This window comes from Talpa occidentalis, unplaced genomic scaffold (genome assembly GCF_014898055.3).
Source record: "Talpa occidentalis isolate TD23 unplaced genomic scaffold, MPIMG_talOcc4v2.1 talOcc4.10, whole genome shotgun sequence".
Taxonomy (NCBI): Eukaryota; Metazoa; Chordata; class Mammalia; order Eulipotyphla; family Talpidae; genus Talpa; species Talpa occidentalis.
In genome coordinates, this window is record NW_023600993.1 from 88,942,061 (window position 1) to 89,084,303 (window position 142,243).

A 142,243-nucleotide genomic window follows, 5' to 3' on the forward strand; every position below is an offset into this window, starting at 1 on the left:
GGCATCTTTGGGTGCAGCACTCTGGCCCCAGAGAGGGCTGCTTGGTAGAGGATGGTAGCCCAGCCAGCTTATCAGCCAAGAACCGATCAGCCCCAGACTCACATGGAAGAGGAATATTTAACCTGCTGAGTTTTGGGGGGCTGTACCCTAACTTATTGTGATCTCAGGCAAGGCACTTGGCTTCTCTGAGCCTGTTTCCACAACTGTAAAATAGGAGCAATGACGGCATCAGCCAGGAGCCAGAGAGGGTGCATGGAATGAGCAGGGAGGCAGCGCACCACCAGTGCCTACTGCCCACCCAGGGCACACTCCTAGTTCCCCATTTAGTCTGAGGGCATGTCCCTCATTCTCTCTTCCTCCTTCTGACTCCCCAGTGCTACCCAGCTGGGGCAGTGGACATAATAGGCTCTTGACCCAGACTTATACAATAACAAAATCTGGATGACTTTCAGACAGGGGTGATCCCTTGCTTCCCTTTTACAGCTTGGAAAACTGAGGTCTAGAGAGGGGCAGGGATTGTTCCAGCTCCACAGAGACTCAGCCAGGGTGAGGCTGGATCCCATCTTTGGCCGGCGTGGGGTGGGGAGACCATCTCTGACATAGGTGCACAGAGGGGACACCCACCTCCATCCTCTTGCTCACTGTGTTCCAGTCGCTCTAGCTTCCTGTGGTTCCCCATGACAACCCCAGGGCCTTTGCACTTGCTATCTCTTTAAGTGGGTTTATGCTTCCCACAGTTCCATGGCTGCCTTCTTACCTTATTAATCCTCAACTTAAGTATCACCTCTTCAGAGAGGCTTCCCCTCATCACCCTAGGTTGGACTCTCTGTAATCTTTATCTCTACTTCCTGTTTTTCTTTTTCATTTGTAATATATTGACATGCTAATTCAGTTTTTCAAAAATTGTTTTAAAAACTTGCTTTTGGCCAGTCTCTCCCTGTAGCCTGCTAAGCTCTTTGGGCATCTGTCTTGTTTCTTCCCCCCCCCCCCCATGGCCCTATCAGGCCTTGGCCAGGCAGGTAGGTCCTCAATACATGGTTGCTATATGAATGAATGAATGAATGAATGAATTTAGGACTAACAAATGCATAAATGAGTGTGCCAGGCTTGGATGTGCTCATCACATTGACCTCTACGACTTCCCTGTGAGCTATACCTAGCTTTTCCACTATGCAGGTCCATAAAGGAAGGCTAAGAGAGGTCTCACAGCAGCGGGCAAGAAAGCGGCAGATGTTAAAGGCCAGGGGACCTCCCTGCCCTCAGAACACCAAGAACCTCTGCTGTGCCATCTCACTTGAATCCAATACAAGGAACACATCTGTGCTGGATGTGCCCTGGACCAGGCCTCATTCTCAAAAGATGCTGATGCTGGTGTTGCCAGGGTAACACCCTTAGCTTTTGAAGCATCTTTAAAAGGGAGAAATGAATGACCACAGAGACAGGGAGGGGAGGAAAATCTGGAAAAGGTGGTCAAAGCCCCAGCTACTGAGACAAACTATCCTGCAGCTGCCTTCCCTGCCCCCAGCTTCCTGTAAAGGGCCGTCTTCCACCACGGCCATGGGTGTGCACAGTGGACTCTCCTCTGGTGTGGACATCATCTTTCTGGGAGCACGCAGATTCCTTAGGAACATTGTATCCTGCCCATCTGCCTCCATCGGGGCCTACCAGGTGCCATTGGGAAAGACTGGTCTTGAGAGCTTTCCAGAAAGTTCTTTCAGATCTAGGCAGGCAGAAGGGACACCATCACACCAGCATTTTTATGTTAGATGCCAAAATATCTCCAGACAGCTCTGGACTAGGGAGGCAGCTCATAAATACAAGTGCGGTGGAGGTGGTGGTTGGCAATGCTGCCTTGGATCAAACCCTTTACTTTTCTGAGTTTTAATTTCTTTATCAGTAAAATGGGGAGAATGCTGATCTGAGGCAGGAAGAAGTGATAGATTCTGCATAGAAACCTGCAGGTGCAGATTTCCAGAAGCCAGTTCCTGCATCCTGTGGTCCCCAGGAGATCCAGCTAGGGCCGAGGCAGTGCAAAAATAAAAGCTGTGGATGCAAAGTTAAGGTGCTTAACTTATCTGGTCCAGGAGAAGGAATGGTGACAAGTGTTAGGGGCAGATTTCCTCTCCCCATTCATTCACCTCTTTGAGAACTAACATTTATTAGGTACCTGCTTCATGCCAGGCTGTGGTAAGAAGTTTACGTACACGGTCTTGTCCCCTCTTCACTGCAATCCAGTGAGAAGTATCATGAATCCATTTCACAGATAAGACAACTGAGACCTCAAGTCCGAGGTGAAGCATGTCTGCCCATCCCCAAGACCCTGCCCCTGGCACCACACGGTGCATGGTAGATGCTAAAGAAAGGCCCACTGAGCAATGCTGTGGAAGGTCATGGAAGCCCTCAGAACATCGACATGCCCCCATGTAATTTTCTCCCTGCTTGAAATGCCACCATTAGCCACCACCTTTGCTTCCAGGAGATCAGCATTAATTCACACTTTTGTCAGGGCATTAGCTGGAGGGGGATGCAGGGGCTGCAGCAAAGTCAAGTGGGAAGAAGAGGTTCCATTTTCACCATTCCGGGCTCAGGTGGGGCAAAACTTTCTGAAGACAGGAGCACATCTTCGTGGTAGGGCAGGTGGATCCTGGCCTGCGTGTTGGCTGATGATGACTTGGCTGTGGTGGTCTCCTCAGGGCTGAGGCAGGTGACAGGGTGGCTGAGGTTCATCTCTTACCCTGTCCTCTGCAAGAGGCTCACAAGAAGCCTTTGGTCTCCCAAGCCTAGGCAAAGGCCCAGTGCCCCCCCAACCTCCAACCTGCCCCCAGCTGCAGCATCACTGTTGGATGAGGCAGGAGGATAAGTTGGGTTTCTGGCTTGGAGGCAGAGAGGATCTAGACCAGGGATGGATGTCCTGCCCACGGCAGAGCAGACAGTCCCCAGAAGGCCCTGAATGTGAGTTGGGGTTACATGGAGCACTTGGGGCAGCCCCAGGCAGAAACTTGGCTTCCTAGGACCAAAGGAACATTGGAGGACCCGGCCCCTAGCACAGAGGGGAAACTGAGTCCTAGACCCTTCTTCAGGCATGTGTGTCTACTTTAACCAAAGTTTCCTTCCAGTTGTTTTTAGAGGGTAAGACTGTCACTGGGGCCTTTTTAGTCAAAACGGTGAGTGCAGCTGGAAGAGGGGTGGTGGGTCTTGGGCGTACCTCCTCATGAAATATGAGCACCAGCTTTTTCCATGGGCATCCACAGTCCCCAGAGATGCTCTGGGACAAACAAGACCCATTTTCAAACATGTACATTTGGAGAAAGCTCCCACTTTAGCCCCTTCACAGGCAGTCACGAGGCACATGACCACATTAAAGGCTCTGACAAGTCCCACGCTAAGAATGCCTGCTCGTATGGATTTAACCCGGTGTTACCTCTCTTACTTGACCAGAGGTACTTTTCAAGGGGAGCCCTCTCCAATATCTGGAAGCCCTGGGAGATAAGATCTGAGCTCTAGACATGGAGGCCCCAGAGTGGTGGGCAGTGTGTGGTGGAAATAATTATTCCCACTGTGGGGTGGATGCAACCTCGTTGGCCTTGAACAGAAAGTTCAAGGACGTCCAAGGTTGAGAAAACTTGGAGCAAGAGACAACCCTTTCACCCACCCTGCTATAGAATCTGGGTCAGTATCTGAACAGTTGCCAGTTTGGAAATACCTTCCCACCTGCCAGACATTCTACTGCTAGTCACGAATTCCTTTGAGGAGCCAAGATAAGTCTGTTCTCAGCACATTCAGGATGTTGCAACTCTCAAGCTGGCAGGGGCTCCCTGCAGGAGACCAGATGGAAGAGGAGTCTTGCAGAGGCAGGAACCCCCAAATGCCCTCAATTTCACCACTTGAGGGGACTAGGGAAGCAGCCAACTCTCCTTGACTCCTGGGGCGAAGAGGGCTGGCCCAGAGCCCTGGGTGTCCAGGACAAGGCCACAGCACTGTGTCCAGCATGTGGGTCCAGGTTATCCCGGCTCCTGTGGGTCCAGCCTCTGGCACTGCTGCTCCTCAGATGCCCACGGGCCGCACCATCATGCGGGTGGCGCGCAGCGAGTAGCTGGGGCCCTGGAAATAGTGCCAGCGGATGCCGTTGAGCTTGCGCACATGGTGCCGGGCCGGGTAGTAGATGCCGTTGAGGTTTGAGAGGCCGCAGGCGTCAAACCACCACCCTGGTGGAGGGGGAGGAAGGGAAGAGATTCTGGGGAGTAGGGGCCCAGCCCTGGGTGAGGGCAGCCCCCTAGCGCAAAGACTAATCAGGACTATGATCGCCTCCGGGAGTGGGCTTGAGGGTGGGGCAGTCTCCCACGCCCTCTGGTCAGCCTGGGGCCTCTGGAGGCAGCACTGGGCTCCCGCTACCCCTCCTAGACCTCTGCTCCTCACTTCTCCCCAACATCCTGGTCCTGATCTCCCCCAACCCCTCTGCCTCCCCAGTTCCATCCATCAGCCTTGGTTACAGTCTCACTTGCTGAGACTTTGTCCTCACTCTGCCTCTGCCTCTTTCTCTGGTGGTCTCGGGGCTGATGTTGCTCTCTCGCAAATTGTGCTTATTTCTCTGATAGTCCGTGTCTCTGGCTGCCCCGTCTTTCTGGGTGTCTCTGTATCTCATGTACTGTGTCCATCGTCCTTCTGTGGCCTACATCTCTGCCTCTGTCCTCATGTCCTGCTATAGCCATCTCCATTTGCCCCTGATAGGTCCCTCCTATCTTTGTGCCTCCACTCTGTCTCTGACCCACCTCACCCCCCAGTTTCTGATCTCTGTACTCCCCAAAGGCCACTGCTTGAGCCAAAAGTGGTGAGGAACTGCCCTTGTGTCCCCCTGCGCAAGTCTGGACCTGCTTGGGGAACTCTTGGGCCTGGATTGGGACTGATGGGGCACTGTGCCTTCCTTGTGCCACCCCGGAGAGCCTACCCTCAGAAAACTGGTGGTGCCAGGTTTAGGAGGAAGTGTGACCATGGGGGCAGAGGGTATCGATGGGGCATAGGCAGGCCAGCCTGAGGGTAGGTGACACCCTGACCTGTGTCCACTTCCTGACAGCACCCTGTTGCACAGGACTTGGGTGGGAGGGAGAGGGGGAAGCCTGCAGCATGTGGGCTTCACCCCTTCTGCACCTACCTCCAGACAGCATCTGGGCACACTTGCAGAGGCAGTTGTCATTGTCCGCGTCACGGGTGCTGAAGTTGGTGCCCTGCAGGACCAGGCTGCTCTGGCGTCCTGCTGAGCCGCTGTACCCACTCAGAGAAAGCCTAGAGGCCATCCGGAAGGGGTAATGCGAGAGGGGATCAGAGTCAGCATGGAGCTGATTGAGAAGGGGCCTTCCAGGAGGTGTTGTCCAAGGCTGGGTCTTCCCTCCGATTGCCCTGGGAGGGAGAGCCCTGCCCTGGGGTGCCTAGGCTGCCCCCCCATTCCTGGATAGTCCTCCCTGCCTGCTGCCTCCCAGGAACAGATTACCCACTGTGTGCTGGACCTTCCTCATCTCATGGATCTGAGTCTTGGATGGGATTGAACATGATAATGATAATAATAATGAGGATAATAGCTAACTTTTTTTGACCATCTAGTATGTGCCAGGCACTGGTCAAAGTGTTTTACATGGATTAACTAATTTAATCCTCCCAACACCCTATTATTCCCATTTTCCAGATGGGAAATGGAGATCCCAAGGTCTCAGAAGGGAGGAGATGACTGCCAGATCCCAGCCTAGTGTGGCCTGATGTGGCAGGATGTGGCCAGAGCAGAGCAGTGTGGGCACATGGGAAATGCTCAGCTTAGTGCAAGCTGTTATTCCTGTTCCCAGCTCTGGGCACATGGCTGGCACCGTAGAGCCTGGCTGGAGTCTGTGTTGGGTGATTGTAGCAGGAGAGGGGACTTACTGGAAATTGAGGGGCCAGTGGGGCTGGTTTAGGAGCAATTAAGTTCCAATGGGCAAAGGTAAGTGGGGCCTAGATGTGGCTGGGGCAGCTCATGGAGCACTAGTTCCCCCAGGGCAGGGCCTGGACCTGTGGGGCCTGGGCATGTGGCCTGGTCAGTTCCTGCATCTCCCACCATGGGCTCCTCCTCTTGTGGTGAGGCAGGGGCATGGCCTGCAGGGTCCAAATAGCTATGGCCAGCCATGAAGCCTTAGCTGTGCCCTTGAACATGTGACCCTGGGCTGTCATGCTGAGTGTTGCAAACCCACCCCACTCCACCCCTAGCCCCCCATCCCTCACCAAAAGGTCCATTTGACCAGGGGCTCCCAAGGGTGGGATAGGCAGGCTGCCCTTCCCCCACTCCTGGCTAATCTTGATGGCCACAGTGGGCTCTCCTTGAAGTCTCAGTGATATCCGTTCAAGGCCAGATTAGGGGCCAGGGCTGAGCTTTGGTGTCACAGTCTGGGATGGGACAAAGCTGATTCGATCTCATGGGGTTACTCCTGCAACACTGGTCCCTCCACTGCCCCCAAATCCTCAGCTCAGGTTCTGCCTCTTTTCCCCACCCCTCTCTGTGAGGCAGAATGGGGATCTGTGACTTCTGTGCAGTGCTGAAGTCATGCACCAGGAAACCCACTTGTCTCACTGTTCAGATGCACATTGAACAAGTTTATGGCTCAGGCCTGCGGAACCCAAACACACAAGTCTCTGGAGATTTTCAAGTTAGGCAGACAAGGTGTTTTCCACGTGTCTGTGCATATGTGTGTGAGTCTGTATGCATGTAGTTGTGAGCATTTGGACAAGAGTCTTTGTGCCTGTGTGTGTGCTTGAGTTCATGCTGGAATATCTATTGTGAGTCTAGGTGTGTGCTCTAGGTGTGTGAATTTTATTATAACCAGATACTTCTGATATTTTTTCCTCAAAAAAAAAAAAAATAGTATATCTTGGACTTAGAGCCACAGATATTGTTGCTCAAGAGTTGGGTGAAGTAGATGAGGCTGAACTGCCATGTGAGTAGGGGAGACTTGAGAGGCTCCCCCAGCTTCCTGTTATGTGTTTACCTTGTGCCAGGCCCGGGTACAGGAACAGCAAGAAACAAGGCAGTTCTGGAGCCTGCTCACACGCAGGCCAGCCGCACGCGAAGGGCTGCCTTGGGGACAGCGATTACACAGTCATGCACAACATAACTATGCTTTGGCATGGCGGCTGCATAAGTAATGGTGGCCTCCGAATTCCTATTGCCTAGTGATTTCATCACCATTGTGAGGCTGTGGGTTTTACGTCAGCAGTGGCTGCCTACATCTCTGACATTTGCTCAACAATGAAATTGCCCAAGGACACATTTTTTCTGAGCGTGTCCCCACTGTTAAGTGACACATGACTGCTATTTACTGGGTGCTCAGTAGGTGTGGGCTGTGCTCATGCTTTGAGTGCAGCATCTCATTTGAGCTTCCTAACACTGCGAATGAGGCAGGGGCCCCTGTAGCACCCATTTTACTGGTGAGAAGGTGGAGGGACTTGCTCGGGGTCACTCAGGGAGAGGTGGGTGGGTCAGGATATGAGCCTTGACTTTGGTGGTCAGTGGCTTAAATAGGACTCAGCAGGGTGTTGTGGCCATTCACGGGTCAGCTTGAGAAGGGGGCTATCCAGCTCAGCCCTAGCAGGACTCAGCCCAGGCAATACTTCATTCAGCTTTGGACCTTGCACTTTAAGGAGGAATATTATCAGATTGGGGTGGGTCCCATAAGGAGATGTCAGAACAACCTAGCTGGAGGAACCACAGGCATTTAATAAGGTATTTCATAGAAGATTTAAGGCTTTTCACCTTGGAGTGTTGTGAAAAGCTCCCAGAGGTAGAATTAGGCAGACAGTGCTAGGGACAGAATGACACCAGAGATTCCTTGTGGGGAAGAGACCACCCCATCATTGGATGCAACCAGCATGCCTGGAGGATTGTGTCTGTGAGAGGATCATAGCATGTGACATGTGAAATCCTTTACACCATGTGTTTTGGTAGCAGGGAGAGCTGAGTTTAAATCCAGGATCTACCTAACTTGTAACTTTGGGCAGGGGTTTTAAGCTCTGTTGCCCCAGTTTCCATATTACTAAAGTAGGTAGAGCTATCCTCACCTTGGAGTGTCATGGGGAGAATTAAATGGAGTAATGTGCCTGGAACATAGTAGGTGCTCAATAAATGCTCATGCTGAGAGATTTGGATGATTTTACAATACACTCATATTTAAGAACAGAGGGAAAGAGAAACCAGAACCTTGGCTCACCCAGGTTCAGAAAGTGAGCTGGGGCAGAACCAGAACAAGCCCAGGTCCCCAATTACCAGCCCAGAGACCTTTCCACCTCAGCTTCCCTGCCCCCTAGCATATAATAGACTGGGAAAGTCACCTCCCCCTTCTGGGTTTCTGTCAAATGACTGACTCTGGGTGACTGACCTTGGAAGGCCCCTTCTCCCTCCCAGATGGCAGCGTCAGCAACATTCTCTCTACCCCACCCAGTGTGGGGATGTGTTGAGTGCTAACCAGCCGCCTCCAGGTCCCATGACGTATGCTCAAATGGGGGACAGATGGTAGCAACAGGAGACGCCCAGGGACTGACCCTTGCTGCAGACTCTGCAACCACTATCCCGGGGCCCCCAGCCCGCCCATTAGCCTGGGCCCCAAACCCACCTGTATAACTGCCCCTCGCTGCCCAGCTGGAAGTGCTCATACTGGGCGTAGGCCTCGTTGCCTTCCCAGTCTTGCAGCTCCACGCGCAGAGAGTAGGCTGCCCTGCTGGTGAGCTGGTGTACCACCTCATTGCCCAGCCAGTGCTCCCCAGCCGGGTCGCCGAAGCCCTATGGGGCGGGGAGAGTGGGAGTGGGCTGCTTGCCGAGGAGGGAGGCTATGCCCCTACTGAGGAACTGGACTGGGTCAGGCTCCAGGATCACTTATCCAAACCTCTTTGCCTAACAATCAAATCCATAAAGTGCAGTGTGGGCAGGCCTGGGGGTGGGACACTCCCTCTTCTAGAACAAAAAGACTAAGACTTTTGTGAATGTAAATGCCTGTTAAATATAATTGAAATCAGGGCTTCCCTGGTGGTGCAAGGGTTTAAGTCACAGCACTATGAAGCTATCCACAGCCACTGCAGCATGGCATGAGTTTGATCCCCGGCTGGCCAGGCAGCTACCCACATGGCGCAGCAGACCTCTCCTGTCTCTCCCTCTGCTCCCCTCAGCAGTGTGTTTCAATAGATCCACCTGTTCTGATCCTTACTATGTCTCTGGTGAATCCTCTCACCCCCTGCACCTCTGGCCTGTACCCCAGTTCTTGTATGCATATATAAATCTTTAAAAGATAATGGAAATCATATTTCCATGAAATTCAAGAGCTGTTAAAACTAATCTGTGGTGACAGAAGTCAGGATAGTGACTACCCCAGTGAGAATTGATCAGGAGGGCGCACAAGGAGGGCCTCCGGGTGCTGGGACTTTGTTATATCTAGTTCTGAATGGTAGTCACATGGGTGAATACTTATGTAAAAATTGACTAAATCTTACACTTAAGATTTGTGCACTTATTTGCATGCATGTTAAACCTCAACAAAAACTTCCAAAATGTAGTCAGCTGCATAAATGGTAGAGCACACTCTGCTTAGTGAAATGAGAGCCACTATGAAATTTCAGCAATATAGGAATAGAAAGCTAAGACCTTTGGTTGCCATTAGTATCCCACGGTTACAAGAAACCGGTGCCTTCTGTCAGAACAGCAATTCAGCACCAAGGACAGGGGCACACCTAGGCCCCACTCCCCATTTTAGATGGAGTGTGCCCGACTATCCTGTCAGCTAATATTCAGCATTCTCCTGTGTACTTGTGTATTCCTGCACTGAGCACCCTATTTCTCTTTAAATGACTGCTTAAAACCCAATGGGTTCAAAAACTTGTTTTAATTTTAATTTGATATTATTTTTAAGTATTTATCAAATGAACAGGAAGCAGACATAAAGAATAACATTGTATTTTCCTGCAGGTATACTTTCTATGTCTTTTGTTTTTGAAAACTTCATGAGCTTTTACATCAATTTGCCAAAAATCCTTTATTCAAAATTTGCTTTAAAAAATGGGAAGAAAATCAGGCACTGTTTCTCATTCTTGTAAAATGCACATGGCCTTTGAGTAGCAATTCCATATTAACAAATTTCTTCTGCAGATGGGGTCACATATGTGTAAAGATAAGGAAATTCATTTAAGCAATGCAGACAGGGATAGGCGGGGTAGATTCTTTTCTATTCCCTTATTGATATTCTTTAAATATTTTAAGCAATATATATATATTCTGTTCTAAAAATAAAAAATAAAGTTAAAATTTAATTTTCAGGCTATATATCAGAACTTGCAAGAAAAAAAAAAAGACAAAACAGGTTCAACTTTAGGTGATGGAGTCCCTTTTTTATTCCCTTTTTTGATATTCTTTAAATATTTTAAGCTATATATATATATATATTCTGTTCTAAAAATTAAAACAAAAAAATTAAAATTTAATTTTCAGGCTATATATCAGAACTTGCAAAAAAAAAAAAAAAAGACAAAACAAGTTCAACTTTAGGTGATGGAGTCCCTGAAAGTGAATATGCACAGGGCCAACCCATGGAAGGGGCTTGGTTTTAGGTGGGCTTATTTTTATTTTGAGGGGAGGAGGGTTAAGGTCAAACCAGTCCCCTGTTCATATTCCATTTCCTGCCCCAGGTTTCTGAGCTGAAAACCCCGGCATCGGGCAACAATGTTACCTGCTTGTAATCCTTCCAGTTCCGCTGAAAATTCACACTGCCATTCTCACGGCGCTGGATGAGGGTCCACCCACCTCCATTGGCCTCCATGTCACAGAAAACCTGGAGGAAATTGGGGGAGGGGAGTGTTGGAAGACTTGGAGGCAGCCAGAAGCTAGGTCTGGGCTGGCCCAAGTGTGATTTGTGAGTGTGGTAAGCCTGGTGGTTAAGGATCAGAGAGATCCATGTTCACATTCCCACCCATTGTCATCACTTTTCTCAAGTAGGGGGCAAGTGAAGCTCTCTTAGGGCCTTCCTTTCCTCATTTGCAAAAACGGATATTAACACTTTAACCTCGTTGTGCTTAGGTGTCTCTCCTAGAAACAGGAGTTGTGAGTATTAAATGAGGGGAATCATCTAAAGAACAGAGCCTGCTACATACTCAGAACTCAGTATATAGAGGCTTTTCATTCACTGTAACTGCAAGGTTGCTGTAGGATCAAATATCCATAGATTTACAGTGCTTGGCACACAACATAGACTCAGGAAATGGTATTATGTTTTGTGGACAAATGTGTTCCAAACACCTGCTATGTGCTGAAGGCACTGGGATGCCACCATGGAGAAGATAGGAAAGGTTCTTCCTTTCAAAGAACTAACCATTTACCACAATCACATCTTTCAGTGTAATTTTTAGTTTCCCTGCCAGGGCAATACATGTTCAGTGTTCAACAAGGACAAACTTGGTCTCTGGCCTTGCACTAAATGGATGAGAGGCAAATCAGAGCTAAACTGACCCCCAGGACTGGCATGGTCTGAAGAAGGGTGTGATAGGGCGGGCAGGTTGTGATTGTGAGCACTTGGGTAATTACAAGGAAAGCCCCAGAGAAGGACCCTTAGAATGGGTGCACTGGAAGAAAACCTTGGATGATGACACGTCTGCCAGGGAGAGACCAGTGGGTATGGCATTGCCAGGGACTTTGGCTGCAGGAATAGAGGCTCTGAGATGATAAAGGTCTGCTCAGAGAGAGAAAACAGTGGTATCTGGTGGGGGTGGCAGAGAGGGCAGGAAGGGCAACTGAAGCCTAGAGAGCAGGATGGATTTGGCCAAGTCAAGTCAGTTAAAAGGACAGCTGAGGTTTGAGTGCAGATCTATTGCATCCAAAGCCAGTTTCCCTCTCTATGAGGGTTTTTGAATGTCAGCCATTCACAGCTGCCTGAGTGCCTGCGTTTACTTAATTTCATATAGAACATTCACTTAAATAATGATGTCCTTGGGGCCTCCCTGGTGGCGCAAGGGGTTAAGCACCGCACTATGAAGCAATCCGCAGCCTCTGCAGCATGAATTCCATCCCCCACGGGCCAGCGAGCAACCCACATGGTGAGGCAGACCTCTCCTGTCTCACCCTCTGCTCCCCTCAGCAGTGTATTTCAGTAGGTCAGCCTGTTCTGTTCCCCACTCTGTCTCTGGTGAATCCTCTCACCCCCACACCTCTGGCCTGTACCCCAGCTCTTGTATACATAAAGAAAGAAAGAAAGAAAAGAAAGGAAAGAAAAAGAAAAGGGAATTATGAAGTGGGAAGATTGGCCAGTTATTCCCCAGACTCTGCCACATCAGGGCCTGACTGCCCAAAGCTCCCTTTTGATGCCCATACTTTCCCTCGACCCCCTCCCCATCTGGTGTCTGGACCTCAAAGCTCAGGGCAACCTTGGGAGCCATTCCTTGAAGGTGGTGGGATCTCTACCAGCCTGGTCCCTAATTTCCCACATGGAGCAGAGCCCCCACAGCTGCCTTCGACAGGACTACATGTATACTAGAATAAACTTCCTTGCATGAAGTCCCTGGAAGCTCAGGGTTTATCTGTTATGTCAGTTAGCATTACCTCAACCAGCACAGAACTATTTCCTACCATTCCAGCTCAAAGCTTTCTGGAGAAGATGCAGAGGAAAAGCACTTCCAACTTTCTGCTTTAACCCCATCATCTGATCCCTGATGGGTGGGCGGGGGGGCTCCAGAAGGGAGGGCCATCCCATCTTCTGTGGTATCTCAGATGCAGTACCAGGCCCGAAGCTGATGGAGGTGGGTCTGTCTGAGAGGCCCCTGGCTCCCTCCCCAGGAAACCCCCTGACCTTCCTGGGCTCGGTCATATTGGCCACATGGATGATGTAGACACCACTGGCATTGGCCCCGATGCGCTGGATTTCCGCACAGTCCTGGAACACCTGGTCAGCTGCCCTCACGGAAGCTGCAATGGGACAAAGCAAAAACAATTGGAAGTGAGCTAAGAGAGGAAAGGGGCCAGGTCCTGCTGTGGGCCAGGTCCTGGAGTGGAGGTGCTGGGGACAAGGAGCTGAATCAGACCTGGGAAGGTTTCCTAGAGGAGGTGGCAGTGATCTGGAACATGGAATAGGATCAGAAGTCACTCAGCTGGAGAAGGGGAGGGTGTTCCGGCAGAGAGAACAGCATATACAAAGGGTCCAAGGTAGGAACCATCTGGGGTATGCAAGAAAGGGGGTGCAGTGAGGGGAAATGACTGTGCCTGCGGCCCACACCACAGGGGCAGAGCTCAGGCCAGAGAGCTCTGGCTTTGATGACTTGAGAAGAGTGGGGCAGGGCTGGCAGGATGGGGTCACCAAGGAGGGAGCAATGAGGCTGGATTTCAGTGGGGTGAGACTTCCTGTTTTGGTCCCACCCTTCAATCTGGACCCTGGGTCCTGGATCTGGACTTCTGTTGGAAGGAGGCTCCTTGTTCCCATTGGAACCTGTGCACAAACTCCAGGGTCAGAGTCTCCACAGTCCCTGGTCCCTGGGGAACTGCTGTCCAGCCAGGCGAGGGTGGAGTGGTAAGGGGGTAGGGGTGGAGGGGCTGGGTTGGGAGATGCTGGACTGGGAAGCAGCAGGAACAACCCAACTTACCCTGTGCGTGAGGGCAGAGCTGGGAGCTGGCCTCAGATGCCAGCCACCCTTTCAAGACTCCCTCGTTAACACCAGTAGTGATAACAACTATAATAAACAGCAAAAGTGAAAAAACCACCACATATTGTAGTGTTTCTTAGCCAGGTACTACAAGGGGCAATTGGGGGCCGGGAAAATATTTTCTGGAGGGATTAGAGTTAGGATGGACTCTCACAGTTTGGTCCCGATCTGCCCTGCCCTCCCTTCTCCCTGAAACCATACCAGCTTCATCCCCTTTAACCCTAAGCACTGAGTTCAGTCCCTTTGTGTGCATGACTATCTGCAAGAGCTCTCCGAGATAGGCACTATGATTATTCCCATTTTATAGGCGAGGAAAATTGAGGCTCTGAGACATTAAATGACTTGGGCAGGTCCCAGGGAAGCAGCCAGAGCGTGGACCCTGGTGCATCCGCTGCAGAGCCAGCGCCCTTCTTCCTGCTCCCCTCCCTGGGGGTTTCCGAGCCAGAGCAGACCTAGCTAGCAGACCTTACAATGAGCGCCTCCGCTGATGCTGTTCCTGGGTCAGGATTTTCCTACCCATGACCCCCTCCATCCAACCACGTGTGCGCTCTGAGTTCTCCCCACCTGACCAGCCTTCACCTGCCCAGGACAAAGTCATACAGAGAGGGTGCAGGCTGCCTGCTAGGATGCCTGGTTCCTGTGCCTCCTCTGTCCACACCTCTGTTCTACACCTGGTGACTAATCTAGTTTTTCTACCAAGGTAGGGGCGAACTCTCTAGTGCCTTCCCTGGGGACAGTGGGGCAGGAGGACCTAGTGCTTGGGCAAAGGGTGCCCAAGGTGAGGGACCTCCCACCCAGACAGATGCTCAGATATTTTGGCCACAGCTGGAGACTGGGTTAGCGGTGAGGAGAGGCATGGAGCCCAGGCCCCATTCCTTGGACTGAGCTACAAGACACCCACACGTGGGATTCATTTCGGCAGCCTCACTGCCAGCACTCTGCACAAGCCGGCGATGGGTCAGGTCACCACATCTCCTGGCATGGAAGGTCTCTCCCTGTCCCGCCAGCGGCTTCCTTGGGGCCTCAAGCCCCTACCCTGGAGGGCTGCCTTCGATGGAGCCTCTGCCCCCCAAATCACTGCCAGCCACAGTGCCTGGAACTCATCACTATTGCTTGATTCCTTGTGCCCCAAAGGCTTTCCCACTCCCCCATGGAGAACCAGCACCGGTGGGAATGCTCCCCTTGACCTTTCTCGCTCATCAAATCAGTCTCCATCTCCGGGTTCCCATCAGGCTTCCTAAAACCTTGTCTCACCCTATTCAAAATCCTCCCATGCTCCCCTCCACGCTGCCCTCAGGTTAAAGTCCCTCCTCCTTAGCAGATTTTTGGCCTTTCATGGTTGGGAAATCTCAGGAACACAGCTAGCAGAGCACCTGGCACAGAGGCATCGCTACATCTTGCTCTTCCTCTCCTTCCCTCAGAGACCCGCAGACAGGGCGCTCAGCATTTTTGCAAGAGAAGGGGCCGTGGTGATATTGCTCGCTGCTGTGTCCCCAGCATCCTGCACTGGGGCTGGCACACAGTGGGTGTATTTGTTGACTGAGTGATTGGAACTGAAACCCAGGATGCCTTGGCTACCCGGAGGGGCCCCACCAGGAGTCAGCAAGGGCTGGGGAGCTGGCCTAGGCATTGTTCTCCTTTCTCAGAAACCAGGGCCAGAGATGCCTCCTCACCTCTGCTGGGTTCTCTTGGGCTTAGAAGCAGGCTTCTTGGGGCTCATTGGGTCCAAACTTTCTGTTCTTTAGATTGGGAAACTGATTCCACAGTGGGTGGGGCAAGCCTAAGCAAGTGGGAATGGAGGCTAGATCCTGGAGCCCAAATGTGCCAGTTTGGGTTGATGGTGTCTTTGTTATTACCACCATCATCACCTCCATTAAATAGATGGGAAAACTGAGCTCAAGTGAAGGACAAGGTCATGCCAAGGTCAGGGGTAAAAGTTATAAAGTCAAGGGTAAAAAGAGTCTGGGTTGGTTCCTCTGAGAACTTTTGCTGTGGACACCGTCATTTTTGTGGTTTGTCCTTCTTTCTATTTCACACGTGAAGGAGCCTTTCCCTAGGTGGCTTCCAGGCCCCAGCGTCAACTCGGAGGGAAAGTGGGGTCTCCCTCCCCTCACTTGCCCTCCTCCCACACCCAAGCGCACCCGCTTGCTCACCAGGGCCCTGGGCCATGACGCGCACCAGGCGCTGCACGGATTCCAGCAGCTGGCGCTGCTGGCGCTGCAGGAGGCTGGAGTTGCTGCTGGCAGCGCGCAGGCTGCGCTCGAGGCCGGCGAGGGCGCCGCTCTGGCGGCCCAGGAGGCGCCGCAGCCGCTCCTTCTCGCCGCGGAGGCTGGTCAGCTCCGCTTGCTGCTGCGTCTCCAGGGCGAGCACCCGCGTCTCCAGCGCGCTGAGGGGTGGGGACCACGGAGGTGAGGACGCACAGGGGTGAGCCCCATGTCTCCACCATGCATTCACTCTCGTGCGCTTTCTTATGGGTCCTGGGGTGATCGCGGTCAAGACAGGTAGAAACCTGCCCAGGCTTACAGTCTGAGGCTCTGTGCCCACCGATGGAATGGGGAGACGGGGGAAAAAGACTCGCCTTGGGTAAGGATGATTGGGGTCCAGTAGAGGAAGAAAATGGGGATGCGAAGGACATGCGGCAACCAGGAGGCCATTATCAAATCCCAAACATGCTTGCCCTTTGAGCAGTCCACACGCAGGAGGTAACCCCCAGGGAGGTGGGCAAGAATGCCCATTAGGAGACTGAGCATAATGGGGGTGGAGGGGAAGTCAGCCTAAATGCTCAGCCAAGATTGCCTGAGTCTGTTCTGTTTTGATGTCCCTGAAAATGTTCTGGAGCCACAGAGAGGAAGAAGGCGGTGTGCATTTGCACAGAATTGGTAAGATGCCCAGGACTTGGCGTGGAACAACCCTGGCACATCAGGGCCTCTAGTCTAACTCCACTGGTCAGAAGAGAAAAAAGAAAGAGAAGAAAAGTATTAATGTCCATATAGAAGGACACCGGTGAGCTCACAGGAAAGCTGTGGAAAGACAGGAGGAGGACACAGTGGTGTCTGTGCTTGTAGGGAAAGTGAAGGGAAATCCACTACGTGCTCTTGCTTCAAAGGCAGGATTTGAGTGGATGGAGATGGCAGGAGAAAGAGGGGGCAGGTGGAGGGACCAAATTCTCTTTCATTCCGTGTAGATCACTGTCGTCTGATGATATAACACACAGGAGGCATTTGGTAACGGGTTTAAAAAAAAGAAGAATTTAAAAAAGAAAGATGCTTTTGACTCAGCACTTCTGATTTGGTCATTTTAGCCTACAGATTTGCTCACAGGTGTGTGCCATGAGATTTGGGAATATTAGCGGTGGCATCACTGGCTGGAGTGTGAGAGACTGGAAACCACCTCACTGCCTGCTCCCCAGGGACTGGGGGGTGTAACTAGAGGGACAGCCACGCAGCCAGACTTCATATAGTTGGAGAAAAGAATAGTCAAGTGTGTCATGCAATTATAGAACCTTTTCCAGGGTAACTGAAAAAAACACAATCGAGGTGTAGAAGAGATGGAATGCTGCATTTGCGTTTTAAGAAAGCAAAAAGGGGCCTATACTTTCACGTTTGTTTGCACATCCGTGAGAAACCCTGGAGTATAAGTTATAGGATATCAGCTCCTCAAGGACATGGATTTTTGTCTGTTCATTTCTGTAACTCCAGTATTTACAATTATGTCTAACACATGGTAAGAGCTCAAAAAGTAAACGTTGCTTGAATGAATGTAAGAACACACAAGAAGTATGGAGCAGCAGTCTCTCTGCTGGGTGGCTGAGGGGGCGGGGTGGCAGGGAAACATTTTCCTGTATCTGAGGTTGTGCTGGCCCATTCTCCAGAGTAAAAAAAGAGGCCAGCCAGGGCAGAAGGAATTTCCCCTGGGTCCCCAAATATGGCACAGGCAGAGAGAATTTGGGCACACCTGGATTCTGGAGCCCTAGCTGTCTGTCTGGGCCCAGAACCTATTCATGACATACTCCATCTTCACTGGTTTCTAGGCATCTGCTGCCAATTTAGAGTGATTGACAGTGTCCCAGTCCTCGCTCTCCCACACCTTGGGGTAGGAGGACAGAATGAGTAGTGGGCACACTATCATTAACCGTGCACAGATGAGAGGGAGCTGGCCTGTCCTGGGGCCTTATCAGGACCCAGCAGGTGTAAAATAGCATTGCGCCCATACACAGGCCGCTAGTGGCTGCCTGGGCATTGCCTCTCCAGCTCCCTGACCTAGGCAGTTTTTTTCCTCTGCTCAGCTGGAAACTAAGATGAAATCAGCCTCAGACATCCGGGGTTTTTTTGGCCTTATCTGCTCCCCATGACTCTTTTTTTCCTTTGTAATTTAAAGGGTGTTCCCTGCATGCATGTTTGCTTATAAATGCAGAGACTCTGCTAGGGTAGACAAGAAACTGGGAACTATGGTTGCTTCTGGGGAGGGGAATTGTTGGGTGACATCAGATTTGTTAATTTTAAATAAATCAATTAAAATGTACAGGGTAAATTGTATGGTAAGTACTTTCTAGCTCAATAAAACTTTAAACATTTCTAAAATACATAAAGGAAGGAAGGGAGGGAAGGAGGGAGAGAGAAAAGGAAGAAAAAGGAAAAAGAGAAAGAATCAGGGTGTTCTGAGTACAAGGAAAATGCTTGTCCCTGCACCACCCAGTTCAGAGTAGCCAGGCTGTGATTCCTTGGCCCTCAGCCCAGCCCCAGCGTTCACCTTCTCTCCTGGCTTCCAGTGCAAGGCCCTAGATTCAAGCCAATTAGTTTTCTTGAGATAGGTGTTTCAATACAAGGTTTCTCCAGTGTCTCTGGCTGAAGAGACTGTAGAAGAGTTGGAATAATAACAGAAACCGGTGCCTAACATATCAGTGGCCCAATGCAATAAATATCTTTCTGTTCCTCAAGACTCAATCAAATCACTTATTCAGCATATGGATGACTTACTATGTCCTAATTATATTGAAGTCACTTTTTGTTGACTGGCCTGACCTGCCCCAGCCTTAGCACTAGTCCACATCCCCGAAATGATCCCTCACTTCAGTCCTAACCCAGGCCCTTAGATCTGGCCCCAGCCCGGTCCTGGCTCTGGTACTGACCCTGGGCCCCAAGCCCACTTGGAACCCAGCCTGGCCCTGGCCCCCAGACCCAGCCCTCACCCAGCCTGGTGCCAGGGTGCCAGTGCCCACCTGTTGCGGCCCTGCAGCTGGTGGAGCTCATGGCCCTGCAGGAGCAGCTGCTTCTCCAGCTTGTTGGTGGACAGTGAGGTCTCCAGCAGCTGGATCTCCATCCTTGATGTCTGGTTTAGAACCTGCCCCAGCAAGCAGGAGGAGGTGGGGGTTAAGCATGCCCTGCACATACCCTGCCCAGCAGCAACCCCCTACCCAAAGGCAGTGTCATTCCAGAAACGTGCTGACCTATTTCCTCCCTCCCAGTGGTTGGTTACTGTGGTCATTGTTTCATTCATTCATTCATTCATTCATTCATTGGTCTTAATTGAGTTTAGGATCTGCTTCTTAAATTTCTTCACTCTTGTCACTGCACATGGCGTTTCTTTTCTTCCTGCTGATCAGGCCCCAGGAAGAGTCATCCTTGACCTGCATATCCAGTCCATCAGCAAGTCCTGCCAACTCCACCTTCCAAATGGGTGCCTGTACCCACCCCTACCCCTATGGTCTAGTCTCTGCTCAGCAGCATTTTAAATGTCGCCCTTCTTTTCAAAATCTTCCTGTGCTGCCCACAGGACATTGTAAAAACCCCAGGCCTCTCCATGGCCCACAAGTCCTGCTGATTCAGTATGGCCCCATCGTCCCTCTAACCCTTTGCTGCCACCATCTCCTTAGGTCACCTCAGTTGCACTGGCTCCTGCATGTTCCTGGAGCTTGCCAGCACAGCCCCACCTGTGGGTCTTTGCACACGCTGTGGTTCCTGTCTGGGACACTGTCCCCGGGGCCCTGGCTCCATTCCTACCTTCTCAGTGTGCCTTCCTGGCCTCACTGTCGAAACTTGCAACTCATTCCCTGCTGCCACTCCCAGCACATACTCCTCATTGCTCCAGTATAATGTCCACGCTGCTTCTCCTTAGCACTCTCACCAGCTCACACACACACACGTGTTATTTATACTAGTTGTTTTCTTGGTGTTTATTAGAAAGGACGCTCTATGCCCATTTTATCTACAGCTATGAAGGTCAAACAGCACCTGTCATGTAATGGGGATTCAACAAAACCCGGGCCTCGTGTCATTCATCTCTTCATCCATTCATTTACTCACCTGTTCCCCCCACCCTCTTTGCTGCTCCCCGTGCCTCTTCTCTCAGACAGAATATTTTATTATCCATTTTCTCTGGTGTACAGTAAGGCCCCTGAGGGCGGGGGCAAATGTGCTGCTGCCCCCTCATTCCAGGGCCCAGCACATCCCTGGACACTAGAGTCACAGGCAGAAGAGCCAAATCTAGTGCCTTCCCTCAGGGGGCTCGTGGCCTGGTGGGAGGGTTTTGTAACAGCATCATGGTGGGGGCCTCAGGGGTTCCAGCCCCAGAGGAGGCCCTAAACTCAGCCAGGGACAAAGGTCAAGGCAAGACAACTTGGGCTGTGAGCCAGCCTTACTGGCCACCCTCTGCCCCCAAAGAGGCTCCACCTCCAGTGCCACCCGCTCACCCCTGGGTACCTGAGCCTCCACATCAGTCAGCTTTCGGGTCTGGGCGGTGGTCTGGTTCAAGAGGCTGGTGCCCAGCTCCAGCATGGTGGCTGTCTGGTTCTGGACCATGTCCTGCTGGGCCTGGGTCAGCTCTGACTTCAAGTTCATCTGGATGTATCTTTCTAGCTGTGGGGAGACCAAGGGCTGGGGTCATGGGTAGGGTCTAGAAGAAAGCTCCTGTCCTCTCCACGTGTGTTCAGGGAAGGACACAGAGCAAACAGGGGAGGCCTCCCTATACGCCAGGCCACCATTACTTCTCACCTGGACTTTTCCAGAAGTTTTCTCCCTGGCCTCTCTTGTCCCCTACATGGTCTACACAGTCCATCCTCCACTCGCCAGCCAAAGGGATCCTGTTAAACTTAAGTCAAATTATATTCGTCCTCTGCTCTAAACCCTCCCTGGGTTTTCATCACATTCAGAAGAAATGCCAAAATCCTCCCCGTGACTGTAGCCTGCTCCATGACCTAGCCTTTTGCCACCACCTGATTTCCTTCCTATTTCTTTCTCCTTTATCCCACTCCAGAAACCTGGCCTGTACGACACCTCTCCAACACAGCGAACATGTGGCTTCCCCAGGGCATTTGCACATGCTGTTTCCTCTGCCTGGAGCTCACCCCCTCCCCCATTCCCATCTGCATGGCTCACTTGCTACAGTCATTTCATGTTTCTTTCTAGTACTTATCACACTCTGACTTTATAGTGCTTATTTGTCTATTGTCAGTTTGATATAAATCAGGGACTTGGTCTTATTCACCACTTCATATCTAGCGCAATGCTTAGTGAACACTGGGTGCTCATCAGTATATGGTCAATGAATCGATGGAAAGAGGGGAGTGGTAAGGGTCAGAGCATAGCCCCCAATGTCATGCCCATCACCCAACTTCCTAGGGCTAAGCCACTCAGCAGATGGGGGGGCCCTATCTTCCTTCATACAATCTTGCAGATCCCTCTGCCAAAGTGAACTTTCTGCTTTATGGTTCTCTCTATTTGCCAAACAGGGCTGAACCAGCCAGCTTCCAAGGGCGCTCCCAGCTCTGATCCCATATGCTAACGTTCATTTCTTTGACAGGGCTGCTTTCTTTCCCAAGATCAGGAGAGCTGGTTTGGCTTGAGGCCAGGATCGAGTTGCAAAGGTGAACAGTGTGTTCTCAGGGCTCAGTGCCCATGGGCAGAGAGCTGGCGCTCCTCCTCCACTCCCTCTTCATTCTGGCCTTGCGCCACCTTCCCTACCCCTGGCCCGGGTTCCTTCTCACCCTCGTGCTCAGTCTTCCTGGAGGTCCAACAGGGCAGCTCCCAGGGTTCCTGGGAAGACTGATGCTCTCCAGGGGAGGTGGTGACCTTGGCAGGGGGGCCAGGCTCCAGCTGCTTCCTCCTTGTCTCTCTTCCCTCTTCCATTTCCACTGTCTGCTCCCATCCCTCTTTCCTTCCGCCCCTCCAAGTGCTTGTGAAGGAGCACACTCCATTGTAGTGCAATGTCAAATCCTGAAGGGGGCGCACATGGGCAGGACTGGGAGTGATTCTAGGCCTGGTGTGCTCCCGGTGTGCTCTCCAAGTGTGCTCCTTGGATCAATATCATCTGGGAACTTATAGGAAATGCAAATTTCTGGGTCCCACCCCAGATACCACCCCACCCCTAGAATAACGAACTCAGCAGTGTTGCCCAGCCCTGCAGGTGAACTTGAAGCTTCCTCCAATGTGAGAACATGGTGCAGAGGTCCCAAAGGGACCTGAGGGAAACAAGCACGTCCAGGTTTCTTAAGACCTTGGTGCCCTTGGCCCTGTCCCTCCTCCTTGCATTGTCCATTCCCCGACTCTCAGTCCCCTGTTGCACACACGTACTGTCTTTTAATAAAGACTGTCTTCTAAAAATTAGAGAACAATGTCCTTGATTCCTGCAGCCCCTTCCAGCAGCAGTTCCAATTTTTTTGCTCCCCTCAACAACAAATGAACAATTTTCTCAACTCCATACTTACCCTTATCTTTAAAAATATTATATTCTTACAGTTTATGTCACACTTACAATAAAGAATAATGTAATGAAATCTGTGTGTTTTACCAAGTTCAAAAAAATATGTAACCTGAGTCCTGTGCACTCCCAGGTCTGCTTCCCTAGCTCTTGGGAACCCCTCTGTACTTGAAACTGCCTCCTTGTCATCCTCCTTGAATTCAAGGGAGACATCTGTGTTATCATCTTCTCCAACTCAGCAGCCTTCAACCCAGAGAGCAACCTCCTTTTTCTGGAATCATCTCTCAGATGCACTTTCTCCTAGTTTTCCATGTACCCCTTGTACCTTCTGGCCACCCCCTCTCTGATGCCTCATCTTTCTGTACACGATCTCCTGAGGTTCAGGGTCCTTAATGTGGGACCCTTTAAGAACCCACAAAGTTCTGTGAAAAGAATTCAGGGATAATAAATTTGTGTAAGAAAAAAATTTACATCTTTTGTTCATGAACCCGTAATAAAAATTTGGCATTTCCTTCAATTATGAGCCCAGGCCACAAACCGGAGCACTATTAGTTAACCCTGCAACTTCGTTAGGATAGAAATAAAAAAAATATTTTCGTGTCACAACATAGTTACAGTATCTTCAAATGCTATTTTTACTTAAGATTTTAGAATAATGGATACTCAAACTCACCACTGGGTAACACTACAATTATAGTGCAGATTTAACTTTTAGTATTTTGATTTGATTGTGACATTATTAGGTATTCCTGTGCTTATATTTTATGCCTTTAAAAATATTATTCTGACAGGAGGATCCATAAGCTTCACCCAGCTGCTTCTGCCTCCAGATACCAAAGGGCTGAGGCCCCAAATGCATCAGAACCCCGTGGCAGGCGTTAGAGTTGGTCGTGGGGCTCCCACATCCCATGTGCTGATGGGGGCGTCTCCACCTCCCACCCAAACTTCCCCCGTGAATGTCCACCGATTTGCCATCTCCGTGCGGGTGTCCAGCAGGGGTTGCATGCCAAGCATCCAACATGGAACCCTGATTCCTCAGCTCCCACTGCCCCATCTCCGCATGCTCACCTCATTCTCCTCTGTTTTCCCCTCATTCAGTGGCCTCCTCCAGGTCTTAAACCCCCAACGCAGACCTCATCCTTGACTCTTTTCTATTCCCGCTGCGCTCAGTCCGCTAGTAAGTTCTCACTACTATGATCTCTCTCTGAGTTTCGAATCCGATCTTGTCCCTCCACCCTGAGCCAGTTACCCCCACCCCCTGGTCAGCCTCTCACCGTCCCCACCATGCCTCTATCGGTGCCCACCCCCACCTCCGCTGGGATTCTAATGTTGGCTGGCTGGGCTGCACCAGGGTGGACGGGGTAAGCAGAGCTACGCTGAGGCTGCGCTGGGACTTCTCCACGAGTCACAAAACTGAACCTGCTGAGATGCAGACTCCCAGACCTGACAGTAAAACCTGAGCTGCCCTAGGTGGTCCAGCAGCAAGTTCGTTTCTGCAGTGAGACCTTCTCTGCCATCTCTCCCAAGTCTCTCATTTGCAGATGGACAAGCTGAGGCCAAGGAGACTTGCCCATGGTCACTGCCTGGCAGTCTGGGTTCTGTGACTCTTAACGCAGGGGCTTCTTCAGCTCTGCAGAGTTAGGCTGAGGACTCTGGGTTACTTGGGGTCATCTCAAGTGATGTGAGCTACCTCACTGCCCTCATTGGTCCCTCACTTGTATGGCGGCTGCAAATGGTTGGGTGGGTGGGGCAGAGGCCACCCACAGCTGGGGCCCATCACCCAATTTGCCATACCCGCCCACCAGCATGGGCTCTGGGATGGATAATGTGGCCCAGATGGGCACAGTTGGGCCACGCTGTGATTCTGGTGACTAATGTCAGCATTTGTGGTGGTGGGGGTTGGGTCTGACCCAGCGGTATGGCCCAGACCTCAGGCAACAGCTGGAAGGGTGGGGTAAGGACAGCAATGGAGGAACTGACCCGGACGGGATCGCCACCCTCCCTCAACCTCCAGGATCAGACCTGCCCCTTCTCTGTCACCCTCATGGTGACAAATTCTCAGGTGAGACGCGTGCGGGCCTGACCCCCGCCACCCTCTATCCTGCAAAGGGCTGAATTTTGGCCCTCGGCTACCAGCCACTCCCCTTGGCTTTGGGTTTGAGGCCTGGCTCTTCTACCTTCTAGCTGTGGCTTCAGTTCTCTGAATCTCTTTACTAATCTGTGACACGGGGACAGTAAACCCTGCTCCTGTTGGGGACAGAGCATTTGAAAATGACAGTGAAAGAAAGGGAGTTTTGACAGGCAGGGGTTGGGGGTGGAGGGAGGAAGGGTGTTGGAGAGGTAAGAGATGGGTATCGATGGATGAACAGTCTTAGCAGAAGGAAATCTGCTTTCTCCAGCATTATTTATATAAACACACTTCAACAGGCGAGTGGATATGCAAACTGTGGCCCATCCGTGCATTGGACCCTACTCAGCAATAAAAGGGCCTGAACTTCTGATAATTGCAACAACATGGATGTATCTTAGAGGGCTCCTCGGCGGAGCCCCCAGTGGGTCTTCAACTGTTACAGGGCCAAGAGTGCAGGGCCTTTCCTGCCGGAAAGGGGCCTGGCAAGTCACAGGTGCTTCATGAATATTTGTTACATTGAATGAGTGAGGGGGTTGGACCCTGCCCTCACCCCTTGCCCTGTCCCCTGCCTTCCTGGAAGAATTGGCTTTGAAATGAAGGATGCCAGAAGGCTCTGTGGTCCAGCCATCAGGAAACAGAACAGCAAGAAAGGGAAGAACAGCCTTTATAGAAAAATTAAGCCCCAGCCCATGCTGGCTCATGACTTGCTGCTTCCCGCCTTTGTGCCTCCATTTCCCCCTCCGTAGATGGTGTGATAACAGTACCACTCTGTGGGGTTGAAGGGAGGGGAGTCCCCATGTTCATGGCCATACACTCACTCCTGCCTCCAGAAGTGCCAGGCACATTAAGAGGTGCGCAGTGATTATTTGCTGAGAGAGCAAATGGGTCAGTTCACGTAGGGGGCAATGGATTGCCATAAAATGATTTTTGGGCTCCTAAAAATTAGTTTGGCTCTGCTGATCCAGCCCAGCCATGGTTAGAGCCTGTGATGGGAGGTGAAGCCAAAGAGGAGGCCAGAAGGCCAGAGAGCAGGACTGAACATAGACAAGATCAGGAAAGAAAGGGAAGCTGCCAAGGGAGAGGAACAGAAGGAGGCCCACAGTGAGGGGGGAACCAGCATGGGGTGTGTGAAGAAGGAATGTTCTAGATACGAGCATGAGACAGTTTGGGGCTCATTCATCTGTACAGTGTGCAGAGGCTGCACACATCTGTGCTGGGAGACAGCAGTGACCAGGATGGACTTGCTCTGTCAGCTGCCATGGCCTCCGCAGGCAGATCTCAGAACCACTGAGATGCTGGGCATGGCTCCGAGGCCTTACAACCTTACAAATATGGCCCCTTAAGTCCTCCACTCTCTCCTCGTTCCCATTTGACAGATGAAGAAGACACACAGAGAGAATGAGATCATTACCCAAGTCACACAGCTATGAGTGGCAGAGGTTGGATTGGAAAGTGGGCCTTTGGGGCCCAAAGATTACATCCTTACCACTTAGGGGTAGAGGGGAGCTGCTTGTGGCAGCCAGACTCCAAGAGGAGCCCAGAGATCCCTCCTCTGAGAACTCGAGTGTAGTCCCTCCCTTGCTGAGTTGGGACAGGCCCACCTCCCCCAACAGCACCCCCCCCCCCACCCGTGATCAATGGGGATATTGTCGAAATGTTGGAGTGCGATGTCATTACATTTTGGCTTCTGCCTCCTCCCCTGCTCTGGAAGAGGCTGAGGACCCACAAGCAGGCCTGTGAAGGGGCCCATCTTGAGAGGAGCTGAGAGGTCCCACCACTGACAGTTCCCACCTATCTGTGAACAGATCACTGGGAGGCCAGTGCCCCAGCCCCAGTTGAGCCTTCAGATGCCATCAGCCCCAGGTGACATCTGAGTGTAACTTCAGGAAGAAACCCCAGTTCACAGCTACCTGTTAAGTTGCTCCTGAATTTTCCTGACTGTCGGACAGACTACATGTTTTTTGTTATTTTAAGCTGCTAAATATTTTAGGGTAATTTGTTGCTCCACAACGGATAGCAGAGACTTCTTGGCAGAGATTACAGAGGTCTGGCCCTCTTGCTTCTAGGTCCTGCTCCCCTTGCTTGGCTGGTCACAACCCCACCCCATCACCCCCAGCCTCGGTGTCTTTGGGCTAATTTTGCAGCTTGTGAGCCTGATGTTAAGGGTTGGCCTCTCCTCCTCTGCCTTGTTTTAGGGTCCCCACTCGCCACCCTGGAATGCACAAGCCCTGACCCTGTGTTCAATGCAGACTGGCTTTTTCTGAGCAGCCAGACCAGGATTCCTTGGCTGTCTTCTCTCCTACACAAGATTCTGTTGCTTTTCTTCTAGGTTAGGGCTCAGAGCTTGCAGAGCGGTGGGCAGGGAGCCAGGGCTGGAGAGTGTCAGGGGCCAACAGGCTCTCGCGGAGGGATGCACTTGTCCACTTTCAGCCAAGCACCATTCCCGGCACAGGCCTGGCTTCTCCACTCCCAGCTGCAGCCCAGTCCAGTGTGGCCTGGAGCACTGCGTCGGGCCCTGGCTCCAGTCCCAGCCTTGCCATTCCCTTTCTCTGACAGTGATGCAGCTTCTCAAAACCTCAGTAGCCTCATCAAACAGGGCTCATGTTTTCTCCTTGCAGAGGGTCTGTGTGTTCCAAGGGGTCTGGAGCTTATCTGTTCCGTACAGTGCCCGGCACATGGTAGGGCTTATCAATATTTGTTGAGTATCTGTGGCCATCCTGCCTTCTGAGCCTCAACTTGCATGGAATGGATGGTGCTCAGGGTTTGCCCAAGGCGAGGGGGCCAGGGAGAGGACAAGGTATATTGGGGAGAGCCCTGTAGAGGGAGGGAGGACATGCCACGTCTGCCTCTGTCACTTGAGTCTCTTACTTGCTCATCTATGCTCCCAGTGGGCCCCTTTGCACTTCCCACGGAGGTTTCCTGTGGGGGATTCCCCTCATCTTCCTTCCTGGGCCCCACTTGGTGGCCACACTCTAGACCAAAGGATGTAGAGTTGGAGTCAGGAGTGAGGGGCCTAAACTCCAGGGGCGCTGTTCTCTGTATAAGGGGAGGTGGGTCCCCAGCTTCGAGGGCCCCCAGTCACCTCACCTATAGAAGCCCCAGATCTCCCCATGCTTTGCCTTGTTTTGTCCTCACCTGAGGTGTTTATGGTCATGACACTCACTTTGCAGATGAGGAAACTGAGGCCCAGGGAGGAGAAAAGGGGCTCTCCCTAGGTCATACAAGGCAGGAAGCAGAGCAGGTTGGAGTGAACTCCCTTTCTGACCAAGCTGAGCTGGCCTTCATGAGGCTCTCACTCCCTGCTGAGCCCTCTACCAAGCCCCGGAGATAACCTCAAAGCAGCTTCCACTAGAGCCCATTTCGCAGATAAGGACAGCGAGGCCCAGAGTGCCCAAGTGACTGACAACACAGGCCAGAAGCAGCAGAGCTTGGATTCTACTTGAGTCCGCTGGACCCTGAGGCCCACACTCAGCATCTGTGGGATTTACCCCAGGCCCTGGGCCAAGGATGGGGGTGGAACATGAGGACACCCAGATGGAGGCCCTGGGTCCTCTCAGTTCCAACGGCTCAGCCCAGCCTTTGTGAAAAAGCATAGCGGGGCTTTCCTTGGCTGAGGGGCTCCCTGGGAAGGGAAAAATCTAGTACCTGAGTTTCCCCTTTGGTGGCCAGCGGCTCTCTGCTCCCCAGGCGCCAACTGGGGGCCCAGGGGACCAGGTCATGAGGGAAATGTTTTGTTTATTAGCCCGGAAACTGGCTGTTGTGCTGAGCATGTGGGTTCTGGCCTCAGACCGGCTGGGTATGAGTCTGACCTCACACCTCCTGGCCATGTGGCCCTGGGCAAGTCACCCAACCTCTTGGTACCTCAGTTTTCTCATCTGTTAATAGGTGAGTAGCTATTTTCTCATCTGTTAATAGGTAGCTTCCCCAGGGCTCCCCCCCCCCCCCGCCCCCGCCCCGGGCTCAGTCACCTCAGACCCCACAGCTGGCTGTCGGGGCCGACTCTGAGGTTAGGCAAGTGCTCAATGACCAGAGTCTGGGCCGAGGAGCAGGCTCTGGGGCCTGATTCCTCATAATTCCTGCCCAAGGAGAGAAGAGGAGAGGCTTTGTGTACATCCCAGGTCGGCTCAGCTTTGGGGCCTGGAAGGAGAGAGCCAGAAACATGTGGCCTGTCCCCTTGGGAAGGCCTGGCCAAGCCACTTGAACAAATAAATCTGTCCTTGGGGAGGCCATGCAGGGGCCTGTCATTGCTGCCTGGGTCATGCCTCAGCTGAGGCCATCTGTGCCAGCCATTTATAGGCCCCTTTCTTGGAAAAATAGCCCCCTTCCTCCAAGAAGCAGATGCTGTGCTCCCATCCTCCAGCCTCACACTCAGAAAGGAGCCAGTGGTGAGGTTAGGAAATCAAATCCCAAGATATTTTGTTCTGCAACCGAGATTCATTTCTGTTTGGATAACTAAAGGCCGAAAATGCCAAGAATTTACAGGCAGCCTGAGGAGGCCGGAGCAGTTGGGAGTCCCAGGCCAGTTAGGGAGGGTCTCGGGCTGGGCCAGGACCCCACGCTATGCTCCCCCTGGGTGCGCTTTTGACCCATGTCCAGGCAGGCAAGGCTTTTTGACCGTGGGGCTTGGGGGCCAAGTTATTCTGAGGTTTGACGTCAGGGACCTGGAGCAAACAGCAAGGCTGAGGGCAGTGCCAGTTTGGGAGGCTCCTGCCCAGCCCCTGACCCTTCCCTGCTCAGCTTTGGGTACAGACGAGAAAAGAAAGAGCCCCAGCCAAGCAGCCTGGCTCTCCTGTGTGCACTGGGTCCTCTGGCATAGACAGAGCACGAAGCCGCTGGGGGAGGTAGAGGCAAGAGGGGAGGAGGATCGGAGAGACAGGGAGAGACTCAGGGGGGTGCCAGCCAGCCAGGAGAGGGGATCAGACAGCAATAGGAGCACATACTGTGAGTCAGCCTCCGCCCCCCATCACGGGCCCCAGGAGAGAGACCCACAGAGACAGAACAGAGAGTCAGAGACATACAGGGAGATAGGCAGAGAGGACCAGCTCCTGCCTGAACAGGCAAGAAGGTGGAGGACCCCACATTGCCCCTGGGATCCCAGAGACTCAGAGGAAGCTGGGCTGCCCTCAAGTGCAGGAGGTGGGTGGGGAGCCTGGGACTTGAGTCTGGTCCTTTTGTGCAGAAGGGTTCCCGGTGACTTTGGTACTTTCTGTCTGGGAGGCCCGATGTAGTTGGGGGAGCCACCATTACACATGAATCAAATAGCTACGTGGACAGGCTCTGGACCCCATATCAAATGTCAGGAGCAGGGCTTGCCCCCGGGTGTCGTCGACGAGGCACTGAGAGAAGGGCAGGCCCTGGGCCAGAGCTGGTCCGTGCTGGATGCCCGCGGGCATGTGCCTAACCACTGCCTGCGAGGCCCAGCTCGGGAAGCCTGCTGTGTGGCTGGCTCTGTCCTCCACCCCCTCAACATTCCTTCAGCTTTTCACCCAGATGCGGGAGGTGGAGCAGAGCCAAGCACTGAAGTGCAGCCCACCGATGGCCTCGCTGATGGCCAACTCCAGACGTGAGTCATGGCAGCAGAGGCTTCCCAGGAGGAGGGGGTGGGGCAGGAGGGGGGAAAGGTGGAGGAAGGGGAGAACAGTAGAAGGAAGGGGAGGGAGCAAGGGCAGGGCACCCCCTCCACCCGCTCTGGGCACGGGCATGAGGTCACTGACCAGCAGCATGCCAGGAGAAGAGGCTGGGGATCCGGGGGTCCGGGAATTCAGAGGCAGATAGGAACAGCCCCACTGTCTCTCTGGTCTTGCCTCCCCCACAGACTTGACACCCTCCAGAATCAGGAGAAGAACCTGGGCTTCAGAATGATAATCCGGGGTGGCTCTCATCGCTGCCACTCTAGCAAGGCCCTTCTCCTGGCCGTGGTTTCCTTATCTGTGTGCTGTGGGGGTGGAGGGGAGACTGGGGTATGGGCTGAGCAGGCGTGCGCTTCTGGGAGCTCACAACAGGGAGGGTCTCCCCTGCACCCACCCGGACGAATGGAATGTTGCTGCGAGCTTGGTCTGGGGAGGCCTGTCCCCTGCAGCCAGACCTGGGTGTCACCAGTGGCGATCGTGATGATGCCACTAGATAAGAATATTTTGAAGTGCATATGTTTTTCGCTCCTGGTATGTCAGAGCAGAAGCCAAAAGAGGCCCTCGAATATCAAAGACTCTGAGGTATACCCTGGCCGAGAGAACGCACAAGAGTAGAGCCAGCGGGCATCACGCCTAAGGACACGGCATAGCCACAGAAGGTGGCCAGTGTCTGTGACTGTGGCCGGGAGAACTGCAGGGCGCCGTGACTACCCAAGTGTGTGTGTGTGCCCGTGCCGGGGTCACGTGTCTCAAGTGGAGGAGGAAGGCCCCAAGGACTACAGGACTGGAGTCTCTAGTACCAGGGAGACCCTCATGGAAACAGTCACCATCACGGAGAGTTTACTGTGTCCCTAGGGACCAGGGACTTCCAGTGCCTCATCTCATTGACTCCTCGCGGGTGGGTAGTGTATCACACCCTCGTACAGGTGAGGGAAGCAAGGCTCAGAGAAGTGAAGCAACTCGGCCCAGCTCACACAAGTAGGAAAGGGTAGAATGGATCTAGAACCCCAAGAGGACTCCAGAGTTAGGGGTCTCAACTTGTAGGCAATGCTGTTGCCCAAAGAGGTGCCAGCTCCCAAGGGCATGGGTGACCTGGCAGGGACCCGAACACCAAAGGGCATAAGGGGGTCACTACCCAAAAGGCTTCTTCCCTAAGAGATGGCGTTGCAGACACATGCTTGGACCCCACCAGAGAGCAGGCGGGATTGGTGGACCCTTGAGAACATTGGCTTGGACAAGTGGCATTCCAGCCCTCCGGTCACCTGCAACCTTTGTTCCAAATTGACTGAGAATGAACTTCCTCTGCCCAGAGGAGCGGGGCTCGAGATAGAGATTGTGTTGAAATAAAAGCCCCTCGAGCTACTGTCCTCCTGCCACTGAGCCACCCCACGACTTCATGAGGCACACACCGCAGGCGGGCAGCAGGCTGAGAACGGCCGGAAGGAGCTGCCCCATGGCCTTCCCGGCCACCCCGACACACTGTCATTTTCTCCATTTTACACACAGGGAAGCTGAGCCTCACTTGTCTGCAACCGCGTGGCAAGTGCTGGAGGGGACGTGAACCAGCCGGGCCTGAGTACTCTTTGCCCTGCAGCGCTCCCAGGCACTCCCAGGGTTACCGGCAGGGGGCTGGATCAGGAGGGTACACCCCCCTGAGGGCGCTGCCCGGTCCTGCTCCTGGACTCTAACACCTCTTTCTGGCCTGAAAGCCTTGGTTTATATGCACTCGCCCTTTGGCTCAGCCAGTGTTGTCTGAGCACCAGGCACTCAGGGGAGTCAAAGAGAACAGGGGGTGAGATTTGGGGTAGGGAATCCAGGAGGGAGGTGACAGCAGTGTCGAGGGGAAGATGAAGGGCCGTGAGCCAGGCCGATGGGAGGATGGAGGACCAGAAGAGGTGAGACGAAGGAGGGGACTTGCTACCTGGGCATAGGAGGGACAGAGGACACCCCCAGGGCAGCAGGAGGCTGGTACTACCTTAAGCAGAAAGAGGTGGGGAAGGGAGGTTGCTGAGTTTCAGGCGGTGTTAGTGTTCAGACACCACAGGCTCTGAACGGGGAGGCTTTGGAGGGTCAGGGTCATTGATTTGGGGGTCAGGACCCGTTAGATGCTAATTTGGTGTCCTCATGGGGCAGGCTGGAGCTGCAGGAGCGCTGGGGGCGGCCCTGGGGCCTCTGCTGTGAAGCGTGAGAGCAAGAGAAGAGCAGACGCCGAGTCCTGCCAAACACCAGCGTTCAGGATGCGGGAGAAGCAGGAGTGTCTTGCAGGTGAGCACTTGCTGACGGAGTCGGTTTCCAGAAAGATGCTGTTGGCCAGCTATATTAAATTCATCAAGGGCTCTAGGAAGATGAAGACTGAGCTGTGGCCGCCGGATTTGGGAAGTGGGGCGTGGGAGGTGATGTGAGGGGAAGGAGCACCTGGAACGTGAGGGAAGAGGAGGCTGAGCACGTGGCCTCCCGAGAGCCAGGCCTGAGGTCAGAGGGGTGGACAGGAGGCTTGTTCCCACTCCTCTCCCTCCTCCTCCTCTGCCTTTTTCCACCAGGGAGACACTGGATGTGATTAACATGGAGGGGAAAGACCAAGCGAGCGGGAGGAGAGTTGCTGGCGGCGTGGGAGGGGATGGTTGCTTTGAGCAGAGTGAGTGTCCATGACTCCATGTCTTCATCTTCCTAGACCCCAGTAGAGCTGACCAACAGCGTCTTTCTGGAAACCGACTCCATCAGCAAGTGCTCACCTGCAAGACACACCTGCTTCTCCCGCATCCTGAATGTTGGTGTTTGGCAGGACTCGGCGTCTCCTCTTCTCTTGCTCTCACGCTTCACAGCAGAGGCCCCAGGGCCGCCCCCAGTGCTCCTGTAGCTCCAGCCTGCCCCATGAGGGTCTGCAGGAGAGGGGATCCCGAGGGAAAAAGAATGGGCTTGGCCGGTGGAGGAACTCCTGCCCGCTGAGCCTGGAGCCAGGCCCTGGGGACCGCGGCTGCTCGGGTGAACCTGCTAGCATCGGGCCGGAGCTGAGGAGTCTCTGCTCTAGACCCGTCTCTCGTTGATGTGGGAGTCCGTGATCTGGCATGAGGATGAGAAGGGTGAGACGGAGGCTCCGGGAGCAGAAGTTCGGGGTGACCCTATGGGTGTGGGAACAGCTGCCGCAGACACAACCGCAGATTTCAGGGCAATGTGGCGCCCCCCTGGGCTCCAGTGTGTGGGGCCAAGGGCTCCTTCGCCAGGACCTGAGGGCAGGAGAGTGAGTGGCCGGGCAGGGGGAGGGCAAGCAGGCAAGGGGCTCAGGGAAGATGGTGAGTGGGGAGCTGAGGGGACAGCTGACCAGACCAAGACAAGGCACAGGCTAAGTGCATGTGCAGGAGTGTGGTTCCATGCACGCAAGCAGCCTCCACCGTGGAGACACAGGGGTGCACTCATGGCAACCCGTTGGTAAACAGGAGGAAGCTACCAGAACATGTGTCCATGACGCCATGTCATCTTGTTAAAGTTCTGTCTTCATTTGCGTGTTACTCTGTGCCCATTACATGAACATGGGTGCATGGGCATAAATATTAAATAAATATGCCCATAGCAGGGGGTGGGCATTATTTCCTGATTGGGCATGGGTTTGAACAGGTGGGAAACCGTGGATGAGAAGGAGGTGCTCCTTGGAGAGGCACCTGAGGGACACTCTCGTCTGCTCTTCTCTCCCTCGTCTCCTGTCATCACTGTTCAATACATTCTGAAGCCCGGGAACGGCCCACCTCCTCCGCCCCACACTGCTGCCCAGATTGTCTCCTGTGCCTGGGCCCAGGGCCAGTTCTCTCCCTGGGCAGCTCTTGCTTAGGGGCTCTCTGGTCAGCCCCAACTTGAACCTCACAGGATGACTTCCCTACCCCCAGCCCCACCCAGGGCTGAGCCTGCCTCTTTCCCCTGTCACACAGTAGGTGGTGAGTGTCTGCTGAGACAATGAAGACAGGAGAACTCTGCTCTCTCACCTCACATTCAGCTCATTAGTACCATTGATTAGCTATCCCTTCAGAATATTCTGGAATCTGAGGACACATCCTCTCCCAGCACGGTTCTGCTCCAGGTCTCTAAAACCTCTTGTCTGGTGGCCTCCTCCTTGGGCTCCCTGCACCCCCTCTGCTTCCTACAGTTATCCTGTTAAAGCCCAGTCAGGTGTGTCTTTTCCTTCTCAGAACCCAGCCATGGCCCCCATGATGCACACAGCAGGAGCCAGAGTCTTCCTGTGTCCCCCAAGACCAAATATGGTCTGCCGTCCCTCGCTCCAAGACCTTGTCTGGCTCCCCCATATCCCTCTTTTTCTCTGCTCCAGCCACGCTGCTGCCCTCCTGTTCTCCAGGCCGCCGGCCTGTCTTCCCACCTCACAGCCTGTGTAGTATTGCCTGGCCCGAGGTCAGCTGGCCCACATTCAATGGGTTTCTATCAGAGGTATGAATGAATAGCAGTTGGAGAGCCAGGCCTCCAGTTCTGACCCTACCCACTTTTGCTGTGTGACCTCAGGCCCGTCCCTGCCCCTCTCCGGGCCTCATTCCAATCTGTACAATTCAGAGATGAGTATCCCAAGGGCCTGGCCCATGTGCCCAGGGAAGGCCCGGGAGGTTGCTCACCTGCCCACCACCACTCATCCCCTGCAGGACTCGCCCTTACCTTCTGCAGCCACTGCGTGTTGTTCTCCAGCACCTTTTCCAGCTGTCGCACCCGCTGGTTTGACCAGTCTCCTAAATTCAGCACAGCGGCTGGGGAGTCCCTCTGGAGGCTGTTGGAGCCCCCAAAGACCTCAGGTTCTGGCGGGCAGGGCTCTGGCTCAGGCAGCACGAAGGTGTAGCTGCACTGACCATGCTGGACCCGGTGTGCCCGGCGCCGCCCGCCCGCCTCCTGCCCCCTCCGCTGGGCTGTGGTCACGGTGGCCACAATGAGGAGGAGGCCACCCAGCAGCATGGCTCTCCAGGACAGCATCTGGAGATCTGGCGATGGCGAGGGGTGTCCGGCCAGAGCCCCCGGGGACTTCGCCTGCCGAAGGCTCTGTGCCCAGGCTCCGTGCCCAGGATGTGCCCTCCGTGGCCCTGAGGGGACAGGCCTGCCCTCCGGGCTGCTGCAGCTGCAAACCCCTGTTTGACCAGCTCAGTCCAGGCAGCTATTTATACTTGCTCCAAATACCACAGCTGCTCAGCTTCCTCCCACTGCCTCCTGCTCCCGCCCCCAGGCACCCCCTCACCTCTATTCTTCCCTCTTCCCTTCCTTCCTGCTCACTTCTGCCCCAGGGCTGCTGGTTCACGCCTGGCCTGGCCTTGCTCTAGCGGCTGGTTCTCCCTGGCCTCTGCATCCATTTATTAACCAAGGTGGGGGTCTAGCCTCCCAGTGAGAGGGGAGGCCAGAAAACACTCCCCATACACATACATGCGCACGCACACACATGCACACTCACACACACAAATACCAATCCCACAGTGCCGCCCTTTCTGAAAATCAAACACAACTGAGTTCTCTCTCTTCCTGTCTCTGTCTTTCGGTCTCTCTCTAACCTCCCCCCACTGAGGCTGGGATCTCAAGTTTCAGTCCCCACGCCTCCCCTTCTCTCTCCCTCCACCTTCCCCCCTCCGGCTCTTGTTAGTGCTTGGAACACAAGAGAAATGACCCCCAGAGAGCACAAAGGGAGGGGAAGGGCAGAGGGGTGAGGCCAGGGAGGAGGCAGCCAGCTCAATGTGTTCCTCGAGAAAAATCCTTGTAAGACCAGGGAGTGGTTGCCCCAGCAGGCGACTGGCTCTAGTCTTCCTCCTCCCTTGGGGCCTGGGGACATACCCCTGGGGGTGCCCCGGCTCTGTGGCTGTCTCTGTGGCTGTGACAGTAACAGGTCGTCCTTGTGGCAGATTGTCCTGGGGTTGCCTCTGGCTAGAGTGGGGAAAGAAGTTGGGGTGCAGCAGTGTCCCGACTGGTTGAGGAGTCAGAAGCAACTGGCTCCAAATCCCCCTTTTCAACTGCTGGCCTTGGGAGAGCAACTTCTCCTCTCTGGGCCTTCATATCCCCATCTGTAAGTCAGGGGGACGCCATCTCTCCCCTGAGGAATGTGTGTGAGCACTCAGCATGGGGATAAAGAATTTTGATCTACTTGATTACCTGATCTACTTGTTTACCTAGTCAAATCCTGGCTCTGCCACTTATAAGCTTTGTGACTTTGGGCAAGTCACTTAACCTCTCTGTGCTTCCTTTTGATGAACTGAATTTTTTGGAACTGAAGGTGTGAAAATTAAGTGACTTAGCTCAGTGCTGGCATGGGGTGAGCACTAAATAAGTATCTTTTATTGCTGTTGTCAGCGTCACAGTTAGTATGTATCTCCCCTCCTCCAACCTGCAGGAATGTAAAGCCCAATGGGTAGGGATTTGGCACCCAGGAGTTGGTTGGGCCTCCCCCCGGAAGGCTGCCTTCCGCTACTCTGCTCATTTTCCCAGAGTGGAGGCCAATCTGGATGTTGGGTATTGTTTTTCTCCCTTTGTTTTCCCAAATCCTGGTGGAGTTTTGAACCCAGCAGGCTGCTCGAGGTGGCGATTTAGGGGCTCATCCGGGGGCCTGACAACATTAAACCAGGTGTGTGGAGCTTTGGCAGGAAAAGGAAAGGCAGCTGGTTATCAGCCACCGGCATTCTCCAAGCTTCCCTTGTGCTTGCTCAGAGCTAGGCTTGCCCAGCTCTGCCTCAATTGTCTCCACTGTAGATAGCGTCACGCCTCCTCTGACCTTTCGAGGAAGAAGCTGTTTTGGGGTCATATGTTTATTGCAGTGCCTGGCACAGATGCACCAGAGGAAAGGGCGCTGTCGTTGGGGTTGTGTCAGATGAGCTGCCTTGATCCCACCGAGGCCCGTGTCTCACTTTCCTCACTTTGCAGAGAAAACGGAAGCAAGCCCAGAGCAGGACAGCGATCTGCCCAGAGCCACATGGCCTGGAAGTGCTGGGCCTGAAACTGGGGAAGGAGGGCAGCTGAGCGGCCAGGCACACCCTGCCTTCCCACTTACTCCGTGCCCCAGTCAGTCTCCTCATCTGTGCACTGGAGAGAGATTTTTTTTTTTTTTTTTTTAAATTTTAACTTCGGGGTTATAGTTTTGCTCTTCCAGATGTGCACATGTTCCACTCACCCTCCACCAAAACACCTCCCGTTCTGCTATTAACCTCCTTGTGGGGTCTGGGGGCACCCCTTGTCCAGAATGTCATCAAGATGACAGTGGAAGCTCCTGGGACAGGTGATGCATTTAATCTGAGTAAAAGAATGAATAAGAGTGACAAGTCATTTCTTTCCTGCTCAAGTTTAGTTAATCAGACTTCACTTAATGGGCATGGGGCCTTCTGCACAGAAGAGGAAGTAGGAGACATGAAGTTAGGCTCAAAGGAAGAGATCTAGAAGGCCTGGGAGCTGCCCTGCCCACCTCTGAACCTTCATTTCAGTGTCTCTCTCACCTCAGGACCTTTGCACAAACTGCCTTCTACATGCAGAACACTGTTGTCCATCCACCCTTACTCCCACCTTCATCAATGTTCCCGTTACTGTGGCTGCCAATAAATTGTCCCAACACTCAATGTCTTAGAACAGAAACAACCACATATTATCTCTCAGGTTTCTGTGGATTGGGAATTTGGCAGCAACACAGCTGGGCCGTCTGCTCAGATCTCTCATGAGATCCCAGTCAGATGGCAGCTGAGCTGTCAGATGGGGTTTGAGACTGGTGACTACTTAGCAATATTCCTTCTTTGAAGAATTCCGTTAAGTGGGTTAACACAGAGCGTGGAGAAAACCTTGTGCCCACTAAGTAACAGCCCATAATGGCATCCTTAGCCCCCTGTCACTTTCTTAGCCCAGGGTGCTTCCCCTCTTGCCAGGGAGGAATAAGAGTCTCAGAACTGAGCTCTTGTTCATCCATCTTTGACGCTGCAGTCAGAGGGGCTTTTTAAAACATGCACTCCGGCCCCCAAATGCTTTGCTTAAAGCCCTTCGAGCCAGAACTCCAAGCTCTTTGTGTGGCCTCCCGTTCCCTACGGGGTTTGGTCTCCAGCCCTATCGCGTGTTCCTAGGACTCTGTGCTGAGGGATGCAGGTAGTCTTGCTTCCACACACAGCTCTCTGCTGCCTCCGGCCTCAGTGCCTTTGCTCTCGGTAACTGCTGCTTGGACCCGCGGGCGCACCCTCACTCCTTGGCTTCGTCTTACCTGTCTTCCGGGTATTATCTCATGGGTGACCTCCTCTGGGAAGATTTTCCCCACCTGCCCTCTCCTTTGGTGGGAGTCTCGCCTTCACCTCCTGGATTCCAAGGCTCCCTGCCTGTGCACCCGCATGGAAACACTCAGCCTGCCTGGTAACAGCATGCTTGCCGCTTTACCCCCGGCTAGCCCGAAGCCCACCCAGCGCGCTGGCCACGCTTTTCATTTCTGCGTCCGTTGCCTGTACTGAGGTTAGATTCATAGTGAATTCTCATGAGTGTTGAATGATTAGTCTTCACTACAGACAGGATTGAGGCTGGAGCTGCAGTCCCAAAGCAGAGACTAAGTAAGTCACTCTTTCCTTTCCAGGACAGGGATAAAAGGAAGCTTCTGTTTGGGGAATTTCAAATGTCTTGTCTCCAATTACTTAAAACCACTCCCTTCTACCCCTAGTTTATTTTCCCCTTGCTAGTCAGTTGTAGCCAGAGAGGAAAAACACGACCTAGCATTCAGCACCCAGGTTAGTCTCAGTCACATGGGCTTCAGACACAGCTGCCTCTCCTCTTAGCAACATTTCTCTCTCCCTGCCGGCCTCAGTTTCCCCTCTGAACTTTGGGAGGGCCCTGGTTGTGAAGCCCCAGCAGCAGAGAGGACCAGGGGAGAGACAGGCATCTTTTTGGCTGCACTGCCCGGGCACTGGCCACGCCTGTCCTTTCTCAGGCCCGGGGAGCTGGGGCCTCTGGGCCTGCGTCTGGCACTCACTCTAGGACGCAAAGAATGAGCCCGCCAGGTCGGAGGTCAGATCTATTTTGGAACCTAGGACCCCTCGGAGGCCCAGAGGAGCCTGTGACCCAGAGAATCCACAGGCCCCTCTGTATTTTGTTTATTTTTATTAAACAAGCACAGTGTGTCCCTTGTAGAAAAGTCAGAAATCCATATTAGCAATTGGTGGGGGGGCGGGGGGCGGGAAATGTTGCCTGTGTTCTCACCAGCCAGAGGCAAAAACCACTGCTAAGCTTTTAGAGTATTTCCCCCCCCCCCCCCCCGATTGTTTCCTCTACATATGGGTGCGTATATTTTAGGATGGGTTTTCTAGCAGAAAAACAAAACCATTTTAAATTTTATTTTACTTCTCCAGGATGAATCTTTGGAAGAAAAGGATCAGAAAAATGCTCAGTATAACATAATACAACCCACATGCCCTTCACCTCAATGGGTGCATGTTAACATTTTGCAAGTGTATTCCAGATTTTTAAAAATATGAAATATGATTACAGGTAAAGTTGATATCCCTCACAGCTCCTTCTCAGTCTTGTTTTCTCTTCCTCCGTGTCCATGGGTTACATATATATCCATTAATGATACCTACTATTTTTTATTTTCTAAACTTAAATATATGCTATTAATCTGTATGCACTGTCCTCTTGTGCACAGTTTTCCAGATCTGTCCAAATCACACATGCAGATTTGGACAGTGAAAGGTTATTTTCCTTTCCTGGCTCTGCAGCTCTACATCGTCTCATTATACTACCCTTTAATTCTCCAACCCCTGGCGGGTGAACATTTGGGTCCATTCCAGTCTTCTGTTATTCCCAATGAGGCGATCTGATTATTCACAAACCCTATGCCCATGAATTAGGGTTTCTCTCAGGCACCAATGGAGGAGCGCTCTTCCTGGGACATGGCTACATGCATTGTCAGCTTGAGAAAATTGCCAAATCGTGCCACCAAGCAGCTGTAGCAAGTTATCTCACACCAGCAGAGCGTGAGGGCTTCCATAGCTCTGCACCCCGGATGCCACTTGCTATGATGGGGCTTGACTTTGTGGCATCTGGCAGTTGTGAACGGTGCATGTGCTTTCCAGCATGCTTTTCCTACCTAACCCTGTGTTATGAGCTACTTTTCTCCGCAGAAGTGTCTTCTGTGAGCACATGTTGGGTGGTGGTATAAACCTCCACTCGGGCCTGCTGACCTTTCTGTAACTGATTCCCTGTTGTTGGACTCTGGCTTTGTTTTTGTGGTTGCAAAACTGACCACAGATTCTCCCCTTATAGAGCATGCTCCTTCGCACTGTGACTTTTCAGGGCTTCCCATTAAGGGTCCATGTTCCAGCCCTTGAGCTGAGGTTGGTCATGTGACTTGCTTTGACCAATGGGATGTTTTCAAATGGGAGGCTCAGAGGTTGGAGAGGGGTTGAGCATGTGGTAGGCTCTCACCCTGGTCTGGGCCCCAGGGGGACCCCAGCTAGCTGCCTAGATGATGAGGGCCATGTGGCCAAGTCTTCCTGTCACCCTGCTGACCCCCCAGATCCACAAGTAAGGGGAGCCTAGACTACCAGCCCAGACCAGAAGAGACATCTAGTCAACTCACAGAAATGTGGGGGATAATCCAACATTTGTTGTTTTAAGCAACTAGATTTTGGGAATTGTTTGATGGCTATAAGAGCCCCCCAAGCAGCTCATTACTGCCTGCAAGCCTTGGGCTCTGTATCCCCCAAAGTCATCGTGAAGATCTGGAAAGATGGGCATGGAGTGTCACCTGCAAAGGCAGCTCAGTACCCAGGAGTTCAGTTCAACCCACCTGTGGTCTAGACTTGTGACCTTTATCACCTCCTTTTGGTTCAAGAACCAGGAAAGAATTCCCACTGTTTAAGTCACCCAGTTCACTGTGCTTTGTGATGGCAACCCCAGGAAACACATACTCCTTCCTGCTAACCCGCTGGTTGGCAAAGGACCCTCACACAGTCATCACCTAAGTTTCCTATTGTTAGTCACAAGTGTGTCTGGTTCCACAGAGACATCTTTTTCAGAGACTGCTCATTGTGCCCCAGCATCCACAGCCCCACCTCCCCTAGCAGGGTTTTTGCATATGGGTGACTGTACAGAGTAAGGCTGCTCTTGCCAGCCTTCCTGGCTGTTGGGTGTGGCCATGAAAACCAGTTCCAAGTGTGAGTAGCACCCACGTGTGCTACTTCCCATGTGCCAGGAGTGGTGGGAGGGTCTTCCCCTCTCAGCTGCTCTTTAGCTCACTGTAAACACCGCAGGGCCAGCTGGTCGCTGTAAGGTGGACAGATAGAGGCCGGGCCCCGGCACAATCACAGAGCAAAGCCACCAACCTCACTTTATTTGAAGCAGAGTTAAAACAAAATCTTGTTCAACCCCTGTAGTCTGAGCCCGTGGAGGACGATGGACCCTAATTGGTCCAGATGGCAAAGAAGGGCAGATGGTGCTCTGTGAAGGGCCTGGGGGCAGTGAGGACTCCCATTAGGCTGAGCCTCGTGACTTCTACAAAACCCTGTTCTAGCATCGGGAACCCCCACCACCCCTTCCCACCTCCAAACTGCTGTGGGGACCCTGGCATCTCCCATGCTCACTGGGCACAAATCCCTGGGAGCAAGTCACAGTGTCTGTTGGTGATACTTTTTATGTGCCAGGTGCCATTCCACACACTCACTCATCAAGTGAAGTTATTTATTATTAATTACCTACTTATCTCACTACTACCACCACGACTACTACTGCTACTACTGCTACTACTACTACTACTACAGCTGTGTGTCTGCTGCGTTCCTAGCACTTCTCTCTTGCCAGTGGGGAAGCACAGAGAACAAAATAGCCTAAGCCCCTCCTCACAGAACTGGCCACATGGAGGGGTAGAGGCCGCGCAGGATGAGCAGGTGGTGGAGGCACATGGGCCTGATCTGTGGAGGTGACATTTGGACAGATGGGAAGGAGGTCCCGGAGGGCTGCCTTGGACATTTGGAGGCTCTCTGCCTGGACCCTAGTCTATCAGAAAGGGAACAGGAAACCATGGCTAGATCATGGGTTGGAAAACCAACAAGCTATTAAAAGTGCTGTTATGGGAGAAAGAGATTCATGATAAATAAAACAACTGCAGCCAAGATTTCATAGCAAGGACCCAAAAGCATGAATCCTCAGAGAAAAGATTAATAAATTGAACGTCATCAAAATTCAGTTTTATTCTTCTAAAAATTCTTCTAAAATTCAGTTTTATTCTTCTAAAGATACTTTTAAGTAACAAAAGGCAAGTCACAGATGAGGGGAAGATCTTTGCAAAGCATACATCTGATAAAGGATTTATAGTCGGGGTTTATAAATAAATCTTGAAATTTGGTAATAAGAAAACATCCCAGGGCCTCCCTGCTGGCACAGCGGTTGAGCGCTGGGCTGCGAAGCTGCCCACAGCCTCTGCAGTGCCAATTCGATCCCCGGCCACCAGCGAGGGTCCCACATGGCCCGCAGACCTCTCCTGCCACACCCGCTGCTCCCTTCAACAGTCATATTTTGTCATTCTGCCTGTTCTGCTCCCCACTCTGGCTCTGGTGAATTCTCTCACCCTCCCACACTCCTGACTGTACCCAGTGCTTGTATAAATAAATAAATAAATCTTTAAAAAAAAATTAAAAAAAAAAAAAGAAAAGAAAACAACCCAATAAAATCATGGACAAAAATGTCGAACAAACTCTCAATGAAAGGAGACACAAATGGCAGATGAGCACATGAAAAGTTAGTCTGGATCATTAGTCATCAGGGAAATGCAAATTAAAACCACAAGTAGATGCACAGCACATTCACCGGATGCTTGTGAGCTGGAAGCCTGACGTGAGCGCCCGTGGGGACACAGAGCAGTAGCTGCCCCTCTTCCCTGGCTGAAATGTAAAATGGCACAGGCATTTGTAAAGCAGTGTAGCCGCTTCTTACAAAGCTAAACATAAACTTACCATACGACTCAGCGATGTTTATCTTAGGTGTCTATGCAAAGGAAATAAAAACGTCAAGTTGGAGTGACCACCCACACTGCCCGCCCTTGCCCTCTCCATCTCACCAAAGTGAGAACCAAAGGCCTTCCTGGTGGCGCAGGGGTTAAGTCTCAGCATTATCAGGCTATCACCGGCCACTGCTGCATGAGTTTGATCCTGGCCAGGGAGTTACCCATGTGGCACAGCAGACCTCTCCTGTCTCACCTGCTACTCCCCTCAGCAGTGTATTTTGGTGGATCCACCTGTTCTGCTCCCCACTCTGTCTCTGGTGAATCCTCTCACCCCTCTGCACCTCTGGCCTACACCCCAGTTCTTGTATGCATAAATAAATAAAAATAAATCTTTTAAAAAACAAAAAAACAAAGTGAAAACCAAGTCCCGAGGGAAGGGATATCTGATAAGAGGCCTTGGGGCTGACTAACCCAGCGTCCAGCCCTTTCAGCCTCTGCTCCCACGGAGCCCCCACTTCTCCAGTGTGTCCTGCAGCTGCAGGCACATGTGCTGGGTCCAGTCCATAAAACCAGCAGTGAGTGGGAAGGGGTGTTTTTGCTGCTCTGATAGAGGCAGCTGCTGCTGGGGTTACCCCTTACTTCATCTGCCTCGAACGCAAGTGTGACGCTGCGAGCAGGGGCCACTCGCAGCCAGGAAGGAAAGGCCACAAACCTCATCACGTCGTTGGCCCTGATGTCCGCCCAGCCCCGGCTCAGCCTTCAGCCTCCCTCCTAAGAGGGAGAAATAGACCTCTGCTGCTTCAGCCCCTGCTTTAAATTCACTGCTACCAGCTGAGAGCCTTCCTCACCATGACCCCTCTCCATCGGGTCCCCTTCACCCCAAAAGGATCGTGTGTGCGCCAGTGGAGTTCTGTCCCCACTGCTGAGCCAAATGTCCTGGATGCAGGGAGGGTTATGCCAACTGGCCCATCGACCACTCCAGGGACCACACAGCTTCCCATCTCGCCCTCCTTCTCATACTGCCCGGGGGCGGCCTGTAAGGGCTTTAGGTGATGGGTCAAAAATTCAGACAGAGGCGAGGAATGCCAGCCAGGGAGGGCATTCCATGCGGGCCTCACAAAGGTGGAGGCTGGCGGGTTAGGAGGCCTGTAGAGCCTACGGTCACCACACTGCTTGGTGCTGACACCGCCTTCTCTTTCAGCCCTGGTGGTTGGTGCTTGTGGCCATTAGACACTAATCCACGAGGGAGGGCAAGCCTGGAGTTGGGGTGGGAGACTAATGTGGCATCACAATGTTAGTGATAACAATGGGAATCGCTGCCAAAATGCAAGTGCACTTAGCAAGCGCACTTAGCACTCGCCGGGCTCTGGGAAGATTGCTTCAGAGGCCTGACGTCATTTCATCCTCTCCACAGCTGGGCTCCATCCCGTTCTACAGATGAGAAAACAGAGGCCCACGGGGTGTCCAAGCACTTTCCACAGGACAGAATCTTCACAGTAGCAGCATCTTCCGGCCATGAGCTTCCTTCCCACAGCACGGCCTTTGCTTGGGGCTCGGACCTTCTTTCCATGATGTGCCAGGAACTATTTATGGGGGGTGAGAACACAGTGGTGAGCAAAATAGATGGAAATTCTCATGGGGAAAATGGGCAATAAACACATAAGCAAACAAGAATTCAGACCAAGACGAGTAACCCAAGACAGTCAGTCGCGGGCAATGGGAAGGCAAGGGGAGGCGTGCTGCCGCGAACTCCCGAGCTTCATGTCAGAGGAATGTCCCTGACCTGGAGCTGAGAACATAAGGTGTGGGCCACATGAAGGTCTGGGTGAGGGTATTCCCGGCAGAGGGCATAGCATGTGCAAAGTGAAAGTGCAAAGGCCCTGAGGCTAGAATAAGCTTGTCATCTTCAAGGAACAGAAGGGAGGTCAGTGTGGCTGGAGAGGAGTGAGCAGGAGAGGAAGGGACAGGCCGCAGAGGGGGCCGGGATGGGACAAAGGAGACGCTTTGATGGGCAATAGTGGGGGGAGTAGAGAACTCTCCTGTAGGAAGGGGGTAGCCAAGACTGGAGTCTCAGCCCAAATTTCCCTCTCCCTCACTTGACATCTCTTTCCCCTGCCCTTCTGCCCAGTAGATCCTGCATCCCTTACAAGAATGAGGCCCACACTGGAACCCACAGACCCTTGGAATGGCAGGGGCACCCTCCTGCCCTCCTGGAGAGTCTGACATGGAGTAAAGGAAAGGGACAGACAGCCCTGAGTCAGGGTCCTCCCAGTCCCTGCCCGCCTCTACCTTGCTGCGTGACCTGAGGCTGGTCCCGGCCCCCATCCGGGCCTCTGGGCCAGTTTCCAGTTCTCTGTCCTCGGACAAGTTATTCAGTCACCCAGTGCTGTAGTTTTCTCTTCTGTGCATTGCAAATGGCCTTGTTCCGGGGTGATGGTGAGGAGGAAATGTAACTGGAGAAGCAGTAACTGCTAGGAATTGCTGTCTCCTGATTACCATTCCATTGTGGTGAGTACCAGTGCGGAGGCTGCCTGAGGCCCTGAAGGTTTTCAGATTGTCCTGCCTGTTGCCTCTTCCTCTGCCCCTCTGTCAGTGTTGAGGGCCAGTGTCCCTGCACCTCACCTTCCTGGAGTGGGGGTGTGAGAATCGGGTTGGGCTCCTCTCTAGAGATGGACCCAATTCCCCCCTTCCTGCCCAGCCTTGCGCTGCTCGCCTGCCTGCCTTCTGCAGAGGTCCTCATTCCGCTCTCTGAAAAAGATGCTGCACCGAGTTGAAGATAGGATCAGAAATTGTCCCTGAGACAAAATGACTACAGGCAGCCTTATTTTACAGCCTGGAGAGCGCAAGAATGGCGCATGAAAGAGACAGGAGGACACAGAGAAGAACCCCGAGCCCGCTGCTCCTGGCAGGAGAACTGGCCGGGGTGCAGGGGGCTAGCTCCCCCCACATCCTTCTTGCTTCCCTGCCCCTCCCCACCTCCCTGCTCCAGTCCCATCCTCCCACTTTCCTGAGGATGCTCCTTCTCCCCCAGCCCTGCCCCAGCCCCACGGCAGAGCAGCAACTTGGGCTGGTCTCTCGATGCCCTGCGTGATTAAAATGCAGAAGGCCCCTGTGTCCAAACACTTGGCAAGGCCCTAATGGCTCCCAGCCTTGTTGGCAGAGCCGTCGCCGGCTGCTGGCCGTCCTCATCCAGCACTGGAAGGGGCTTGCGGAGGCCACAGCAGGTCTTGAGCTGGGCTGTGCAGCCAGCCAGGCAGGAAGGGTGGCGAGTGGAGGGTGAGGTGGGCATCTCCCACCTCGCAGGGAGCATTCACTCTGGGCTTCCGTTTCCTCATCTGCAAACGAGGGTGATAATGGAATATTCTGTGCTCTGAACAGTGCCTGACCCAGGGTAAGCAGTCAATTCTCTTGACTTCAGCCTTCACCCGCTGGCCCCTCCTCCTGCCCTCCCTCCCATCTCCCAGCACTTCCACGGAAAAGGCTCTTTTAGGGACTAGAGCCACAGTCCTGGAAGGGGCCCTGGCTGCCTCTTCACAGCTCTGCCAGCACGAAGCTTTCACCAGGGGCCCAAAATGCCTTTGCCAATTTTGGTTGCTTCTCCTCCACGTGCCACGTGCTGCTCTCCCCCTGATCCTGGCACAGTTGCTGATTTAGTGAAAAAAATTCTAGAAGGGTGCAAAGCAAAGAGTTACAGCTGAGGTCCTCCCCTCATTGCTCTCTTCCTGCCCCTCCCAGTCTCTACGCACAGACAGAACCCTGGACGCCCCTGCACTTGCCGCCCGCGGCCCCCTTTGTCCCACACAATGGGATCTGGGAGGGGCCATCAACACAAGAGACTTGCGTCAAGCTTTTTCATCACTGCATAGTTTGCCACAGCAGGGCTGGGCCACTGTCAGGGGAGCCAGTGCCCCGAGGACCGCTGGGCTGTGGCTGTGCCTTCTGTCCAACAGGCCTGCAGAGAAGTCCTTGTTCAGGCCTCACCATCTGCACGGGCACCCTTCTCTAAGGCAGTTCCCTGTACGTGAGGCTGGTGGACGGCACGTGAGCTTGACAAGTGGAGTTGCCATTGAACCCCACCACTCTTCTGCGCATGCACCCCCACCCAGTCCATGTGCGAGTGGACCCCCACTCCTCCAACCTGGGGCCCCTGCCTCCTTTCCTCTCTCATCTGCTCTTCCACTGCCAGCAAAGAGATGGCTGAGCATCCTTCCGGGGCCGTGCTGCGGTGCTTATCTTTGAGTCAAGCACCACTGGTCAGCATCAGCATGGTCTCCGTCTCAGGGAAATCAGGGGTCAGTAGGAAAGGGTTCACAGAGGCAGTGCAGGGAACACTTTGGAGTTGGGGGTAGTGGAGCCAGGTGGTGTGGGTTTGAACTCTTTGCTGGCTGTGTGAGCTTGAGCAAGTTACTTAACATCTCTGAGCCTCAGCTGCATCATCATCAGGAGAGTCCAGCGAGAGGGAGTGTCTAGCTCAGATGGCTGCTGTGAAGTTTGGATGAGTTAGTACATACTCAGTGCTTAAAGAACTGCTGGGCACAATGCTGGTTGGCATCGTTTGGGCACCCAGAATCTCATATTGAGACCTGGAAGGATATCAGGGCAGTAAAAACTATTATTTAGTGCATGCAGGCGGAGACGGCTTTGCATGAACTGGCTTACTTAATCCTAACAACTGGGTAACCGAATGCCTGAGAGGTGCGGGGCTGTGCTGGCCTAGAGCTGGAAGCCCCCCACATGCGCATTGTTCTGGTCCCATCGGGGAGTGTGGCTGGTGTAAGGGTGGCCTGACCCGGCCGGCCGGGAAATGGGATTTCCAGGGCTGGAGCCCAGTCCAGAGCGAGAGCCTTGATGAGGAACAGATGCACACGGAGTCGGCCTGCCCCCCTCCTCTGCAGGGCGGGATGGCTTCCAGATGGCTGGACTCGGAGCTGTGCCTTGAGTGGCTCAGTCAGGGTGCCCTCAGGCGGGGACTGCAGGTCTCTTTCCTGGCTCTCAGCCCCTCTGGCGCTGGGAGATACTTGACAAGTTAGCTCGGGCAGGTGCCCCTGGGCATGCTGCCTTTGCTCAGAACCTCAGTTTCTAGTCTGAGAAAATGACATTCTCCATCAAGCCGGCCTGCCTGGCCCTTGTGTGCAGGGAGCCTGCGGGGAAGGAACCGTGGAGCAACCGGGAGACAGAAACTCCCGGCCGTGCACCCCTGGGGAAGAAGGGCTTTTTTGCTCGGTTTTAATTTTTTACTCATATTTATTTTCAGAACATGCAATCCTCTCCGCAGGACAAAATCTCAAAGGCACCAAAGGGGACGTAGTGAAAAGTGAGTCTCCCACTTCTGTCCTCCAGACACCCCTTTCCCCAAGATGACCCCTGTCACCAATTCCTTGTGAGCTGTCACATGTACATGCAAGAAAATAGACACAGGATCTTGAACCTGATCACAGCAAACTGCACACTCTTATTATTTAATAATACAATCCAGAGATCTTTCTATGTTCCTCCAAACATCACACAACTGTCCTGCGTGGTCACTGTCGCTGGTCAGAGTGCCTCTCAGCAGAGCGTGGCCTGCGGCTGGCGGCGCCGGGTCTGCGCTGTAGCTGTGTCACTACGTGGATGTGCTGGCGTGTAGCTGAACAGTCTTCAAGTAATGGGCCCCTAGGCTCTTCACAAGGTTTTCCTTATTCAGTCAAGGTTGTAGTGAATAGCCATCTTGTACAAAAGTGAGAGGATACAAGTAACAGCATTTCTTAAAAGTAAAATTGCATTTTCTAGTCATAGATTAAAAAAAATAATCCAACCTTCACCTAATACCATGCACAAGAATTAGCAATAGGAGAAAGTCTTTGTCAAAACCTTGGGTTAGGCAGATCATTTATTTATTTATTTATTTATTTAATTTATTTATTTAAATAATTATTTATTTATACAAGAACCTGAGTACAGGCCAGATGAGCAGGAGGGTAAGAAGTTTCACCAGAGACAGAGCAGGGAGCAGAACAAGCAGACTGATGAAATACACTGCTGAGGGGAGCAGCGGGCAAGACAGGAGAGGTCTGCCAGGCCATGTGGGACCCTTGCCGGTCGGCCAGGATTGAACCCGCACTGCAGAGGCTGCGGACAGCTTCACAGCGCAGCGCTCAACAGCCTGTGCCACCAGGGAGGCCCAAGCAGAGATTTTTTAGATGGCATAAAAAAAAAAGCATGAATCATAAAAGAAAAAAGAATTATATTTGACCTGTGAAAATGAAAACTTTTCCTCTAATGTTACTATTAAGACAAAGAAAAGACCAGCTGTGGATTAGGAGAAAAAATATTTGCAAAATTCATCTTGGATAAAAGTCTTGCATCTAGAATAATATAAAGAGCTTTCACAGATGAAAACAGATAGTCCAATGAAATAGTGGGCAGAAGATTTAAAAAGATACTTCTCCCAGGAACAACACCATGTCAGTCAGCCAGGCAGAAGTGGGGAGGGCACTGGGTCTGCAGGGCCAGCCCCTGTCCAGCGTTGGGGCAGTGGAGAGGAACTGTAGAAGTTACCCTAGAATTCCTCTATTTAAAAATAGTGTTACAGTTTACCTACAGTGAAATGCAGAGACTTTAAGCATACAATTAGATGAGTCTTGACAAATGCATACCCCAGTAGTACCATCCATCACCCCCAAGAGTTCCATTATGTCCTTTTTCTAAAGGCACTACTGCTCTAACTGGCCACACGTAGCCTGCTCTAAGACATCCCAGAAATGGCATTGCTTTGTTCTCTCGTGTGTGTGCCTGCTTTCTTTTGCTCAACACGCAGATGCTGACAGGTAGCTGTGTATATCAAAGGCCTTTTCATTTTTTCTTGTTGAGTAATATTCCATGTAGAATGTGATTTGAATGCATTCAACAATAAAGGAAATAACATTCATTTCACGAACTGTCTGAGCCTACACTGGCTTTGAGCTGGGTTTCAAGGACACAACAATGACCTGGCAGACAGGGCCCTGCCTTTAGGTTGAGGGTCTCAGGAGGGGGAGCAGGAGTGTTCAGGCTGGGGTGGGGTGGGACTGGGACCAGAGGAAAGCATGCAGGGAGGGGCCAGAGGGACAAGGGGCCTCACCAGGGCTTCCAGGCTGGGCTGGGCTCTCCCGGAGGCCCAGCGCCCTCTGTGAGTGATGGTGGGAGCTGTGGGGATAAGGCAGTGGTGCCTCTGGAAACATCTTGATATAAGTGGGGAATAAACCAGCCCAACAGCAGCTGCTGGTTATTAACCCTGTCCAGGACCTCCAAGTGGCCCGGGGCCTCTACTCTGGACTCTGGGAAAATATCACCCCTCAGGGAGGCTCCTGACCACTACCCCTCTGTGCCCCCTACTTGGCATGGATCGTCACCTGACTTGTGTAGTCCTGTGTTGCTTAATGATGGGGATATTTCCTGAGAAAAGAGTTGAGCAATTTTATCTCTGTGCAAATGGTGGGAAACAAGCTAGGAGAGATCTGCAACCCCAATCCAGGTCTCTAAACAAGACCACACAAACCCACAAAACATCCTGATGTGGTTCACAAGGACTCACACGTGTTCAAGGCCAGAGAACCGACTCTGGAGAGCCACTGCTGGGACAGGAAGGGGAACGGGCAGGAGGCATCAATAGAGAAATTCAATTAAGTGACAGAGCGGTTTGCATCAATTGAGAAATCACTAACTCAGCTCTCCTGACACCCAATGTCTTTTAAAAGGAATGGAAAAGAAGATAAAATAGCGATGATAGAAGGATGGTCACAGTAGGGCCCTCCTCCAATGAGCTAAAACGTGCAGAGCACTCAGCATAATGCCTGTCACACAGTAGGGGCCTCAGAGTTGTGAGCCAGGTGAGGGCATTCATCTCCATCCTGGCCCTAGAATGCCAGGCTTGTTCTTTTGATTTCTTGGGCAGCACTGCCCCCTTGTGGCCTACACCATCTAGGACTCAGGGCGCTCCCCAGGGTCTCAGAGGAAGCGTGTGGAAGGAGAAGGGGCTTAGAGCCACAAAGGAGGATGGCTTCTGTTTCAGGAAGACAATGTGTGTATCAGGTAAGGCTTCTTGGAGGGGGAGGTCTATGTTGAAGCACTGAGAGGATTTGGAGTCAAGGAGATTGATGAGCAAATGAAAGAATAGAGTTATAATACCAAAAGTTACCATCATGATGCCCTGTTATATGCCAGGGCCTTCTATCACTCCTGAAAATGCGTGTTATAGTTTTTAGCCCCATTTGAGGGGTAAAGTGACACAACCAAATTCTCGCTAACCATTGGTGTGTTCCTCTGTCCTCAGTTAAGGCTGAACCCAGGAAGTCCAGTGAGCTCAAGCACCATTTACCACTGAGTCCCGGTGTCTGGATAGTTTCAGTTGAATTTCACACCAGGTTAGCATGGGGTGGGGGATGGAAACAGAAGCCGTGTGGACAGAAGAAAGCTCATCGTGGCCAGTGTGCAGGGGCTCCCCTTGAAAACATGGCCCTCAGATACTCAAAAATGCCTCTAATCAGAGTTTATGTCCACATCATTTGAATCTTTTTAAAGACCAGTTTGCTAAGTGTCTCCAAAGTATTTCATTTTTATTTTTTTTGGACTTGGCAATGTATTTCCATGTCTTAAAAGTGTAGAGGAACAAGGAGAAAAGCAAGTCTCCTTTGAACCCGCGCCAACCCCAGCCCCCTGCACACTGTTCTGCAAGGGGGGTGATGCTCTACGACTGCTCAGGGTCAGCATGCCGGCGTTCCCGGGAGACCCTCCTCCTCATGTGCTGTCCCACTGCATGCCCACGACTGGATTGTAATGAGATCTCCCACAGATACCGAGGGTGCGTTGTTTTTGTGTGATCACCTAGTGGTTGCAGGGAGCAGCTGTATTGCACACACACTTGTCATTTTGCACATGGGCAAGACTAATTAGAGGCAAAAGCCCTCCACGCAGATTGCTGGGGCAGGGGATGTGCACGATGTAATTTTGATAGATGTTGTCAATGCACCTTCTGTGCAATTCACATGCCTCCCTGGAGGAAGCTAAGACAGCATCCGACTCAGCCACAGCTGGGTCAAGACCCCGTGATTTCAAATTTTGGCTCCTGGACAATCGGATAGGTGAAAAATGGTGGCAGCTCTGTGTGATTTCATTGTCATTTAATTTGAGTGAGGTTGACCATATTTTCCGGTGAGTGTGTACGAGGCCAACTGGAGCTCCTTTGGGGGTGAAGCTTTTGCTGTGCGGAGCCACACTGAGTGGAAGACAGCAGCTGAGCTCTGGAGGCCTTTCTGCTCACTTCCCTGGGCTGAGAGGGACAGCCCCACTGGGGCCCCACTGAGCTCCCATTCCACTCCTTATTTTTTGAGCCTCAGATTCCTCATCAGTATAAAATCAGATTAACAAAATCCACTTCAGAAGGCTCTGGGGAGGATGAATATAAGTTTTTTTTAATGTTAAGTATCTGACCCTGGCACAGTTCCTGGCTCAGACTTAATGCTTAAGAAATATTTGTTGAATGAATAAATGAATAGATATTAAATAAATATATGTAAATAATAAAAGCATTTCTTGAGTAAGTATATACTGAGTAAGTACATACCCTTTCTCAGGTACTTACTTATTTAAATCTCATAGTGACACGAGAGGAATACTCTCATTATCCCTTTTCATTAGTAAGGAAACTGAGGCACAGAAGATATGCAGGATCTTGCCTAAGGACTCATCACTGGTCAGTTGGGGAGATGAGATTTGTGGCCCCACCGTCTAACTCTTACCTACTTCACTTTCCTGACGCTTCACCCTAGGAGAAAAGTATCACTATGAACTCTCACTAACCCCGTTGCAGTTGTCCACTGCTGCAAAACACACAGCATGGGTTCTGCGGATCAGGAGTTGAGACAGGGCAGAGCTGGCTTGTCTCTGCTGGCACCGTAGCTGGGAAACCTACGGCTGGGGCAGGAGCAGCTAGGCCTGGAGGACACGCTTCTCAGACGGCTTCCTCAGAGGCAGGTCTGGCTGGCTGACCTGTCCCACCTGATGGGTGCAGGCTGGATGAGAGACTAGGCTGGGGCTGAGGCTGGGAGTCGGGCCAGGCTGGGAGGGTGAAGTGGCCAGCAGCCCCAGGGCTGGGTTCCTGTGTTCCAGGGCCACGCAGGAGGCTTGGGGGTCAGCACCCCTTCGAATAGCTTCTTTTCCAGGCCTTGCACATGTTGCTTTCTCCAGCCACAACTCTCACCTATGTCAAGGCCTTCTCATTCTCCCCGCTCTCACAGGCTGCAGACTTGCCGCCCCTCCTCCTAGGTCCCCTGTGGAGGCCTTGTCACCCCTTTGAGGGGACTTGTCTACAGAACGAAAGCTCCAGAGACAAGGCCTGGGTGCTACCTCCGCATGAGGCACGGGGCAGGCACGCAGCGGGCACTCATGCATGTTCATTGAATGGATGAAGAGACTGGTGAATTGTGTGTGACTTTACTTGAGCCTCAGTTTCCTCTTCTTGAAGGATTGCCGTGGTGGTGGCAGGAGAAAAGGGGTGTGAAAATGTAGGGCATACCGAGGACAGCAGAAAAATGGGCCTTACGATGAATATTGAGGAGAGAAGAGCAAAGGCAATGAGATCCTGCACTTAAAGTGCTTAGTGGGGTCTGCACACAGTAGGTGTTCAATACATAAAAGCCAAGCTTATTGTTATCATTATCATTACTATTATTGTTGTTACTGTAAGAACGCGCATTTCCTGAGTCAGAAGAGCGACATCAGATGGTTTGAGATGTTCTTATAAATGAAATGGAGATGTGTGACCTCCGTGAGTCACCGTGGGCTGGAGGGGAGGGCTGGGGTGCCCTGGCAGGAGGTCGGAATTGCCACAGTCATTGGAAACTGGCTGTGATGTGTCAGGCTGGGGATGGTGGGGTTGGGGGGGAGTCCCCCGCTGACTCAGTTTCTCACCTGTGCAAAAAAGGACTTTCTCTCAACCTTCAAAGTCTGGCACACTCATTGCTGCTGTGCACACCATGCAGCCAAAGAACCACCACAGCTGGTGTTGTTTGACCACACCAGCTTCTGGTGGCTTCTCTCCACCCCCCATCCACGGCTCTACCATCCACTCCAGCCCACTTTCAGAAAAGTGCCCCTTTACCATCCCGTCTGGCCTTGTTCCTGACCCCCCCACTGATGGATGTGGGGTGACAGGTCAGCTGCGGGGCAGCTTCCAGTAGGAATGGGGACGAGAGCATAGGCTGTGGGGGAGTATAGGCAGCATAGGCTGCAGAGATGACCCAGGTGTGACCCGGATGGAGGTGGGGCAGTAGCAGTGGGCAGGAGCATCCAGATCCCACCCAGCCTTGTTCTCTCCCACTGGAATAGCACCCAGTAAGGCCCAAGCAGCTGGAACCTCCCCGGGGCTCTGCCCCTCTTCCTGTTACGGGGTGAATAGGCCAGTTTCTGAGCTTCTCTCTGAGCTGTGCTTGTAAAAGCCAATTATTTGGGAGGGTTTTCTTCCTCGTAAAGTGGTTCACTTCTCGGTACCGTGTGGGAGTGACTGGAATTAGAAAAGATTAGGAGCTCTGGGTGGGGCTGGAGCATCTGAGACCCCAAAGGTTGAGGAGGGTTTCAGGCCCTGAAGAGGGCCAGGGTGGTCGAGGGCTGGGGGTCTCCCAACTTGAAAATGTTAACAACAAAACCTTGCTGGGGACAGAGGGCCAGGTCCCTCTCAAGGAAATAACACAACCAGGGAACTGCAGGACTAGAATCTTCCACTCTTGTCTTAGACCCTGATCTTAGCACGTGATCTTAGAACTGGAATTTAGAACCTTGGGGATCTCAGAATTTGAGTCTTCTTAGGAAACGAAATGTGCCTCTCTGTAGATGCTGAATTCTCTAGAGTCCGACTGCAGAGGCTGAGGTCAGAATCAGACTTGCAGTCCTCAGGTTTGGACCCCAGCACTCTGCAGCTGGAGTTTCGGGAAAGCCCCCCTCTCCCTGAGCTTGTCTACCCTGCTTCTCAATTTGCTCACAATTAATGTCAGAGGGGTACCCTGAAATCTGATTTTTTGAGAAGCTCCCCAGAGGATGCTGTTGGATCACCCAGATTTGGGCAATGGAGCTAATCCAGCCATGCCTCCGCCTTCCCTCCGTTCACCAGATGGGGACACTAAGACCCAGAGAGAGGAAATGGTTTGGCCTAGACCCCAAGAACAGCTGGTGGTAGGCTGGGTCTCCAGCCCGTGCCTCCCAGTGCTATGGTGGCTCCCACCCCCACCGGGAGTGTTTAGATGACCACAGGATTGTCACCCCTCCTAGGTGCCCTGGCCCCTCAGCAATGTCATACAGGGCACTGAAGGGCCTGCGGCCACATCTTCAAATCATGCGGCTGAGAGGCACCAGGACTGGGGGAATGGAGAGTGGCTCCCTTCTGTCTCCGGTTGAACCGCCTTCTTGAGATGGACCAAAGTACCCCCCGTCCCTGGCCCTCGACACGCCCTGGCCTCTCAGGCCTGCGCATTCCAGTGAAAACCACCCCACATGGTTTAGATTCAGCTACTCCAAACTCATCAGCATCAGGGTTTTGTAACACCCGCTTGATGCACAAGAAGCATTTGCAAGTTTCTTTTTTTTTTTGTTTCCCTTTATTAAAAAAAAAAGTTGGGGTATTAAAACAATGACAACAGAGCACTTCGGAGGCACAAACTTTTGCAGAAGAGAAGCTGGTAGTCTGGCCAGGCACGGCGGGGGAGGACCCTGCCCGTGCTAGGGAGTAGGGGGCAGTGAGGGTGGGTCTTGGGCAGACAGGAGGTCCCCAGGTGCCAGGCAGGGGAGGTCTGGGGTGGGCACCCTCAGGGTGGGGGAGGTGTGACTGTCCCTTTACCCCTCCTCCAGCCTGCTGACCCCCTTCCCTAGGCCATCCCTGAGCCCTGAGGCTCTCAGGCTCATCCGCTCCTGGCTGCTCGCCCCTTTCCACGCAGGCGGCGGCCGGTGCAGCGGGGGCGCCCCTCCCTGGGCATGAGGGGGCCGCGGGGCGGTGGGACGACCGGCAGCGAGAACAAACTTGCTGCTAAGCTGGGCCCAACTTGCTGCTAAGCTGGGCCCCACTGCTCCTCCTGCCTGGTGATGGGGCTCACAGTGACACACAAACACTTGGGGGCCAGTGGTGGTGAGGGTAAGGGGGGAGTCTTTCCTTACTCTCAACCCGGTAACTCCATCACTTCCCCCAGAGGCCCCCAAAGTTTCCTCTTAGCCGCGATTGTGCTGAGCCGGACAACCAATGGCTGGAAGGCGCAGCACCTGGCTGCCCTGGGGGCCCTTGGGTGAGTCCCTACTCAGGCCTCAGTTTCCCCGTGGGTACCACAGGCAGGAGGTGTGAGGGTGGGGTGCTGTGTGCCCTGGATAGCAGCCTCTTCCGGATTGCGCGGGTGGTTCGCCCGGGGGCGACAGCCTCCTGATGCAGCGCTTGGGTCCCCAAAGGACACGGGAACACAGTCAATTTGGGAAGAGAGGGCAGGGGGCTTTGAGAGGGAGGAGAGTGAGGGGGCCCTGGGGGTGCAGCAGGCAGCTTCAGCGGGCAGGCTGTCCAGCCGGATGCCGCGTGGTTCCTCCACTGTCAGCAGGGAATGTCCGGACTGTAACTGGACACCCCAGAACCTCCTCTGGAGACTCCCAGGGGAGCTGGTGGCAGAGGGCTTGGGAAGGGCCTCCAGGGACTGGCAGGGCGGGAGGCAGCCCTGCCCGGCTCTGGGGTCTCCTCTGGAACAGAAGCTGGGCTCCCAGGACCCAGCCAGCCTGCTCTGCTGCGCCAGCCCTGGGGAGCCCCTTCTTTGCAAAGGTGGGGTCAGAGAAAGGCCGAGAGAAAGATGTTTGCTTTCTTTAAAGAGGGAGTGGCTGGGGGCCAGGGGGTGGGTAAATAATTTCTTAACGTGTGTGAGAGACAGAGAGAGAGAGAACAATGAAAGCTTGAGGAAAATGGGCGGAAAGGAAAAGCCAGCCAGCCAGCCGGTGGCAAAGGGGGAAAGGAACGAGGGAGGGAGGGAGAAGAAGACAGAGATGGGGGAAAAAAGTGAAAAATGAATATTCAATAAAAGAGGGAGATTGCCCCATAGACGGGAGAGGGGAGGCGGCGGAGAGGGGACGGAGGAAGAGCAGGCGGGCTGGAGGGCAGCAAGGCGGCAAGACGCGGTCTCGGGGCAGCCCAGCCCCGCGGTCAGGCCGGCGGCGGGCCAGGCCTCACGTCCAGCTTCCGGTCCAGTTTCTTGTCCTTGTGCGGGCGCCGGGCTTTCCGGCCCTTCTTCTGGTTGGGGTTTCTCTCTGCAGCAGGAGCACATGGTGGCGTTTCTGAGATTGCTTAGTTTGCAGGAGGCCTCTCAACTCTGGACGATGAGGGTGTCCCCTCCGCCCCACGCCCCCATGTCAGGTGCCGATTTTGGAGTTTGGCCCACAGGTCAACTTCATTCCAGCTGAACTCTCCGCTCAGTGCCTTAGAAGGTGATGAGGGCTGCCCCCTCACGCCAGGCATCTGCTTGTGAGGCCTGGAGGTTGACCAGCAGTCCCCAGGGAGCACCACACCCCCAACCCACCCCCAATAGCAACAGCAGTAGCAGTAGCAGTTAGCTAGTGCTTCCCAAGGCCCGCCACGGCACCAAGTGCTCTCTGCTGTTCAACTCAGGACAACCCCACGGCTCCCTTGAGGCAGGCATCCCTGGTCCGGACCTTACCCAGTTCCCACTGTGTGAAAACAGGAGGCTAACTAGGAATCTTAGCCCCACAGTGCAGGGGACCCTCCTGGAGCTGGGCAGGCTTCCGACACAAACACCTGATTAGTCCCACTTCTCAGATGGCCCGACTGGCACAGTGAGGGGCCTCCCTTGCTCAGGGGCCATCCTGGACTGGAGCTCCTAGTGTCCAGTCCTGGGCTTGCCCTTCTAGGTGGCAAACTTTGGCAGAGAGTTGAGTGCTGGTGGCTGGGAGGCTGGGAGAAATAGAAAGAGTCCCAGCAGGCCTGCTTGCCCCCATGTTTGAAGGCCTCTGAGGGAGCCAGGGGATGCGTGTTCTCCTGGCCTGCTGTGCCTTGACCTCCGACCTCCTCCCATGCCAGTCGCTGGCCTCCTCGCTGGCCCCCCAACACAGCAGGTCCATGCCACCGCCACACCCCATCCTGGGCGGTGCTCTCTGCCTGGAATGCTCCTCCCGGAAGTTGTCATTATTATCAGTAGGTGAGGAGCCTGGCCCTGGGACTGCCGGATGAACTTTCTTTGACTTCACTTTTATATTACAGTTAGGGCACTAGACAGAATTTAAAAACACTAATCTGTGCAATTTCAGAATAGTAAAGGGTGCATTCCAAAATCCTTATTATTCAAAGGGAGGTGGGGGTTTGAAAGGATTGAGAGCTTCTGACATGTTCAGCCTTCCTACTGTGTCAGCGACTGACCCAGCCAAGAAGACCCTCTTTTGGAAGGTCACCAGGGAAATCATTGCTGACACACATGAGGGGGTGGGTAAAGGTGGACTTGAAGTCACCACGGGCTCACCCACCACAGCCCACGTGCCCAGCTGTGCTCACCTCCTGGGCAGGGCCTCTGGATGGGACATTTCCGTGACTCGGACAGCACCTGGCAGGTTGTTGCCTCCTCCCGCCCAGCCCGGCCAGCCTCTCGCACCCGGGTCTCCAGGCCCCAGGCTGAGCCGCACGTCTTCCTTCTGTGTGTGCAGGGGCTCCAGCTGCCCCAGGGGCCCAGCTCACACTCCTCTGCGGGGTGGAGAGACAGACAGACAGGGTCAACCAGCAGTGAGTCCTTTGGGGGTCTGGTCCCTGAAGACATCATCTCCACATGCAATGGACTCATAAACTTTAACAAGGAGTAGAGGGGAGACATTTAAGTAGCTATTTATAAACACGTAGGAGGAGAGCTGTCCCAAAGCATGCATCGGCTGCTGTGGGCCAGAAGCCAGAGCGACCAATTGTCTGGCTTTAAAGAAGGAGGCTTCCCTGAGGAGATGACATTGAAGCAGAGGGAGGAAGAGCTGGGAGGAATCATATTCTGGGCAGATGTGCAAAGCCCTGGGAACAGGTGAATGGTGCAAAGCTGTAGCAAGGAAAGGTGAAGGTTTGGGAGGGGAGGGATTGGAGATAAGGCCAGAAGGTGAGCTGAGAGGCCCTCAAGGACTGGACGTGGCTTTTGAACTTGATCATGTGCCATTGATCAACTGTAGCAGGAGGAAGCTATGAAGGGCTATTGCGAGGAAAAATGAGGTCACAGACAGGTGGGGGTGTGAGTCTGCTGCTCAAGGAGGGATGTGAAAGAAACTGTACAAGAGCCCAGAGAGAATGTGTGGAAAGTGCTTTGTGATTCAAGTGAAAACACTGGGGAACAGCCTCACGATAGGGTAGACCACAGAAGAGGAACTCACACAGGAGTCTGAAAAGTGGCAGGAAAACAGCAGTGACAAAAATGACAACTAATAAAATGTGATAATAATGACATATATTGAGCATATACTGTGTGTCAGTTCCTGAATTAAGTTCTTTAGATTGTATTAATTCATTTAATCCTCATAAACCCCCATCTGTAATGAGGCTCTAAGTTCTATTGTAATTTTTTTAACATTTGGAGAAACTGAGGGACAGACTGCTCAAGTGACTTAGTTAAGGTCACTGATGGGTAAATTTTAGAGCTAGAATTTGAACCCAGGTAAATCTTGTTTCAAAACCAGGGCTCTTCTGTACCCTGCTGCCTCCCTTGGGAACAATAATGATGTTGGTGTTGATAGTAGTAATCATAATAATGGTGCTTATGATGGCTCCATTCCCATATGGACCTGACGTGGTGGTGGACCTCAATCATGGCAGGATATTCTGTGATTTCTTCCAGGTGTTCTGACACCCCTGACCAGGCCTTCTGCTCCAGAGCAGGGAGAAGAGGCAGGGCAAGGAGGCCCCCACTCACCCTGGCATTCCCGTGTGTTCTGTTGGGCCGCAGTGCCCGGCGGGCAGGTGGGCAGACACTTTCCCTTGTACAGGTAAAACCGCCTCTTGCACTGGATGCAGAAGTCCTGGCTGAAGCAGCTTTCACACGTGGCCCCACATTCTGTAATAGAACCAGAGCCACCACTGGTGAGGGCACCTGCCCAGGGAGGGGGCCCTCTGGAGCTGCTTGAGGTAGGGGGGCCTCTAAGCAGCCCCAGGATCTGTAGCACTGGGGTCAGGATGCAGTGTCTCCATTGAAGTCCAAACTCATTCAAGATCAAACTGCGCTGCATTCAAAGACTCCCTTTCTCACTTGAACTGAGGCTCGGCAGGGGCAGGTGACAAGTCTAAAGTAACAAGTTTATTTGGATTTAAAGGTCACACAGCAAATCTGGGCTGGGGGTGAGGACTCCCTGCTCCATTTCCATGAAGGAGCAGAAATCATCATAGTTAGTCCTAGGTCACAGAGAAAATTAGAGTTAAGACTTAGGACGCCTTTTCCCATCTGAGCTAGGCCAGGCACAGGTGAGTAACATGCCCCAGTCACACAGCAAACTAGGGAAAAAGGAAGGTTCCCGCTGTCACCAGAGAGGGCAACAGCTTGCCCAGGGTTTCTGTCTGAAACTAAGCCAGTGTCTAGTTCTGAGCTCAAGCATACACCTTCTTCCCCTGTGGCTGTGCTGAGCTAAAAGGTGGGATGTGGGCCAGAAGTTCCCAGGAGCCAATGCCAGCAAGGCAAAGGAAGAGCCACGTACTTTTGCATCTGTTGACCTCCTGGCCACGGACGCCGAAGTAGCCGGAGGGACAGTCATGTACACACTTGCCGTACTGGCGGATACCTTCCCGGCGGATGAACAGGAAGAGCCTCTGCTGGCAGGTGGAGCAGCCGTTTTCTTCTGAGCAGATGACACAGCCTGTGCAGTTGCTCCCAAGACCAGTGCCCACTGCCAGTCAGACCAAAGCAGAGGGCAGGGGGAAGGGAGAGAGAGAGAGAGGTCAAAATAAATGTGTTGGCAGCGGAGACTCTCTCATTAAAATATTAACTGAATATATGGCCACCAGGCAAATGACTACATTTCCCAGCATCCCTAGCAAGTAGATAAGGTCACATGACCAAAATCTGACTCCTGGGGTATAAGGTGAAGCAGTGTGTGCAACTTCTAGAAGCTATCTTAAAGGGCACGGGTGTACCCTTTGTCTTCCTCTCATCCTTCCCACTTGGTGGAACATGAATGTGATGGCTGGAGTATAAACGGCTATTTTGGGTCATGAGCATGTGTTGAGGATGGTGGAGAAATAAGATTAAAAAAAAATCTGGGGTTCCTGAGGAAAGCAGAACTGCTGTACCAGTCTTGGACCATCTTTGTAGACTGTTACACAAAAGAGAAATTACTGTTTTGTTTAAGCTGTTATTTGGAGTTTTCTGTCACTCACAGAAAAACTTAATCTTTACTAAAATAGTGCATATTTTTGAGTGTGTGGGAACTGCACATGATGTAGGGGTAAGGGGAGATCTTCACCCTCCTACTGAATCTCTGGACAAAACTCCACTCCTCACCATCACCATCATCCAGGGTTCAAGTTAGTTAGCAAGTATAAACCAGGGGTTCTCAAACTCAGGCAGTGCCCCCATCTCCTAGAGAACTTGTTATAGCAGAGATTGCGGGGTTCTACCCAGAAGGTCCCATTCAGTGTATGTGGGGTGAGGCCTGGGGAGCTGCAGTTCCAACAGATTCCCAGGTGATACAAACACCTCCCAGATTTCCAGGGACCACACTTACAGGATGAATGACTTAGAGAAACTCCTGTGTACTCGCACAGAGGCACGTACAGATATGTTTGCTGCAGCGTTACTTAATACAAACAGTTCCAAAACCTGTCTGTGAAAAGAACAGAAACGCACCGTGGTACAGTCACGCCACAGCTATGTAGCACATACATATACCCCAGCCACAGCAAAGGGCTGGGGCAGAGTTACAGGTGTCCTTGTTGATTAATCTCAAAGACAATGCTGAGAGCAGAAAAGAGGGTTGCACAATGAATCCCATTGTAAGAAGCCATTGGCATAAAGTTCAAAACTCTGCAAAACAATACTCTACCATTTATCATACATAAATGTTTTAAAAGTATAAGGGACCTCAAATTCAAGCTGGAGGCACCTCTGAGGGGAGCAATAGGGGAAGGGTTTGGAGAAGAAGACTGGGAGCTTTACCTAGGTCTGCAACATTTAATTCCTTAAAGTCTGGGAAAAATGAAAATGACAACATTTTACTGAAGTGACTGTCAGAGACACGCAGAGCCTGGGGCCACAGGGGGAGACCTGCCAGTTATAGGACCTCCCGGCCAGCGGGAAGGAAGAAGCCCGCTGAAGTGACTGGGCTAGCAAGCCAAACTGTTACTGTCTTGGAAGAGTTAGGGACCCCTCAGCCCAACCCCTCACAGTTTCACTGGGGTCCCTGAGACCAGAAGGAGTGGAGACTTCCTCAAGGTGAGTCAGGTAGTCAAATAGCAAAGAATCCCCAGTTCAGGTCAGAGTGTTATAGGACAGGGAGAGGGGCAGTCCAAGCCCCGCAAACCTGCCCATTCTAAATGGGTTCTGCCATCCGCCGCATCAACACAAAACATATGAGACTTTAATGGGAAGGATCTTTAATAAAACTAGGAAACAATACAGGTAAGGCCAAGAGTCTAGTTTCTAAGTGAAGCACCCAAAGTTACCCGTCCCCTCGTGGGTAAAAGTCCATCCATATGGGATCGGCCCAGAGCAAGGCCCCAAAGCCTGCCATGAGTCTAAAGCACCTTCCAGTGGGGACCCACAGCAAAGGGTCAGAAACAATCAGACAAGCCCGGAAGGAAAAGAGAAAAATCAACATCAAGATAAAAGCTGCCATTGTCACCTCCCCACGGGTCTCACCCACATCTGTGTCACCCAGTCCACGACCAAAAGACAAGCGCAGTTTCTTCACGTGTCTCTCGGCTCTATGCGCCTCCTCCAGGTCTCCTTCTGGCTCCATCCTGCTTCCTTCCTCAGTCTCTTCTTCAGCTTCTCCTCTTCCTGCTCAGCTCCACCCTCCCTTGGGTGGGGCAGGGAACATCCCCCTTTCCTGGGGACCACCCTGTTACAACAGCACTATTTGTAGAGGGATATTTTGATAAGCGGAAAGCAAAAAAAACCCCAGGGAGTGTTTGTGCATGTCCGTGTGTGTGTGTGTGTGTGTGTGTGTGTGTGTGTGTGGTGTGCACACACATGCACAGGATAGACTCAATAAGCACCTCTCAACCTCAGGTCTTTGAGGAGAGGCGGCTCTGCTCCTGCAGTCCTGGGTCTTGGCAGCGACCACAGTGCCCTCTAGTGTCTCCATGTTGGAACGGCACTTCTGACTTTTTGAATTCTGGTCTCTGGTTTTTCATCCCATCTCTAGAACTTGTTAGAGGAGAAGCAGCATCCCCCTCACCTCCATCCCCACCCCAGGTGATCTCAGTGAGAGTCTGTACAGTGTTGCTTTAGAAAGATCCAAGCTTGATGTTTCTTAGATTTGACTGTGCTAAGAATCCCCAGGAAGGCTGACGTGTCCGGTTTGGGTCCAAAAACGTGCATTTTAACAAGTTCAAAATGAATGTAATAGGCACTTTGGAAGTGTTTGCCCCTGCTTACAGCCTCTGAGAACTTGCCCTCACAACACGTCTGCATAGCGTGTGCTGTTCCTGGGTGGATGGCGGGCAGACTGGGAGGCAGAGGAAGCTCATCCAGCCTGCGCCAATTAGACTTTCTCTCTTGAGAAGCCTGATTCTGGGTCAATAGACAATGGTCTGCCCTGGCTCCTGGACTGGAGGACATTTGCAGGTGGGCAGGGCGGCCTGCTCTGGGGTACATGTGTGAGAACTTGGGTGGGCACTAGCATCCATGGTGTCCATCTCTTGTGTACAGAGCCACTGTCCCCCCACACTCTGGTTTTGAGAGTGGTTCATGTGGAGCCATCTCTGCCAGATGCACTAGATCTGGGTTTGGCAAATCAGAGCATCAGGTCCCCTTGACTGCAGAGATTGATCCAGATACCCGCAAATGTCTCGACAAGAATTGGTCATAGGATTTCTTTATTTTTTTTAAGTTCACGTGTGTGCACACACATGTGTGTGCATGTTCTTTTCCTTCTATTTGGATTTGGGAAGGTAGAGACCAGAGCTATTCCATGTGAGAGAAGAGTCTCCCAAGAATGGAGGGCACACAGTGGCAGCTGAGTCAAGAGAGCCTCTGTCATCTGGATCCACCTCTGGGTGATGGTGGTGAGGCGGGTGTGTTTCCATAAATTCTCCTCTGTTCTCATGCCACTTTGAATTAGGTTTTCTGTCACTTATAACCAAATACTCCTGACTAATACAGAAGCAGAGAGAGAAAAATAAATCAGCTGCAGAAGACAAAAGTCTGCAGAAACCTCTTGATCCCAAAAGACAGCTTCTGACCATCTTCCAAACTCAGACTCCAGCCCTCCCAAGGCTTGGCTCACCCTAGGGTTCCAAAGGAAGTTACTCTTTCACTGGAGCTAGCTCCTCTTGTGTCAACTTACAGTCAAAATGCTGCAGCCCGCTAGATAGGAAACAGATCATGGTAGGATAGCTCTGCGCCTGCAAGATGAGGGGCCTGGAGTGCCACCACCCGGGCTGACCGCCATGGCACCCACGGGACCCTAGGGCTCTAGGGAGCACATTCTTAAAACCCCTGGATCCTTCTACACCTCACCTGGATCCTGGCTTCAACTTCGCCCTCTTCCAGTTCAGATATACTGTTCTACATAGAAGCACTTGAGTTCTAACTGCAACCTCCCACATTTTCTTGGGGGTATCAGAGGAGATGGTATCCCATGTGATTTCTCTTAATTGTCTCCCATAATCAAGACCATCCTGTCCTCATCAAAAGCCAGCAGGCCAAAAAGTATGACCCTGAGTTGTTCCAGCAGCTGGAGGGGGTTGACATGACATCTGAGTCACTTTGTCTTTCCCCAAGTGCCCAGGGATGAGCTGAGACTTTGATGTCAGTTTTATGGAGCATGACAGTGGGGTCCATCAGGCTTGGCACTTTACAAAGGGATGCAGGCTTATGAGAGCTCTGAATGAATGCGTTAGACTGGGGTTGAGTGACTCACGCATTCACTCATCCATCCATTCATTCATTCATTCAACAGTTACCGAGACCCTAATCCAAGTCAGATCCGGTGCAAGGGATTTGTGGTTATGAGCTTTGGGGTAGGGGGACAGCTGTGTGATCACAGGAAAAGTACTTTCCTGCTCTGAGCCTTGTTTATTCTAGTTATAAAAGGGGGTAATGATGCTTACCTGGCAGAGCTATTGTGATGAAAGCAGATGGGAAGTGGAAAAATGTCAATCTAGGACCTGGTGCATGGCAGACACTTCATAAGTTGAAGCTAATATTGGTTTATTGAAGTGGATGACATTATTTTGCCCTCCGAAGTCTAAGGACACGTGTTATGGTGTAGGGGCCCAGGGTCAAATCCTGGCTCCACCACGCACTGAGTTAATTAGACAAACACCCTCACCTCTGTTTCCCCATCTGAAAAGCTGGGGCAAAACCCTACATCTGGATACTCCTCCCATTTCACAGAGGAGCAAACAGAGGCAGGGCCACTGGTGGTCAGCAGGGGCTGGGGAGGCAGTCTTTCACCTTCTGGGCGGGGCAGAAAGAGCTCAGGACAGAGAAGAGAGGAGGCAGCTTCGGCCCTAGGCATCACGGTGTGACCTGTGCTCTTCAAACAAGCATTCCCAATGTCAGGGTGCCCTGCCCTGGGAGGGGCCCCACACACCTAGCTGCCATAAGAGCCAATGGCTCCTGCTTGCAAGTGATCTATTTTTTTCTGTGGGGATTTGGAGTCAGGGCCCCATCTCTGCAATGTCACACCTCCCTTCACCTTCACTCTGCAGAGCTTCCAGGAGGGGGTCAAAAGATTCAGGTGATGTCTAGGACCCTGAAAATTACCCATTCTCCCACTTTCCTCTCCTGAGCAGCCCAAAGCGAGTCTGGCACTGGGAAAACCCTCCATACCCAACAAAAACAACCACCCTAATTTGGACAGATAACCAACACTTTTAAAATCAGATCTCACACCCAAAGCTGAAAACTGAATTCTTATTATCTGCCAAACACTAGGCCTGCATTCCTGCAAGGCAGCAATTGGTTGTTCCCTTGTTGTCCTTGACACTGGGGCAAAGGTTTAGCACCACATCTTTAAAAGGTTTATTCTCACACCCACTTCACTAACTCATATTGGAAGCCAGTGGGGGGTGGGGGTGTTCTCAACTTGGGCACGCTCACCTGAGGGCTAGTTAGGCTGCTCAGCTCTGCTCTAGAGGCTGATTCAGTAGGTCTGGGCAGAGCCTGAGAATTTGCATTGCTGATAGGTTCCCAGGTGAGGCAGAGGTCGCTGGTCTGAGTGGGCTAGGGTTAAGAGCAGATGGCTTTGGGTTCAAACTCCAGCTTTGTTCATTACCCTCTTCCATACGATTTTGAGCAAGTGCCTGAGCCTCTCTGTGCTTCAGTGTCTCCATCTATAAAACTGGAATCGCACCAGCCGACCTTGCAGGTACTGCTGTAAGGACAGGACAGGGCCTGCCCCTTAACGAGCGAGGGTCTAGGGTCTCGGGAGTATTGCTCTCACCACCATGATGACCCCAGGGGTGTTGACAGCCTTTGACTTGCTCCGCCAATCAGTGCAGAACTTTTTATTTTGATGTCAACACTTTTGGGGTAGAGTTTCTTCACAATTGGGGTGTGCCCAGGGAAGAGTCTGGCATGAGAGCATCATGTGTCATGGTAGACTGAGGATCTAACACAGCTGTCTTGATGGGCTCCCTAGGGTAAGAGCAGGGAAAGAGAGAAGGAGACCACTGCCCACTGCCCCTACCCCAAGGCCGTGCACTCGAAAGAGGGCCAGGCCCTGCCCCGGGCCCTGCTCTGTCCTTGGGAAGGATCCAGAACCTCGTAGGGGGGCCCCACGCAGAGAGTGCTGGGCAGCACATCCACTGACCCCCGCCTGGCAGTGGGGGACGCATGTCACCAATGACCAAGGGAAATAAACAACATCTGGCCCTGGCCTGCCTACTCAGACCGCCACATATGGGAGGCAGCCACTGCCACAGGAGGCCGGCTCAGCAGAGCCCCGGGCACATTCCTGCCTGGGGGGCAGATTGCACCATCCCCAGCAAGGAGTGAGCCCTAGACATAATTCCTGGTGTGGGGACTCCTGGGGAGGCATATGTGGGGAGCGGGAGGGGATCTAGAGATGTCCAGGACCCCAGATCCTTCTCCGTCCCTAGGCAGGGTGTACCTAGAGCCTCGTGTTCAGCGGAACACCAAGGCGATAAGACTTTGGGGAATGATGAACCACCACCTCCTGGCCAGGTGAGCTTAGGTAAGTGACTCATTACTTTGACTCCTTGTCTCGTCTGCTGCAAAGCAAGATGATAGTAGCACCACCTCCCAGGCATTGGGGAGCAAGGCTTGAGCACATCAGGGCAGTGTGCAGCACAGCTCACGGTAGATGAGTGGGAGCACTATTTTATTACTTGATTTCATGGGAGATTCATGGGAGCCACCCAGAGGAGCTCCCTTGAAGGTTGGGGCTCAGCTTGGTGTGTTCTCCAAACTTCCACAGCCTGTATATTGCAGGTGCCCACTATGTCCTGAATGAATGAATGAACAAATGAATGATGGCTTAACAAATGTTCTCAAGGCCTGTTGTGTAACCTCGCTGGAGGCCGGGCTCACACATTGCGAAGCCAGCTGGGGAAGCCTGCGCAGCAAAGCCTAGGGCCAAGCCAAGCACGAGGCAGGCTGGAGCTGGCTTTGGAGACTGGAGTCTCCGGGGATGGTTTTCTGGGGAGACAGAGGTGAGGACAGGAGTAGGGCTGGTTTTTGTAAGAAGGGAGAAGGTTCTTAAGAGAGGCGAGTAGAAAACATGTGAGTTGGTGGCAGCGAGGGAGCTTGGGCAAGAAGCAGATCGCAGACCCCTGCTAAGATGTCAACACATGGCATCTAAGAGGTGGTGGCTAAGAGCCTCGAAATGTAGTACTAGTAAGCGCGTGCCCTGAATGGAAGCTTTTTATCCTTTATCCTCCAAAGCTGAATTTCCTGTCCATCTCAGCCAATAGCTACTCTACTCATGTCCACACCCCTTGAGTCATCCTGCCTCTTTCCTTGCCCTCATAGCCCACATGCGATCCACTACAAATTGGTCTGTTCCACTTTTGAATTCACCTCTGCGGCTGCCACATTCTCCCCCAACTCTCCATCACTCCCCCTGTTCCAAACATGCTGACCTCTTCCTTGCTCTTCCTCAAATATACCAAGACCACTCACACCACAGGGCCTTTGCACCTGCTCTTCCCTCTTCCTGAACACGCTTCATCCACAAGGGTCATCCCCTTCAGGTCTACCAGGACTGTCCCCTTCCCTAGCACTCATTAAGAGCAGTTGCATTTGTATTCCTGGTGAGGTTCTGGGGCGCAGAGCAGCCACCAGTGACCTTAAGAAAATCATCATTTGTTACTGGGTGCTCATCTCGTGGCGAGCTGCACAGGGGAAGGGAGCATGGGATGGGGCTTGAAACCGGGACCAGGGAGGTGATCGCACCACTAGCGGCTTCTCCAGGAACCATCTCCCCAGAGAACCTAGCATTATCCCCATTATCTGTGAACTTAGTATTATTATGAAGCTGTCCAGAGTGGGAAACTGTCAAAAAGGACACAAAATTGACTCTTGTGTAAAAGCGTTGTCAAGTAGGTGAGATAGTGTAAAGGTTATCTTGCCACCATCCTGTCTGTAAAACTATGAAAGTGCCAGGTGTGTAAAGGTGCCATTCCTTTGATAAAATATTGAGAGGACGACCATTCCTTTCCTGTTTGTGCTAGAGGGACAGGTTTGCTGTGTGCGTGTGTGTGGCCTTGAACAAGTTGCTGAAATGCTATGTGCCTCAGTTTCTTCTTCTGTACCAACCAAGGGGTTATTTTGAGGACTGAATGCTCAAAATGGCATCTGGCACAGGAACTCCCTGCCACATACACGTGAATCTCCCTAAGGAACAAGTGTGTCCAGCCTGCACACAGCTGCAGCCCCAGGACTTGGCAGATTAAGCGCCTGGTACACAGCAGGTGTTCAAGTGCTAGTGGGGTGTGGATGGGACTCAGACAGGGGTACTACTGTGGGGTTGCGGCTGTGTGATTTTGGGCAGGTGTCTCGCCACTCTGATCCCAAGTCTGCCTTGCTTGCTGCAGGCACCCTGAGCCCTGGGATAAAGTGTTGGTGATCAGGGCCTCCCTGGTGGCGCAGCGGTTGAGCGCTGGGTTGCAAAGCTGCCCACAGCCTCTGCAGCACCAGTTCGATCCCCGGCTGCTCCCCGGCCACCGGAGGAGGGTCCCACATGGCGCGCAGACCTCTCCTGCCGCCCGCTGCTCCCCTCAGCAGTGTACTTCGGTCCTTCTGCCTGTTCTGCTCCCCGCTCTGGCTCTGGTGAATTCTCTCACCCTCCTGCGCTTCTGTCTGTACCCAGTGCATGTATAAACAAATAAATAAATAAATCTTAAAAAAAAAAAAAAGTGTTGGTGATCCTGGGGGCAGTGACGCTAGCTGCTAATTCCCCCCCCCCCCACCGCAGGGAGCTGATGACTCCTTGGGGCTCTTCATCATGTGGAGGCCTCTCATGGCTCTTTGGAGGCTGTGACAGCTTCCACTTTGGCTGAGAAGGAGGGTGTTGCAGCAGTCAGGACCCTGGTGGGATATATCCCCCCACCCAGAGATCAGGACCAGACACCAGGTGGGGGAGGCCACACCTACCGGTTCAAACCAGGAGGCCCCCAAGAGCCCTGGGGAGGATATGGGTTCTAGGATTCCAGGGAAGATGGGGGAATGTTCTGAGGGGCCTTGGAAAGCCCTCGGTTGAATCTGACTTGGATTCATCTGACTGAGCAGGTACCCCTCGCCTCATAAAATTAGCCCGAAGGGAGCACTGGGTCTGCCATCGGGCCCCGGGGCTGTGTCAGGGAAGGAAGCGGGTTATAAAGGTCAGGGCTGGCTGGAGCAGACTGGAGTCTGACCTCAGCACTGGCCAGGGATAGGACTCATCCTCTAGCCAGCACTCTGGGGATCCAGAGGTTCCCAGGGGTGACGTGAGGTTGGAATCTAGTTTGAGCCTCCAGTCAGAGGATGAGACCACACCAGGCAGAGGATGAGCATCGTCAGGACCCTGCACTGGGTCTGTCTTTTCCCTCCCAGCATCCAGCCCCCAACTCAATCCCAGCAGATGGGAAAGAGCCCCAGATCTTATCCCAGTTCTGTGGGTCCTCAAGCAAGTTCTGCCCTATCTCTGGGCCTCAGTTTTTTCCATCTGTCAAATGGACAGTTAAAATTAATATCTGTAAATCCACGCATCCATCCATGCACCCGGCAGGTATTTTTTTGAATGCCTGCAATGGACCAGGGCCTCTTCTAGACTCCAGAAACATCAAGATGTAGATCAGAAACCAAAAACTGCTTCTTTTTGTTTGATGTGTTTGTTAAAAGACAGATCACACACCTAGAGAACATTTTTGAGGGATACATGAAATGACACGAGATTAGGAAGGTCAATTTCCCAGGCGCTCTGACTTGCTCGCCCTGGGCTCCCAGTGTTATTCACGGGGCTGGGGCACACTGGAGCACTGTGATGGCTAGTTGAATGAATGAATGAATGAATGAATGAACAGGGCTTATCTTGCTGAGATAGGTCTGAGAACCGCCCCCCTCCTCTGCCACCTTGTTCTAGAGAAAGCTGCCTCAGGAGTATGAAATGGGGCCGAGGCCCCCTCCAGGATTTCGTGATGGGAACCAATGGCTTCACACCTTTCACTCCCCAGCCTCCCCGGCCTCCCCAGCAGGTGGAGGTAGATGTCTGAAGAAGATCTAAGAAGGCGTGGAGGCAGGACAGGGCACTTCCCCACTCCTTAAACCCAGGTGGGGTGGCAGAACTCCTTAAACCCCAGGGGGTGAGGAGACCTCCGAGCGTGGAGGCCACCGGAAGGAAATGGGCATTTCTTGCCCTGATTAGACACACGCTGGCTGGTCCTTCCCATGTTGATTGATGGTGAAGGGAGAATGAACAAGAGACGCAGAGGGGCACGCGCTGCCAGATTCTCTGCGAGTCACGTGGACACTGAAGGAGTCAGCTGAACTTGGTCCAAGCTGCAGATTCCCACCCCAAAGGGGCAAGAGGCCCTGTATGGGACCACGGGTAGGGGGAGCTGGGAAGATTGGAATAGTTCAAGCCCATGCTCCTGCCCCATGAAACCAGAACAGTGCTATAGTTAGGGCACCAGCCTCACACAGCGGGCCTGGAGGAGGCACCAGGACACTTAGATCTGACCCCACTCCCTGCTGCTGGCTGGGGATGGGCCCTCGAGTGTCATCACTCAAGTGCTGCACCAGAGAAGCAAGTAGCATCAAAGGAGTAAGACATAGTAGTCCCCGTTGGCACTCCCTCCTCTGATCAGGGAAGAGAGGGTGTGAGAGAGCTCGCCACACCTCCCCAGAGGAAAGATCAAAGGGACCAGGAGGAAAGAGGTTTGACTCAGATCTGTTTTTAAAGTTGAGCACTGGACTAAGCTTTTCAATACCAGAAAACACTGAGATCTGCCCAAAGTTATTAAGGATTGAGTTTTGGAGCTTTAACAGAGTGTTAGAGGGGAAGAAAGCATGTGTCACGTTTGTAACCCCCTGGTACACGTCCAGTGTGATCACTAAGCCAGTTAGATACAAAGGGAGCCGAGGGCTACCATCCTTAGTGTACAAAGAGCTCCTAGAAATCAGCAAGAGCAGGAACAAGGTGGGGTGGGGAATGGACACAGATAATACAAGCAGTTCATAGAAGACAAATGTAACCATGTGAAGAGCTATCCTACTCGATGATTACTTTCAAAATGAAGATCAACATAATAATGAAATATTACTGTGACCTACCAGGGGGCAAACTGTCAAGGACTGACAGCAGTCTGCCTTCCCCATGAGAAGGGGAGTGGGGCAGTGTCTGTTAAAATTTCAAGTCTGTAGTAATATAGGGATGCCCCGAAGCTCAGGGGGGACAGGCCCTTGTTCAGAGATACACAGTAGGTCCCCGAAGGGCAGGGTTGAAATCCAGCCTCTGCATTGTGCCTTTGGTTCTTTATCTCTGGCCAGCTGGCCCTCCCTGCCTGGCCTGCCCAGCCTGGCCCCTGACCCCTGTCACCGCACCTGCTCCAGGGCTGAGGATGGCGGGGACCTTGCTGTTCCAAGAGACACATTCTCCTATAGTCACCCCCCCCTCACCACAGACGGGGCTCCAGATCAGTGCTGCTCACCAGGAGGTGTAGACCAGACAGCCCAAGGTTGGGGATCAGACAACCTGCTGCCAAATCCCCGGACATTTTACCCTCAGTTTGTGCATATGTAAATGGAGACAGTCACTTGCCCCTCGAAGGCTAATCCCTTCCACGAATATTTATTGAGGGCCTCCTCCATGCCCTCTGTCCTAGGCAAAGTGGACTCATCAGTGAACAAGACAGTCCTTCCCTCATGAAGTTTGTCCCTACACGAGAGAGATGATTTGAGACAGTGACAGGGAGTGATGGAAGTCAGCAGGGATGGCAGGCACGGCTGGGGCCACCCAGGAAGACCTCGCTGAGGCACACAGGACAAGGATTCCTGGCAGAGGGACCAGCAAGTACAGAGGCCCAGAGGCTGGAAAGATCTTGGCATGGAAGAGAGCAGTGAGGCCAGCATTGGGGGGCGGGGGGAGGTCAAAGGGGATGGGGCCAGAGCAGGGAGCGAGGGCTCAGAAGGAGTTCGAATGGGCCGGATTTTCCTGGAACCAAGAAGGGAAGGCGCCGCGGGGTGCACGCCTCGGAGTCTGCCTTCTGGAAAGCTGCCTCTGAGGCTGATGGGAATGGACTCTAGGGGTGGGGTGGGAGGTGGGAGCAGAAGCCTGTGGTCTTGACAAGGCTGGAGACCGAGAGGAGCAGGTAGGGAGGACAGGCCAGCTTTCCTTGTGGGTTGTTACAAAAATTGAAAGGTGAACAGCCTGGTCTGCAGCACAGCATGCGGTGGTGCTCAGCAGACCTCAGCGGGCCAGCTCTCCTCAGCTCTAAAGAGACCCCCATGGCTTGGTCTACTCACGGCCTCCTCACCCACGGCCCTCGCTGTCATGGCTTCAGGTTGAGACCCGTTGACCTGCTGTTTCTCCTTGACTTTCACAGGGCACTAGGCCTGTGAAAGGGGCCTTGTGCTCCCTGAATCTGGGGTGAAACCTGGGGGCCTTTGTGGGAGGTTCCTAAGTCACTCTCAAAGCGGAGACTACACAGTGAGTCAGTGACATGGGTCCAGGCCAGGCCCCCAGCCAACTGTCCTGCACCGGGTCGTGGGGTGGAAGACAGCACCAGGCAGGCAGGAGCCCACACTGGGCTGGAATCCCAGCTCTGCCACCTTGACCCTGGAAAGTCCTTGACCTCTCAGAGCTCAGCACCAACAGGAATGATGTTCTTGAAGGGCTGCTGGAGATTAAAGGGAGGTAACAGTCTGCACTGCGCCAAGTGTGTGCCCAGCTCATATGCCAAGTACTCAACAAATGGAAGCCATCCTCAGCCTGTGCTCTGTCCTGGTTAACACATGAAAATGAGCCCTGGCCTCTGAGTCTCAGCCTGGGGTCTGCCCTAGTGCCTACCAGTGTGGGAACCTGGACAACTGAATTCATCCACCTGGGTCTTCTGTAAAATGGCTATCATTCTCCTAAGGTTGTGGGCCATGTACACAAAACACCTGGCACTTAGTAGGTGTTCAATAAGTGGCATGACGCCAGCGGGGAGGAGTTGAGTGTAAGAGGGGCAACAGGTGGCGGTGGGAGCTTTGAGGAACAGGATGGACCTGGAAACCCCTCCTGTCCCTGGGGCACCGTTTCCACTAAACTAAAACCCCAGCAGTGGGAGGGACCTGGAAATCCGGCATCCCCGTCACAGGCCTCTGTTTCCTCAACTGTAAAATGGGCATAATAATTTTTGCCCAGTTGAAACCACGAGTAGGGACTGAAGTCAAACAGGCAGACATGGCTGGAGATGCTGTGTCTGCGGGCTTTGGCAGCTTCTCTCAGGGACCAGGGCCTCAAACGGGGGGATCTGGGACTGCCCTGAGGTTGGTTGTAGCCAGCCTGGTCCTGACCTACCCGGGTCCTTGTGTTAAGTCATTTCAAACCCATCACTGCCCTACAAAGCTGGGCCTATGCTTACCCATGTTCATGGATGAGAAAACAGAGGCTCAGAGAGGGGAAGGGGTTGACCCAAGAACTCAAAGCAAGGAGTCAGGTGAGAAGCAAACACAAGCCCAAGCTCCCAACTGCTGGGGGCTGCTCTGTTCTGCTGGTTCCTGCTCGCCAGCACTCTCGGAGCACAGAAGTGCCACTGAAAGCCACAGTCTCTCAGGGCCCACCAGACATGGAGCCTGAGCTGTCTGTGAGGAGAGAGGCAACTGCTGTGAACAACTTATTTTAGTCTGGACTGGCTTGTGCTGTGGATGGGACTCTTGAGCAGCCCCCAGACCTCCAGTGAAGCCTGTTTGGGGGTGGGGTGGGGTGATGCAAGAGAATAAGAGGATCCATAGATTGAAACCAAGTAGCCAAAGCAGTCCTAGGAAAATTTCACTCATTGGATGGGGAATCTCAGCCCTGGGAGGACCCCAAGCCTCAGGGGGGTGCCGTTCAAGCTGCCTTCACGTGTCTCCGCGGGCAGCGGGCGTCCAGATGACATGTCTCCCGCTCTGACATTAGAACTCACTCCGTTGGGCCTGCCGCCTCCATCAGTCCGGAGCCCCCCAGGACAGGGTCAGCAGACAGCAAGTGGTGAACAGACATTGCTAGCTGGGATGCGCTGGCCACATGCTGGACAAGGGTGAACAGACGAGCTGCCTGCATTTGAGAGTCCAGTGGTGTCCTGGGGAAGCACTGAGGGTGCCGCATCTGGACCCCCCCCATCACTTCTAGGGAGACTCACTCATGGAACAGGGGTCCAATGGAGGAATAGAGAATCTGGGCTCATACCCTACTTATAAGACCTTCTTATAAGAACATTTTATAAGATCGAAAAGCCCCGACTATAAGGGAGAAGAAACTCCCCTCCCCCCCAGTAAAAAAAACTCAAGGATTTGGCCACACGAACAATATCATAAATAACAATTTCTATTCTCCAAAGAATATCCAAAGTCAGACAGGTGTCAGAAGAAAGGTCTTTCAGGTCAGAATCAATAGGGGACTAGCATGTAGGTAATAAAGAAAGTTTTTCTAAGAAAAAACTTAGTCCAATAAAAAGGGGGTCAAAATAAAAGTAAGATCTCATAAAAAATGAGAAAAAAAAAAGTAACAAAAAAATTTTAAATAAGATTCTGGGAAAGCAGCAGCACCAGATCCCAGGGGGCAGTCAGCAGGAGGCTGATGAGAGAGCTTGAAGAAATTCACAAATATGGAATGAAAAACTCCAGTAACATCCAGGTTGATGAAGCTCATTTATTGCCTGGCAAGGGCTTATATTGTAGTTCCCGGCAACCCTCCCGTTCCCAGCAGTGCCCATTCAAACCACGAAAATCACATTTAAAGCAAAGATCTATCACCTGCACATTGATAAAAGGGGGCAGATCTGTCTGCTAGTAATTTGTGCTGACAACTGGAAACCAGCATCCCAAACTGCCCAAGTGCTGTCCCTCGCAGCGCCGGTCAGCCGCCCCCAGCAGGAGCGCCCTCTTCAGGCCAATGTAGCCACAGCATACTCTAAGGGCCAGGGCACATTCTGTAAGAATGCCGGAGAATTTACGAAGAAATATGGGAAAAGGCGACCCATGGCCTAAAATCTGCCATGATTGATTCCAGCAAGTGTAAGCAGAGACCCCAAGCAGTGCATTCAGACACCCCGAAAGGCAGGATCGTGGAAAATGTGCAAGTGCCACTGCCTGGTGTTTGCTTGTCAGTAACTAACTCTATAGTTTTCTTAATCAAAAGTGGTCTAGGTAACCTGTAGAGTAAGGATGAAACATTTAAGATATTCCCCCCAAAAAAGTTTAAATTAAGAGAAATAGAAATCGAATAAACACTGCGTTTATGAGCAAGGAGCCATGTCCAACAACAGAGAAAGGAAAATTTCTTCAACAAGTGATGTTGGGAAAACGGAACAGCCCTGTGTGCAAGACCAGAGAACAGTCTCTCTAACGCCATGCACAAAAATCAATGCAAATGGATTAAAGATTAGGCTATATAAAGACCTGAAACTATATAAAGGACATGTTTTTGCTTTGTTATTTTTCTTTAAAAATAATTAAAATGAATAAAACCATAAAATACATTCATACTTTAAAATGAATAAGGTAACATAAAAAATAAAAATAAATTAGAAAAATAAAATGTACAAATGAAATAAAAATACATTTGTAAATTTAAATGTTACATTAAAATGAAAAATACTTTAAAATGTTTAAATAAAGTAAGGATAAAATTTTCCAAGTAAGTGAAATGAATTTTAAGAGTAAAAAGAAAAAATCAGCACTTCTTAACGATTTGAAAAATAAAGGAAGAAAAAATAATTCAAAACGGGGACAAATCTTGTGCGATTGATGTTACTAATGTGCTATCAATTAAGGAGTCTGATTGGCGCAAATGTCTGCCAGAAGGGGAGCAATTGGGGTACGGGAAGGAAGGAAAGCATGTCCAAAAGGCAGCATCTGACTGACTTTTTCCAGCCTGTATGGCCAGAGGTTAGGACATCAGGCCCCGCCATGAGCTCATTCACAAATAGCCATCGCATCGTTTGTACACTTATAATATGCAGACACCACACACACACACACACACACACACACACACACACCCTATCCATTCCTCACTGCTCTCCTCTGAGGTCCACTTTTACAAAGGAGTGTACAGAGGCTCAGAGACAGCAAGTCACTGTGCCATAGTCACACAGCATTTAGTATCACCCTGTTCCCTGAAATTCAGCTCCTCAAAGTGACCTTCTTTGGTGGGCTAGCTTTGCTGAGGACTTTTAAACAGAGGCAGAAGCTTGTCTAACATAAGACTGGAAGAGTCTGGACACTAGAAAGAACCCACTCCCCCATGATGCATGCTCATTATGACAATTTGTGGGTTACATGCATAATCTTGATCTTCAAGACAACTGTCTGATGCAGATGCTATTATTGCCCCCACTGTACGGACACCGAAATTTGGGAGTGAAATATTTTCCCCCAAGCATGGCAGTAGCAGAGCTGGGAGCTAAGCCTAGACCTGTCACAGCCCCAATCCCACCCTCCCTGCCTGGGACTGGACACGTAAAAGTCACCGACTAAGTACTCGCTATGTGCTTGAATGGCGTTTCACAGCCTTTCGTAAATCAGCCAACAGAGGCGCAGGAGGAGGAGATGACCTGTCCACGGCCACTCAGCTTGTGAGTGGGAGCACTCAGCCTTCGTGACAGCCGGCCGGCCTCCCACTGCTCATCTGGGCCTTGCTAGAGACAGCTGTGCCAACTCCAGTGCGGGCTCCGGAAGGGCCGTCGTGACATTCCTTCTCTGTGTGTCTCCACCCCTGCGGATGTGGGCACCACTGTCAGGCTTCAGAGAAAGTGGAGGCTTCTGGCAAAAGGGAGTGGTTGCCCCATGTGGTCTGGGTCCCCCAGGCTGGGGAATGCCTTTCTTTTGAGCTGGTAAAACAGAACCCCCACACATACCCGCAATGGGTCACAGAGCAGGGCCCTATGAATCAGTCGGCATCACTGTAAGAAAGCATCCCAGGCAGTGGTGGCTGCGCCTGGGGCAGCAGTGCCTAAGAGGAGTTAGCCTGACCCATCAGCGGTGAGAACCAGACCATTTGCCTATGGGAACTGGAGGAATTCCCGAGAGTGGGGCTGAGGACATGTGTCCTCGGTGGTGCTAAGTTACACAGGGCTAAGAAAGGGGGTGCTAGCCATGGAGATCTGGGGCCATATCCCAACCTCTCCCTGTCCTGGCTGTGTGCCCTTGGCAAGTCAATTGCCCTCTCTGAGCTTTTCACTACAGAATAGTGAGATCACATCCCTGAGTGGAGTATTATGTGGGTGAACTGGGAGAAGGGTAGGAAGGGTGTTCATGCACCCAAGCTTTGAAATCAGTTGCTTAGGTTTAAATTCTGGCTTTGCCAAGCTGTAAAATGCCAAGCAGTAAATGAAATTTCTATTATTTGGCTATTTTTGACATATGAAAGTGGCAGTTTCATATGCTTCAACTAACTTTCATCTCTCTTTTTTTAAAAGATTTATTTATTTATGCATACAAGAGCTGGAGTACAGGCCAGAGATGCAGGGGGTGAGAGGATTCACCAGAGACAGAGTGACGAACAGAACAGGCAGATTGACCAAAGTACACTGCTGAGGGGAGCAGCGGACGAGACAGGAGAGGTCTGCTGCGCCACGTGGGTTGCTCCCTGGCCGGCCAGGGATCGAACTCGTGCTGCAGAGGCTGCGGATAGCTTCATAGTGCGGTGCTTAACCCCTTGCACCAGCAGGGAGGCCCTTAACTTTCATCTCCTCTAACTCAGTTTCCTCTATAAAATAGGGAGAACGTTCCCCTCGCAGGGTTGCTGTGAGCATCACAGCAGGCTGGGAGGGAACTGAGCTCGTTGGCTAGAGCTTGGGCTATGGAACTGGGAAGGGTTTGCATCTTGGTACTAATAATGCAGGGAAAATTAACCTCTCTCTGTCTCAGTTTTTGCATCTATAAAATGCAAAAATAATAGTGCCCACCTCATAGGTTTATTGGGAGAATTTAATCAATTCACCTATACCAAGTACTTAGAACAGAGCCTGGAGTGAGATAAAATACTACAGGTAACATTTGGTAGAGAGTAAATGCTCAGCATCCAGCCAAATCAAAGTGACTTTTTAAAGAGAAAGAATGTGTTCCCAGGAATACACGTGTGTGTAGATATAAAGGTGGAGAATGTGCTCCAGGTCCAGGGGCCCGGGGGAAGGACATGCCCAAGGTCCGAGGACAGGGCGGGCATCAGGCCAGGGTGGCTGTGTCCAGCCCGGGCCGCAGCCAGATCCCTCTCATGGAACCTCACAGCCAAGCCACAGACCCTCTGTGGCACTCAGGTAAAGCCCGAGGCCCCCGAGCCCGGCTGGTCACTGGTTATTAAGACACCTCAGCAGACAGCCTCAGGGGTAGGAGCGCCTCTGGACGCCGTCCCCTTGTCTGACCTTTGTACCAGACCTGCAAGGAAGGCAAAGCGGACGGAGTATTCCCAAGTCACGCAGGGAAGCTCCAAACCTGACTTTCAGGCTGTGGAACAGGCTGCCTTCCCTCATGCTCCATGTCTCCTGCACCCTCACTTCCACCCCCAGATGGCTGACTATGCTTGAGCTCCCAATTTCTCAAGTCTGGGTTGCAAAGGTCTCAGCTGGCCTTTTCAGCCCAACACGCCATTCTTCTATAACCCTTCTCCCGAGCTCCAGGCAGAAAGTGGAAGTTGAACTGAAATGAAAGTGCACCCCATGAAGTGCTGCGTAGTGAGAGGGTGGTCAATGGCAGCATTTGGTGGGTTTTCTAGAGAATTCTAGAGGGGGCAGGATTTGCTTCCATGGTTCTGGAGTCAGGCAGACCCTGGTCACACACATATTTGCGATGCGACCTTGGACGAGCCAGTTTCCCTCTCCGAGCCAGTTTCCCTCTCCGAACCGGCCTTCCTCTTCTAGAGGCGAGGAGGGAAACCAGGGCCAGGGAGAGGAGCGGCGGGAAGGGAGATGCGCTGCCCGGTGCACACTGACTGCCCGGGGGGGCTGATGCAGGAGGACACTGAGGGCTTGCATGGACTATCCCTCCTTTGGGGGTTGACATCCCGACGTCTCGGGAAGGACGTGGTCTTCAGATTCAGGGTCATCAGAAACAAGCATCTGAACCAAAGGCCCCCAAAACAGGTCTGGGTGATTACTGCTTGTTGAGATAATTTGGTGTAGCGACTGGAGCTCCAGAGGCAGACTCCCTGGGTTCACATGGCGACTGCTGTGCGACCCACTGGGCCCGAGTCCCCACCATGACATAGGGGCCCTCTTGGAGCTCGCCCTTGGAGATATCACAAGGGCTGCCTTGGGAGTAGCTGGTACTGTAGGTGCCGTGCTTTTTGGACAATGTACAAATTATTTTTTTATATCAGCACATGCACAGTACACCATGTACACACTAGTACACACTCATTCACACACTTCCATACCCATATCCCTGTGCGCACACATGCATGATTAAACACGTGTGCACATTCACCCGCTCATATACACAATCACCACAAATCAAATAAGAATATTTGACAGATCATATGTGGCTTGAAAAACCTAAAATATGTACTCTCTGGCCCTTTAAAAATCAGTTTGCTGATCCCATTTCTGTTTCACTCAAATGCTGACTGCACTTATTAAATATATTTCTGTGATCTGCTGATGGTTTGCAAACCTAAGTTTGAAAACCTTTGGAGCTCTGTTTTTTCACAAGATGGAAAGATGGGTGAATAAACAGAGACTGACACATGGACAAGAAGAGGCACGGGAGTAAAATAATAAGGTCACCTTATCCACGTGACCCATTAGTCAAGTCTCTGTGAGCCCCAGATTCCTCCACTGCACCTGGGCCCCCACCAACCCGCCTCTCCAGGCTGTGCTGAGCACGAGCACGGGGTCCTGATGGATGTTCCTGCATCTCCAGGAGACGCGGGGCACATCTCTGCCATCCTTGTCAACACCTGGTCCAGAGCCAAGCCCAGAGGAGGGGCTCAATAAATATTTCTTCGTGACCATGGTGACAGGCAAGTGGTATCCGAGTCCACACAGCCCCGTGGCTCCTTCCTACCTGACCAAACCTTCCCCTCTCCCTCCTGGGGTCTCCAGCCCTGACCCAGCTGCCACTTCTGACAAAATCCTAAATCCTACTCCTCTGATAAGACGCCTCTTCTCCTCTGCTGCCTCAGCCTTGCAGCTCTCAGCAAGTCGCTAACAGGATTCATTTCCATTTCTATGCAGTTTGGGAGGCTCCAAAGCTCTGGTGCACATCCCAGCTTGGCTGCTCTATGTTCCTGGGCAGGTCACCGTTCCTTTCTGAGCCTCAGTCCCTTTACCTGGAAAATGAGTATTCATAGGGCTGTGCCACAGCGAGGGTTCCAACCCATAAGCAGAGCTCTTGGCACACGCCTGGCCCTCACCAAGTGGCCTCAAGGGTCTCCTTTGATGACTGGGCAGAGGGGGTGGTTCCCGTCCACAGGAGAGGGAGGTGGGTTCCATGCAGGGATGGGGAGTGTGAGGTAAAACCAGCATCTCCCTAGAGACTGGGTTTGTCTGCAGAAGAAGCTGCGGAGGCACAGGAGGGTGCAGAGCTCACTTTATTGAGCACCTACTATGAGCAAAGTGGCCTGCTTTCCTCTTTTCAACCAGCCTGTATTTTATGAAGAGTCTCAGATCCAGAGAGGCAGAAAGACTTGCCCAAGGCAGCATCCAACTGACGCCCAGCTCCACTCCCAAGCCCTCGACATGCAGCAAACACCCCTCCTCTTGTGCATCTTCCCCTGGACACCAGGGTTGACTGGAGCACCACTTGTCAGTGCCCTGCCAAGGCTCTGACCTGGGGACAAGAAACCCTAGGCCTCCCCTATCTCTGCCACCTGCTGGCAGGATCCCAATGACTGTGCACAGGGGACAGAACTGTGTGCCCAGCAGTCACACAGGCTTTGCAACTTACTGAGAATTTCTGTATTCACTCCAACCATGGGCCAGGGGAGCAGGTGCTCCCTGGCAAAGAGAGGAGGGAGGGGAATTCAACCCAGATGAGACTCCCCTCTCCACCTCCCAAGTCCAAGGAGCATCCCACTCAGCTGTCAGAGGGAGGGTGGTTGCCTTCTGCCCAACCACCAAAGAGGTAAGTGCAGGAGTACCCCCTCTCATGAATATGGAACCATGGATCAGAGAAGGCATATAGCCTGCCCAAGGTCATACAACTAGCTCAGGATTTGAACCCAGGACTTTCTGGATCCCAGAATTCCTGCCTCTGCTCCATGCTGTCTCAGTTCTAGAAGGATCTAAAAGCACCATGTGACTGTGGGGGCTCTCCCCTCCACCAAGCTCCCTCCCCAGCCTGGACTTAGGGAAATTCAATCATGGCCTGTCTTCTCCTTGCCTGAATGAGGCTCCATATTGGGATGTGGGTCACAAACCAGGGCCCCCTCGCTCTGACCAACTGACCCAATGCCAGGATACCCCAGATTGTTTCAAGAGAAATGTCCCCATCTGGTTCTGATTCATTTGCACTTAATTAATCAAAATGTTGTTTTGTAAGAGACACTTGAGATCCAAGAACCTTTCTCAAGCCTTTTCTTTCATTCTTTCTTGTCTTAGAAACAGAGAAATTGGGTTTCATCAAAACCAGTGACGCTGGAGCCTGAGGAAGCTGGGTCTGTGGGTACGGGGTCCCAAGGGTGAAGCTCAGAGTGCAGGCTGCTGGGTGGAGTGTGTCTCTCCCCTGGACGCTGCAGAGCAAGCCGAAGGCTGGGGCCAACGGCGCTAACAGCGAGGGAGGGAGGCCGAGGAGGGGCAGGACAGGGACAGCACTCCATACCGGTAGCCCCTAAGGGGCAGACCCGAGGTCTGCGCACCGTGGCACCCCCAAGGTTCACAGCACAGAGGCTGTAACACTTGCTATGTGAACAAGTAGAAGGCTGAGTGATGCAGTGTCTTTCTCCTTATACCCAGGCCCCCTCATATTACATCCTCCTGCCATAGTTAGACCAGAATGTCCAAGCAGGTGAGAGCCTCGGGGATCTCAGGTGGATGTTTCCAAGCAGTTGTCTTATGGTCTGTGATGTGCAGTGTGGAATAGGTGCTACCCTCTAGTCCCACCTCCACACCAGGAGAGCGCCCATGGGCCCCACAGTCAAGGAATCTGCTAAAACCGTCCTTTTCCAAACCTGCTTGGCCAGGACTCCTATGACCTTGCAGAAGAGGCGACAGAAGGGTTATTGTACCCCCACCCCCTAGTTCAGTGCCTATGGGGTAACCAAGGCTGTGAGTGGCAGGGGGAATCCACTCACCCAAGGTCACAGGGTACAAAAGGGTTGGGGTAGAACTGAAACCCAAGGTTCTCTCCAGTGCTTTTGATTGACAGATGCAATCTAAGGCATCTAGAGATGCTGGACAGGGCATGTGTGTGTCCCAGATGCAAAAGATTACCATGGGGAGGGGTGCTGAGAGCCCCCTTAGCAAACTGGGCAGTATCAGGAACAGCTATGCCCAGCCTCCTCACTGGAGCACCAAGGCAGGTGGAGGTGAACTGGGGATGGAATTTTTCTTTCTCCTTATTCTCTCTCTCTCAAGCATCTTAAAAGATCTTCCAAACCAGCTCCTCACAGTTGGGGAAACTGAGGCTCTGAGAAGAAGAACACAGCTCAGGAGACAACTCAGCATCCCGTTAGATGGAGTGGGGTTCCAGGCCGCTTGCCATGTACCCACGGCACACCTTGCACAAATCAGTGTCCCTCTCTGGAACTCATCCTCATCCAAAAAATAAGCATCTCCCCCTTCCTCTGCTCCGCTGTGGTGTGTAGCCAAGGACACAATGGACAGGAAGTGAGGATGACTAATACTTGCAAGTGCCTGCGAGGAGCCTGTGTGCTCTGCTACTCAGTTAACACAGACTAACTCATCAGTCTTCCCCACATCTGCCCTGGGAGTTGACTACTTAGGATTATGATTCCTGTTTAAAGAGGAATCAATGAGGATAAAGTTTACATTTTTATTTTTGGGTCTTTTTAGAACTGAGAAAGACCTTGGACATCTTCTGAAAGACCCTCAAATGGGTATCCCAAGGCTCAGAGAGGCAAACTGATTTACCCAAAGTCACTCAGCTGGTAAAAGGGGAAGCCGGGATTTGAACCCAGACAGGTTAAGAGCCCATGCACTTACCTACTCTACCAAGAGGTCCCCCGTTCATCTGAAGCCCACCCACTTCTGCCCGGAGGTGACTCTGTCCAGTCACACTGGGGGTTGCAACCCTTCAGTCCCATCTCCCTGCCCCACCCAACCCCACCTGCTGACTCGCCCCAGCCCCTCTCAGCTTCCCTTTCCACTCCAGGTGTCCCTCAGGGGCTTTTCACACAAGTGACCTAGCAGCCCCCAGAGGCAGATTCTTGCTCTGTTCCCATGAAGGCTTTCCTAGACACGGCAGTTGGGAAGGAAGAAAGCACTGAGTCTTCCATCCACCTGCTGGACAACTTAGCACCGTCATTCAGCCTGTCTGAGCCTTGACACCTGGTTTGACAAAATGGCATGACCCTATGTCCTGAGGATGTGGTGGGGACCCCAAGTGTGTGGGTCCTCAGGCTGGTGCCTGGAGGCTGAAGGGCTGACCAGCTCAGGCAGGAGACTTGTTCACTGGCTCATTCTCTTCGGACCCACAGCTCTGCCACCTCCCACTCTGCAGGGACAGCCTCAAGCCCACTCCGCGAGCACATTGTGATTCTCACAGCAAGGGGCTGTGGCAAGGACCCAAGGTGAGGGTGCGCGAACCTCTGGCTTTGTGCCCCAGGTACATTTCTTTCTTTTTTTTTAATTTTATATATTTTTTACATCATTTTTCATTTTTGCACAATGTATGCACTTTCGTCTTGGTTATAGTCCCCATACAATTCCCACCCACCTCGTTTTGATCCTACTCCCTCCTCCTCTAGACATCGGACCATCTCCGAGCGGCCCTAAGAGATCAGATGGAAAAACAGTTTCTTGGAGAGACTGGACTTCTCTCAGGTCTTTCCCAGAATAAATGGAGCTGTGCTCAGGCCTCGGGTGTCCCTGAACTTACAGCACCTCATGCCCTCCCAGAGGGAGGCCCATGAGGAGCGCTGCCTTCTCCAGGTGAGGGACTGGGTGCGAGGGGTGGTGGTGGGACAGGACTTCTGCACACCTAGCCCGGGGTTATTTATGTCCCCTTCTGGCTCAGCATAAATGCCTGGCATGACTTCCAAGCTCTTCTGACCCCCTAGACCCTGTGCCCTTCACCCTGGCATCGGAGGCTCCTTATCTCTGCCCCGCGTCAGCCTTCCAGCAGTGCTGCCAGAACGGCTAGCAGGGGCAGAGAGAGAACCCTACCAGTTCTTTCCCTCCTTCAAGGGCTCCCTTGGTCCTGCTTGCTCAGTGGGTGCGGGCGCCCTGAGGGCTGGGGCGCTCCATCTGGAAAGTGGGGCTGACGACTATCTGGGGGAGTCAATTGCCCATCTGGCAAGTGGCTCAGGAGCCCCCTGGCTGCCTCGCTGCACGTCAGGGCCACCCTACCCGGCTGCCCCGGTACCTTGCTTCTTCCTTCGATGCACAGGGAGCATGTCCACGGCGTGGGCGACCAGCAGCAACAGGCAGAGTGGCGCCCGCATCTGGGCAGCCGGGTCCGCGCGGGCACGCAGGGCTCCTGGCACCCGCGCGGCGCCCGCGGGGCTCCCCGGGACGCCCGACGGCCCCGCGGCGGCGCTGCGGGCTGCTGGGGATGCGCCGGGCGCATCCGCGGAGCGCGGCGTCGGTCCCGCCGCCAGGGACCCGCGGTCAGCCCGGCTGCCGGCCCCCAGGTCTAGCGAGGGCGGCGGAGGAGCGGGGACTCCGTCCTGGCGGGAGGAGCCAGGGCGCTCGGGGCGGCGCCACCGCCCGGGACCCGCGCGAGCCGAGAGGGGCGGGGGTCGCCGGGCCGGGGCCGGGAGGTCGAGCCGTGCGGCGCCCGCGTCTGGCCTGGCTCACGCCCCCCGCACTGCCCCGCGCCCCACCCGCGGCGGGCCGGCCCCAGGGCCCCGCCGCGCACACTTACACACGCGCACACACACACACACACACAGAGGCCCGCACGTACAGACTCGTGGACGGCAAGAGACCCCCATCCTCCTGCTCTCGACACCTTCCCACGCACCCCTCCAATTTTCTTCCTTTCCTTTCTCTGCTTCTTCTTTTCTCCAGTCCTGGCCCTCAGAGCCGCTCCTCTGCTGCCTGTTTTCCTTTTCGTCCTTCTTGATCCCCCTCCCCCCAAGCCTTGCTCCGAGGCCCCTTCCATCGACCCCCAGCTAGTCTCCCCTCTCTCTGCAGCCACCCCTTCTCCTCGTTGAGGCTCACGCTCGGCCTCCACCTGTCTGACCCTCCCTTTTCTCTTTGCTCCTCTTTACTTCCCTCAACCTGCAGGGTGGGGTGTGTGCGGGGCGCCCCAATTCCTGGCTCTCTCTCTGAGCTGTTTCTTTCTTCCAGGAGAGTTCCTGCTGGCCAGGGACCCTGAATATTTCAGCTTTGAGTGGGAGGTGGGGCGGGGGTGGGGGCTGGGGGGATGGTGGAAGCCCCTAATCTCTGACTCAATGTGACCCGCACCTCATAAATTTGCTTGTGAAAAGGCTGCAACCTGGGCAGCTTGCTGCCAGCTTATCTACAGGACTGGGAGGTGTTTCCATTTTAACCCTTTCAGAGCCAACTCCCTCCTCCTCTCAACAAACAGCACATTCCTGCATCCTGTCATCCTGCCACTAAAAACAATAGCAACAACAATGATGCTAGCTCTCAGGCCAAAAACCTGGGGCTGTGCTAAATGTTTTACACAAGCTTCAGAACAATCCAGTGAGGTTTTATTCTGTTTAGCCTCACTTTACAAGAGGAAAGGATGCTTGGGGAGGCTGAGTGACATGTCTAGGCCACTCAGCAGGAGGCCTAGAGCTTCTGTCCATCTACCCAGTGCCCACCCTCTTAGTTACTACTTGGGGCACAGAGGAATTTACTCTTGACACCCTCTTACCGAACGGTTGTCCTTTCTTTTTCCCATGCAATGTGTCTGGTGTGATCTAAAAGAAAAGGAAGGTAAATGTTGGTGTTTCTTCTCCAGCCCTTTCTCCCCATTCTTAACAAGTCAGGGCAGGTCTCAGGGAGAGAGACAGATAGAGTGAGACAATTCTCTCCTGCCCATTCTTCTTGGAATTACATGAACAGCGGCAGACAGCACCCTGGGGATCTTGGTGGAATGTCAGAGACATCCCACTGAGATGGCTCCATTTCTCAGACGGGGCCACTGAGGCCTCAGCCCTGGGGGTGACCTGCTCAAGTAGACCAGCAATCCAGCCCAGCAATTCAGATACTTCAAGAGCTGCAAAGGTGTCCAATGTGTTCCCTCCACCATGGCCTACAAGGCCTCTTCTTACTTGTCTGATCTCAATCTTGCTCACTACCCCACCCCTCTCCTCTTTAGCCCCAGAAGTCTCAACTCCTCGCAGTATTTCACAAACACCTGTAGGCCTCTCCTCCCTCTGAGCCTCTCACGTGTGGCCTCTCTATGGAATGTCACCCTCTGTCCCAACCCCCACTCCACTGACTCCTTCAGGACCCGTGTGGATATGACCCTCACCCAGGAAGCCGTCCATGTTCTCAGGCCGTGCCCAGTGCCTCCTCTGTGTTCCCATGATCTTTTACCACAGTTCTGATTATACCAGGTATGACTACAGGCGTGTTCTGTCCCTCCCTCTAAATTGTCATGTCTATGAGGCCAGAGAGGAGATCATATTCGAACAGGGTAATCCCCAGGGAAACGGAGGGTTTAGGTTTTTTTTTTTAATTTTATATATTTTTTACATCATTTTTCATTTTTGCACAATGTATGCATTTTCATCTTGGTTATATTCCCCACACAATTCTCACCCCCCTTATTTTGACCCTAATTCCTCCTCTTCTCCCCCCCCCCCCGCCCCGTATTGTGTCTCTGGTTTAGAGTTGCTTGTTGATTTTGATTTTTACTTTATTACAGTTAGTCTTTTTCCTGGTCCCTTATTTAGGTTTTCTAATTTCCTGCTATGAGTGAGACCATCCACTATTTTTCTCTTTCTGGCTTATTTCGCTGAGCATGATCCCTTCCAGCTCCATCCATGTTGCTGCAAATTGCATGAGTTTATCTTTTTTTGATTGCTGAGTAATATTCCATGGCGTATATGTACCACATCTTCTTGATCCAGTTGTCTATTTTTGGGCATTTGGGTTGTTTCCCAAATAGTTTTAGGTTTTTCTGCCCCGCACTAAGGCCAGGTGGAGCGGGCAGGGGGGAGAAGCTGGAGAAGACGAGAAGGAAGGAAGGCGATCAAGAAGGCTGGAGGGAAGTGCGAAGCAGAGGGACGTGCGAAGAAGCTGTGGCTGCTACTCTCCTGGGACTTGTGCCAGGGACTTGGAGACATGGAAGGAGATTCTTGGAAGAGACAGAGATGTGGGTGAGACCTGTGGGGAGGCTGACAATGGCCTTTATCTTGATTTTGATTTTACTCTTTTCCTTTGACACTTGCCTGGCCCCTCTGCCCTTTCCTAGGGGACCCCACCAGAAGGTGCCTTAGACTTGTGGCAAAATTTTGGGCCTCAGTGGTCCTGCTTTGGGCTGACCTGTTTGGCTGGGCATCTACCCACAAGGGGATGGGTAATTTGGGGTGTTTAATTGGAAACAATTTTAACTATATTCTTTCTCTTTATTGCACACTAATTGTACTAAAGTTCTTTTCGCTGAAGTCTTATGCATCAGAGTCATGCATTTTGTCTTGATGCGGCGGATGGCAGGCAGAACCTACTGAGATAGGGCTGGTTTAAGTGTTACTGGGGTACCCTTTCTTCTGCCCACTAACAATATCTGGGTCCCTGGAATCTAGCACATGACAGACAATAAGTAGGTGCTCAGCATGTTACTAGAATGAATGAATGAATGAATGAATGAATGAATTCTTCAGATACTTCAAGAAATTAGGCAACCCCAGAAGATCAAGCGTTAGGGGCTGGAAAATCAGCCCCTCCCCAGCCACTCCCAGTCCTGAAGTCTCCAAAGTCCAGAGCAGGACAGTGCCCAGGTGGGCAGGACTAGGGAGGAGCAATGTCTGTGTGGAGGCCAGGGCTACTGGATCACCACCCAGTGCTGCAGGTGTCAGCCTCTTATCCCATCCCACTGCACTGCCTCTGCTCTGGCCATGCAGGCCTGCTGCTGTTTCTCAAACTTGTCTGTTTTGTGTCCTCAGCAGGGCTTTTTACTCTCTGTCTGTCTGGAAATTCCTTCTCAGATCTCCTAAGGGCCTGTCTCCACTCAAGGTTATCCCCTCAGAGAGGCCCTCTCTGACTCTTGCAGATAAAACAGAAAGCTCATCTCTTGTATCTCCTTGTCCTGCCTTATTCTTTGTAGTACCTGTTCATATTGGCAACTTGCTTATTTGTGAGTTCCACGAGGACAGAAATATATTTTATCCCTTGCCTGAACTTAAAGTGCTTACTAAGTACTTATGGGGTAAATAAATGAATGAATGAGCACTCACCCCTTGATTCATTGTGGGACCTCATGTACCACCTGCTCTCCTGATCTCAGCTTCCCCGTTTGCTCAGTGGTGCAGCAGGGAGTGTGCGCCTCTGAGCATTCCGCCAATCCTTTCACAATCCCATATTTCTAGGGCTCGAAGGGCCAGGACTCAGGTTCCCAGCCTACCCTAGATGCTCAGGTCTAGGTCTGTGTAGAGGGCACTATCTTGGATCCCTGCTGCCTGGCAGCCCCTCATCTCCTTCCCCAACACAGATGCCCAGGGAGGTCCTTGAGGCCAGTGGTGCTAATGACATCCCCAGGAGGTGTACACACCAGGGGGCTCAATTAAGGAACCGCTGGACACTCCCATGAATAGATGAAGACAAATACAATGACGGCAACATAATATGCTCACAGCACCTGTTCCTGATTTGCAAATCCTTCTCCTACCAAGGAGAGCTTGGACCCAGTTTCCTTCTATCTGTGCTGTACTCACCTAAGTACCTGGCTTAAAGCTCATGCCCAGACAGGGCACAAGGACCACCTTTGGTGAGGGTAGAGAGCATTCCCCAAATCTCATTGGCCAAAGCTCAATCATATGGCCACACCTTCCTGCAAGGATGACTGGGAAATGTAGTCTAGACACGGGCTAAGATGGAAAAGCAAGGCAGGGAACTTCAGGCAAGTCTGTCACCTAGAACCACTCCCATCCCGCCCCAGCGGTGCAGCGGCTCTGTTCTATGTTGACTCTGGCTGCTACAAGCAACTCTTCCTAAGCAACTGAAGGATTTCAGTTTTCATCTTGGTGAAGCTAGAATTCCTCCCCAGAGCTGCAAGGGCTACAGGGTGGTAACCAACTGTCCCAGATTGTCAGGGATTGAAGAATTTCCTGGAATATATTTTTATCCCATGCATAGCTTCCTATAACTACTATTGCATCAGGATTCCAAACTGGATCATCACAAGACTCCCTCGTGCTACGTTTTTATGACTCTACCCACTCCTACCCCTCTACTCTAGTCCCTACAACTACTCATCTGTTCTCCATCTCTATAATTATGCTCTTACATAAATATTATATAATGAAAGCATGTAGCAGGCATCTTTTTGAGGTTGGCTTTCTTCACTCAGCTTAATTTCCTGGAGATTCATCCAAACTGTTGCATGAATTAATAATTGCCTTTTGCTGTTGAGCGGTATTCCATGGTATGGATATACTATACTTTGTTTAGTCATTTTCCCATTGAAAAACATGTAGATAATGTCCAATGTGGGCGCATTAAGAATAACGCTATTGTGGACATTTGTGTACAAATTTCACTATGTCTTCTTTCGTGAAATATCTATGTGTGTCTTTTGCACATTTTTGAAGTTGTATTTCTCTTTTATTCTTGTACTTTAAGAGTACAGTTCTAGACAGAGGTCCTTTGTTGGATATATGTAATTTGCTAATATTTTCTCCCAGTCTATGGTTTATCTTTTTATCCTTTTTCTGGGTCTTTCATGGAGAAAAGATTTTAAATTTTGATGAGGTCCACTTTATTAATTTTTAATTTTATGTATCATGCTTGTGTCCAGTTGAACGTTTTACCTAGTACATGACCCATTTAAAATTAATTTTTGTATAAGGTGCAAGCTGAAGCTTCATTTTTTTGCCTAAGGATGTCCAGTTGGTCCAGTACCATTTGTTGAAAGGGCTGTCCTACCTCCACTGACTTGCTGTACCCACTTGTGAAAAATTCCTTGGATTACACAGAGTTCTGTCTGCCATCACCATGCTGCCTTGATTAGCTCTATAATACATCTTGAAATTTGGTAGACTTGTCCTACTAATTTATTTTAGTTACTCCTGGTCCTTTGTCTTGTCACATAAATTTTAGAATGATCTTGTCTATGCCTACAAAAAGTCTTATTGGGAATTTGATCAAATTGCATGAAAGGTATATATCAATTTCAGGAGAAGTGACGTCTTCATTGTTGAGTTTGCCCATCCATGAATGTGCTGTTTTTCTCTCCATTTGTGCCATTTATTTAGACCTCTGATTTTTCAAATCAGTATTTTTTCATTTTAAACATCCAAGTCCTGTGCATGTCTTTTCTTTTTTCCTCCAGCAATTGTAAATAACATTGTATTTTTCATTTTACTACCCATGTGTTCATTCCTAGTATTCAGAAATACAACTGATTTTTTGTTGATCTTGTATACTGCCACTTTGCTGAACTCAGTAATTAGTTCTAAGAGTATTTTTGTAGATTTCCAGGGTTTTTCAATGTAGACAATGATTACAGATAATTATTATGTTACCTGAAAATAGGGACAATTGTATTTATTTCTGATTTTTGTGGCCTTTTATTTCCTTTTCCCAATGTACTTCACTATTAGAATATCCTAGCACTATGCTGAAAAAAAATGTAATAGAGCAAAGATCTTTGCCTTGTTTCTGATTTTAGTGTAAAAACATCCAGTTTTTCCTCCATTAAGTATGATGTTAGCTAAAGATCTTGTAGAGGTCCTTTATCAGGTTAAGGAAGTTCCTCTTTGTTCCAATTTTTCTGAGAGTTTTTATCATGAATGGGTGTTAATTTTATCGTATGCTTTTTTTTTCATCTATTGATGCAATCATGTAATTATCTTCTGTAATTTGTTGACATGATACAGCACATGAGTTGGTTTTTGAATTCTGAGCTAGCCTTCCCTTCCTGAAATAAACCTTGGTTATGGTATATAATTCTTTTCACATCTTGTGTAATTTTTCTTGATAATACTTTGTTGAGGATTTTGCAAATATATTGTTGAATGTTGAAAGATTTATCTGTTGTATATTGTTGCTGTAGCACTGTACTGTATTGTTTGGATAATACTGGCTCCAGTAGCAGCAGAAGAACAAAACAGACAAGAATAGAATTGCAAGAGCTCTGGAAACGAAACTCTTATTGCAACTACACTCCCCAAACAGTGAGAATGTCTGCTATAAAAATAGATTTAAATAGGACCTGAGGTTTCCTAATATAATAGCCTAAATGTCCAGGATATACGGAAGATAACCTGCCATATCAAGAACCACAAAGCCACAGTCTGAATAAGAAAAGGCAATCAAATTATGCTAGCATCAAGATGAATCAGATGTTGAAATCATCTGACAAGGATTTAAAAGTAGATGTCCTAAAAAATGCCTTGATGAAAAATTATAAATTTTCTTGAAACAAATGGAAACAGAAAATTTCAGCAGAAAAATGATTTATAGAAAAGAACCAAGTAGAAATTGAAAAACTGAATAATACAATCATTAATCAACTTGCTGATAGATTTAATAGTAAGGGCAAGACATTCAATGATGTTTCAACACCTCCAATTCTCTCCTTCAACAAGTGGGATAGCTGAGGCCTATTCTGTGCTGTCTCCCAGAACTCCCCAGACCACTGAGCTTTGGATGTCCCTGGGGATTACTGTCTTGGTAAACCACCTTCGAGGGCTGCCTTCCCATCCTGTCTGACTCCCCATTCTCATCCCTGTGTTTCCAGGGATCTATTCCCAAATCAATTTCTTGAACGTGAATCTTTCTCAGGGTCTGCTTCTCTGCAAGTCCAAACCAAGAGAGTCTCTTACTAATCTTCATGACCACTTAAGTCTCCACTAATAACCTTCAAGATTTGTGGCTCAGTTTCATCATTTATAAAAAAGAAGTGCTGAACCCACACCTTCCTCCACTGGGCTTCCTCTCTCTTCCATCACAACCCCTGTGACCCTATCTTCATTCTTCTCTTCCTCTGGTTTTTCCCAAGGGAAGGCCCCCAGCTGGTCCCTGGGATGCACAGGCAAACAAAGGAGCTGCTTCAGGCCAGCCACCCCCCTTGCCAACCCAGTGGAATCACTGCCTCCATGGTGGGTTGGGTTGTTGTTTTTAATACCAGTGTGAAATAAATTGAAAAATTACCCATAAAATACAGGTTTTCAGCAGCTGGACTGAAATTTCTTTCCATAAACAAACAAGTTTAAAGAGATGCCTTAATGCCACCCGCTGGCTCCTCCTCTGGCCTTTCATGTCCCATGTGGGAGTGGGATCTGCTGAGAGACTCAGCCTCCCAGGCAAAGGCAGCTCCTGGGGGGCCAGAGATCATCCCCCAGACTTTCTCCAACTTGCCCCTCTCACTCCCCTCTGTCTGCTCCATGAAGAGTCACTCGGACTTGTCCTACCAACCCCACCCCAATCCCCCGGACTCCTCCGAACACCCAAGCACTCAGCGCTTGGAAATCAAACTGCTGAGTGTGAATCAGAGATTTCCTATATAGTAAGGCTGACTTCATGCAAATTACTGCTCTCTGCCTCAGTTTCCTGCTCTGAAAGTAGGGATATTGTTAGTGTCTACTGTGTAAGGTTGTTGGAGGATTAAATTAAATCTATGCACATGAGGCTCTCAGAACAGTGCCTGGCACAAGGCCATGCTGTAACTATTATTAGTTTTATAGGCGGAAGAGAATCTAGGATAGACGTTGGAGTAGGAGGCTTAGTGACATTTGGACTTTTCCAGTGAGTCTCCTTTGGGGTTTTCTCTCGGTGTTTACATAAACATTTGCCTAACACCCTGCAGTTTGACATTTAAGTGTGAAAGGATTCAGACAAGTGTTATGATTACTCCTAGCTTATAAAAGAGGAAACTGAGGCCTAGTGGGTGAACTGACTTTTACCCATGGTCTCAGGAAGTGTAGACTCCTATTTAGAGATGTGAGGCCCGGGGTGAGTACTGATCCTGGCTGGTTATATACTGAATCCAGACTCTCATCATAGACTGAGCCCTGATCCTTCACCACACGCTGAAACTTGATCTTGGTCCTATAACAAATCATAAACCCCATCCTAGGTGGAGAGTCTTGATCACTGACCCCTAGATCCTAAATCCTAGATCCCATCTTGGTTTGGGTCAGCGTCCTGAAGGCTATTTCATAGCAAACTGACTGAACCAGGGTTATGTTCTTTAGATTGAGCCCCACCCTGTGGCATACTGATCCCTGATCTTTGTTATAGACTAAGCTATGATCTTGATCCCCAGATGACTCGTAATCCTGGATCCATATAGAACCCTAGCTCTGGGCCCAGATTGAGCCACTAAAGGTACCTCTCACCTGAAACCTCACCTCCAACCCATTGTGGCTCTGCTGTATGAAGCCAGCTGCCCATCTTTCCCGGGATTTAGTGCTTCATCCATGAAACAATAGGGGGAAACCTCTCAGCACCCTCTGGAGAAGGCCCAGGCAGAGAGCAGGAGTCACAGCCAGACCTCATCTCATCTTCTGTGTTTGCAAAGCCCCAAACACCACGCTGGGGGCAGCCTCAAAGCCCCAAGCCCTCCTGATGCCAGAACTTGGAGGAGTTCTATTGTTTGGGTGGTTTTCAGTTTTAATTATTTAATGCCGTTGTTTCTGGTTTTATATTCACAGCCCTGGTCGACTGGGGTAAGATTTTTCTTCCCCCTGTGGTTGAAGCTGTAATACTCTTTCAAACAAAGGAAAATTTTAAAAACAATAGTGAAAATATTTCCAAAATATGTTCACAATCAAGTTGATCTCTCGGTAATTGGCTCGGAGAAGGGGAGGACAGAGAGGCTTTTCACAGCAAGGGATCAGCACTGTGGGCCCCTCTGGTCTCTGGTGGCTGGTGGCGAGGGGGCCCAGCCATGGCTCGGGGTCTACACAAAAGTGGCATGGGGTGAGGGGAGGGTGGAGAGATGGCGAACTAGGGACGGGAAGGTGGAGGAGAAAGCCATGGTTTGGGCCTCCCCTTCTGACTCTGGAAGGAGCCAAGACTCTGAGTCTCCTACTTGCTGCGCACCCTTAACTCGGACACTCTCTTTTCTCATCTGTGAAAAGGAGACATTAACACCTATGCCGGGAGCTCTCTGGAGATCAGAAGACAAGGCTACTGCGGAGCACACAGAGCAAGGCCTGACACTGCAGGTGCAAGTAACAGTAGCTGCTGCATTCGTTATTCTTTGTATCTGATGCGTATCAGCTGGAAGATGGCAGAACCTGGAGGTGCATGGAGGCAGAGTCAGACCGCCTGGGTTCTAGTCCTGGTTCTATCCTTACTACCCCTGTGACCTTATGCAAGTTGCTAAATTCCTCTTAGCTTTGGTTTCCTCACCTGTGAAGTGGGGATAGTATTCAAGTTATTGTTAGGATTAAATGATTTAAAATATGCAAAGCACTTAGAACTACACCTCACCCATAATGAATGCCTATTAACTAGATGGTAATCCATTCAAAAAAACTTCCTGCATACCTACTTCCTACCTGTGGGCTGTAGGGATAGACAGATTACTTCAATAAGGTGTAGTAAGCAACCCAATGTTCCCAAGATTTCTTGCTCCTCACCCCCCAATCTTGATTCCAGCCATTAGCAGTTGATTTGCTAAGTACCAGGTGCCAGTTGCTGCCAGGAATGGTGAGTTAATGACACAGCTTGCTCAGGAGACAAAGTAGGACACTAGCGGATTACAACAAAGTCAGACAAATTCTAGAATCCAGATGCATGGAAGGGGTATGGGAACCAGGGAGGTACTAGAAAGGAGACTTGCCAGAGCTGATGCCTGAGCAGAGTCCTGGAGGCCTGGCAGGAGTTTGCACTGGCCCACATGCTGAGGGCCAGCCAGCAGCACCACAGGTCCAGAGCAGGCCTCTTGGAGCGTGTGTTCCAGTGGGGAGAAAAGCTGCACGTGTGGGCATGGTGAGGCTTATGAGACAACCAGAGTGGGGTGAGGGCTTAGAGAAGGAAAGAGGGTGGTCAGAGAAGGTTTCTCTTGAGGGGTGACCCTGAACAGACACCAAATGAAGTGGCGAAGCAAGCTGTGTATAGATCTGGGGCGAACTTTCCAGGCAGAGGGAAGAGCAGGTACAAAACCCAGCGGTAAGAATGAACTCAGGGGCCAAGGCCGTGAGGAGGCGGTGTGACTGAAGCAGAGGCCAGGAGGGGTGTGTGGGAAGGAGAGCAGAGCAGCTGCAGGGGTGGTGGGATTGGGGACTACAAGGCCTTGGGTGAGTATTTTCAAGAAGATGGGAAGGAGAGTGTAAGAGCAGGACAGGACACAGTGCAGGTTTTCTGATCCCATGCAGACCAGGTAAAGGAGGAGTCAGAGTCCTCAGTGGTTTTGCAGGTTTTTTATTGGGGTTCAGTGGGTACGTGGCAGGCAGGGGGGCTGGGAGGCTGGCAGTCCTCCCAGCCCCCAGCAAATCTTCACTCTATCTGGGCTCTCTGGCGTTCTCTGCTTCGGCTTCAGCTGCTGCTTGTGCTGCTGCTGGCGCCCCTGTGATGCCACCCTTAAAAACACAGTCTCAGCCCAGGTGAATCCCATCTACCTGTGCCCACACCCTATTCCAGGTGCCCGCCATCAGGCATGCATTCAGGACTGCAAGGATCCATCATCTATCCTGATGGCAAGAGGGCAGAAAGGCCTGACATTTTTCCTTACCCTACAAAGAGGAAGTCAGAGGGGTGGCGAGGAGCTGGAGGGGGGCTGTGGGCTAGGACGAAGGGGAACTCTGATGCCCTGGGGGAAAGGTGGGAGGAGGGTTTCCAATCTTCTCTGAAAGCCATTGGCGGTTTCTGAAAGGCATCAGATAATGGAGGGTCAAGGTCAGGCCTTGGCATTAGAAAGCCTGGGGCTCTGAGTCCTTCCACGGCTCTCCTTTAACTTCCCCAGCCCATTTCACAGGCTGGGAAATGGAGGACCCAGAGAGTCACAGAGTTCTAGCTGCCTCCAGCTCCCAGCCCTGGTTGCCTGAGCTCCTCTGTCTTCTCTGGCCTCTGTGACTTAGCCCCAAGGTCCTGAACACTCACAGCCTCCTGGCCGAGGCCTCAGCCACCTCCTTCCTGGCCAACTCAGGCAAAATTGGACTGAGGAGGAATTGATAAACTCCAAACCTCATCTTCCTCAGCCCCTCAGGCAGGCTAGGAGTGCGGGTGAATTAACAACCCCAGGAGCAGCCCTCGACTAAGGACGCCGGAGTGCAAGGATCAACCCCCAGCTCCGCCACCCCTTGGGTGGGCAGACTATCTCCAGAGTCCTCAGCAGGATGTTTTGCACGATCTCCCCAGTGGCAAGAGCAGAGCCTGCAGGTTCATAGCCCACTTCAGCTTGAGGAGTGTCATTTTGGCTGCCTTTCCTCTGGTCTCACTCCCCCCTACACTTTCCAGGCATCATCTACCAAGGCAACCATTTGCTTGGCTCCTCATCTCACTGTCGGCTTCAATGGCAACCTAAACCAAGATGTATTCCTTTTCTTTTTAAGATACAACACAAATCATCAGAGTCTTCATTGTCCCTGGATCACAGAACTTCATGAAAGTTGCAGCCTCTCTCTTTAGAGCCCACCTATGGAGGCTCTTGGCCTCTGTTTTGAGACTCTTTGGTCTCAAACAGCCCCTTATCTGACATTCAAGGCCCCTCCACACTTTGTTCATGCTGTTCCCCCTGGTCTGAAGTGAATGTCCCTTTGCTTAAGGTTGTACCTACCTTCCAAAATTCCTCTCAAGTTCATCTCCTCCAGAAAACCCTCCAGACCACACTAGTCTTCGAAGTATTCCCACAGCCCTATGGGTCTGCTCCCCACTCATAGCACAAGTAAGATACTGAATTTTATTTGGCTTGTTCTGTTAACAGATAGTTAGGTTGGCGTTTTCTCTGTGCATGGCTCCAGGAGATGAGAGGTGAATCAACGCAGGTTCTGCTCTGAGATCTGAGCAGTCCACTGGAGTAGGTGTATAGGAGATGGAGCTGATCATTAGCCACAAAGAAACAGACCATTTTTATACATTATGAGAAATGCCCGAATAATTTGTCTTCAAAAAGGGGTTTGCAAATTTCATACCTGAAACTAAATGTAAGAAGCACTGATGATACAGTGATGAGCATATCTCATAGCTGCCTTCCAGAAACCAAATGCAGCCCACCACTTATTTTATAAATAAAATTTTATTGGAACAAGGCCACACTTATGTACACATTGCTCATGGCTGACTTTGTACTATCGTGGCCCAATAGTTGTGACCGAAACCTTAGGGCCTGCAAAGACTAAAATATTTACTCTCTGGACTTCTACAGAAAATGCTCAATGATCCCTGGCTTAAGACACCAATAATTATTATTTCACAGAGTTGTTGAGGGCTGGGAATTTGGGAATGACATCGCTGGGTGGTTCTGGCTCAGATGTCTTAGGAGGGTGCTGTCCAGATGTCAGCGGGAACAGCACACACCCCAAGGTTTGGCTGGGGCTGGAGGATCTGCCTCCAAGATGGCTCACTTGTGTGGCCAGCAGGCTGGTGCTCGCTGTCGGCTGGGGTCTCAGTTCTTGTCCATGGGGACCCTCCACGGGACTGTTTGCGTCTCCTCACAACATGACAGCTGGTTCCCCAGGGACAGCATTTTGCACACAAGCTCATTTAATCCCCCCTTAAGGGACAGGAACGATTATTATTGACATTTCTCAAATGAGGAAGCCAGAGCTCAGAGAGAACTTGCCCAAGTCAGGGACAGAGCTTGGACTTGACCTCAGGCTCCTCTGGCTGCAAAGCCTTACTCCTGGCTGCAGGCCGCCTCTCCCCGTCGGCAGAGTCCCAGCAAATGACCTGTGGCTGCAGAGCCCGGATCATTTTGTCTTGATTTGGACCCCCCTTGCTGGGGGCACAGTCCCCCTCTTTCTCCAACTGCCACATCCACGTGTGGGCTCCATTTCTGTCCATTTCCCTCCATCAGGTGAGTCCCAGCTTCTTTCCCAATATCGCTGCTGTCCACCTCTACACTTTTTAAAGCATTGCTGTTCCAATCCCATCTCAAACCATCTGGCCTCCCACCTGAATCAGGCAGGGGAGCAATGTCAGGAGTAACTAAAACAAGATGGTACTCAGGGAAGTCCTCGCTGACAAGGTGACATTTGAGAAATCCAAGGAAATGAGGGAGCAAGCCCTGGGACTACTTAGGAGAAGAACGTTCTAGACAGGGGAACAGCTGTGCAAAGGCCCTGAGGAGGGGACAAGCTTGGCTGGCCTGAGAAATGGCAAGCAGGCCAGTGTCAATGAGCAGTGAGGAAAGGAGAGACTGGAGAAAAGGACACCAAGAGGGGCCAGATGACATCAGGCCTTGTTTCTGTGAGTGGCTGGACCTTATTTCAAGAGAGTTGGTCAACAGAGTCTCCCCAGTAATAGAGTGATTTCTCACTCTACTCACGCTCACCCCAGGGAAGGGGCCACAAAACCATATACCAGTAGTTTTTTTTTAAAGATTAATTTATTTATGCGTACGAGAGCTGGGGTACAGGCCAGAGAAGTGGGGTGGCGGGGGTGGGGGTGAGTGAGAGGATCCGCCAGAGACAGAGTGGAGAACAGAACAGACAGATTGACTGAAGGACACTGCTGAGGGGAGCAGAGGAGAGGACAGGAGAGGTCTGCTTCGCCATGTGGGTTACTCCCTGGCTGGCCGGGGATCGAACTCATGCTGCAGAGGCTGCGGATTGCTTCATAGAGTGGTGCTTAATCCCTTGTGCCACCAGGGAGGCCCTACACCAGTACTTCTTGATCTCTCCTTTAACCACCCAGCCCAGGAGCTTTCACACCTGCAGTGAAAGCTGCTGTCAGAGACGGGGGCTCAGGAGGACAGGCTTTGTGCCTCAGCTTCCCTGGGGGGTGACTGTGTCCTTCATTGCGTAGAGAAGTGGGGGTCCAACCATTACAAGCACCCTTCACATATTGTAGCCCCCCATCTTCAGCACTCTCTACAGGTGGCATCCCCTGCTCCATTTTGCAGAAGAGGAAATTGAGGCTCAGAGAGGTCACGAACTTGCGTGAGGTCACATGGCCAGTAGGAGGCACCACATTTGCCCAGGTCTCAAGTCTCAAATCTACCTTTTCACCACTCTCAGTAAATCTGTAAAATATCCTTTGAGTTCCTACTGGATGCTGGACTCAGGTGAGAGATGCTGGTAGGCCGCTGCCAGTCCTGGAGGGCCCCCACACGATCACTGGGCACAGCAGGTGGGCAATGGACGCTCCTTTAGTTCACACAGCTTAGAGAGGATGAAGCCTGAGACTCAAATAACTGATTTTCATACAACTCTTCATGGGAGGGGAGCATAAGAGCTCTCGTTTTCCTCCTCAGTGGTAGTAGTTTGACTTGGAAGGTTGGAGATATTGACTTGAATATGTTCTTAGATTTTTTACTTTAAAACAAACTACTGTCCCCACTAATTGCCATTGTGTTCGGTGGGAGGGAGCCTAGAACTTCGCTGTGTCCACTCTGGTCAGTAACTGCCTCACATCAGCAGATCTGTTAAAAGTGGAATTTATTAATTCATCAATAGGTTTCTTTTTTCTCTGGTTTTATTGAGGGATGATTGATACACAACACACTGCATAAGTTTAAGGCGTACAGTGTGATGGTTTGATTTACATATATTGTGAAATGATTACTACAACAGCTTCCATTAGCATCCAGCATCTCATATAATACAGATTCAATGAAAAAGAAGGAAAGAAGAAAAATGTATTTCTCCTTGTGCTACGTGATCTTAGGACTTACTCTTCTAACGGTCTCCTAATTATCATACAGCAGTATTTATCATGTTATACCTCCCAAGTACTTCTTTATCTTGTAACTGGAAGTTTGTACCTTTTGATTTTTTTGGTCCCTTTCTTAATTAATTGATCAATTATCAATAATTTCTACATTTCTATTGTACAACCAGGGTTGAGGTAACTTAAGGAAGTGAAGGGTAGAAACCGATCATCGTCTGTGCTCCTTACATTCCATTTATTGGGAACATCAAGAAATGTGAAAAAAGAGAAAAGAAAATATCCAGCTGCTACAGAGCTGGGGAACAAATTCTTGGTATGGAAGTAATTCTGCTAAGGCTAGCTTCCTCACAGTGCATTCCAAATGCTTTTCCTATTTCCAAATTTAATTAGAAGACATTTCTGTCGTGTGAGTCATCATTTAATAATGGGGGGCGTTTATTAGGGAATGGGTGGAAAGAGGACAGGACAGTTGGACAATTCAAGTTCTGCGTGTCACTCAGTGGACTGTGTTACCTTGGGTGGCCACTTCACTGCCTTGACCATTGGTTTCCTTGCCTGTAAATTAAGATTTACCTGGCAGGGACTTGGGGCAATCTAAACTAGGTGACAGACAGCAAGACCATGCCACAGCACACCGCCACTGCCTTCTCTTCCCATTTCTGTCCTCATTCTCTTCTCATCTCCTAGACAACCCCAGGACAGTGCTAGGGGTATCGATTACTTTCTCCAGCATGACCTATAATCTTTCAGAAAACATTTGGTCACCCTTCCAACGTTTCAGGAAAATTGGATGAAGCACATTATTCCTGGAAAGCCAATCACATTGTCATTGCTGTTTAAAAAAACTGTGTTTGCATGGGGTGGCAAGTTCAGAAGAAGGAGAAATATCCTGGGTTGGGGTCTACAAGGAAAGATACTTAGAGAAGAAATGCTAGGATTTGGTTAGATGGTAAGAAAAGGGGTTTGCGGAGGTAGAAGCAGCAAAAACTGTTAGGGGGAACACCTGGGGTGGGGGTGGAGTCCACAAAGCCTGTATGGAATTTGCTTTGGGACTGCCTTTTCCCCCTAACAAAACCAGTATGTGGAGGCAAGACTGAGTTTTACATTATGCTGTAGTTGAAGGTGACAATCATAGATTAGCCCCCAAAGCTACTGAGAGTTCCAGCTCGAGAGGGAAAGGGATAAGTTTCCAGTAAAGAAAGACCAGAGTCACTCACTGGCTGGCTTGCTCTGGGGACAGCATGATCATCCCCACCCTCACTGGGGGGTTTTTGTCCCCTGGGACAACGGGCATTGGTCACTACAGAGTTTTGCCACCACACTTTCTTTTTCCCTCTCTGTCTCCAGGGAACTGCTCCCAGACTCCAGGAGCCTAGATGGAGCTGTCAATCAAGACACCAGTCACTCAGGCTGGGAGGAGAGGGTTTTCCAGGTGGCGCCAGTTGGAATCATTTTGCTGATACTGCAGAGGAGGCTTCCCCTCTCTGGGCTGTCAGAATGTAGCCTTGGGGCTGCTGATGTCATTTTGTGCCACATGGAGGGAAACTGTCTGAGGCAGGAAAGACACTCCCCAGCGGAGAGGCAGAAGCAAAGCTGTGCGGAGGGAGGTCAGCCACTGATGCTTGGCGGGCGGCCAGCCAGACCTGCAGCCCATCAGATCAGCCCTTTATGTGAATCAATAAATTCCCTTAGCATGTTTAACAGGGTTTCTGTCACAGGCAACTAAAATAATTCTGAATCATACAGCCATCAAATTAGAGATAAAGCTCCTTTTTAGAAGCACCGCAGCAGGGGAGGAGACACAGCGAGGCTGAGCAGACATGGGCTTCTCTGTCACCCATAGCAGCACTGGCCCAAGCTGCTGCTCCTCGTGGGCCAGTTTCACCATTTATCAAATGGGCTGCTATGAACAGAAAATAAAGTCCGCTATGGATGCCCCTACTGGTGACAGAAATGATTTTAGGCAGCTCATGGATGTTTTAATGCCAGAAGATAGGACAAGAATGGACAATGAAATTGTGGAAAAGGAAAATAAACATGAACTCAAGGAGCAGGTCAGGTTGCTGAGGGCCTGTTGTGAGGTTCTGGACACTTACTAAAGGTGAATAGAAAAGTTGGTTCTGAGCTTCCTTGAAGTCAAGTAAAGGGAAATGCAGTTATATGGATTCTTAGAGGGGAAACCGCCAACCAATTCCTGGAATAAATGTCTGAAATAAATTTCCTAGAGTTCTCTGTCAAAAGGATTTTGTGATACACCATGAGTAAAGATAAAAGGCAAGAAACAGACTGGAGAAAATAGTTGTAATGTATATGTCAAAGGATTAAAATCCATAATAAATCAAGAGCTTCTACAAGTTCATTAAAACTCCATCAAAAAATGCGCAAAGGAGAAAAGACAATAGAATTCATAAAAGAAATAAAAGTTAGCAAAACAGCAAAGAAATCAAGTGAACGAGTAACACCCGTGTTGGTAAAGGGATGGGGAAAAGAAAGCATCTCCGGACACTCACTTCTTTTAGCATTTCCCCTATGTTTCTGTACTTAAGTATTTTAGAACTGTTCTCCTGACCAGATGGTGAGTCCTGCAGGGCAAGGACTATTTCCTGATCACTGGTCAATCCCCAGAACCTAGAACAGTAAGCCTGGAACAGCCAGGGCAGAGTGAAGGCTTGATAAATATTTATTATGCGAGTCAAAGAATAGACAGTATGTAAACTGGTGTAATATTTTCACTAGGCAATTTGGCAACACCCACCAGAATTCTAAATGCACATTCACTAACTCACAAATTTCTCCTTCAGGTATCTGCTCAAGTAGATACAAATCTCAAAGGAACAGGTAGACGATCTCCTCGCAGCATTGCTTAAATGACAAAAGTTGGAAATAACCTAAATGTGCAACAGCACTGCATTGATCCAGTAAGTTCTGGTATGTCCTCAGTGTGGTAGACTGTGCATACTTCCTTTTTTTTTTTTTTTAAAGATTTATTTATTTATTTATTTGTTTGTTTGTTTGTTTGTTTGTTTATACAAGCGCTGGGTACAGTCAGAAGCAAGGGAGGGTGAGAGAATTCATGAGAGCCAGAGTGGGGAGCAGAGCAGGCAGAAGGACCGAAGTACACTGCTGAGGGGAGCAGCGGGCGGCAGGAGAGGTCTGCGCGCCATGTGGGACCCTCACCAGCGGCCAGGGATCGAATTGGCACTGCAGAGGCTGCGGGCAGCTTCACAGCCCAGCGCTCAACCGCTGTGCCACCAGGAAAGGCCCTGTGCATACTTCTTACAGAGAACAAGAACAGATATGTGATACTAATGTCATCTGACCTGTAAGGCATATTACTAAAGAAAATAGCCAGTCATAGAACAACAGTATGTAATATTTATGGGAAAAGCAAAACAAATTCTAGCTAGCTATTGTCCAATTATCTCTCTATCACTCTATCTTTCCATGCATCCATCCACCCCCCCATCCATCCATGCATCCATCCATCTATCCACTCACCTGTCTGTCCATCACCATCCGTCCATCCATCCATGCATCCATTATCTATCAGTCTAACAATATAAGTAAATTGAAAAATATCTCAAAAGGAAGCACCAAATGGCAACATCGGAGCTTCTAAGGATGGGAATAAAATGGGGAGTTGTACAAAGTGCTCTTTTTTACTTTAAAAAATTTGTTGAAGTATAATATAGATTTAAAATGTGCCCAGGGCCTCCCCGGTGGCACAACGGGCTGAGTGCAACGCTGTGAAGCTGTCCACAGCCCCTGCAGCGTGGGTTCAATCCCCGGCCAGCCAGGGAGCTACCCACATGGCACAGAAGACCTCTCCTGTCTCCCACGCTGCTCCCCTCAGCAGTGTTTTTGGTCCGTCCGCCTGTTCTGCTCCCCACTCTGTCTCTGGTGAGTTCTCTCACCCTCCCGTGCCTCTGGCCTATACTCCCGTTCTTGTATAAATAAAATAAATCTTTAAAAGAAGTAAAATGTGCACAGATTAATTTTCACATTGATTAACTTTCATACACTGTGTGCATACCTGTAACCAGCACCCAAATGAAGAAAGAGAATATTGCCAGCTCCCCTGCAGGACAGAAGAGAGTTATTCATTATCCTTGCAAGGATAATTATCACTATCCCCCTCGTCCCTTTATTACCTTAGATTTGTTTTGCCTAACTTCAAACTTTATATAAGTGAACTCAGAAGGTGGGTAAATTTGTGCCTACCTTCTTAAAGGCAACATGTATTTCACTGTTATGCTTTCCATCACTTTTGTTTTCTTATTGATATACCTCTGTACATTTCAACTATCTTTATTAATTTTATTTAATTTTATATAATTTTTACATCATTTTTCATTTTTGCACAATGTATGCATTTTCATCTTGGTTATAGTCCCCATACAATTCCCACCCCCCTTATTTTGACCCTAATCCCTCCTCCCCCGCCCCGTAGTGTGTCTCTGGTTTATAGTTGATTTTGATTTTTACTTTATTATAGTTAGTCTTTTCCCTGGTCCCTTATTTAGGTTTTCTAAATTCCTGCTATGAGTGAGACCATCCGGTATTTTTCTTTTTCTTTGTGGCTTATTTCTTTCTGGCTTATTTCCAGCTCCATTCATGCTGCAAATTGCATGCATTTATCCTTTTTGATTGCTGAGTAGTATTCCATTGTGTATATGTGCCACATCTTCTTGATCCAGTCATCTATTTCTGGGCAACTATCTTAAAAGAGAATGTGATGCTTGTAGTCCACATATGTGAGCTGGATAATCACAATTAATTAGCTAAAGTAAATCGACACAGGCCTTGGGTGGGGGAGAGCAATTTGCCTTCACCTAGCACAGCAGGAGGTGTCACAGGTAAGATGTGAAAGGAGAGGAGGAAGCAGGGCAGGTGGGGACTGCTCCTTTCAGACCCTCGTCCGGAGCAGGTGACTGAGTCCTAGAACCTGTTTTGTGGAAGATTCTTGGAGCTTTGGCTGAGCATTTACTGGGGTTAGAGGTTTGGCAGATGGGGTCCATTTTGCATGACAACAGCCACTTCCAGGGTTGGGGGGCAGCGGTCCCACCTTGCCAAGCTTTTGCAGACTTCAGCTCATCTGAACACAACCCAGGAAGGAGACGTGACTCGGTGCAGCATGGGTTGACTCAGGTCGGTCTGGCTTCAGGTTCTAAAGCAGCATTTTACAGCCTGCTACTAAAATGGGCAGCCAAAAAAAAAAAAAAGATGACAATATACTAATGAGGTACATGATTGCACAGAAATCCACTCTCAAGAGCTGGGTGGTGCGTGTAGTGCAGGGAGGGGATGGGAGGGTGAAAGCTCAGGCACACTTGTGCAAAGCTGAAGTCTGCATGCTGGGGGAGGGAAGGCAGCTCCAGGGGGCATCTGGGGTTCCTCTGAGACCTTCCAGTTCCCTGAGTCCTCCCCTGGGGGTGGAGGGACCCTTGTCTCTACCCTGTGTCTGTAGGAGAAGAGATCCTGCTCTGTTGTCTGTGAGTTTTTAAAATGCGTTTCCTACACTGCACCAGGGCAGGAGGTACTGAGTTGACAATATTTTTTAAAAACTAAAAAAAAAAAAAAAAAAATTTCCTGCTTTCTCCTCCTCTTTTCCTTTCCCTCCCCCTTCCTTTCCCAGCTCTCTCCTTTCACCTTTCTTTCCTTCTTTTTCTGCCTCCTTGTCCTCCTTCTTCTCCTCTTCCTCTCAACGCAGATGCAGAAGCAGAGTCAGTGGAGTTTTTTTAAGCCTCTAAGTGTGCACACACGTGTCTGGACCAGTCTCAGTTACACCACAGCACTGGGGCCACCTCACTTCTGAGCCTAGTTCTGAATGGGCCATGCAATTTGTACCCGCTTCTCTTGGCTCACTCTGGGGGAAGTCGGCCCTCAAGTAAGTCACCTCCTCCAGATCCCCATGCTGGAAGGCCACCTATAAACCCTGCACCGAGAGTTCCAGCTGAGTCCAGCTTTACAGCCCTCCCGGACAAAGGAACCACCCTCTCAGATACCCCCTCCAACCAGCTCATCCACCAGCTGAAAACCATGAGTGACCCCCACCAAAACCACGTGCAGATAATCACCAGCCAAACCCTCCCTGAGTCTCTAACCCACACAATTAATCCATCAACTTTGGGGGCAGTTTGTTGGGCAGCAATAGATGACCAGAACAGACTCTGCCTCACGTGGGGCAGAGAGACAGGTGCTCTGGGATGGAACATTTGTGGACATTTGTGTAATGTAGCGCACATATTTTTAATTCTAAATGCTGACTCTTCCTTTTAATAGTTTCCTGTTCCATGTCTGATGGATGCAATATTTTTGTATAGAGATAAACTCATGCAATTTGCAGCAACATGGATGGAGCTGGAAGGGATCATGCTCACCGAAATAAGCCAGAAAGAAAAAGAAAAATACCGGATGGTCTCACTCATAGCAGGAATTTAGAAAACCTAAATAAGGGGCCAGGAAAAAGACTAACTATAATAATGTAAAATCAACAAGCAACAAGCAACTATAAACCAGAAACACACTATGGGGGGTGGGAGGGAAGGAGATTAGGGTCAAAATAAGGTGGGTGGGAATTATATCAGGACTATAACCAAGAAGAAAATGCATGCATTGTGCAAAAATGAAAAATGATGTAAAAATATATAAAATTAAAAATAAAAATAAATTAAAAATAATAATAAAAAAAGATATTGCTAGACTTATTTTTAAGTTTCTCCTGTTCCTTGCATTGTCTCTTTCTCTAAGTCCTCTTCCCCCATCTCTACAGTTTGCTTTGGTCTCTGTCTTTCATATTGGAAATATCTTTAAATATGGAGTGATCCTTTGTTGTCCACTCATATTTACAATCTAGGTGGGGGTGGTACTTGTGAGCTTCTGTGTAGGACGGGAGATGGGTGGCTGGTTGGCTTCTTCTGTTGAGCACGCTCCCTACTCCCATCTTACCCCCCACCCCATAAACAGTCGTCATATATGTAGGCCTTTGTCTTAGAAGTGGTTCTAAGTGCCTGAGGATGAAGGGAGCACAGAAGCCCACCCACTGATATTCTGGAAATGACAGGTGAATGTTGCTAAGGCGCACACGTTTTCCAGGCGTGGTGTCCCTGCTCTTACAGCTTGTGGGCCCTTTCTCCACACCCATCACTGTTCTGGATGCAGAGGGGGCTCTTGCCTAGCTGGGCAGGTGGGGGTCTGAGATCCAGGGGTCCAGCACTCCTTGTACAGACTCTCAAACCATCTCTCTGCTTTCGTTCTCTGTCCAGTAGCACCTTCTTATGCTACCTGGTAGCTCTAATGTTTGAGTCTTTTAGGCAAGTCCACTTGCTCCTCATTGCAGCAATCCAGCCACACGGAGACCACCCACCCTCTCTACTAAACCACTGGTTATTTTTCATCCACTTCCCTCCTTGACATATTGTGGTCCAGGCTTACAACATCTCTCGGTTTTCTCCAAGACAGAGCTTGTGTCTATTGCTGGTTCTTGTTTGTTCACAAGAGTTGGGGAGCAGACATGCCTTTGTCTGCCATCTTAAAGATACCATTTTGTTATAGGTTTCAAAGGTAGAAGGCGATTTCACTGAGCAGAAGTGTGCCTGCAGTGTGGGATTCATGGCTCTCCCTGGAGAAACAGCCTGTATCTTAACCTGATGGCTTCAGGCTCTGGTTTTACAAATGCATTTGATACAGTTAATAAAATAGCAAATTACATATTTAGGAAAATACAGATAGGTCATTGCTGGCTGGGCAGAGAGAAGGAGAGTCCAGCAAGTCATGGCAAAAGCTCAGAGGTGGAAGGAGTGGCAGTGCCAGGCCAGCCTGTCCCTTCTTGACAGAAGTGCCACTGTCCTTGCAGCTCACCCCTTCCTCCCTGCAGGGGAGAACCCTGCCTGCCCACCACTTTCTCCCCACTTACTCTCCTTTATTTGTCCTCACCCGACTGCCTGCAGTGGATCAGATATTGACTTATTCATCTTTAGTGTTTCTTTCCTGCTGGAATGTGAGCACATTGAGGGGTTTGCGTGGGGGCTTCTTTTCCACTTCTGTATACCCAGAGCCTAGTACAGTGCCTGGCACATGAGCACTAAAATAGTACACATGGATGAGTGAGTGAGCATGTGAATGCAGCTAAGACAAGGCAGGAGCTCTCGGGACACAGATGGAGGATGAGGGGGAGGGCAAATCTTGCTGCCCAGGCGGGGGTCCAGTGAGTGCTGTCTACCATGGCCGCCCTGCTCTCTGGGGAACTAGCCGCTTCCTCTCTAATAACTCCCTTCTCCCTGGAGGTCAGGGGGCTATGAGAAAGGGAAAGAACAGAAAGCCCCTTTATTTGGAGTTGTAGATTGCATCTCAAGACAAATTGTTACCTCCAAGGCCACCAGCTGCCTAGCTGGCCCATCACCATGGACTCCCTCTCGAGGATGTGGGCACAGGCCTGGCTGGGGCTGAAATTGCCCTGGAAACCAGTCTCCCCTTTAATTAACAGGGAGAGCGACCAAGCTTGCTAGCGGGGTGGAGCGTGGAGTGGGGGTAGGGTCAAGTTCATAACATCCCCAAAGGATTAAGGCCTCCTTGTTTATTTTCCCAAAAATGTTCCCCTTTACCCAGAACAGGGTGGGGGCCCAGTGGGCCGCAGGCAGGGAAAAAACTTTAACCTCCAGCCTGCTCAAGCTCAGCACGTCACAATTTGACTTGCATTTTTTTAATAATTGCAAACTTAATGAAAAAATAACCTAACCCGAAAACACAGCAGGGACTCGTGGCCAGCAGTTGGCGGGAGCCCCTGGCAGCTGTGAGGACAAGATGGAAAGGGTACAGAGGAGCCACTGGAACACAGGGGATGCCCTTCATCTGGAGGATCCCTCCGCCCAGAGCCAGCCTTGGCTCCCTATTGCCTTTTGTATCATAACCAAATGTCTCAGTCTATCTCTTAGGTTGGCTGTTCGTTGGCCCTGTGTGGAGGACCCCAGTACCCCAAAGGCAAAGGAGGTGGTCAGGTGGTGTGCTGTGTGAGAGCTGACGTGAGGGTGAGGATGGTTGGGACGAGTTCTGAGAGAGAGTTGGAGTTCTAGTGGAAATCGGCCTGTGCTCTGACCCCACCTCCCATCCCCAGCACCCCCGCGTGACGCTGTGTGGTAAGCGAGTGGGCCCTAGTGAGTTTTGTGAGCTCCCAAGAGTCTGTGTCATTGTCTTTGTCATTCACAGTCTTGTCTGTGTCATTCACTTTGTGTCCCCTGCGCCTAGACTATAGAACTCAGCATACAGATGCTTAATAAATACTTGTGGAGTGAATAAATGAACAAAGATATACAGACCTAGAAGTAACTTCCAAAGGAACTTCCTCAATTCTCCCTTCCCCATTTCAGAACTTAACTAACTTTGAAGTGGACAAGATATAAAGGGGCTCCAATACAGTGCAGGATCACTGAGGTTTGAATCTGTAACACCTAAGACGCCTAAGACAAATATAAAGATGTAATCCAACTTTCCCTGAATAACATAACTGGAGGGGGAAAAAAATAACAAAGGCAGGGTGAGAACTTGGATTTTATTTGAAGGACAATAAAGAGCCACAGCAGGCATTGAGAAAGGGAGTTCCAAGCTAAGGGATAACTGTCTCCTTGTGTCTCTGTGGATTCCAGGAGTTAGTCAAGGTCAAAGAACTTTTGGCCCAAGGTCAAGTGCTCTCCCTGGGGGCGAGCCACTGAGGGCAGAGGAAGGCACATCTCAGAAGTTGCAGGTCCCAAGCTTTTCTTGCTCTTTGGACTGATAGCTAAGAGTCTAGGATCAGCCCAAACAGTCAGGCCCTCAGCTTGTAAATCCTGGGGCAGGGACGCCAAAACGCCAGGGCCATGACCAGCCTCCGGGATCAGAGCATCACTGAATCATCAGTCCATGTATGAATTAAGAGCTTTCAATATTGAAGTCTTGGAGACCCAGAAACACCCACCTCAGACTCTGAGGATTTTGAAACTTTCCAATCTAGAATAATGGTAGCCGTGGAACATTTGTTAAATGCTTGCTATGCTCCAGGCACTGAACCCATTAAAGCCTCACAATAAAGCCACCAAGTAGTAACTACTGTGTTCCTGTGTTAACAGATGTGGAAACTGAGGCACAGGAAGGTCATGGGATTTGCCCAAGTTCACCCAGCTAGTGTGGGTGTATCTGGTAGATGAACCCAGGCATCTGGCTCTAGAATATCCTGCAGTCTCAGTTGAAACTCAGACCCTGTGTATTTCAAAATCATAGAAAATTATATGGGCAGCATCTTAGAATCGTAGTATCTTAGAATCCACCAAAGTTGACTTGTCAAAATCTGAGTATAAAATCAGAATTTTTATTACAATCCTGGAATCCTAGACTATTGGGGTCTTGGAGGCAGAAGTTGAGGTTCTGGGGCATCAGACCCACAGGAAGGACCTTAGGTTGCAGAACCAACTTCAGTCCTCTCATGGACTGGGAAACTGAGGCCCACAAAAGGGAAGAAAAGGGCTTGTCCAAGGGAAACGGAGCCTGGCAGACTCCATGTTGGTGTTTGGAGAAAGAAATTCAACTGAACAAAGGCAGACCCTGGGCGGGCGGGCAGGGATCTGTTTGTGATTAGCAGTGGGTTTGATGCTGGTGAGGAATGTGCTGGAAGTTACCGTTCCCAGGCAGGTTGCTGCCTCCTTCTGCCCCCTCAGATGCTCTCCTCAGAGCCTGCCCTCGCCAGGCACAATATCCTGTTTATACTGTCGACAAATTGAATTTTCAGAAGTTGGCCTCCAGAAGCCGGCTTATAGGTTTTCTTTGCCTGCATGCTGTTTCTTGGTGAGAGGCTTGCTCTCCAGGAGCCCAGGGAAGGCCAGAGAGGTTTTAAAAACACTCAAATCACCAGCCCAGGAGGAAGGAAGGACAGGAACTGTGGGGCAGGTAGCTGCAGACAAGGACAGACGCAAGGGCAGGAAAAGAGATGGAGTGTCCCAAGGTGGGAGGTGATAGGCCTGCAGGAACTCCGTGCTGCCCCTGCTGTACCTGGGGAAATGCACCTCTGGGGGCCCTAAATCTCAGAGACATCATGCAAATGGGGCTTGTCCAGAGGAGGGTTGGGGAGGGGTGTGCGGGCCTGTGGCCGGCTGGAGGGTTGTCAGCCTGGAGCAGATGGGGAGGAAGAATGACTTCTGAAGCTGAGTCATCTGGTGCTGCTCCTCTGAAGGCAGAGGTGTTGTCCTCAGGACAAGCACAAGGCTGGAGGTTGACACTACCCAGAGATTGGAGTTCCATTGAAAGGCACAATTCTCAAAGTACAGTCTGGACTCCCTGGGGACCCAACTCTCCAAAGTTGCTATGACACTGGGTAGCACCATCACTCTGAAAACACTGGAAAAGATGGATACAAAATTCATCATGATGCACAAAATACCAAAATTTGAAATAAAGACAACACTGATATTATTGAGTTGATCTTTTGCCTCAGGCATCTAGATTTTTCAAAATATTTCATCAAGATGTATTTTCTCACTGATTGCGATTTTTGGTACCCCTTAAATTTTTGCTCAAGGTGAGTGCCTCAGTCTGGACTCTGGATATAATCCACATAGCAGGAACCTTTCAGGGTCCTCCATCATCGTTAAGGGTGTAGAGGGGTTGAGAGACCATTGAAGCTCTGATCCAAGGGCTAAATTTCCCTTAGCTCAAAGTACCCAACAAAGGAAGGGATCTACGCAGGCCACAGAGTCGCTGTCACCTTGCAAGCAGAGGGATTAAAGATCAGGCAAGGGGGAGGAGGCCAAGCATCCAGCCTCTAGTCCAGAAATTGCCTCTTGGCCTCCTGTGGCCTCATTGTCCCCTGACAGCCAAGGGCTTGACTCACCGGCCCACTTGAAACCTTCCAATGGTTTCCCATTTTGCTCTGAGCAAAACCCAAACTCTGTTCCACTGGCTCCAAGTGGATGCCTGGCTCATCCCTAACCTGTCCACTCTTCCCACACCAGCCTCTTGCCTGTTCCTCAAGGTGCCAAATTCATTCCTCCCGCAGACCCTTTGCATATGATGTTCCCTTTGCCTAGAATACCTTTCTCACCTCTTTCCTCTCTTCTCCTCTCCTCTCCTCTCCTCTCCTCTCCTCTTCTTTTCCCCTGTCTTCTCACTGTTGCCCCTTTCTTTATCCTCAGCTTGTCTGTTCCCTCCTCCAGGGCCTTCCTGACCACCCATGCACAGCAGGTTTCTGTAACATCATCTCTCATCTCTGGTTTGCTCCCTCCATAGACCTTATTGCAGCTGTTGTGTGTTTATTTGTCGGTATGGATGGTTCTCATCATCTTCGAGAGACCATGAGTGCCTCCTGGCAGGAGGTATCTGTCCTGACACCGGGTCCCAGCAGCTGGCACAGCACCTGGCATGGAGAAGGGTCTTCAGAAACACTCACTGAACAAATAACAAATTCATTATGAATAAATGAACAAATAAGTGAGTTAATGGTACACACAGCTGTCCATGGGTGCTCGGGCACTCACCGGGAAGCCCGCGGACACACAGATCACTGGAAACATCCCTCAGCCATGCTGGCTGGTGGGAGGCAAAATATTAAATGTTTAGAAACCAATTACTATACAAAAATGAACAAGGATTTAAGAAAATAAATTTAAAATAAAATATTAAGTGTTTGCCATCAGCATCAGCCAGGGAAGAGAGTTTGCCTGGCTGGAGACATCAAGTAGAACTCGGTTGAGTGGAGCTTGAATACAAGCCTCTAGACCTTTTCCAAGGCTGTTGCCCCTGCCCAGATGCCATTTTTTTCTGTCAATTTCCATTTTATTTATCTTAGGGCTGCTTCCTAGAGACCTCCCCTGACTCTCCTCAGGTCAGAACCAATCACCCCCTCCTAGCAGGACAACAACTCTTACTCACCACCCTCATTTGAAGAAATGTCCTGACAGCCTAGATGTCACTGTCCCATTTTAGAGATAGGGAAAAAAAGATCTGAAAAGAGCTTACATTTGAGTGTAGGATATGGAGACTTGCTACAGGAAAATGAACAGATCCATCTGATGTCAGAGGTGATAAGAGTTATGCTGAAAGACATTGCAGAATAGGACAGGAAGATTTCTCTAAGAGGTCAGACGTGGGTTCAAATTCCAGCTATTAATACCAGCCAAGACTCAGCTATTATTCTAACTGTGGATACTTCTAGAATGCCTGCCCTGTAGGGGCAGGGGCTGTGTCTATTTGTTCACTCTAGGTGCCCCCAGCACCTAGAACAGCACTCAATGGGGTGGGTAAAGGGCTATGTATGCACTAGGCATTAGACATGCATTATTGGATTTTAGTGGTCAGTGAGGTAGGAGTTATTATCATCTCCACTTTGCAAAGAAACTGGACATAGCAAAGTTAAAGACTCTATAACTGACCCAAGAACACAGAGCTAGTAAATGATGGAGCCAGAGGTGGATTCTAATCAGTTCCATTTGTCTTGTATCTCAGCCACTCCCCTACACAGTCTTACTCCATTTGCTTGCTGTGTGACCAGGGCACATTGCCTAATTTCTCTGAGCCTTGGTTTCTTTATCTTTTAAAATACTACTGTGTCAGTGGGTTTCTATGACAGTTCAGTTCCTACCTGGCATGCAGGAACACCCCAGGTTAGGGTGTCAGCTGTCATGAAACAAAGGGCATAGAATAAAACTTTCCAAGGTGGAAAAACCTCCTATACTTTCTGCAAAGCCCTGGGAAACTTGATCAGTCATGAGCAAGTCATGATCATGATCAGGCCTAAGATGGCCTTAGGGTGAAATTTGTCAAGTGCCTTGATAAATCCCTCATGTCTTAGGAGGGATTACGCCAGAGGAACATTTCTAGGACCCCCCCACCCCCCCAGGCCCTGTACTAAGAGCTTGCAACGTCCTTTGCTGATTCTTTCCAGGCTCATTGTGCAGTTGGGAGCACTAAGACCCAAGAGGTGAAGGGACTTGCCCGAGGCCACAAAAAGAGCCAGAAACAACTCAAGGGAGGGCCCCAAAGCACCTCGGCCATTGTGATCAATCACCAAACACACAGGGGCTGTGATGACAAGGGCAGGAAGGCCCAGAGATGTTCCAGAGACCAGGACTAGCCGCCCAGCTTTGTCCTGGCCAGTGCCCCATCTCTCTGCCTTTCCTTTCCTCTCTCACCCTCCTGGGCCCCTGCACAATTTCCCCTATCTGGGTGCACCGGCATGCCTACCTCACCTGTCTTCCACTGGTTCCTGAGATGGGGGTCAGAGGTGAGGGGCTTATTGGGGGAGGTTTCAGAATAATACCTGCAGGTGTGGTGAGAGGGGAAGACAGGACTGGGATGACGGAAAAGCTGACACACAATGGATTTGCAGCAAAAAAACTCTTAGTTGATCCCACAAAGAACTCGAACTGAGAGGCCCCTGCAGAGTTGTCCCCCACAGAGGGGTAGAGTCGAGATTTGTATTGAACATCAACCAGTCACTGGCCATAAGCCTGGGAAGATGTGTCCTTGGGCAGAGCCATTCCTTGCAACCCAGGGCAGTTCCCAGCTGGGAGCCATCAGCAGTCAGTATTCACATGGGCTGGGATGGGTGACTCACAGATCCGGGCAGCACCCCAGTATCCACTCCACCTACCCACCATTATCTAACAAAGATCATGACCACAGTGAGTCCCTTTACCTCAGGTGCCTGCCACTAATTATATGGGTTTCCTTATTTCATCCTGTGATAGATGAGGAGGGTCAATATTATTCCCAATTTACAGATGCACAAACTGAAGCCCAGTAAGATGAAGAGTTTGCCCAGGGTTACATGGATGGAGCCAGAATGTTGGAACTGGGGTTCTAATCCAAGAAGTTGGACCTCAGGATCCTACCTGTCCCATCTGAGGACATCTGCCTTTACTTTAATCCAACTCAGTCCCTGGTTGCCGGAGTCACAGCTCCTGCCATCAAGGAGCCTACAGTCCCGTAGGGAACTCAGGACAGCTAATGTCTTGTAGGAAGTGTTGCAATGAGAGGTGGCCTCAGGGTGAGGGGTTGGGGCATCCTGCCAGGAAGTCGGGGAAGGGAGGCAGGGTTGGCCAGCCTCTGTGCCTGTCCCTCCAGGAACATTTGCTGCATGGATGAATGACTGGATGGATGAAGGGGGTGAACGGTGGAAGACCCAGACAGGAGACAGGGACACCGGGAGCCTAGAGGCAACTGTCCAGGTGAGAGAGAGAGGGGCCTGAGCCTGCAGGGCCTGCAGGGATGGGAGGGAGGGAAGAAATAAAGGAAGAGGGGAGGAGAGGGAGGGGAATGGGTGAGGAGGGAAAGAAGAAGGAGGAGGTGGGGAGAGATACAGGAGGTGAACCCCAACGGGGTTGGCGACAGAGAGCCTCATCTCTCAGAATCCCACCCCAGTTGCTCACTACATGCCCTGCACCCCATTCCTTTCTCCTCTGCATCTCCAAGTCTCATGCATTTCCACAGGCAGCCCGAGCTGTTGCCCCTGTTTGTCTGACTGTGCAGCAGCTCTCCCTCACTTACCTAGCAAACTTCCAGATCCCCTCCCAGTGTAACCTCCCATTTGGAGAATCTGTGTTCGGATCCCAGCTCTGCAGCTCTTGAATGCCAGGCCCCAGGAGAGCAGAGAAGACCCCAAGCAGGGCTCCAACGAAGGAACAGGGAGTCACAGACCCAGCACAGGTGGGCACACTCTGCCCCATGCCGCCTGCTCTTCAGCCCTCTGAAGGCAGCATCTGGTAGAAATCAGGACTTGGAGTCTGGGTAATTGGAAACAGGAATCACATCTCTGGGGATGGTCCCTAAATTCTCAAGCAGCAGACAGTAGAACTCTTCACAGAGGGGCTTGCAATTCAAAGTATCATCAGAACAAAAACTCTGAAGCAGAAGAATTTGGACCCCCTCAAAGGCCTGGATCCAGGGACCCAGACTTGCCTGAGTGCTGCCCAAAAGCAAATGAGGCCCAAGGGAAAAGAGGCCTTTTCCCGGGGAGCTGCCCTGTGTGAGGACGCACCACCCTTACCCCTAACACTCGCTGTGTGTTGCTTGGCTTTTGGTTGTGGGGAAAATAGCTCGTGCTGGAAATGAATTTATTAGTCTGGAAAACCCAGGCTGGAACATCAACTGTGGCAGGACCTAAGGACTCAAATGATGTCCCTGGGGTGGGCCTCTTGACCTATCTTCTGCTTGGTGTCCTTCAGAGTTGACGTCATCCCAGGGTCTCTGTGGAGGGAAGATGGTGGCACCCAGAGGGTCTGCTTTGACCAGTGTGGTCACACACCCATCCTGAACCAGTCACTGTGGCCAAGGAGCGCAACACCCTGATTGACTAAGGCCAGGAAGTGGGGGTGGGGTGTCCCCAAGATTATAATGACTAAAGAGCAGGAAGGGGTTCCTCAAACAGAATTCTGGATTCCGTGTAAGCAACCAATGTTTGCCTTGAAGGTCTACTATGCACTGGGCACCTATGTTTTGTTTTGGCAGTTCATAGATGAGAGACAAATTCAAAGAGAAGTCACTCTCAGTTAGGAAGGGGTCAGGGTAGGAAGGGGCTCCATCTGCCACCAGAGCCCAGGCAACAAAGTACCCCAGCATCCTGCTTTCAAGGTAACATCTGCTAGAACTTGGATTGGTGCTGGCTAGTTAGGAGGAAGATGGCAGTCCCAGGAGGTCTGCCTGGACCACCCTCTTAGACAGCCTGACACTTGGCAGCATTGACTTTAATTAAAGCCACACTCAGAGCAAGCCCATCTGGGAATTCTAGGGGAGACAGCGGCCACAGCCCTCATGCATGACCTTAGACCAGACGGGCCTGGGGGAAGAAAAGGCTCTGTCCTCACAGATCTTGGTGGGGTTGTTCTGAAGTGAAATGAGGTAGGTAACATCTACTGAGCACGTTCTTCACCATAGACACTGTTCTAGGGCCTTGATGTGTCTAAACTTGTTTAATCTTTGAGGCAACCTTTGAGGTTGGTACTGTTATTGGTTCCCATTGTTGAATTGTGGGCACTGGGGAGCCATGTGATAGCTGAGAGGAAATGCTTAGGAAGGCTGCTGTTTATTATCATCATCAGCAGCAGGACTTCAGGCCTTGGGTTCTGTGGACCTGTCCAGGATTCCTTTTCCTCATGCACCATTCTAACCATCTCTCCACAGCCCCATGTGCACCAAGTCATGGCACCAGCACATTCCATCCCATTTTTTCTCTCCTTTCCTCACACAAAGAAACAAAGGAGATAGTTTGGAAAAGGCCCATGGGACCAGGACCTAGTGACCAGGGGAGAAACTCACTTAGGTGCCAAGAGACTGCAGTGTTCTAGAAAGATTGCTGACTTTGGAGACTATTAGGTCTGAATGCCAGTTCTGATGCTGACACCACAGATTATGATGTGACATATGCACCCAAGATTCGTGCAGTGAGCAGCCTGCCCAGACTCACATGGCGGCCCAGCAAACGTCAGTGGTTAGAAATCAAGAGGTGGGGCTGTCTTGAAGTGTTGCTGCAAGAACTGAATGGGCCTATATTTGCAAGTGTTTGGCTTGAGGCCTGCAGAAAGCAGGATTTCAAAAACAGATCATTTTAATATTGCCATGAAATGTTTGAAGGTCACAAAGTCAATAAGGAAGAACATAGATTCAAACCTAAGGAGATTTGAACCTAAGGAACAAAGATTCAAGCCTAAGGAGGGTGAACACCGTCCGTGTCCTCTTCTGTTTCCCTTGATTTAACGCAAATGGAGCAAAGTATGACTTGTCAGCCACACTGTTCACTATAATGTTACTCTATCACTATGATAAAGCAAAAGCTAGAGACATGCAATGAATGATTTATTTATTTTGATTTTAGCACAAGGCACAAAATTGGCGCCAGATAGATCTCGGGTAACCCCGTGCTGGAAGAATAGATAGATGAGTGTGTGTGTGGATGGACGAGGGGATGGATGGACAGGGGTGTGAATGGACGAGGAGTAGATGAATGGATCGCTAGAAGGATGACAGGTGGATGGCTGGATGGATGGTGGAGTAGTGGCAGGGTGGCAGGACAACTTGGTAGATGGTGAAGTTGAAGGGTGGATGTGTGGCTAAATGGGAGATGCTTGTTCTTGGGTAGGTGGTGTGTGGGTGGGTAGAAAGAGAAACAGGAGGAGAGACAGAATAATGCTGACAGAAGCACAGGCCAGTGTCTTTGGCCTCCTGGCTACCTCCTCCCAACTGCCTTTTCCAGTGGAAAATTGAAAATCATGGGCCCTGGGAAGACATTTCCCTGTGTGGTCTGTTAATAGAGGTCCGGAAAGGCCAGCACAGGCTGTCAGCTCACCCCCTACCAGGACCCTGTTATTAGCCATGCTCCCCTACCCGTCTTTGGGTGGAAGTATGAGCTGGTGGCCACTGAGGGGCTGGGCCCACCCAGGCCCCTCATTAAGCCTTATTAAGCCTACAGTGTGGAGAGGGGTAAGGAAAGGGAGGGGAATCTTTCTCCCAAAGGTCAGTCATTGGAAAAAGGAAGCATGGACGTACTCTGGGGTGGTCGCCTAACAGTGCATGAAGAATGTCAAAGCTTGCCTGGCCCAGCCTGCTTCACCCCCACCTTGCAGATTGGAAAACAGAGAGCTGTCCAGGAAAGGAGAGAGGCCCCTTTCCTCCATCAGACAGCGAGTGCCATGAGGGCAGGATTCTGTGTGGTTTAGTTCTTGCTTTATCCCCAGAGCCTGGGATGGTGCCTGGCACATGGCAGGTGCTCATTGAATATTCATTGAATAAATGCATTTGTATTCTAATTTTTATTTCCCCCACTGGCACACACAGCACGTGCTCAGTAAATGCCAGTCCGCCTCACTCCTACCTACCTCATTTCCACTTGCTCCAAGCAGCCTACTGGTCTGCAGCCCCCGACGGCCCTGTGGCCATAGCTGTCCCAGGCCAGGTTCTCCACCCATCTCTCCCAGGTTTTGCCTGCCTTGTAGAGCAAAAGCCCATTTGTTCCCCTAGCCCTCCTGCCCTGCATGTGTCTTATACCAGAACATGGGGCTAGAAGCTGCCCAGAGAGGAACCCCTGCCTTCCTGCCCACCTCCAATCCCATGCCAGCCGCGCTCTTGCTCCTGGACAGACTGCAGAGATTTTCCAAGTTGCTGGTCGGATGCCACCAGATCCACGCCCCCCACTCCTGCCCGCCCCTCCCGGTTGCAAGGGCTGCAGCCCACAGGGCCAGAGCCATCCCCTGTGCGTGATTCCAACATCTGTAATACTTTCCCCTCTCCTGGTAGACCTCCCCCTCCAAATTCCTCCTGTTGCGTTATTAGTATATACAAAAACTAAAAAATTAAGTTGTCTTAATCATTTTCCATATTAGCCGACAGCCGGCACCCATATGCCTGGGAGCGAGACCATTCCTCTCGTGCCCCCTTCTGCTTTTCCAAAATTACCAACCCCAAATAAGGCCCAGTTAGTTGTCATAAACCCTCTGACTTGGAACCTCCACAATCCTGTCTCCATGGGCGCTGTCTGGTTAGTGTGACCTGAGTCAGATGCAAGGAAAGAAGTTCTCTTATGTCCCCAACAAGCACAGACGTCAGGGTGGACAGATCATGGTTCAAATTCCAGTGTTATTCCTCACATTCTGGAAGTCTTCATTTGCTTTGTCTGTTCTATCCAGCTTGGAAAAAGACAAGACATGGATTCGTGAGGAGACAGATGCAGCCTCCTACCTGCATCTCTTCATTTAATATGCACAGATGGAGAAGGGGGGGGATGAGAGATTTGGAATCTACCCTGAGGACAAGCAGAAGGGAGGCGGAAGAGCTGGGATTCTAACCCAATCACTGTGGCTCCAGCCCTTACATCGTAGGACCCATCCCGGGCTGGTCCTCTGTAGATACTCCATAAGTGCGCCCTCCCACCCAGGTTCACCTTGGTCTTTCCTCTTCTCTTGGCCTTAAATCTGGGCACCAGGGATTGACAGCTCTGCTGTGTCCTGCCCCCATAAACACCAAGCCCCCTCTAAGCTGGTCATCAGAGGCCCATGGCCCATGTACAACAGATTCAGCCCAACTCCACAATGCCTGTTCATCACAATCACCTGGGAGCACTTAAAAGCATCGACATCTGTGTCCATCCCTGGTCTTGATCTTGAAGAGATCAAGATTTGGGATTGAACCGAATGAAAAGTCCCAAGACAGGAGGAGCTATACTTTTTGTCAGTCCTCCAACTTGAAGACTTCGTTTTTGCTCAGTTGTGACCCAAACTGACTTTCTTTACCAAAAAAAAAAAAAAAAAAAGAGTTTATAATGAAAATCTCCAACGTATCTACTAGAATTTAACTAAAATATCCCAAATAGAACTTAGCTAAAATAGCTACACCTCATGAGAGTGCTTGTATTGCTGCGTCATAGAGATGGCTCATATGTCCTGTGCACCCTCCATTCAAACCCCAGTGCCTCTGGTTTCCCTATGTTGAGTGTTTGTTCTGAGCCAGGCCCTTTGCGCATAAAATATCTCAGCCTTTCTACAGCCCTTTGAGGGAAGTGTCATTTAGCTTCATTTTACAGATGAGAAAATTGAAGTTCAAAATGGTTAAAAATGATCTCAAAGAACTGGGTTCTGGATTTGAATCAAGTCCCAGCAGGAGAGCTAACCTTCGCATGATGTTCCAGAAGGCCCCCATCCCACAGGCCTGCCTGATCCATCATCCATGCACCCCCAGCCTTTGGGCCAGACTGTCCTCTGCCCTGAGAGACAGCAGCTCGTCCAGCAACCTGGGCTTAAGTCCCACCTCAGTCATTTTCTAACCTTGACCCTTGGGCAAATCTATCACCTCCTCAGCTTCTGTCTTCTCTTATGTTCTATAGAAATACTGTCCCCCAACTTTTAGGGCTTTCTGTGGAAGGAAGCAATATATACCTAAAGAGCTAACATGGTGTAGCTAGAATTCTCATTTTACTTCTAAGTCCCCCAACTCAGCATTAAGTAAGATTTACGGACTAGTCAAGAATTTCTCCTTGATGGTAAAATAAGGACTTGGAACCACAAAATCAAAAGACTAGAAAGAAATGTTACAAAGTATTACTAGTCGATCCCCGCAGGGGATGTGATTTTGGGTGAATTTGTTGTAGTCTTTGTGATTTTAACTCCCAAACTCAGAAGAATATTTTACTGGTTCACAAATTCTATGATGCTATTGATTATGAGATACACCTTCAATTTAACAGAATTTTTTCAGAGAAAAGGAAACCTTGCTACGTGGACTTGTAAGATTTCTTTTGATTTTAGAAGTATAAACTCTGTGGGGGAATCAAGGAAATAGATTTGTAATCAAATGATCAAAGTGGTGGTCTGCAGGGGAAGAGAAGGATAAGGTTTCTTTTTAAAAGGAGGAAGAGGGTACAGAGTCCAGGGCAAACATTTTTGCTCCCAGGACCCTGGAACACCAGCTTAACCCTGCCAGTACCTGCCTGGTCATCTGGGGTGCTCAAAAATATAGGTGCCTGAAGTCCATCTGATCCTAGTGCCCTGGCATCTCTGGAGCAAGACCTGGAGATCTATGTTTAAGCTGCCATGAAAGATTCTGGAACCTGTATTGGAAACAAACCTCCCTCACTTTCTGTCTCCATCGTATGGATGAAAAATCTGAGGTCCACAAAGGGGGGGTTCATTAACACTCTCATCCCTGAGTAGTTTGAGCACTCAATCTCCTCCCTCACCCCAAAGCACCCTTCTCACACTCTGCCCCAGCCTCAGATCTTCTCCCCCTCCTTGCTCTGTCAGCCTGGAGAAATTTCTCCCCTCTCTCCCTAAGGGAGTGTTCCCTGTTCTTCATTAAGGAGACTCTGGGTATTTTTGTCTCTTTGAGTACTACGTTCTATTGCCAGCAAATAACTTTAAATAGAAAAAATATGCCCAAAATTAAATCGGAAAACAGAAAATAAATAGGAAGGGGTGGGTTGAGTGTCAGCCTGCTCTTTTGGTGGGGAGAGTGGACTCTGACCTCCTTTCTCTCTCGGGGGCTGTGACAGAGAGACGAGAGGTACACACAATGCACCTTGCACGGAGCATCTGTGTTCAGACCCATCCAAAGTCACTAGGAACAATTCGCTGCTTTGGATTTTGAGATAATTGTGTGGCGGAAGCCCCCCCCACCACCACCAGTTGACATTTCCCAACCCAAAAGTCATTTTAAAGCACGTTGCCAGATGTCATTTTTTAATAGGTACAACTTTAAAAGCATCTCTCCACTGCCCTCCCTCCTCGGGTCCAACTGTTCACAGCTGAGAGTCACCTTCCAAAAGCCTAACTCAGATCATATGATTCTCTGCTTCTAAAACTTTCCAAAGTTCCCCATTGTCTACAGAACTGAGCTCAACACCCTCAGTGCCCTCCAGGACAGAGGCCATGAAAGGTTTCCATTTCAACTTTCATCTCCCTCAACTGTCCTCTCCATCTGCTAGCCACACAGAGATGTTTTTAAGTCCCCAAACAGGACATCCACTTTCTTTCACGCCCCTAATTGGAAGTCAGAGACAGGGAGTTAGGTTGCTCATACTTGTTACTGGTCAGAGGGAGGCCCCTGCCTTGTTTTATTATTTGTCCCTTTCCTGTCCCAACCATATTCTCTTCTCCCTCTACTTCGGCACCCCCCTCTAACTTGCCTGGCAAAAGTCTTTAAGTATGCATGTGTCCTGGAGACTATGTGTTGTGGTTTTCTGTGTGCATGCTTTCATTTCCATAAGTGCAATTAATATCAGTGTTTACCTTTTTCACTCAACACTGTGTTTTAAGATCTAGCCTCCGTGTGTGGAGCCCTATCTTCTAACTCTGAAATAGTCCTCCACAGTGGGCAACCTCCATGATTTACCGGCCTGGTCCCCTGGGGGCGAAGGCCTAGGTCACCTCTAACTGCCCCCAATAAACCTCTGGACCACTTGTCTTGCAAGAGAACTGAACAGCTTCTGCTTATTGCATAAGCAGCCATTGGCTAGTGACAAGGAGCAGGTGCCTCATTCAAGCTTGTTTACATACCAAAGACAGTGTAGATTCAGATGTTCAGTGGCAGCCACTGCTAAGTAAATGCCTCCATCTCTCCCCAGCTTAACTCCAGGCGCCAGCCTCCCACCTTTCGCTGCCCCAGTGGAAGTCCCTCCAGCGTGGCCCGTGACACCCTGACCACAGCTTTCGCCACTTCCTTGATGGGGGGACTGATTTTTCCCCCCCCCGGCTTCAGCAACCTCCCAGGTGCACATGTTTCAGAGCAGGTGCACTCCAGTATCGGGGGTCCACCTTGGTCCAAGGCAGTGTTTTGCAATCTTTTTCATTATTGTCTCCCAAAGCAGCCTTTTTAGACATTGTTTCTCCTAAATATGCACCCAGGAAACTTAGCACCATGGACATGTGATATCTGAAGGTATTTTCACAGATTTGATGCTTTCCCACAAGCTCCAGCAAAGGCCCTGGGGCAGAGGCTCACTGGCACTGATGGGCCATGAGCCTATACTCAACCATGTAGCAGACTTGATTCCTGGGCCAGCCCTGGTGGCTTCGGGGTAGAAAGGGGTCAACCTCGCCTGGACTGAGAGCGAGGCCTGTGCCTCACCGGGATACCAGGAGGTATTTCCCAAAGGGGACATGAAAGCTGGGCGGGCAGAAATGGCAGCAGGGTTCCACATTCACACCGCCCTGGCCCCAATCTGCACAAAGCACCTTGCCCCACCCCCAGCCCTATGTGCTTGTCTAAGTGCAGCTCACAGCTTCCTCCGCTGGAAGAGCTCCCCAAGTCCCACTTGAACTGTCCCTTCTCCTCTGGTGGTGCTTCATGGGGTGTGGCCATGCAATCCTCTCCATGCGCCCAGTAATCAATTAGCACTTTCCTTAACCATCCACAGGTCTTGGGGTACCAAGGGAGAGCATCATGAGTCCCATCCTCCAGGATTTTACAGTCCGTGGAGGAAGCAAGAGTCACAAGCAATCATTCAATGTGCACTCACTAGGCCTTCTCCAAGCCAGCTTCTGGGGGAGTAGAGGTAAGTAAACTATTCCCAATCTCAGGGAAAGATGGAACTCCCCAACTAAGGGCACACAGACTAAGAGTAAATAAGTAAAATATATAATGAGGTGGCAGAAAACACCACCCACTACTCTGACCTAAACAAACAAGGAGAAGCCGTAGACAATCCTAGCTGAGTAGGTACCAGGCAAGTCGGCCCATTCCTGGGGGCCAGGGGGCGGGGGTAGTGGATGCCTGATGGGCTGACACAGGCCACCCTTCACCTCATTTCTGGATTTGCTGAGCTCTGCCTGGGGTCCTGCCTGGGAGATCAGGAGATTATTAGAGATCGGAGTCTCTCAAAGGGAGGGGGATGAAGCAGAACCAACCGAGCAGCATGCCCCCTAGGGCTTGGCCAACCTGGTAAAGTTGGAAACAAGTATTCGGAATGTCCAGCATTTGACCCCAAGGGGCCAAGACACCTGGCTCTTTACCCCCTCCCCTCCACTCACCCTGGGCGCAGGGGGCCCAGGGAAGGCATAACCTCAGGCAAGCTGCACCCCTGAAAGCCTGTCTTCAGCTGCCGGGTCCCTCAGGGGCAGCCTCAACTCTGAGCACCCCTTTCCTCGGGGGTGGCACAACACGGTGACCATCCCCACTAGGCAGACCTGTCCTGGGGGAGTCGGAGTGACCCCAACTAAGGCTTAGAGGGAAAGAAACCCTGAAAAGCAAAACAAAACAAACGTTGTTTTGCATGATTCATTTTTTTGAAATGTGAAGTTACATCTTTTAAGTTTTCTCTTAAAGGTTTCATAGACATTTAGTCCAAAAGGTTTAGGAAGTTACTGCTAGAATTCTTCCCCGAGCAAGTATAGAGGGGCAGGACTGGGCACAGCGCAGGTTTTCTGATCCCATGCAGACCGGGTAAAGGAGGAGTCAGAGTCCTTAGTGGGTTTTTGCAGGTCTTTTATTGGGGTTCACCAGGCATATGGCAGGCAGAGGTGTTGGCTGGGAGGCTGGCAGGCCTCCCAGCCCCCAGCAAGTCTTTACTCTATCTGGGCTCTCTGGCGTTTGTTCTGCTGCTTCTCGGCTTCTCTTTCGGCTTCTGCTTCGGTTTCTGCTGCTGCTGCTGCTGCTGGCGTCCCCGTGACGCCGCCCTTAAAAAGCACAGTCTTAGCTCAGCTGAATCCCATCTACCTATGCCCACACCCTATTCCAGGTGCCCGCCATCAGGCATGCATTCAGGACAAGGATCCATCATCTATCCTGATGGCAGAAGGGCAGAAAAGCCTGACATTTTCTTTACCCTACAGCAAGGAAAGCAGAGGGCACGCCCAACAATGCTTGGCCCCCTCCTCAGTTCAGAAGAGTGGGGGGAAACCGTGTGTGGCTCAACCTCTTGTCACATGAGCAGGTGTGGGTGCAAGAGAAGGGAAGAAATTCGGGACAAAAGCATAACCTCCTCCCACCACCCCACAGATGTTTCCAGCCTCTCCAGCTTCAGCCCTTCCTCGCCAGCCTACCAGACTCAAACCTCAGTCCTTTGCAGACTTCTGTCTCTCAAACACACTGTACCTTCTGCCTGAAATCCACCACCCCCAGCCCCTACTCAGAGCTCAGCCGACATGTGACTTCCTCAAAGAGCCCCGGGATCCACACCGAGCTCATGGGCCTGGCCTCCAGGAGATGGTGATCTCAGGAACAAGCATGGAAGGATGGCCCCTCCCTACTTCCAGCCTTCACCCAACCCCCATAAAGCACCCCTCACATCGCAGCCGGAATGATTTCTGAAAATCCTAAACCAGACCATGACACACTCCTATTTGAAATCCAGCAAAACTTCCCTTTGCCATTGGCATCAAATCACAGCTCCTGCCCATGGCTAATGAGATCCTCCCTTCTCGGTCTGATCTATTCCATTCTCTGCAGCTAATCCTACCAGCCTTCCTCTGTCCCCTGAATATACCTGTTGCTTCAATACTTGCTGTTTCAATTCCATTCACCTGCACTACCGAGGTCTCTGCTTGGCTAGCGGCCTTTCCTCATGCTTCCAGTCTGTTTCATTGTCACCTTCCCAGAAGGACTAACATTGACCCACCTGCGACTCTTTCTCACCAAGCTTCGGGGCCTTCTGAGTGATTGGGTCTGCGATGATTTAATTTGTAAGTTTATTGGCTCATGACCCACTGGACTGTGAGTGCCATGAGGACAGGGACCGTGTCTGTCTTATTCACAGCTGGAGCCTCAAAAAAGGGAATGAGACATAGCAGGTGTTCCAAAAATATTTGGGGAAGGAGAAGTGGAGGGAAAAGCTAGGGAGGAAAGAGAGAGGAAGATCTGGCAATACCCAGAGACCTTGAACTGACCACCACCATCCCTGCTTCTGGCCAAACCATAAACCAGAACTTAGCTATCAGCTCGGTCGCTCAGAACTGCTTCTCCTAGAGATGAAGTATTGAGGCAGCAGAACCAAAATGTGAAAATGCCTTTAAGTTCTTTGAGAGCAATGACATCGCTTGTTTATTTTTCTAGCCCTAGTTTTGCACAGATGCTGGCCCAGAGTGAGTATTCAATGTGTTTCATGAATGGTTTGAATGGTGTTAACCTGAGGAAATCTGTAGTTTTGTTTCAAACGGTGTAAGCAAATCTGATCTCCCCTTGCGCAGAGTGACTGCTAGCCTAAATAACCCATGCTGGAAGAAAGGATCTTCCACCACCTCTGCTTGAGGGGATCCTAGGCTGCCCTCCCCACATCTGCAGCCCTGAACTCCCCAGATGACCCCACTGGACCCGCCTGTCCCACAGCAGGGACATGGTCTTAGTTATGAGCACTCTGCAGGAGGATGTCTAACCGCCTCTGCTAGCACGTACTTAATCCCCCAGAGGGCTTCCTCTAATTAAAACCCAAACTGCAATTATAACTGTGCCAAAGCATATGCACATGGTGCCACTTAAAAGGGACAGATTTACAAGGTGTTAACAACTCCAGAGGCAGCCCTGCGCCAGTACCAGGTGCTACAAATCATCAAAAGTGAAACCAAATGAGTCACAGGGGCTTGAGATACAATATCTAGTGAGGCCTCCTGGGTGGTTCTAAGAAACTTATGAGAATTATTTGCAACACAGTAAATAGGCTTCTGCCACAGGTCCTTTGCACTTGCTATTCCCTCTACCAGTCCTTCCTTCATTCTATTCAAATCTCTGATCAAATATCACCTCTTCAAAAGTGTCCTTTGTCACACTTTATTTTTCCTCATAGTATTTATTATTATCCAATTTTATATGTTCATTTTGACACCTGCAGTCCAATATGGTTACATTTAAAACACAAACATTTTGTGATTTTCAGAGATACATACTTGTCAAAGGAGACTCAGCATCTACATTAAGGCCAGTGCCCACTTAAGGATTTTTATTATAATTGATACTCAAATTGTCTCAGCTTTGGTCAGTGGGATTCTCATGTGAGTGAGGCATGGGAATAGACATATTGATTCAGAAAAAAGAGAAAGAAGGCACAGGAAATGAGAACATTTTACATCTCAAAGATGATAGTCATGACCTGAGAAGCTGGTTGAGCTCAGATTTTCATTCCTATTGTCAGGGGGAAAGGATGTCCTGAGCTAATTCCATGCAGGCTTTGTGGACTCCACCCCCACTCCAGACCAAAGCCATCAAGACACTGGGAAAGACAAATCCCATCACCACCAAAGGGAAGGTTGCTGGAAACTGAGGGTGGAGTTAAGCAGCCAGGTTTGGTATAAAAACCAGACACGTGGGCCTTGGGGATCTCTCTTCTTGGCTTCACGGCTCATGGCTCTCGGCCAGCTCTCAGAGTGCCATTTGGGATTTCAGATTGGCAGATCGGGTAAGACGCATTTAAAACTCTGTCTCCCATTTTTCTCCCTGAGTTGTACATTTCCTCATTTCCCCTTTCCTTGTAAATAAACCTTTTATTAACCTTTTGTGTGAGCCTACAGTAGAATATTAATAAGTCCTTTTAAGCACGTGGGTGAGGACCCACAGTCAGGCAACCCGTTTTGTATCGGTACTGCCCTGTAACACTATCACTTATTTATTTCCCCACAAAGTTGTGTGCTTTAGGTCCACTTGTTTTGATCCATGAAAATGCTTGGAGAGACCCAGGCTTGGGTTTGAATGTCTTCTGGGGCCTCGAACGTCTTTGGAGCCCATGCATGTTCCCCAAGAGAAACTAGTGAATCAGTTTTGGGAGCTTAATGCGTTCCTACCCCCCATGCCCTCCAAATTCCTATGTAGAAGTTCTAACTTTAAGTATTTCAGACCTGACTTGGCAATAGGCTCATTGAAGAAGTGATTAATTAAGACAAGATCATACTGGAGTAGAATAGGCCACTGATCAGATATGACTGGTGTCCTTATCAAAAGTACTAATTTAAAGAAAAATAAAGAAAAATTTGGTAACAGGCAGTCTTTACATAAAGAAAGACCATTATATATTATCATCAGTTTTTTTGAAAAGCAATGTTTTAGGGTAGAAGAAGATACAGTAAGTCACATATTTAAGATACTGAAGGAAAGAAAATGATAACCATGAATTACATATCCCTCAGAAGACTTCCAAATACAGAGAACACAAATTGTTACCAACATGTAAGAATTCGGGGAATATTATTTCCATGAGCCCTTCCTTAGGAACCTATCAGAGAATGAGCTTCAAACAACAAAAATGAATAGAGGGTTGCTAGATAAAGACTGGTGTCTTGAGGAGGGGAGTGAGGGGCAGGGAAAGGAAGGACTAGAGTCAAAATAAGGGGGGAGGTGCAATTATATGGGGAATATAACCAAAATGAAAATGCATACATTGTGCAAAGATGAAAAAGATATAAGAATTATATAAAATATTTAAATAAAAAATAAATTTAAAAATTTAAAAAAAAGACTGGTGTCTTCAATACATTAATACATATTCATTTATAGAACTGAGACTAGGTGATGGTTGAAAGGAAGAGAATATAGTATTAAACTTAAAAATGGTGGAGGGAATGGAACAGCATACACAAATTTTTTAAAGGTTGATTTATTTATGCATACAAGAGCTGGAGTACTGGCCAGAGGTGTGGGAGGTGAGAGGATTCTCGAGAGACAGAGTGGGGAACAGAACAGGCAGATTGACCAAAGCACACTGCTGAGGGGAGCAGCGGGTAAGTCAGGAGAGGTCTGCTGCACCATGTGGGTTGCTCCCCGGCCAGGGATTGAACTCATGCTGCAGTGGCTGCAAATAGCTTCACAGGCTGCATCTTAACCCCTTGCACCACCAGGGAGGCACAGCATATGCAAATTTCAACCATTGTTAGTAATTACAATTAACGGTGGTAATATTAGCACTGTTACCTAAAATTGTTGTGTATATAGCAAGGGATTAAGCAAATGACTAATTGTGGACATTGTAATCATTCCCTGTGACATTAAGAACTAGAATTCTCAGCATGAAAGAAGAAAGACAAAGATATATTATGAAAGAAGTTAAACAAGTTCTAAGTTAGACTGGAAAGTACCAGTTACTTGTACATCTGAGTTATTTAACTCTGTCCACTGAAAAAGTCTAGAATTAATGGATCAGCCCAGTAGCAACGAACATCCCAAGATTTCAAATTGTGGTCTTGAAATATTTCCCATTAAAAGGAAGCTGGCTGATTCTGAGGTGGGAAATGAGGGCAAAAAAAGCCCGTAATAGTTTGTCATACCACTGAGAAAGAAGTTTTACTAGATATAAAGACTAATAGAGATAAGTGAAAAGGACTCAGCAACCAACTTAATGAGATTCCTGTTGACCAAAGCTGAGATAAAAGACAAAAAGACAATGGATAAAAGATAAAAAGATAATGGATAATGGATCAAAGATAAAAAGGCAATGGATTGAAAACCACAAACTGTACTTTAATCTATGATTTAATGATGCCATCATTTAAATGGTGACCTTTGGAGGATGACAGAAATAGATTCATTATCTTGAAATTTGGTAAGAGAATTAATCAAGCAGTTATCTTTGCTTTCCTATATGAATTATACCACTGGGTAAACAGAAGTTAATGAGAGATACACTGCTTTAAAAATTACTTCAGTAGGGCCTCCCTAGTGGCGCAGGGGGTTAAGCACAGCACTGTGAAACTATCTGCAGCCTCTACAGCACAAGTTGGATCCCTGGCCAGGGAGCTACCCACATGGTGCAGCAGATCTCTCCTGACCTGCCTGCTGCTCCCCTCAGCAGTGTATTTCAGTAGATCCGCCTGTTCTGCTCCCCACTCTGTCTCTGGTGAATCCTCTCACCCCTGCACCACTGGCCTGTATCACAGTTCTTGTATGCATAAATAAATCTAAAAAAAAAATTACTTCAGTTAAAAAAAAAAGCAAAAGAAAAGATAGAATTAGAACATTCCCATATTCCCAGTCTTCAATAAATTAATGGACCAAGGCATCAGCCAGGTGGCATATTATCCAGTTTTCTCAAGCCAGTTTTAAGGGTCCCTAATTAGCCTATTGCTAAACCAGATGGGGTGAAATCTCCAGATGAAACTAGTAAGGGAGTGAGACCAGGCAGATAAGAACAAATTTCTTTTCCAATGAAGTCTGAGCCCAAACCAGCCCACACTACAAATTAATCTCACTTCACTTGCTTTTCTTAGATACAGAGCATGGCCCATTGAGTCAAACCCAGAAAGAACAAGGGATCCAACCAAGGTCACACACAGAAATGGGGAGCGCTGGATCTTTTTGGGTCCAAATCACAGTCCAGAGTCATCACATAATATTAATCAGCCTCCAAGTATGAGGTCTAGAAGGGACCTTTGGCAGGCCCATCCTAGGCAGAATGTGACCTTGGGGATGTTTGTTTCAAACAATCCCCACTCGGCACTCAGTGGAACTGCCCAGCTGCGCTCTCTGCACCTCAGGACACAATCCTGAGGTGCTACATCACCGTGGCCTGGTTTTGGCCAGATCTGCCAACATCTGTACTTTTATTGACTCCATATTTTTTTTTAAATATCTTTAAATGTTTTTATTTAAGTAAATGTACTTTAAAATAAAAATCATTTCACAGCTAGGAGTGTAAAGGCAGTATTTATCCCTTGTTAAGGCTAGAAACTTTTTATAAAAATAAACACTCTAATGGGCCTTCCTGGTGGTGCAAGGAGTTAAGACTCAGCACTTTGAAGCTATCTGCAGCCACTGCAGCATGAGTTTGATCCCCGGCCAGGGAGCTACCTTGTCTCACCTGCTGTTCCCCTCAACAGTGTATTTCAGTCAGTCTGCCTGTTCTGTTCCCCACTGTCTCTGGTGAATCCTCTCACCCCTCACACCTCTGGCCTGTACCCCAGTTGTTGTATGCACAAATAAATAAATCTTTTTAAAAAAATACTCTTGGGCCTCCCTGGTGACGCAGGGAGTTAATCACCGCACTATGAAGCAATCTCACAATCTGATGCCTCTGCAGCAGGAGTTTGATCCCTGGCCCACCAGGGAGCGACCCACATGGCGAAGCAGACCTCCCCTGTCTCGCCTGCTGCTCCCCTCAGCAGTGTATTTCTGTCAGTCTGCCTGGTCTGTTCCCCGCTCTGTCTCTGGTGAATCCTCTTACCCCCTGCATCTCTGATCTGTGCCCCAGCTCTTGTATGCATAAATAAATAAATCTTTAAAAAAAAAAAAAACCTCTATAAGTAATGTTATTCAGTTGTCTACCTGAAAATATGAACCTGAGATACACTATCTCTCAAAAAAGATTAACGTGTTGGAAAGGGTTTTGGAGACCTCTTAGCACCTATCTGAGACTTTCTCCTTAATGTTATCAGAAAGACTAATGACTAATTGGAAACAGAATCACACTACCTGTGTGGGATTCAGTGTCTTTCAGAGTCCTGTGTCAGTCCTGCCCTGGGCTCCATGGATACCCCTTCAGCACTGTATTCTTGTTTGATGAAACACTGACACAATGGAAAGAACTGGAGGAAGAATCGTTGGTGACACTGTCATTTCCCTTGATCAGTCAACGGTTGGTGTGTACTAAACACCCCCAAAATCAGTGGCTCAAAATATTTGTTACTGTAACCCACGCATGTGTGGGTCAGCTGCTACCCTGTTGCTCTTGGCTGGGCTCAATCTTGTGGCCGTGGGTTGGTTGGGGCGGCAGGAGAACCTGGTGTTGGCCAGGGCAAGCTCTTCCCTGGGGCAGCTCTGTCCCTTGTTTCTTCTCACTTGCCTCCTGTGGGAGCCCAGACACACCCCTCTAGCGGAGAGAGCAAAAACACAAGACTACAGATAGGCACAGGAGCCACTTTGCAAGGCCCAGGCATGCTGTCATTTCTGTCTCATTTCATCAGCCAAAACAAGTCACACCACCAAGGGCAACGTCACCCCGTTTGTGGGAGAATCAGCAAAAGGCATAATTATTAGTGAAGAATTGGGAGCAAAAATACAATCCTCCACCATAAAGCAATCTTGCCATTTGTAAAAAAAAAGGACATTCAACTATCTCAGAGCTTTTTAGGCCTTTCACTTAAAGGGCTCTATTTTTCTTGCATAAGTTCCAAATTATGAAAGAGTTTTATGTCTTAAATAAACTACATATATTTAGGTACAATTTTTTCTAGGTTTTCTGAAATAGTATCATCTCCTGGTTTATGAGCTATCATAACTATGTTGTTCTTCCTTCTTCCCTGACCTTCCAAGTTCCCTCCTGTTTCAAAAAATTCCTTCAACAATTCTGTTAGAGCAGATTTGCTAGCTATGAATTTTCCTAGTTTTCCTTAATCTGAAAATATCTTTATTTTACCTTTATTCTTGAAGATAATGCTAGATATAGATTTGCTAGATACAGAATTCTGAGTTGACATTTCTTTTCTTTCAGCACTTTAAATGTGTCATGCTTCCTTCTCACCTCCATGGCTTCTGGTACAAAATCTATAGCCAAATATATAGGAAAAAATATTATAGTGGATGACAGAGAGTTAATAAACAGAAGGTATTATTTTTCTGGATTTTGTATTGCTTGTGGTATTATCTTTTGCACTGGAATGCAAATTAAACTCCAAATGCACTGGAATGCAAATTAAACAGAAATTTTTATCTGAAGTTCACGATTATGTTCCTACCTCCTAAAAAAAAAGAAAATGCCTGCCACATGGAGGCTCTTGATATACATTTGTTGACTGTATTAACTAATTATTTAAGCCTCCAGTACCTGTCAGAATGGGAGATAATAAATTAAATGTATATAAGGAAAAAGAAATATATTTGTTGGAATTTGTACCTGACTCATCTTTGCTTAGTGCTGAGACTGTTGTTTAAGCCTTGCTGTGTAAAGACCCTACAACCTGCCATGTATTTGATTACAGGTTTCTAAAATACTGTGCTTCTCTGTGTCTATGTCAAGGATCTTGGAAATCCTGGCCTGGTGGCTCTGGACAACTCACCCTGAAATATAAAGCGAGATCTTAATGACTCCAAGATGTACAGGATAAGCCGAGGGCACCCAGCTTGATTTCACACAGCAGTTCTGGCTTGGAGGGATAATTGAAAAGATTATCACCAGGAAATTGTTTACAGGACAAGCAAACTCCAGACATAGCCGACACCACCCCCAACCCCCACCTGGTTTTTATTTCACATAAGGGGTTTTCTGAGCAGAGAGAAGAATAGAACCCTGCTTGGTTTGATGGGTTTATGTAGCTCTGCGGATAAGTAGAGGGTATCCATAGAGATTAGAGCCGTCCAGATCAGTGAGGGAGAGGAAAAGCTGAGACTCTGAGGTGGTGGATGGTTCTGGCCTAGGACCGGCACACCCATATGCCCATGTGGACGAGGAAGGTGACCTAAACGAGCAAAGATAGCCAGATGGGGGCCAAGGCAGACAGGACATCCATATCCCTTTTCCAGAGGGCAACTCTGACCAAGGCCTGCCAAATAGCAATGTCTGTGTGACCAGATTTTCTGGTTTCTCATTAAATGTAAGCAATCCAATTGGGATGCAAAATCTCCCAATTTCAAATGTTGGTGACAGAATCCTATGCTATTTTCTAGTTCATATTTTTATATAACAAGCTACTCCAAAGGTAGTGACATAAAGCGACCATTTTATTATGTCCACAGATCCTCTGTGTCAGACATTTGGACAGAGCACAGTGGGGACAGGCGATTTGACTCTGCTCCAGTGTCTGGGACTTCAGCTGGAAAAACTCATATGGCCAGAGCTAGAATCATCTGGAGGCTTCTCCACTCACGTATCTGGTGCCTGGACTGGGATGAGTCAAAGGCTGGGCCCAGCTGGGACGGTCCACTAGAGCGTCTACACGTGGCTTCTCCATGTGGCCTGGGCTTGTCACAGCATGTGGCTAGGTTCTGAAACGGAGTATTCTGAGAGTGTGCACTGCCAGAGAGCCAGGCAGAAGCCACATGGACTTTTATGATCTCACCTCTTGGCCCACAGGGTCATTTCCACCACACTCTACTGGTCAAAGCAGCCATGGACCCCCTAGATTCAGGGGAAGGGTTACCTAAATTCCACCTCTTGATGGGAGGAGAGTCAAAGAAACTGCAGCCATTCCTAAAAACACCAGGTACCATGTGACCATGGCAAGTGGGCCTCTAGACTGGATTTGCCAGCAGCATCTCAGAAGGGCAGAGTGGGCGAAGAACAGCTCACGGTTGGTGAAGACTAGTAGGGACTTCCCCAGAGCAGATATGGGTGCAGAGCCAAGAGCAGAGGGCGCCTTTGTGGTCAGCCACAGCCTCGCACCAGAACATATCCTCAGAACATATCTAAACCAAGAGCTCCATCCATTTTCCCTTCCTCTCTAAGAGGTTACCCACTAAGAGGATCTTCCTTTAAGTTCTTGGGCATAAAAAGCTGCTCCCACCCATTTTCTAGACAATCTGACATAAGTGTCTCTGCCAGCCTGTAAAGGGCAGGAAGACCAGTGCAGTGCAGGTTTTCTAGGATCCAGCAGACTGGGTAAAGGAGGAGTCGGAGTCCTCAGTGGTTTTTTGCAGGTCTTTTATTGGGATTACCAGGCAGGGGTGCCTCCCAGCCCCCAGCAAGTCTTCACTCTGGGCTCTCCCGCCTTCTCTGCTTCTCTCTCCGCTTCTGTTCATTCTCAGCTTCTTGGCTTCTGCTGGCGTCCCTGTGACGCCGCCCTTAAAAAGCCCAGTCTCAGCCCAGGTGAATCCCATCGACCTATGCTCACCCCCTACTCCAGGTGCCCGCCATCAGGCATGCATTCAGGCCCGCAAGGATCCCTCATCTATCCTGATGGCGGGAGGGCAGAAAAGCCTGACATTTTTCCTTACCCTACACGGCCCCAGCGCTCCTAAAGGGGAGACCCCTTCCTCACTGTTCACCTCTCCAGGACCCTCTCCAGGGCACTTCTTGAAAACCACTGTGTGAGGGAGCAGCGTGGACTCCCCCACCCCCAGCACCCTTCCTGTCATGGAATACTCATAATGTCCTCACAAAGCGAGTATTCCCATTTCGCAGAGGTGCAAACTGAATTTCTCAGAATGTACTTAACTTGCCCAGTCACCCAGGGAAGCGGGAGGGTCCACGGCAGGTGAAACCGTGGATTGACGCTCGCCCAGGTGTGCAGGATGAGAGAAGCCCAGCCCACTGAGGGCGGTGGTTTAGGGAGGTTGCGGTGGGCAGGTGGGCCAGGCTATGAAGAGTGTTGCAGGCCCCACAAAGAATCCTCAGCTTCATGAGTCAGGCCGTAGGGAGCCATTCGAGGTCCTTGAGCAGAGAGGTGAGTCTAAGCGAGACCTGTAATTACCCAGGCAGCTCCTTACAGAGTGTTTAATTTGACAGATGCTCTTTTCCCTGTGTTTCCTCATTTGACACCCCCCCAACACACACATAGTTAGGCTCCCCGCTTACTATATGAGCAAAGCAAGAGTCCTAGAAATCGCAGCAGGCCAAAGCCAGGGCCGAATGCAGGCTCTTTGACTCCACACCCTGGTCCGTGAGGGGTAGTGGGGATGGCATAACACGGGGTGCCACTCTGGTCCCCTAGGACCTCCCCCCTTACTTCTTTTTTCCCTTTTGGAAGCACATCCTCCCACCTCTGACTCCCAGAAATCCTAGTGGGGAGGGGGAGGGGTGGGCCCAAGGCCAGGTTTACTAGTCAGAGTCCTGCTCCGGGATTAACACGGATGCTAGAGAAGAGGTGGTTTCAGAGTTTTCTGGGGCCGCTAACGCTAAGGATCCTGTGCACCTGGAGCTCCAGCAACCATGTTTACTGTCATCTGGGGAAGGGCTCCTTGAGAGTGACCCCACAGAGAGGAGAGGTGGGGGGAGGGAGACTGCCCCCGTGACACCAATGAGCACCCCAGATTCAGCCATGCACAGAGCTCCAGGCAGAGCCACTTGAGCTTGGTGTTCTTCACCTCACTAGCTGGGGCTTAGGTGTAGAAGTGGACAGAATTAGGTTCTCTCTGAACTTCAGTGTCTTCATCCATAACATGGGAATAATCAAAATGCCAAATTTACAGTTTCTGGAGAATTAAATATACCTCATAAACTATACAGTAGCAAAAAATGAAAACGAGAAATGGGTATAAGGGAAAGGTAGAGTGGGAAGGAATTGAAATTTCTGCCATTAGCAAATGATAAAATTATCCTAACATGTCAAACTACAGACATGTTAGAATTCTTGAGAGTTCAGAGGAGTTGCTAGATAGATGATTAATATTCAAACATCAATCGTGTTTCTATATAGTAGCAATAACAAATTCTGAAACCCAAATTTTTTTTTTTTTTTTTTTTCTTTGGCCATTATTGTAAGATTACAGGAATAAATCTTAACAATGTGCAAAACCTCTTTGGGGAAACTTATAAATCTGTATTGAAGGACAGAAAAGAAGATCTAAATAAATGGTGAAATATGCCAAATTCATGAATGGGTAAGCTCAATATTATAAATTTGGCAATTCTGCCCCTAATTTAATTTTAAAGTATGATGAAATTTTAGTCAAAATTCCAAGAGAATTTCACTAAACTTGAGAAGTTGGGGCTAAAATATATTGGAGAATAAAGGACCGGAAATACCAAGCCTAAAAAAGGGACCTCATCCTACAAGACATCAAGACCCACTCCCTACTAATGAAACCACTTGAAATTCACTATGGGACCATGAAATAGCAAATACAGATTCATAAATGAAGGACTGTAAATGAAGGACTTTCTGAATTAGTGACCAATCCAAGTGATTGGTCAGTATTTTACAACAATTTACTTTGGATGGTATTTTTTTTCTCCCAAATCTTTCCCTGTAAGAGAATTAAACTTTCTTCACCACTGATGTCAAACCTGGACATAAAACTTACGTTGACCAATGATACGGAAGGGTGAGTGACATAGTGCTACTTTTGAACAGAGCTGGTTTCTTTAAATTTATTTATTTTTTAAAATTTATTTATGCATACAAGAACCGAGGTGTAGACCAGAGGTGCGGGTGGGGGTGGGTAAGAGAATTCACCAGAGACAGAGTGGGGAGCAGAACAGGCAGATCTATTGAGATACACTGCTGAGGGGAGCTGCAGGCAAGACAGAAGTCTGCTGTGCCATGTGGATAGCTCCCTGGCTGGGGACTGAACTGCAGAGGCTGCAGATAGCTTCATAGTGCTGCATCTTAACCCCTTGCACCACCAGGTGCAAGCACCTGGTGCTACACCACCAGGGAGGCCCTGAACAGAAATTTTAGGAGCCTTCACATGTCCACTGTGTTTCCCTCTTTCTACCAGAGCAGCATATCCATACCCAGCATTTCTCTGGGTCCTGGAAGGAACCAACTGGGTCCTAGGAGGAAGCCACGTGCCCAGAAGACCCTAGGTACGGAGTGAGTGAGAAATAATTACTTGTTCTAAGTCAGCGGGATTTGACATTTGCTTGTTATCTCAGCATAATGGAGTGAACTGACTACAACAGAAATACTACCTAAGGAATTGATAAAATGCTGCAATTTTTATTCTTCATTAGGGTGTAACTGGCAATTTTTTGTAATTAGTACATTATTTCATATTGGTTTCTCATTGTTCTGCTAAACAGGAGCATTCCCCAAAACATCTGCCAGGATTTACACTTTTTTTCAAAAGCACTTTGTGAGCCAAACAAGTTTGGTGGCATGCTGCAAACCACCGTCCCCCCTTGGGCTCTGTCCCTCACATTGAAGCCTGCGAAATCCTGCAGTAAAGAGAACGCTACTGGCCCAGAGTTTCCCAAAACCAGTTGATGATGGAACCCTTATCTTCCCCATTAATAACTCATGATGAGTTTAGATACAGGTGACTTCTTCTCTTTGCTATTCTGTATTTAGCCCGAGGAGCTTTAGGTGTATTATATTGTTTACATCTTATAACAATGTCCCAATACACAGCTGTGAAAATGAAGGTTTCAAGAGATAAACTTGCTTGCTCAGACACACACACACACACACACACACACACACACACACACGGTGAGGCCAAGATTTGAATTCAAGTGTGACAACAAAGATCTAGCACTCAACCCTCTTAACTTCCTCTTGCCTCCAAAATCACCTCCTGGCTTCTGGTACTAACAGCGCAGGTTGCTTATCAACTCTAGTGCCCACCCAATCTGATCCTTTCCTTTTGACTCCCAACACACATCCTCACACTCCTTCCTAACCATTCCTTTCTCACTCAGAGCTTCCTTCCTGCTACCATTCTCATACCTCTTCTCCATCCTTAAGCCTTCTTGAAGGCTTAGGTCCTGACCCCTCCTCCAAGAAGTCTTCCTTAACTACTTCTATCCATAGTGAACTCTGTGACTTTATAGGAATAGATAGCAGAGCAGGACATTTCCCTGGGGTGCAAATTATCAGACACCCCATCAGATCTACTGATGAAAAGTTCTGGGGATAGGGCCCAACTATCCAAGTTTTAACAAATCCTCCCGGTAAGATACTGATATTCTTCATGTTTCAGAACCACTGGTCTAAGTCGAACCACATTGGTTCCTTTCCCCTGACCAGCAATGAGCTGAGGAAGAGGCATGGGATAAACCTCTGGACAGAGATGTGAAGGGAATCTGTAAGAAGGGGGCTTCTGAGAAGTTTCTTCATTCTTAATAAGACACAGCATTACAATGCTTTTGGTTTCAATCCATAGAAAATCCTGCAAACAGAGGCTCAAGTAAAATGGATGTTTATTCTTCCAATTTCAAAAATCAAGAGGTTAGGCAGCAACTAGTATGGGTCTGAGGCGCAGCCACATCTGCAGTCGTCTTGGCCTTTGCCTCTGTACACAGGAGGGTTTCAGACCCCAGGAGGAGAAACTGGCAAAGGCTTGCAGACTTGCCTTTCCTTAGGGGGAAAGTGGAGGCTTCCTGGAAGCCCCCGGGAGGCTCAGTGTCCATTGGCCAGAATTGGTCACATGCGTGCCTCTGGCAGCCAGAGAGCCTGGCAAAATGGGCATTTGGTTTTCTATAATGAAGTCTGGAAAGGGTTGGGGATGATGTGGGGTGAGCAAATCCAGAGTCTTCTTTGCCAAGTTAAGCTCTGACGACTCGCAGCCAAAAAGCTTGCTAACAGGTAGTTTGCCAGCTTCTTCTTCAGTAGGTGTGGGAGTGATAAAATGGTGCCAGGCCTGGCGTTGTCTTGCAAACTAAATGAGGCCCCACCACAGTTGGTAGAGATTTCTCCAATATGTCATTCTGCTCCTTTAATTCTACTGTCTTTTGGGTTTTCACAGAATCATTTCTCCTGGAATATTAGAAGGATGGATCCTACAAATTTACCAAAAAGAAAAAAAAAAACAATTGCAAGCAGAGCAGAACAGTGTCCTGAAGTGGGAGAGGCCAGGACTAACTTCTGTTCTCTCACTTCCATGCAATGTGGCCTCTCTATGCCTCAGTTTCTTCATCTGTGAAATGGAGCTAATGAGAACCTCTGTCTCCTGGGTGGATGTATGAGAATGAGATGAGATCAGTCCCATAAAGTCCTGAGCTCCGTGCCTAGTGCTGAGGTTCTGCTCGTGAGCTGGCACCCATCATTGTCATCTATCAACTTTGGGCACAGCTCTGTTTGGCATGGAGGAGCTCCTGTTCAGTCCCTTTATCAGCAACTGAAGTCTGTGGGGGAGGGGAGTCCAGTGACTGTCCCTCCTCCCAGGATGGAGGTGGCTGGCGTTCCCAGCTGCCCTCCACACTTCCTGACATTTGTGGTTTAATCAAGCCCCATTAATCCCTCCCAGTTTCAAAGCCCAGCACAGGAACCACAAACTCCCACAGCCTCTGACGGGAATCGTGTGGCTAAAGCCAAGGGGAACTCTTTGAAAGGTAATTAGTGTCCTTTGAATCCAGGGCCCTTTGATTTTGCTTCCTGGCCTTAAATGGTCACAGGAGATTTTACAAAAAGGGGGAAAACAAAAAAGCAATAGCAAGAGCCCCTGACACTGGACCTTGTAAGCCATCTCTCATGCTGAGCTGTGGCCTGAGAGATGGCACTTGCAAATGTGGTCAAGGATGGATGAGCTGTTGAGTTGTACCGGGGGCCATTCATTGGTTCAGACTCACACACAGCATGCCAGGCATTGGATGTACTAAGCAATGAGTGTACAATTTTCATTGATCATGCATGCATTCAGTCATTCATTCATTTTTTAAAATATCTCTGTGTCAGACTCTGAACTAGGCCCCAGGGTTATGTACTTACTGCTTATTGAAAGAGACAGAGAACAAACAACTAAATAAATAAAAATAATTGCTGTCAAGAGTGAAGTTCTAAGAATTAAATGAACTGGGTGTGCATTCAGGAAAGAATAGGAAGATCATCTTTACGATGGCTAGTCAGAGAAGGCCGCTCTGAAGGGGGCAGCACAGTGGGCCCCATGACACATGTAATGCAGTTACTTCATACCAGGCACTAGGGTGGAGATGTGTTGGAGATGTGTCTCAATTGCCATGGAAACCCATGGGCTATAATTGGCTCTGTCTGGGAGGATTAAAGACAGTGCAGAGAGCAGATGTGGGAGTCAGTATTGCCTAGACAATGCTGGTGTAACAACTCTGAAGTCTTAAACCACAAGGGTGGAGTTTCTTGTTCAATACATCTAATATAGCTTTGACTCTGTCTCTGCTCACACCATCATCATCCTTACCCTAGCACTAGTTACTATGGCAGAAGGAAGAGAGAATTCTGGAGGGTCTTGAATCTCCCGTTGAATGTTCCAGCATGAAAGAAACATGTGTTACTTGTACCTGCAACTCATTGACCAGATCTTGTCACATGACTCTCACCCAACCACAAGGGGACTAAGTACCATCCCATATCATGTCTGGGACAACTGGATGTGTTTGGTGAACAGTGTGAAGGAGAGCTTAAATA

The 142,243-nt window shown here is 50.3% G+C and overlaps 3 protein-coding genes across 3 annotated transcripts; 1 reads left to right on the forward strand and 2 right to left on the reverse strand.

Annotated features, from left to right (window-relative positions):
- Nucleotides 1–1,099: 1,099 nt before the first annotated feature.
- ANGPT4 (angiopoietin 4) lies at nt 1,100–35,674 on the reverse strand. The gene is made up of 9 exons (XM_037497551.2): nt 34,786–35,674; nt 20,379–20,534; nt 18,899–19,020; nt 15,834–16,066; nt 12,834–12,949; nt 10,725–10,826; nt 8,625–8,791; nt 5,150–5,280; nt 1,100–4,205 (listed from the first exon to the last, which is right to left on the reverse strand). Exons 1-9 carry the CDS (start codon nt 35,092–35,094, stop codon nt 4,045–4,047), a joined length of 1,497 nt encoding a protein of 498 aa, XP_037353448.1. The 5' UTR covers nt 35,095–35,674; the 3' UTR covers nt 1,100–4,044.
- Nucleotides 35,675–57,224: 21,550 nt separating this feature from the next.
- RSPO4 (R-spondin 4) lies at nt 57,225–85,459 on the reverse strand. Its single transcript, XM_037501615.1, has 5 exons — nt 85,381–85,459; nt 60,743–60,931; nt 59,968–60,108; nt 58,584–58,769; nt 57,225–57,328 (listed from the first exon to the last, which is right to left on the reverse strand). Exons 1-5 carry the CDS (start codon nt 85,457–85,459, stop codon nt 57,225–57,227), a joined length of 699 nt encoding a protein of 232 aa, XP_037357512.1.
- Nucleotides 74,282–75,885, forward strand: LOC119237539 (ubiquitin-conjugating enzyme E2 L3-like). The gene is given in 3 exon segments (XM_037501536.1): nt 74,282–74,354; nt 75,462–75,551; nt 75,554–75,885. Coding segments are annotated over 3 exon segments (495 nt in total).
- Nucleotides 85,460–142,243: the final 56,784 nt, after the last annotated feature.

Excerpts from the sequence above, each read along its gene's own strand:
- RSPO4 (XM_037501615.1), bottom strand. The coding sequence starts at position 85,459 with ATGCGGGCGCCACTCTGCCTGTTGCTGCTGGTCGCCCACGCCGTGGAC. Across the intron at positions 60,932-85,380 it reads GCATCGAAGGAAGAAGCAAG|TGGGCACTGGTCTTGGGAGC; the intron begins GTACCGGGGCAG and ends TCTGACTGGCAG. Across the intron at positions 58,770-59,967 it reads GAACACACGGGAATGCCAGG|AGGAGTGTGAGCTGGGCCCC; the intron begins GTGAGTGGGGGC and ends TCCACCCCGCAG.
- ANGPT4 (XM_037497551.2), bottom strand. The coding sequence starts at position 35,094 with ATGCTGTCCTGGAGAGCCATGCTGCTGGGTGGCCTCCTCCTCATTGTG. Across the intron at positions 20,535-34,785 it reads ACACGCAGTGGCTGCAGAAG|CTAGAAAGATACATCCAGAT; the intron begins GTAAGGGCGAGT and ends GTCTCCCCACAG. Across the intron at positions 4,206-5,149 it reads TGCCCAGATGCTGTCTGGAG|GGTGGTGGTTTGACGCCTGC; the intron begins GTAGGTGCAGAA and ends CCCCTCCACCAG.